General features: G+C 43.5%; 1 protein-coding gene and 1 long non-coding RNA gene across 2 annotated transcripts; both read left to right on the top strand.

Annotated features, from left to right (window-relative positions):
- Window positions 1–220: 220 nt before the first annotated feature.
- On the top strand, window positions 221–47,534 carry LOC133371230 (transmembrane 9 superfamily member 2-like). Its single transcript, XM_061598427.1, has 17 exons — window positions 221–637; window positions 6,217–6,284; window positions 6,739–6,832; window positions 7,211–7,338; window positions 7,573–7,702; window positions 10,302–10,429; window positions 16,228–16,339; window positions 19,223–19,302; window positions 22,542–22,650; window positions 27,265–27,397; window positions 29,254–29,373; window positions 30,782–30,839; window positions 36,624–36,783; window positions 37,638–37,789; window positions 39,317–39,428; window positions 41,891–42,062; window positions 45,867–47,534. Exons 1-17 carry the CDS (start codon window positions 500–502, stop codon window positions 45,932–45,934), a joined length of 1,962 nt encoding a protein of 653 aa, XP_061454411.1. The 5' UTR covers window positions 221–499; the 3' UTR covers window positions 45,935–47,534.
- A 63,018-nt stretch (window positions 47,535–110,552) lies between these two features.
- LOC133371274 (uncharacterized) lies at window positions 110,553–114,465 on the top strand. The gene is made up of 3 exons (XR_009759295.1): window positions 110,553–110,836; window positions 113,490–113,692; window positions 114,069–114,465. It is a non-coding gene; the product is annotated as an uncharacterized LOC133371274 (long non-coding RNA).
- Window positions 114,466–121,896: the final 7,431 nt, after the last annotated feature.

The following is a 121,896-nucleotide window of genomic DNA, read 5'->3' as shown; positions in this document are numbered from 1 at the left end:
GTGTCGTCTGCGGCAGCGTGGAGGGGGGGAGAAGTATTCCGTTCTCTTGGCCGTATTCACCAGCTTTTGCAAAAAGAAAAAATGAGGGGTGGGGAAAAAAACCCTCCTCTCTTTTTTTATTTATTTAATTTGCATCCCATCCTTCTTTCCAGAGGAAGAGCCCAGGGCTGTTCTTTTTTCTCCTCCGCTTCTCTCGATGCTCCCACGACTCGCCGGGGCACGGAAGGCCGGGCAAACTGCCCTCACTCAAGAGGGCGCCGCCTGCCTCGCCGCCGCTTCGGCCGTGTTTGGGTCACGTGGGTCTCTGGAACGCTGAGCGGAGAAGCGCGCGCACGCACGCAGGACCGGCAGCCCCTCTCTCACGCTCGCTCTGTCTGAGCGATTGTGACGACGCCGGCGCGGAAGCTCGCCCGCCCGCCCCTTCCTCGTGTGGCTAGCGGCTGGGCCTCAGGAAGAGGAAGAGGAAGCAGTAGCAGAAGCAGCCGCCGCCACAGGCACGATGGGGAGGCCGCGCCGGCTGCTGGTGCTGCCGCTGGTGCTGGTCCTGGGGGGCCCGGCGGCCCTTTGCGGCGCCTTCTACCTGCCCGGCTTGGCGCCAGTCAGCTTTTGCGAGGAAGGGAAGAAAGACGGATGCAAGGTAGTAGGGAGGGGAGGTTCAGGTATTTAAGGCGCAGCAGTCCCTCCCCTTTCCCCAGGTGTATTTCCCTCCCCACACAAGAAATCCTTCTCTTTGGCCAGGTGTGTATCCCCCCCAAGAAGCCCCCTCCCTTTTACCCAGGCGTATTCCCTTCCTCCAAAGCCTCCCTCCCCTTTTCCCAGGTGTATCCCCCCAAAAGGCCCTTTTCCCAGATGTGTATCCCCCTCAGAAGAAGTCCCCCCTCCTGTTTGCTCTTTCTGGGTGGGGTGAGGTGGGAGAGGAAGAATTCCTCTTCATTTTCATTTCCTTTCTTGTTTCCTGTGTGATGTGTGACATTGTGGATTGCTTATTTTTTAAAAAAGTAATCCCCCTCTAAAGAATATTAAGTTTAAATTTTTGATCTTCCAAAATATTATTGAAATTATATAATTTAAAAAGAAAACTCACCCCCCCCAAAAGAAAATTGTTATGCTGGTAATGATGCTGTTGTGATGATATAGTTTAAAAGACAACTATTAACCCCCACAAGGGAAACTGTAGAGTTCATAACTGTGGTCTTCCAAAATATTCTTGAAGTGATATAATTTAAAAAGGAAATTCACCTCCCACCAAACGAACATTGTTATGATGATAATTTGGTTGTTGAGGTGATATAATCTAACATTATTAACCCTCACAAGGGAAATGGTAAAGTTCATAATTTTGCTCTTCCAAAATATTCTTGGCATGATATAATTTAAAAGGATTAAAAAAAAAAAACTTCCAGAAAGAATTTGTTGTGTTCATAATTTTGCTGTTCCTGCAAGATAGGTAAAGTGGCAGGAGAAACAAACTTCTTCCTTCCCCACTGTTTCTGTGGGAAGCACAAGAAAGAAGCCTTCATTTTACAGGCTTTCTTGCGTTGTGCACACCTGTTCTCTCAGCAGAATTTAATCCCTGCTCATCAGATGACCCACTTATCAGCTGGCATCATGGGTGACATCATTTGATTGACACATGGACGTGGTTGGGGGGAAATGGCCTTGTGGCCAAATTGGACCCCTGGTGGGCCACAGTTGGCTCACGGGTTGAAGGTTCCACACCCTTGTATATCTGAAAAAAATGTGTTTTGTGAAACCAATTTGATTAAACACTGTCTGGTGTCTAGTTTTGTTACAGTTTATTAAAATATATTTTCTTTTTGAAAAATAGCTTCACATATAGGAAGGAACTCCCTACATAATCTCCTGCATTAAAATCTTGTTTGAAGATATAAATCATGCTTAGAGGGCACTTCATAAAGCACCCTTTAAAAATTCTTGTCAAAACATGAGCCCTACTTAACTTGAGTGAGCACCTTATATATTACTGCCATTAAAATCTGTTCTGGGAAAAAAAACCCACATAAATTGAAGGGTGCACGTTATAAAATCTCCCCTTAAAATTTCTTGTAAAAAAACTCTACTTAAACATAAGGGGGATGCTTTGTGCAGTTCCTCCTTAAATTCCTTTGTTGAAAGCATGAGCTCTGTTTTGTTTGTTTTATTTATAAACAGCTTCACAACCTGAGGCTATCAAGATGAAAACAAAACAAAATACAAAAAAATGCAATTTCTAAAAATAAAACCATTTGTACGAACTCTAAAAACAATAGTAAACAGTTCCTTCAAGCATACAATTAATGTTTTGATAGCATCCCCCCCATTGAGTCGGGGGGGGGTTCATCTAGCTTTTTTCCGTCTGCACCTCTGTTCCCCCATCTTGCTGTGAGAAGAGTTCCCACTGCTATCTCTTTAATTACATTTTCTAAGGCTATAAATATAAAAGGAGAGGGGAGGGCAAGAAGAGTCACTTCCTCTCCCCTAAAATGCCCTAAATTCGCTCAAGGAGACCCTCACTGTCATATCTCCTTTCCTGTCTCTTTCTGTGCACCATACTGAGCGGTAAACCATATACATACTGAAGGAGGACGCTTCATATAACTCTCCTTCAGATCTCTCTTCAAAATACAAGCACCACTTTTGTAGCACCTTTGCATTGAGTTGGGAGGGGGCACCTCCTGTGTGTGACCTTACTTACGTCCTCCGAAAACAAGTCTAACATGCTTATTTTTTGTTTTCCCTCAGTTACTCATAGGGATGTGCATAAAATGTGTCCTTATGTGTTCACAGCAACCCTGTGAAATGGGTTAGGCTGAGCTATTGAGACTGGCCCGAGGCCACTCGAGGGGCCAGTTGTTTATAACTGCTGCTTTTGTGCCTTTCTGGCATGGGATGGGGAACCTTAGGCCTGCGGGTCAAATGTGGCCCACCAGGATAATGTGTTTGGTCCTTGGGACTCTCTCCAGGCGACACACCTCACTAGCTCTGTGTCACACCCTTGTTGAGTGTTTTTGCCTGTCTGGAATACGTTCCTTGAACTCGGATCGTGCCTTTGTGTGGATGGAGGATAAGGATGGGTGTGTGTGTAGAAACTTCTCTAATGTGCAATGGTAACATTAGCATGCATTGCTCTGCCCATTCTTGCTTCTGGCTCTGCCCACCACTTGCATGTGCCCCGCCCAAAGGATGTCCAGAAGAGAACATGGCTCTTAGATTTGTCACCTCTTGTTTAGCAGACAGAAATTCAGAAGGGGAAATTTTCTTCAACGCTTTTCTCTCCCTAGCAGGAAAATTTTGCCAGCTGACTTTCACCTGCTCTGTATCTGTGCCAGATCATTTGGGTATATGGGGATGAAACTATCTTTTAGGTATTCTGGTTCCAAGCTGGTCTCAACATGCGACCTATTATCATCATCATCATCATCATCATCATCCTGCTCTTTTTCCAAGGACTGGAACTCAAGGCGGCTTCAAAGTATAACAGTACATATAATTACAAGCAAACAAAAATCTGCATTAAAATACAATTAAACTATGTGCAATAATAAAACCATTTAAATATACAATTGGAGTAATTCAAAACTCACTTTAAGATAGTATAGATAAAACAGTAAAACAATACAGCACCCTCTTCAACCCCATCCTTAGGAACCAACAGACCTAAACCAGCCTTTGCCAATCTGGTGCCCTGCAAGTGTTTGGATTACACCTCCCATCAACCCCAATCAGCATGGCCAATGTCCAAAATTTCTGGAAGGTACGAGGTTGGCAAAGGCTGATCTAAACTATCTGAACAGGGGTACTTTCCACTTTCCCATCCTTTACTCACTTGGGAATAGCTTAGCTGCAACACAGAAAAGCAGTTTTGATTGTAAGGCTAGTTTAGAGGCTATATTTGTTTGTTCCTGTGAGTTTTCTGATCATCTGAGAGTAAGTATTACGTGTCCAGAAGTAATACAAGAATTAGGCGATGATCTTTTAGGTATCCTGGTTCCAAGCTGTATAGGGCTTGGTATACCTTGAACGTAGCTGAGCAGCTGATTAGCTGTTGGTATAATTCTTTCAGCAGCTGCGTAATATGATGCTGATATTCTGCCCCAGTGAGCAGTGAAGTCGCTGCATTTTGTTCTAGCTGTAGCTTCCAGGCCAGCTGCAAGGGCAGCCCTAGGTAGAACACATTGCAGTAATCTAATCTGGAGTTTACCAGTGCATGGCCAACAGTGGTTAGGCTATGAAATGAGAGAGAGTAGCTAAGAATCAGGAAGTCCCTGGTTTAAATCTTGCTTCTGCTGTGAACTCTGTAGGGGGCCTTATGCTGGCCACCCTCTCACAGCCCCATTCCCAAATATTGGAAATATTAATGCAGACTTGCCTTACCAGGGTTATTTTTTTACTTATTTGAAGCATTTTTACCCTGCTCTTCAGCTTTTCCAAAGAGCAGTAATGAAGCCATCCCTGCACTCAGGCATACAGTTTAAAAGACCCCTTTGCAAGTTTTGCCCTCTTCGTTTTTCCCATGGGTACTTCCTGGTTGAAGCTTATAACAAAATAAAGTCCCAATTCTTCCTGAGATGTGTCATTGCTACATGAGAGGGATTATGTGTTCAGGTGGGTAGATGCGTGCTTGAAAGATCTGTTTTTTCCTCTGGCTGGATCAGCTGTAGGGCAAGGTCTGATCTTCCCTGGAGGAGGAGAAGATCAGCTTCCCTGCGCTACAGCTGATCGCTCCTCCGGCGGGATCAGCTGTAGCGCAGGGGGGTCTAATCACTCTGGAGGAGGAGAAGATCAGCTGTAGTGCGCTTCAGGGGCCAAGTGCTGCCAAGCGGCTGGAGCTCCCTGTGCTACAGCTGATCGCCCCGCTGGTGCCACCATATTAGTGGAACACTGAAAAGCGGGGCCCTGCTGCACAAGAAGTTCAATACAAAAAGTTCTGAAAATTGTACTGGAAAGTGCTAGATAATGACCACTCCCTGGCATCATTGCATTACCTCTGCATTAACGTATCAGGATGAATCTTCACTAAATGGGTGGCATCGTATAACATCCGTGCAGGTTTTGCGCAGACATACTGTATGAGCATGAATGCTAAATAAACAGCTGGTTTGGAATCTTCCTGAATATTCTTGTGCTTATGATGCAAAACAGCTGAAATGTATCTGGAGGAAGTACTCACAGTGGAGACCTTTCAGCACTGCAGGATGACCAAAGGGTGTTTTCTTGTTTGTAAATAATCGTTCCAAGGTTGATATTTCTTTTTGCTCCGCTTGTATAGGCTCTGATTGGTAGGGTATGCATGTAAAATATTTTACTCAAACCGCTTCTAGGCAGTTGCTGATAATGAGTGTAGAATAATTAGTATGCTGTTTTAGGCACAATGGACCCTTGGGAGGAGGTGGGGCTATTCCTAGTAAGCGAAACACTTGATGCCCCAATAGAAGGTTGTAAAAAAGGAGGTGGGAGGACCTTTTTCAACCCAAGGGCTGGATTCCCTTGTGGGCAACCCTTTGTAGGCTGCTGGTTTCTGGCAGGGCCAGAAAAAAAAATGGTGGAACAACAGATAAGAACATAAGAAGAGCCTGCTGGATCAGGCCAGTGGCCCATCTAGTCCAGCATCCTGTTCTCACAAGATGTGAATCTTAACTTTGTATAGACTGGTATGTTCCAGCTGTACACAAGCCAGAGGTCACAACACACCCATCTCTCTGCCCTCCATCAAGGCAAGCAAGAGACATTATCACAATTCAAGGACATATTCCAGCCAGGTAAAAACATTCAAGGAGGGCGTGGCCTCGGGAGTGGGGTCATGACTCAGGGTGAGTCCCAAGGGATGGTAGGTTTGCATGTTCCCTAGCCACCATTGTAAAGTATTGGACTTGAGTAGTCAGGAATCCACACAGAAATGACTACATTTACTGTCTGATCCAAGCATGTTCGTTAGATGTAAGATCCATTGGTTCCAATAGGATTTACTCCCAGTTAAACCTCCTTAAAATAACAGCCTTATGCAGAAATCCTGAGTACACTTATTGGTGAGTAAGAGAGCTGAGTGGGATTTACTTCTGAGTAATCATGTTTAGGATTACACTGTTGCAATAGCATCCTTAGAACTGTTAAGTATGCAGAGTGCTTTCCTTGTTCTTCAAAAACTTTTTAAAAATTCTTTTGCAGATTATTGTACTAAATGTCAAAGTGTCTAAACAGTTTTTCTCTTGCTTCTAGTCACAAATTGAGCTGTTTGTGAACAGATTGGACTCAGTTGAATCAGTTCTGCCATATGAATATGATGTGTAAGTACACCCTGATATCATTAAGCCAGTGTTTGCATTTCCCCCTTAAAAAGTTTGTTTAAGAAACGTGTTGTCTAATTTGCAGAGTGTTCAAGTGACTGCTAATTGAATTGTAAAAGTTCCATGGAATAGATTGCACTGATAAAAGATGTGAGGCAGAATTGGTTTTGAGATGGGAAGGAGTTAGATAATCATAGTATTGTAGTCTGCATTAGGACTACATTGAATGTAATTCATGCAATTTAAAACATTTTGAACAGGGATGAGGAACCTGCGGCCCCTCTGATGTCGTTGGACTCCCAGCTCCAGCCAGTATGGCCAATGATCAGGGATGATGGGGCATGGGAGTTCTAGAGGGCCACAGGTTCCCCATCCTTGTTTTAGATTAGAACTTACCTATAAGTGTTTGTAATGTTAAGGGGAAACAACATTCTTCTTATCTGTTTGTTCCTAGTTTTGACTTTTGCCAAGATGTAGCAGAAAAAAGGCCTTCAGAAAACCTTGGACAAGTCTTGTTTGGAGAGAGAATAGCATCATCACCCTACAAGGTTATTGCAGCATTTCAATTCTGTTTGGATGACTGTATGTGTGGCTAAATCCAGCTGCTTTTTTTGGTTGTCTTTAGTTACTTACATGCTGTAATCTACACAATGCAGTGTGTGAGAGAGAGGGGGGAGAGACAGTGGGGTGGGGTGGGGATGGGTTGGGGAGAGAAGAGATTTCTGTTCAGAAGCACTGAACAGAAATAAAACAGCACAGGATTCATATAAGTGTTTAGATGTTAAATGGCAGCTTTGAAATTAAGGGCTAGGCTGGGGATTATTAGGAAAGGGTACATTGGAATAAATGTACAGTGTGTCGTTTCTAACAGCATGGAGTAAAAAGTTTTTTAAGCTGTTTTAAGTTTTCTTCTGTGCTTATATCAGATTACATTTAAGGAAGAAAAAAAATGCCAGAAGCTCTGTACAAGGTCTTATGACCTAGAGAAAAAAGAAGACAAAAAAAAACTGGAATTCTTGAAGAAGGGAATGTGGTTGAATTACCAGCATCACTGGTGAGTGATTATGCTCTCTGAAATCACCAGTCCGTGAAGAAATAAAAATTAACAGTCTAGCCAGATTCTAAAGATAAGTTTCCCCACATTCCATATTGTCTAACAGTCATGTCCTAAGAGATTGTGAATGAATTAACATGTAATTCTAAAATGCACTTAAAAAGCAAAAGTGCCAATAAGATGTAGATTAGATCTCACTCTAGAATGATCTGCTTAATTTTATTTCTTGTTTAGGATTATTGATAACATGCCAGTGACTTGGTGTTATGATGTAGAAGTTGAACAAAAATACTGTAATCCAGGATTTCCAATTGGATGCTTTGTTGCTTCAAATGGCCGAGTTAAAGATTTCTGCATTATCAATGTAAGTGGTCAAGGTGTATTTTGCTAATGTTGTCTGATAAGACATTAGATATAGACCTTTGCTGTTTTTCAGAATCCTGAGAAGGTTGAGGTGTAACACCAAACCATGGTTAGCACAATATATGAAACTACAGTGACCTTCAAACCATGATCTGCAAGTTGGCACTAAATAAGCATCTGACATCTTTGCACGAGGCTGGCTTGCAAAACAGTTTGGGAAAGTGGTTTCGCATTAAATTGGAACAGACAATCATGGTTTGGGATGTTGCTCTCCTTCAGAGGCTGTTTGTGTTGTGGGATAGGATCTGGGAATCCTCAGGGAAGAGGGAAACTGCACAAATCACACTTTGCTTGTACATTTGGAACACAAACCATGGTTTGGAGTCTAAACAATGATTACCACAAACCCTTCACTACTGCAAGGTGTCATGATGGCCACCAACTTGGATGGCCTTAAAAGGCGATTATGCAGACTCATGGGTGATAAGGCAGTCGGTGGCTGCCACTCACAAAGGCTTTATGCTACCTCCAGTGTCGGATACAGTGTTTATGAATACCAGTTGCTGGGGACCACAAGTGAGGAGAGCGCTGCTGTTGTGCCCATATGCTGTTTGCAGGATTCATATAGGCATCTGGTTGCCCACTGTGAGAACAGGATGCTGGACTAGATGGGCTTTTGGTCTGATTTAGCAGGGCTGCTCTTACGTTCTTATGGCCTGGGAATGGCTGTGTTTGTGTGTCACGATAAACCACAGTTTAGCGAGATGGTTAGCTTGTTTTGAAACTGTCCATAGCTAGGGATAAACCATAGTTCCTGATTCAGATGACATGACAAGCTGAGATTTAGGAAACTGATAGTAAATGCTGCAAGGGTGGGTGCCACCATACTAAAGACCCAACATCATGCAGAGCTGGCTTCCTGATAAGTTGGTATCTTTGGGATGCCCTCTGCTGCAGAATGCAGTGATTGGGTGGTTATGTGAGGAATGGGTATTTGAGGGATGAAACTATCGAAAGGTATCCCGGTTCTAAGTTGATCCCAGGATACAACCTAAACCAGCTGTTGCCAGTCTTGTCCCTTTCTGACGTTTTTGACTATAGCTCCCATCAGCCCGAAATAGCACAGCTGATGTCTGAAACATTTGGAGGGCACTAGCTTGGCAAAGGCTAACCTAAACTATTTGAACGGGGGCTGGGAAAATTCACCGTCCCGTGCCTTATTCCCTTGGGATTACGTTAGATGGAACATCAAAAAGTACTTCACACTGGAAAAAGATTACCCCCCAGTAGACAGTTGGACAGTAAAGATGTGGGAATGTATTTCAGTGCCAAAATTAACAAATGTTAACATCCATCCTTAGCCAACCCTCTAGCATGGCCTGTGGCCACCCCATGTTCTTGCACACATGCTCTCTCTCACACACACATGGACACATATACCTAGACCCTCCTGCTGGTCCATGCAGGGGCATGATGCTGGTTATTGTCCCCTCTCTATGCATCAAATGATCAGTTGGATGACCGGGGAGGGGACGAGTTGCATCTTTGGATCCTGGCTGTTATTAGGGGATGTTGGGCCAGATAGAGGCAAAACATAATGAACTTTGCGGAGTCTTTCGGTGTGATTATAAGCCCTGCAGCATTCAACTGGGACTTGCTCCCATGTATGTAGGTATAGGATCACAGCCTTGATTCCTTGGGAGTTTTCTTCTCTTTAGAGACTTGTTTGGGGATTTATTCAGTCCAGTTTCTGTGGAAACCAATTGTGAAATTTCAGGTGACTTCAGTATGTATCAGGATTGTCCCCTCGTTATTGTGATATTATTATTTACAGAATGGGATGCAACACAAACATAATCTTTTTATTAGTTATTTGTGGCAGAAACATGGAACGAGCTTAATTAGTCTGTCCTGTCATGTGACGTCAGGCGCAGAGGTCTGTTACCTCTGATCTTTGCACTGTGATGCTCAGCGCTAAGACTGGAGATAAAACTACGCCTGCTTCCACAGCTCGAACTTTGAATTGCCTGATGTCATATAATGTTAGGTGATTGACAGGTACCCGACCCTACCCATCTGTCAAAAACATCCCATTTCCCCACCTGTGATTTGTGGAGTCACACCATAAACATCTTCAGTATAACTTATCAAAAAACAAAACAAGAAAAAATCTGTCAAAATTATTTTTTTCTCATAAACATTGTGTAACAATGCATAACTGAATAATCACCAAAAGCTAAGAAAGATAGCGTTGACTTGGAGAGCTGCTATATGTGCGGGGTGGGAGTGGGGTGGCAATTTTTGCCAAGTTCCACCACACTCCCTTACAACTGCTTTGGAGGGTCTCCCCCCCAGCCCTCTAAAGCAGATTTAGAACGGGGCAGAAACTCACAGCAGATGACTTCCCTGCTTTGTTAATTGACATATTTCTTCTGTCAGAGGATGCAACCGTTACAGTTTACTCTTAATTTTGCGCTTGTTGCATTCCACTTTACAGTATTAAATGCAGCTACGCTGTCGCTACCACCAGTGGCAAGTACCTGTTGCGGAAAAAAAGAAAGACTTTGAATCATCTAATGGTGTATCAATTTTTCTCCCAGTCTGAGTTCAACAAGAAAAATACCTACTACCTCTTCAACCACGTTGATATTACAATCACATACCATAGTGGAAAGAATGAGAACTGGCTCGGGGCTCGCCTGGTGGCAGCTCGCGTGGAACCCAAAAGGTAACGCTGGGCATTTGCCACGTCACGACACACCAGTATAGAGGCAGAGACTGTTTTAATGGGGCTCCTTTTAGCTACCTGCTCTGTTCAGCGGTGGGATGCTAATTGGTAGTATAAACTAAGACAGACCAAAATTTATTTATTTATTTATTATTGGGTTTATATCCCGCCCTTCCTCCCAGCAGGAGCGCAAATCAGGAAGTTGTCTTTGTGCCAATCCACTCTAACCTCGATTCTGCTTGTGTTTTACGGTCTGGCATTGTTCTTTATCCATATATGTTTTCAGCTTTCCCTGTCATACTGGACGCTGCATCTGTTAAAATGTCACACTGTTTTTGAAGCACAGTGGCAGGTGATGCTTTCTCCTGCGTGAACCTGTGTAAAGGATATACTTGTTGAATTTGCACAACTGCATGGCTTATGATAAAGGGTTTCGGTAATGCATGTCACAAGGGGGCATGTTTTTTTCATTGCCTTATTTTTGTCCTTCCCTCATTCTCCAGTGTTTATTTTCATAGGGAGGTAGAGTGTGATTGCCATGCTCAAAAAATGGTTGAACTTCTATACATATATGTGTGTCTGTATTTCTTTTCTCTGTCATGTAAAGTCTGAAGATACCAGTGGGAAACAATTTGAGATGCTTGAAAATAGGGAGATACGTTGCTTTGTCCACGATCACTGCAATCTTTTTTCCCGCCATTAGGTGGCCCTGAAGTTCCTTGTAAACATATTGAATGTTGTTTGCCGGGAGGGGAGGAGACTTGTTGGAACTGAAAAGTTAGCTCTTTTCCTTGCAGTTGAGCTTGATCGGGCCTGTGCTTTTCTATGTTGCTTTCAACAGCATAGCTCTGCAGGTAGTAGGAAAGGCATTGGCAGCAAAACACGAATGGAGGGGCATCTTGTAAGGCTTCTCAAATCAGAAGGAAGATTTTTTTAAAGCTCTGTGTTCTGGATCAAGCAACCTAACATTATGTGGCAGGGGACAGGTTTCAGTGGTCTGATCCAGCACCGTGAGCAAATTATTCTGTCAATCTTGGTGGCAGCAGTATTAAGTAAGTGCAGTGCTCGGTGGGCAGAGCCCAGTGCCCTGGTGGGGATGCAAATTGCCCCCTCCCCGATACTCAGATCAAGAGTGAGGGTGATACCTCCTTTATTGGGTCTGCTGAGGAGGAGGGGGGCTGTATGTGTCTTGACAGTGTGGAGTGGCCACACTCACTGCTGTCCTGCTGTCTTGTGTTGTTGTTGTTGTTGTTATGGGCCTTCAGGTTGATTACGACTTATGGTGACCCTATGAATCAGAGACCTCCAAGAGCATCTGTCACGAACCACCCTGTTCACATCTTGTAAGTTCAGGTCTGTGGCTTCCTTTATGGAATCAATCCATCTCTTGTTTGGCCTTCCTCTTTTTCTACTCCCTGCTGTTTTTCCCAGCATTATTGTCTTTTCTAGTGAATCAGGTCTTCTCATTATGTGTCCAAAGTATGATAACCCCAGTTTCATCACTTTAGCTTCTAGTTATAGTTCTGGTTTAATTTGTTCTGACACCCAATTATTTGTCTTTTTCACAGTCCATGGTATGCGCAAAGCTCTCCTCCAACACCACATTTCAAATGAGTTGATTTTTCTCTTACCCACTTTTTTCACTGTCCAGCTTTCACATTCATACATAGAGATCGGGAATACCATGGTCTGAATGATCCTGACTTTAGTGTTCAGTGATACATCTTTGCATTTGAGGATCTTTTCTAGTTCTCTCACAGCTGCCCTCCCCAGTCCTAGCCTTCTTCTGGTTTCTTGACTATGGTCTCCAGTGGTTAATGACTGTGCCAAGGTATTGATAATCCTTAACAAGTTCAATGTCCTCGTTGTCAACTTTAAGTTACATAACTCTTCTGTTGTCATTACTTTAGTCTTCTTGACATTCAGCTGTAGTCCTGCTTTTGTGCTTTCCTCTTTAACTTTCATCAGCATTTGTTTCAAATCATTACTGGTTTCTGCTAGTAGTATGGTATTGTCTGCATATCTTAATTTATTGATATTTCTCCCTCCAATTTTCACACCTCCTTCATCTTGGTTCAATCCCGCTTTCCGTATGATATGTTCTGCATATAGATTAAACACGTAGGATGATAAAATACACCCCTGTCTCACACCCTTTCTGATGGGGAACCGATCAGTTTCTCCATATTATGTCCTTACAGTAGCCTCTTGTCCAGAGAATAGGTTGCACATAAGGACAATCAGATGCTGTGACACTCCCATTTCTTTTAAAGTATTCCATAGTTTTTCATGATCTACACAGTCAAAGGCTTTGCTGTAATCTATAAAGCTCATGGGTGATTTCCTTCTGAAATTTCTTGGTCTGTTCCATTATCCAATGCATCTTTGCAATATGATCTCTGGTGCCTCTTCCCTTTCTGAATCCAGCTTGGACGTCTGGCATTTCTCACTCCATATATGGTAAGAGCCTTTGTTGTAAAATCTTGAGCATTACTTTACTTGCATGGGATATTAAGGCAATAGTTTGATAATTATTGCATTCCCTGGGATCCCCTTTCTTTGGAATTGGGATGTATATGGAAACCTTCCAGTCTGTGGGCCATTGTTTAGTTTTCCATATTTGACAAATTTTTGTCAAAATTTGGACAGATTCAGTCTCAGTAGCTTGTAGCAACTATTGGCATGCCATCTGTTCCTGGTGATTTGTTTCTTCCAAGTATTTTAAGAGCAGCTTTCACCTCACATTCTAAAATTTCTGGTTCTTCATCAGACTGATTCTCCATGAATGAATCTGTCATCCTTGCATTGCTTTTATAGAGTTCTTCAGTGTATTGCTTCCATCTTCCTTTTATTTCATCTCGGTCAGTCAATGTGTTCCCTTGTAGATTATTCAACATCCCTACTCTTGGTTTAAACTTCCCTTTAATTTCTTGAATCTTTTGGAATAGGGCTCTTGTTCTACCGTTTTTGTTGTCCTCATCTATTTCTATACAATAACTGTAGTAATAGTTCTCTTTGTCCCTACATACTAGTTGCAGTATTGTTGCATTTAGGGTTCTAACCATGTTTCTGTCTCCTTTTGCTTTTGCTTTCCTTCTCTCTTTAACCATTTTAAGAGTTTCTTCAGTCATCCATTGAGGTCTTTCTCTATTTTTAACTAGAGGTATTGTCTCTTTGCATTCTTCCCTGATAATGTCTCTGACTTCACTCCATAGTTCTTCTGGTTCTCTGTCAACTTAAGTTTAAAGCCTCAAATCTGTTCCTTATTTGATCTTTATATTCTTCTGGGATGTTATTTAAATATTTTGGCATTATGATTGCTTTGTTCTTCTCTAGCTTTACTCCGATTTTTGATATGACCTGTGGCACAGTCTGCTCCTGATCTTGTTTTTGCAGAAAGTATGGAACTTCTCCATTCTGCTTTCAGTTATATAATCAGTTTGATTCCTATATTGATCATTTGGTGATGTTCACGTGTACAGTCGTCTCTTTGGTTGCTCAAAAAATGTGTTTGCAAGAAACAAATTATTGGCTTTACAGAATTCGATAAGTCTTTCTCCTTCTTCATTTCTATCTCCTAAGCCCCATTTCCCCACAATTCCTAGTTCTTCTCTGTTCCATACTTTTGCATTCCAGTCCCCCATGATTATCTGCACATCTTGTTTTGGTGTGTGATCATTTTCTTTCTGTACTTCTGCGTAAAATCTCTCCAATTCCTCTTCTTCTGCATTTGCCGGAGCATAGACGTGGACGATGGTTATGTTAATAGGTTTCCCGTTTAATCTCATTGATATCACTCACTCAGACCTTGCATTGCTGTCCTGTGGCCAATAGTGAATTCAGCCTTTGATATACATCTACTTAAAGGAATAATTGGAAGCAAAACATGGACAGAGGGGTTAAAGCTGCAAGTATTACATGGGTTTAGAGAGTTTATAGCAGTGGTTCTCAGACCATCGGTGCTGACTCACAGTTCTTAGAGGGCTGTGAGAGAGTGATGTTCCAGGGCTCACCCTGAAGAATGAGCTGCCTAGGTTAAGCTCTATTCTCTGATTCTTCTCCTTGTTGGTCTGCTATCTCTGCGTTGTCATTGAATGTGGCCTTGCAGACTCTTTGCTATCTGTGGCAGAATGATAGGCAAGGACGAGCCAAACAGGTGGTTTGAACCATATCCCAGATAGGGGAGTGAGTGTACATTAGGATTAGTATGGTCAGGTTCTGCTGTGGTCATTTTATTTCCCTTTTGAGAACTCTTCTGATAATATGAGGCAGCTTCACAGGCATTGGTTTTTTCCACAGGTCTACAGGGACAGCAAAAGTAGCAACTTCTGAACCTCTTCCCAGCTGCGTTATTTTGTAAAAGTACAAGAGCCCTGTTCAGTTGAATCTAGCAACCTTAGGCTGGGGCATTTGCATGGAATTAATATGTGAATATCAATATATATCAAGGCCTTTTTTTTGTCAAGGAAACTTAACATTCAGTGTCGATTACCTCTTAAGTGGGCAGATCTTCATGTTTAGGAACCCCTAGTTCAGGGCCCCTGCTGTATAGCTGTGGCATAACGAGTCAGTTTGCAGATGATTCAAGGTGTCTAGACTTACTGGCAAATGGTCTAGTTCACACAACACAAAGTTGCCATGAAAGTCACCTGGAAAACTTGAAATAATAAAAAACCTGCCTTTTAAATTCATAGCTGCTGGGTAGCTTAAATGTCTTCCAGGTTCAATTCCAGCCCTTTTTCCTCTGGGCAATTTGGTTCTTCTGCATAAATAAATTGCAAGATATATTGCGTTGCTTCAGGGATCTGTCCCTTTGCTTTGAGGTCTATTCCCCGAATTGTTGAGGAAGAAAATTCCCCTGGCTGCTTTATATCTTATAATAAACTCCTATAAATAATGTGTTTGTATTGCAGTATATGAAATACAGCACAAGTATTTTTCCACTGCTGTAATCAGAGCCAAGTAGCTGATACATCACAGATGGGGAACTTGTAGTCGTCTTGATGTTGTTGGACTCCAAATTCCATCAGCCCCAGCCAGCATAGCCCAGTGGTCAGGGATTATGGGAACTGTAGTTCAAGAGCATCTGGAGGGCCTCAGGTTCCCCAGCTGGGCAATACCTTCCTGCGTATTTCTGGGGCGGGGGAAAATACTGGTGCTTCATAACTTAGGTTGTGCATGCTTATTCTTGTGGAGAAACTGACAACTATTGACATACCTAGTGGCCCTTTACCTTAAAATGCCACCTCTGATTATGTGGACCATCTCAGATGTCACTCTCTCCAACATTTGTAGGGATACCCTTGTTGGATAAAACTATCAACATAGTTTGGGGGACAGTTGGGAATTGGCCATATTGAGCCTGACATGTATGGTGGAATGCTTGGTACTTCGCCCCTTACATTTTTTTTGGTGATCTTTCTAATACTAATACCTTTTTTTGGGGGGGAGGGGGAAACAGCATACATTGTGACCCTGGAGCTTTACACTTTTGGCATGCAGTTCCGTAAGTTAGCTAGCTCATGGTTTGAAGGAGTAAGCTCCGAAACAACACTGGAGTTTTAATTCTGACTTGTCTTTGCATTCAGAAGCTAGATTTGTTCTTTTTGTTAGTGGGTAAGTTGGTACAATGTGCATTTAATTCACAAAACGTCTGTGGACTCTGAAAAATGTGTGGCATTTCAGGCAAATTGACTTGGAAACTAAAACATTTTTAACACTTGGCCTGTGAATCTGTAAAAACTGTGAAGAAGGTATTTGCAACATCCAGAGTGATAAAATATATATTATCTTTGTAGTTACAAGCATACAGATGTAAACAATTTATCTTGTGAAGTCTCACCTATGGAAATCCCTGCAGACTCTGCCAGCAAGCTGGATCTGATCTACACATACTCTGTGAAGTTTGAAGTAAGTATATTTCGCAGCTATAAATCCTTAAAACTGTTCAGATTATCAGTTCTTGTGGCCAGCAGGGTGTGCAGAGCTGGGGGTTTGTTTAGCCTGAAAACCCCAATAAATTATTTACACAATTCATTTTTAATTTTTTGAAAGTATAAATAGTAGTGCAAAGATTCTACAATCCAGCACATACCTGCATATAAATACTCTACTTAGTTACAAATTAGGTAGACAATCCATATTTTCCCAAATAGATCTTGTTGTTTTTCATGGTTAAGATTAGTATATACCATATGCAACCTAACTGCAGTGTTCATACGTTGCAAAGGTAGTCTCTCCACTAGATGGTGGTTCTGGGACTTGTTAGGCATGTTAAACCACAAACTTCACTAGGAACTGGGAGCACCCTTGAGCACTAGAGCTACCTTGATTTTTTTCAAAGGGAGATAGGAAGGCTCTTTGTCACAGATGAACAAGCACTTCTGTTTTAATAGCTTAGCATACATTTAGTTACTGATCCTAATTTGGTGGTGGTGGTGAATGACTCTCTGCTTTAGTCTCTTAATTAAAAACTTGGCGTTGGCACTGAATGGCTGATTGACAGCCTGTTTAGAGACAAGTCCTGATTGAATATGACACAGCATGGTCAACGGCAGAGAGGGCTGAGTAGCTTGATTTCCATATCCTCTCCAGTCCCAATGGCTGTGTTGAGACTAACCCCAAAGGGTGGCAATTAAGGTTAGGTTTTTATGATGCAAGACACCTGTTTAGTAAGGAAGTCTGCAGAGACCATTAGCTAGCTTTTGCCCAGGCAGCCAAATGTCCGTTATGGGCTAACAGCTTTCCTTTTTCTTTCCAAATGGAATGTGACTTGAACCCGTGACCTTGAAGTGCAAGGTTCTGTATCCAGTTACTGTTCCCTGGAGCCAGTCAGTCATCTTAATTTGACAACATGAATGAACTGCCTGTCAATACTTGTTTTTTTTTAAAGTTTTGATTTAGCTTGGGTATGTAATATTGACTTCATTCAGAAGCACAAGATGTGTTATGCCCTGTGGGAGTATCTGCTTTTATAGTGGTCAGGTAATCATAGCTGCCTTATACTGAGTCAGACCGTTGGCCCATCTAGCTCAGTATTGTCCACACTGATTGGCAGGGGCTCTCCAGGGTTTCAGACAGGGTTCTCTGCTAACGCAACCTGGAGATTCCTGGAATTGAACCTGGGACCTTTTGCATGCAAGGCAGGTGCTCTGCCGCTGAGCTGTGGGCCTTCCCCTGGCCCAGTACCTGTGATGTGCCCATTGAGGTCTGTATATGCAGGTGCTGACCCCACCCCCTTTTCTGTCAATTGGATTCTTTTGTGCAACCCCATTGAGCATTCCCCACCACAGAAGAGGACAGCCCTTGAACACATACAAGATCTGTGTTTGGATGGAGAGCTCCTTTTGAGCTTAGGGTTGTGGCTGGTGATTTGATTTGGTATCAACAGGCAATATTGCATTATTCTCAGGCTGTGCCTTTTTTTAAAATTCGAATTGTGGGTGCAGATGCTGGGCTATTTGGTTTATTTATTTATTTAGTACATTTATATTCTCTAAGGAGCTCAAGGTGGTGTACAAACATGGTTCTCCCCCTCCTGATTTTATCCTTGCAACAACCCTGTGAGGTAGGTTAGGCTGAGACAGTGACTGGCCCAAGGTCATCTAGCAAGCTTCATGGTTGAGCAGGGATTTGAACCGTGGTCTCCCAGGTCCCAGTCCAGCACACTAACCACTAAACCGCACTGGCTCTCAATATGTGGAATTGCAGTGTAGGAAAGGCAGAGAAGGAACCACAGTTTCTAAAAACCTTGCAAGCTGATCTGCTGCTGCTGCAGCAGCAGCATTCTTACAGAACAGCCATGTTGCATTCAGGTTTGCAAATGTACAGATAATCGCCCTCAAAAATTGCATGGCACCTGGAAATACATCAGTATATTTATTTACTCAAATATTTACAAACTGCTCTTTCATATAAAATATTACAAAGTGGTACATAGACTTAAAAACACAGTATTACAATAAAACCATCAAACACATCAGTAAGAGCTGGTTGGCAAAGAACCTCAGACTTGAAAGGCCTGTGTGAATAACACTATCTAAAAAACAAAGCAGGGATGACTCCTGATGAGGCTTTATTGGCAAGGGGTTCCGCAGGGCAGGGCCAGCCACACTAAACGCTTGGCCCTTGATAAAGGCCAGCTGAACCTCAGGGGCATGTGGGACCACCAACACTGCCCAATTAGAAGACCTCAGCTATTGAGGGAGAGCATAAGGAATTAGGCTAGCCTTAAAATAATAATAATTATTATTTGGATTATTTAGGGCTTTGCGAATTCACACAAGAACCTTGAACCTGGCCCAGTAAAAGATTAGTAACCAATGCAGCAGCGGAGTAACATGTTGCTAATAGCCTGCTCCTATGAGCAGTCTGGCTGCTGCATTCTGTACTAGCTGCAGGTCTTGGACTGTATATAAGGACAGCCCCACATAGTGGGTTTCAGTAACTGAGATTTGAAGTTACCAATGCATGGACCACTGGGGGTCATGCTATCCCAGTTGACGAATGGTCACAGCTGGTGTACCAGCTGAAGCTGATAGAAGGCACTCCTAGCTACAGAGGCCACTTGGGCCTCTAGAGACAGAGATGGATCAAGGAGTTATATCCTCAAGCTACGAACCTGCTCCTTCAGAGGGAGTGCAGCCCCGTCCAGAACAGGAAGTTGTCAGTGTCAGGTGTAGAAGCTTTAGCCGGTGAGAATTGAATGTATGAAGTCTTGGTTTTTTGTGTGTGTGCGTGTGTGTGTTTTTGAGAAGTGGGTTCCACTGTTCGGCTCTTACTTTTTCCCTGCAGGAGGACAACAGCATTAAGTGGGCTTCGAGATGGGACTACATCTTAGAATCTATGCCCCATACCAACATTCAGTGGTTTAGGTAAGAGATGTTGAAGTTCTGAAAGAAGTAGCTTACACTTTCAAGATCTGAATCTCCCCACACTTACTGTGGGATTGGGAACTTCTGCTGTGCTTAAAAAGAAGGCAGCCAAGCGTTCAAGCCAGTGAACTCCTCATGTTTTCATTTGTGGAGTAACTCTCCCCAGCTCTGGCTCTCTTGGGAGCAGCTTGAAGTATTGTGTTTCGCCCAAAGAATGTGCCTTCTGCATCCTGAAGAAAAGCAATTGGCTTGTTTTACTTTTATCATCTTGTTTAAGAGAATTTCTAAGAAGTTACAGTTGATCAGCTATTTTTTTAATGCTGTCCTGTGGTTTGCTTTGGAGTTTTATCTCTGAAGTTAGTATTTACTGTTAAAGAAAAAAAAACCCTACAATGAATATGGATTGTGTTTTTTCCCCTTAATAAAAAGAAAGAAGAGAAAGCCTCTTGCGTGTCTTAAGGCAGGCAGTACACAGTAAACAACTTATGAGATGTTTCAGGCATTAACAGCAAGCCATGGTTAGAAAAGCTGGTTTGTTATGCCTAAATTAATATCATCTAACAAACCATGGTTTGTAAATGGCTACAAACCAGGATCTGAAGCCATTTTTTTGAAAGCCACAATAGAAGCAAACTGTAACTTGCTGTTAACATCTAAACCAACAAATCATGTTTTGGGAAGTTGCTCTGCCCTGGGAGGCTGCTGTTTGGCATACCATCTGTGGAATGCAGAAGAGGGAAACTATGCAAACTGCAGTTTGCCTGTCTGTCTGGAATCCAAATCATAGCTTGGAATCCAGACTATGTGTAGTGCAAATCATGGTTTGTGCAAGAGTTTAAAGGGGTTTAAAGTTCATATACGCATACGTATGCATGCTTGTGATTATGTATATATTCTCTCTTTCTCTCATGCATACACACACACACACACACACACACACACACAAAATATGAAATGTTTAGTGTAGAGCTATACAGATATTAGGCAACTTCGGTTGGTGGCCCAACTACGCCCCTATCTGGACAGGGAAAACCTTGCTTCAGTTGTCCATGCACTGGTAACCTCAAAATTGGACTACTGCAATGCTCTCTACGTGGGGCTGCCTTTGAAGATGGTTCGGAAGCTGCAGCTCGTGCAAAATGCGGCGGCCAGATTGTTAACAGGAACTCGGAGATGTGAACATATAACACAGATTCTGGCCCGCTTGCACTGGCTGCCTATACGCTTCCGGGCCCAATTCAAAGTGCTGGTTTTGACTTATAAAGCCTTACACGGCTTGGGACCACAATACTTGATGGAGCGCCTCTCCCGATATGAACCTACCCGTACACTACGTTCAACATCAAAGGCTCTCCTTCAGGGACCCACCCAGAGAGAAGCCCGGAAGGTGACAACAAGGAAACGGGCTTTGTCTGTGGTGGCCCCCGATTTATGGAATTCTCTCCTTGATGAGGTACGCCTGGCGCCAACATTGTTATCCTTTCGGCGCCAGGTAAAAACCTTCTTGTTCTCCCAGGCATTTTAACATTTTAATATCTACTTTTAACACCTACATTTATCACTCACAATCTTAATATTTTAGTAATTTTAACATTAACATCTTAAACAGCTTAATATTTTAACTGATTTAATACGTTTTTATACTTAACATTTTAGGATTGTGTCTGTCGTTGTCTACGTGTTTACCTATGTTTAGTTATTTTGTTACATTGTTTTAATGTGTTTGATATATGTTTTTTATTGTATATTGGATGTTTTTATGCTGTAAACGGCCCAGAGAGCTTCGGCTATTGGGCGGTATAGAAATATAATAAATAAATAAATAAATAATTGATATTAGGCATTGAGCAAGGCTTGTAGCACCTGTCAGCGACCAGGCGTGTGCATGTTTGAGTGTCCCCAGCTGCAGCGTATCAGTAAGGCTAATTGCTACATTGATGGGCAGTTTAATGAGCAGTGCCTCACTTATAATGGAAGTATATGGATTTCTTTGCTTCTTGATTTATGCTACCCTCCGTTAGTGACCTTGGAGGCAGGAGTGGAGGCACTGCAACACAGTGCTCTCCCACCCTACAGAGTCTCTCTCCAGGAGGATACTGTGGTCTGCAGTATCGGAAGCTGCCAAGAGGTCAAGAAAGTCAACAGGGCAGCACTCCACTTGTTCCTCTTTTGATAAACTTCATCCATTAGGGTGAACTGGGCAAGTTCCATGTTGAAACTGTGCTAGAAGCTGGGTTGAAACGGGTCCAGAGGCTTAGTTTTGTAACGGAGCCTTCCTCAACGTGGTGCTTTCTAGATATTCTTGTTGGAATCCAACTCCCGTCAGCCCCAGCCAGCATAGCCAATGATCAGGGTGATGAGATTTGTAGCCCACCAAATATCTGGAGGGCACTAGGCTGGGGAAGGCTGTTTTATCCTGATCTAAAACACTTTTGCCCCCCTTTTTTATGCCAGTCCACCATGGCTCTGTCTCTTTAATTAATTAATTAAATTAATCAGTTTATTATTTGATTTATATCCCGCCCTTCCTCCCAGCAGGAGCCCAAGGCAGCAAACAAAAGCACTGGAAACACTTTTAAACATCATAGAAATAGACCTTAATGTACATTAAAACAACCCATCTTTAAAAACATTTTTTTAAAAAGCTTTCAAGACATCTTTTTTTTAAAGGTTAACATACTGTTGTTTTTTTTTTAAAAAAAAAGGTTTAAAAACATTAAAAAGCAATTCCAACACAGATGCAGACTGGGACAAGGTCTCAACCTACAAGGGTTCTTGAAAGAGGAAGGTCTTCAGTAGGTGCCAAAAAGATAACAGAGATGGTGCCTGTCTAATATTTAAGGGGAGGGGATTCCACAGGGCAGGTGCCACTACACTAAAGGTCCATTTCCTGTATTGTGCAGAACGAACCTCCTGATAAGGTGGTATCTACAGGAGGCCTTCACCTACAGAGCACAGTGATCGACTGGTTATATAAGGGGTAAGATGGTCTTTTAGGTATCCTGGTCCCAAGCTGTATAGGGCTTCATACACCAGAACTAGTTTTCTGCCCGTTGTGACTATTACTGTAAATCTTGACGATTCTGACCTTCTTTGCAATGCTACTACTTTTTCCACTGATCTTCTGCCCTGGACTTGAGCATTCGGTCCTGCTTGTCATAGCCTTTAAAATTGTGTCTGATGCCACATGGGTGTGCCAGGATTGCTTTGCCTATCCTTGGTCTCTTCTTCCCCTGCAGCATCATGAATTCTCTTGTGATTGTGCTCTTCTTATCCGGAATGGTGGCCATGATCCTGTTGAGAACCCTACATAAAGATATTGCAAGATACAACCAGATTGACTCCTCGGTAAGTAAAATGGAGCTTCTTTTTAAGCTCTTTAATAGTGAGAGAAGCGGACACCTACAAATGGCACAGGTGTGTTGAGTCCCCCGAAAGAGGGATCCTGAGCGTGCTTGTGAAGTCTCGAGGTTAGTGTATAGCAGCCTCCTTCAGCGTAAAGGGCAAGATGTACAGCCGTACACTGGGAAGGAGAAGGTGAGCACTTCGCTTCCTCTCTTAACGTAAGAGTTCTGGCTGGATCAGACCAAAGCTTCGTCTTTTCTAGCAGCCTGTTCTCACTGCAGCCAACCAGATGCCTATGGGAAGCTCATGAGGAGGAGCTGAGCGCAACAGCACAGCAACTGGTATTCAGAGGCATCTTGCCTCCAACAGTGGAGGGAGAACATTGCCACCATGGCAAGTAGCCATTGATGGCCTTATCCCCCATGAATTTGCCTAACCCTCTTTTAAAGCCATCTAAGTTGGTGCCCATTGCTACATCTTGTGGTAGCAAATTCCATAGTTTTAACTACGCCCTGCGTGAAGAAGTAATTTCTTTTGTCTGTTCTAAATCTCTTAACATTCACCTTCGTTGTAGTCCCTGAGTTCTAGTAGGAGAACGGATAATGCTAGGCTGAGAAGAGGCAGATAATTGCTTGCACCTTCCTTGGCAACTGTTTGTGCCTTCCTTGGGAGGCTCAGCTCATTATTTTGTATTTCTAAAGAACAGGCATTTTTGCTTCTCTGTATCTTTCCTTTTCCATTTTCCCGGCTGCTCACTAGGAAGCTACAGGTGGTCTGCATGGGAAGCAGCTCCTGGGGCTGCCTTCGTGAAGAGCTCTTAAAACTTTAACCAAATAGACAGTATTTACTTAGCTAATTAAAACAAAACTCTGCAAAATAAGACTTTCCATCAGCTGTCATTTGGAAGTAATGAACAGCCTTGCAAAAATCCTGCTTCCCCAAGGTGAGGAGTGCCTTGCTTCCTATGAAACAAATCACGGGCTCAGCTCTTGTGCCTTGCTTAGATAATTTGATTTCTTCTCCAACAAGATGCGATTAAGCTTTCAAGCCAGCCATGTTGATGGGGCCAGAACTTAACGGCCAAGGTTCAAGGGAAAATAATTTTTGCTGCACTGCCTCTTTACCTGGTGAGCTTAACTTTGCTAGATATTGATGTCCTAAATCTCATGTGTTGGGGAGCCTTAAATTTTATTCTTTGCAGATGCCATAGAATTTTCCCTTCCAATTTCCTAGGCACTAGGCTCCCAGGGTTCTACCCAAAGGGGAATCTCCTTGAAGGAGTAAATAAGTCCAACACTGTCACTGGAGGTTCAGGTGGCTTCAGTGGCTAGGAATGCCTTTTCCCAGCTCTGGCTGGTTTGCCAGCTTCGGCCCCTTTTAGATAGGGAAGACTTGGCCACAGTGCTCCATGCTCTGGTAACTTCCAGATTAGATTATTGCAGTGCACTGTACGTGGGGCTGCCCTTGAAAGTGGCTCAGAAACTTCAGCTGGTCCAAAATTCAGCAGCCAGATTGCAGGTTTCTTTTAGAACTCGTATAACTCCTGTTTTAAAACAGCTGCATTGTTTGCCATTTAATTTCTGGGCCCAGTTCAAGGTGCTCACGTTAGTGATTAAGGCCCTAAACGACTTAATTCCCAAATATCTGAAAGACCGCCTCCTTCCCTATAGACCCTCTCAAATGTTGCGATCAGCAGAGGTGGCCCTTTTGGTAGTTCTGTCACCCTCAGAAGCTTGGAGGATGGTGACCCAGGAGAGGGTCTTCTCTGTGGCAGCCCCTAAGTTGTGGAACTCCCTCCCCATCAAGGTGCGCCTGGCAACTTCATTGTACAACTTTTGGCGAATGCTGAAAAAGGCCTCTACGCTGGCCTTGGACACCTGAGATGTATATTTTTAGGACCCACCCTATTCGCTGTGATGTTGTTTAGGTTGTTTTTAATTGCTTTATGTATGTGTTTTAAAATTGTTGTAACCTGCCCTGGGACCTCTGGGTGAAGTGCAGGTAATAAGTTCCAATAATAATAATAGAATGTCTCACTGCACCCTTCCACATAAAGCACTCGCCCTTCGAGGATAGAAGAAATGCTGGCTGCCTGAGTATCTAAAGGGCTTTTTTGTGCAGGAATAAAAGTGCAGGGGACAAGAAGCAATTTTCTGGCCACGTTTCAATAAGGAACATATGTGGTATTGGTAATGATAAAGGAAGTGGAGGAAAGGTATTTTGCTTCTATTCCAATGTTGGCTAGTCCATCTCTTGGAGGGTTGAGTGGCCTCTTTCCTCCACTTTCCAATCAAGGAGTGAAAGAGTGGGCTTGATCATGATGACACGAGTTACTCACAGAATAGGTGGTGTGATGTGTTGGCCTGCTAACAAACATGCTTTTCACAGAGTGAAATCAGTTGCTGATCCAAATTGTTCTAGAAAGCTTTTGTAAAAAGATTGCCTCCAGCCTGTCAGTATTTTGCTGGAGAGATCGAAGTGCATGATGGAAATTTAGGACTGAGTAATTAAAGTGGATGAATGCCTTCTGTTGCTCTGATGCAACAGATCCGCTCGGAAGAACCCATGCTCGCTGTCAAACAAATCAGGGCTAATATTCAATAAGGACCTGATATAGTCTAACCTCTGCAAAAAGAGGTTGTCTGGAGGAGCCCAGTGTGTTCACCTTGTTGCTCTTTAATTCCTGCAGGTAAAGGCCTTGGCTTTGGAATGTCGAGGAGTCTTTAAATTGTTTTTATTTTTTAAACAGTTTTTATTAATTTTTACAAAATACACATGTAGCATTCAATTTTAAAAAATCATAACAAATACATATAGGTATATAGAGGCGTCAAATTCCTTAAGTCTTTTCTGTACACCTGCTTTCATTAGTTGAGCGTGTCCTTCCATAATGTGCCCTGAGTCATTGGTGGTCTTGGAGTCAAGTTTGATTTATTCACATAGGAGGTGAAACTAATCCAAGTCGCATCAAAGACATTCATATGTCCCCTGGCATAGGAGTTCTTTTACTTCAATATGGAGTTGTCATCAACTTGAAGAAATCTTAACTGATTAATCAAATGAGTTTTAATTGATTTAAATCCTGATACACTTGATTTTGGATACTGTTGTTTTGAAGGGAAACAGGCCGGCTTCCCTTGTTTTTAGATAATGCCTTTGTGTGCTGTGTATAGAATGTATACATTACAACAGGGAAAAACCAGGGAGAACATGTCCTCAAAGTGCCAGAATGTTCGGTTGGGTTCAACTCGTTTTGGAATTAAGAAATCCCTTAATCAGGGCAACCTGGAAATGCGTAAAAATACATACTTATAAACAATACCGAAGCAAGCTTTTGAAAATGTCAAAAATAAGTTGCTTCCGATGAAGGAATTTCATACTGCACTCTGTGGAACTCTCTTCCCATAGAGGCTCACCAAAAAATGAGTCGGGGTGTTTCTGAAATGAGTGTTAAAGCCTCCTTTTCTAGGCTGGCTTTTGGTTACTAGATACTGGGAAAATGTTTGAAACTGAGACATCAGGTGGTCGAACCCTTTTTGGGTGGTTGCATAGTGTTTGGTTTGATTGAAAATCTAAAATAACAAACAGATTGAAAAGGGGGAAACAGGTTGTTGCTCATTCATGGGCGTGTTGCTGTGAAACCTGAAACTTTGTTGTTCTCTGCTGTTGGGAACGCGAGGAAAAGTTAAGCGTGTTGACATTATGGATCAAGAAAAGTAGATGGCTGGTTCAGGGTAGGCACTGAAGACCTATGTGGGGAACTTTGAATCACACCTGTGCAGTAACTAAGCCCAGATAAATAAAGAAGGAGAAATGAAAGCTTCAGCAGTGTTAGGATTGCAGAATGTAACATCTTAGATTTGGAACAGTGTTTTCGATTTAGTATTTTATTCCACTGGTTTTATTGTAAGTAACACACCCTCCTTATGGTACTCTGTGGAGGGGACAGGAAGATACCTGATGGAGCCTTTGCCTTGATTTTGTGTTGCAGTATTCATGGAGGATAAGGCTATCAATGGCTACTAGCCGCGATGGCTATGCTCTGCCACCACAGTCAGAGGCAGTCGCTTCTGAAAACCAGTTGCCGGAAGCCGCAGGAAGGGAGAGTGCCCTTGTGCTCAGGTCCAGCTTGCAGATGGTCATCTGGTTGGCCACCGTGAGAGCAGGATGCTGGACTAGATGGGCCACTGGCCTAATCCAGCAGGATCTTCTTAATATTCTTATGTTCTTTCCTTTAATGTCAAAATTGAAACTGACTTGTTTGGCAATAGACGGCAAAGGCAGATAAATGTGTTGAGGGCTTGCAATATCGTGTAAATTAAGCACCATCTTTTGTTTAATATCAATTAACATTGCAGCAGTCTCACTAAGTATGTTAATGTTTGTTTCTCCTTCTCAAGATAAGCGTTTCTTAATAAATCTGCATTCTCCACCCCAGCCCCCTCCAACTAGTAGTCCATTAGGGAGTTGTAAAATCAGTGAGTAACGATGCAGATGCAATTAGCCCCCTTCAGAAACAAAACCTGAAAGATAATCAGGCTAGGAAAGTGAATTTCACGTCTGGCTTGTACTAATTCACTGTTGCATGATGTACGTCTAATAAAGATGTTATTGCAGGAAGACGCGCAGGAGGAGTTTGGGTGGAAGCTGGTCCACGGAGACGTCTTTAGGCCTCCCAGGAAAGGCATGCTGCTCTCTGTCTTCTTGGGGCAAGGGACACAGATTTTCATAATGACATTTATTACCTTGTGTAAGTAACATGAGATTGGCTATAAGGCATTGTTGTCATTTATGCAACATCAGCAGTGTGTGTCTGTGTATATATATATATATTCAGGTCCCTGCCTGAAGGACGTTACGATCCAAGGTCCCATCTGCCCCATACAAATAAAGAAGTATGCCATTGTGAACAGTCATGGCTTCCCCCAAAGAATCCTGGGAACTGTAGTTTGTTACGGTTACGCAGAGTTGTTAGGAGGAGGCTCCTATTCCCCTCACAGAGCTACAACTTCCAGAGTTCCCTGGGAAGAGGGATTGACTGTTTAACCGCTCTGGAAATTGAACAGCGCAGATGGGGCCTTAGGCAAGCTTCTCTAACCTGGTGCTCTCCACATGCTTTTCGCATCATCCCTGACCATTGGTCGTGCTGGCTGGGGCTGGTGGGAGTTGGACTCCAGAACTCTAGAGGACACCATTTTGGGGAAGGCTGCTCTAAAGTTTGACACTGGGGAGGGAGAGAAAGAGGAGTGGGAGAGGCTGTGGTAAGCAAATGTAAAAGTGTTAATGTTAATAGCGTCACGGTAAGATAATGTGGCCTATGTAGGCAATGTGCGATGGCTGTTTGCCTTTGGAAATGCAGTACTAAAGGGAATGCAGTGGTCCAAACCAGGGTTATGTTGTTGGAAATCAGTAAGTTTAAGGATCAGTCCTGGGGTCTTTCTTACCACAAGAGGCTGCCCCTTACATGAGGGGTGAGCAGGCTCCTGGGGGTCTATTTTTTTTTTAACTCACCAGAGCCAGGTGAAAAAGACATCCGGATAGAATTAAAGTCCACGGTGCCTCTCAGCACATTCTGAGCCTAGTGGTTTGTCTTCAGTACCAGAACTGAACTGAGCTCTCAGTCTTTTCACATAAAAGTCAATTCTTGGTTAGCCTTCTTCATTTGACGAGCCTAATGATCTGTGGGGGGAGAGTCATCGTTTTATTGCTAAACATTTGAGTCGGTAACCCTGATCCACTGCAGATCACACAGATCTACCAGTAGATCCCCATTTGCCTTCTTCTCACCCCTGCTATTAACAACTATGTTATCTTCATTCACCTGCACATGCAGCAGGGAGAGGCTGTTGCTCAGTGGGTAGAACATGTGGTTTGCATACAGCAGATTCCCAAGTTCAGTCCCCGGCATCTCCAGGTAGGGCTGGGAGAGATGCCTGTCTGTCTGAAATCCTGCAGAGCTGCTGCCACTCAGTGTCAACAGTTCTTAGCTAGATGGAGCAATGGTCTGCCTCTGCATAGGGCGGCTGTTTCTATGCTGTTTGTGTTTTGCTCTTCTTTGCATAAGCAGCTCCACTGAACGCAGACCTAGTGACCGTTCTGGGTCTTAGCTGAGCACCTGGAAAGCGGCTGTTTGGCAACAGCAGCAGGTGCAGTCCTTATGAGAAGGGAATTTTGTGACACTGTGTAAATCCTTCTCCCCCCTTTCCAAGAGTGCACAGTGGAACTCAGCAGTCATAAGACCAGTTGAGAGCTTGAGAACCCCTGTCTGAAATCCCGGAGAGCCGTTTCCAGTTTGTGTAGATGATATTGAGCTCGATGGACCAATGATTTGGTGTAAGGCAACCATAAAAAAGGGAGAAAAATATCATTAAAAAGCGCAAGATTGCAATAAAACCTACAGTAAAAACAGCAGTCATAGATATCTGTAAGAAACCAATACACTTCACGATCCAAATACCTGGAGAAACAGAAATGTCTTCAGCCTGTATTTTGAAATTTGAACTGTGGGGTCATGTCTGCATTTGAGGAACATTGCACAAATTTACGTTGGGGTAAATGTTCCCTCCCAAACTCTTCCCCCCCCCCCATTTGTGTTCCTGCTTTCAGTCCTTGCCTGCCTCGGATTCCTTTCGCCAGCCAACAGAGGGGCCTTGATGACCTGTGCAGTTGTGCTGTGGGTCTTGCTGGGAACCCCAGCAGGCTACGTGTCTGCTCGGATGTACAAAAGTAAGTGCAAAGCTCTGGTAATGGAATGTGGCCTGCTTGATGTTGGAGCCACGAGGATCGAGTTGGAAGTGGAGAACCACGTGTGGTGCAGAGGTTCAGATTCCTGCCCAGCACTTAATGAATGGCCTCATCAAATCTCATAGCCTTTTTTCTGCCTTTATAGAATGGGATCTGTTACTGATTTTTTTTCTGGTTTGGGGAGAAGATGAGAGATCAGAATTATCAATGGGATGGAGTGACTCCCATATGTTTCAGCATTTGGGGCTTTTTGGTTCAGAGAAAAGGCGAGTCAGAGGTGATGTGATAGCTGTGTATAAAATTATGCATGTCAGAGAAAGTGGATGAAGAAAAGTTTTTCTCCCTCTCTCATAACACTAGAACTCGGGGCATCCGATGAAACTGAATGTTGGAAGATTCAGGACAGACAAAAGAAAGGGCCTCTTCATGCAGGGCATAGTTGTCGTTGATGTTGTTATGTGCCTTCAAGTCGATTACGACTTATGGCGACCCTATGAATCAGCGACCTCCAACAGCATCTGTTATAAACCACCCTGTTCAGGTCTTGTAAGTTCAGGTCTGTGGCTTCCTTTATGAAATCAATCCATCTCTTGTTTGTCCTTCCTCTTTTTCTACTCCCTTCTGGTTTTCCCAGCATTATTGTCTTTTCTAGTGATAGTGCATAGTTAAACTATGGAATTCGCTCCCACAAGAAGCACTGATGGCCACCAATATGCATGACTTTAAAAGAGGATTGGACAAATTCATAAAGGAAAAGGCTATCAATGGCTACTCACCATGATAGCTGTGCTACAGAGGCAGTTTGCTTCCAAATACCAGTTGCTGGAAACTGCAGGAGGGGAGAGTGCTCTTTGTACTCAGGTCCTGCTTGTCGGTTTCCCGTGGGCAACTGGTTGGCCCCTGTGAGAACAGGATGCTGGACTAGATGGGCCATTGGCCTGATCCAGCAGCCAGGCTCTTCTTATGTTCTTAATAGGGAAATAGTGTTCTTAGCAGTGCGTACCTCCCCTCTCCTTCTCTGAACTGCAGTCTTCTCTCTCATATATGACCCTTTTGGAAGCTGGTCATGAAACATAGGATGTTTTAAAAACTGCTTGCAATGTAACACAAGGGCATATGGTGGAGAGAGAGCCTAAAAAGCCTTTCTAGATCCTGGCCATTGGCTTTGAACAGGGTATTGACCCACTTTCAATTTGGCAGGAGAGTATTATCACTGTGCTTTTGGGGTCCATCGGGGTTCAGTTCAAATTTCTGTAAACAGGGCAGATTCAAAGTGGTTTGTAGTACTGTCGTGAACAAGCTAGCGTTAAAATTATTGAGATTGTTTTTTAAAAAAATCTGCCAGCAGCTGTGAATGTTCTGATTACTATTTCCCCCCCTTATTTCTTAGCATTCAGAGGTGAAAAATGGAAGACAAATGTGTTGCTGACAGCTCTGTTGTGCCCAGGGTTAGTATCCCCAATTCCTTTCTTTTTATAGAACTCATTTTGTACATTGCAAATCCGTTAATATGCACAAAAGCTTATGTTTCTTACTGCAATTGACCGACAGTTAAACTAGTTGTAACCTAATCCAGTTGTGCGCATCCTCTTTTGTTTCCTTGTTCTTTTTTTTTCTTAATAATGTTTTTATTGATGTTGGGTAGAACAGAATACAAAACAAGAATAACGTAAACAACAATGAGGGAAAATAGTGCACTTGACAATAGGAGTTATTGTTCCTCTAATGCTGTTCCTTGTTCTTGAGAGTATCTTGCTATGAGCCACATCCCCATGTATGTAACTGCATGTGTAGTTCCTTTTCCTGTGTGTGTGTGTGTTTTAAATCCTCACCTATTTTTACAGACTGACTTTGGAAAGTCTTAAGTACCTTAACTATGGTTTGCATGGTGCTGAAATCACACTTAACCAGTTTGCAAATCCGTTTCAAGCTATGGTGTCACACATGGGCTTTTAGTCAACATTGGTTTAGGTCAGGGTTGATCCCTCCCCCCAGGACATTTTTCTGCCCCCACTCCAAAACTACTGATTTTGGTGGTTAAAATTATCTGCTCCCAAGTAGAAATAGCTCTGGGGTAGGCGGAGCTTAGCACCCTCATGGGAATGCGAATTGCGTCATCAGATCAATCATTTGAGTAGAGAGGGGGCAATACCCCCCCCCGATAACTGAAATTTGTGGGAGGAGGCTGTGTATGTGAGAAGAGTGTGGGGTGTGCCCCAGAGGGTTGGCCAGTGGAGAATGCAGCCATTGGGCAAGGGAATAGTCAGTCACCCCGATTTAGATGTTCAGGTGCAACTCTTAACCATGGTTAGGTAAAAAACAAACATGGATCATTGTTATATTTCATCATCATCATGGTTTATATGTATGCTGCCTTTCCATAGTAATCTATGCTCATGATATCTTGCAGCATCAAAAAAATTACATAACCCAGTCAGTTACAAAACAAAATTTAAATAATAAGTTAATGAAAACATCTCATTAAAAATATACAATAAAATGAAACAGTTCCCTTATAATTCATAATAAGGTCTAACTATATATATATATATAAAAAAATAATCCCAATAACAACAGAAACAGCTGACTCCCATAATTAGGTTTGGGCCCCAATAAAAGCCCCTAAGCAACATCCCACCGTGAAGATGGTCTCCGACACCTTCCAGTAGTAGCAGCTTTTGTAGGTGAAATCAGTCAGGGCCCCAGCCTCTCAGGCTAGATGGAAACAGGCCAGCAAGCAAGGAGAGGGTCTTGCAGCATTCCCAGTCAAGATGATCTGTGAGTACAGAGCCAACGACTTCTGCTGTCCTGAATTCCAGCAACCTTCTCAAATCCTCCTTTAGATCATTACCTGAAGGAGCAATCAGGTGTGTGGTTCTCCTATGCCAGGGCCTCAGTAAATGATCAGGAGCAGCATAAGAGCATGACTGTGCAAGCCTCTCATTCATTGCAGTGAGGCTTCCCTCGCTGGTCATCCTTCTCTCTGCTTCTCCTCTGAATCTTTACTGCGTCGGGTTGCTGAAGTTCAGCAAAAGGGATTCCTTTCCTGAAACAAGAAATGATGGCTCCTCCTTATCCATCCTCTTGGCAAAAGGCAGGGGGTGAACTGAACAGGCAAGGCAGTTCAACAGTCCTGTAGGGCACAGAGCTGCTGATTTTGGAGGAAATGTAGTTGAGCTTATGGGGATAGAACACTTAAATGCTGGCAAAGTAACATACACCATTGCTAAGTGTTGCAGCTCAGCAGCCCACTACCTATTATTATTATTATTACTGCTACTGCTACTGCTACTACTACTACTACTACTACATTTGTATACCACCCCATAGCCGAAGCTCTCTGGGCAGTTTATAACACATCTGCTAGGTCACATCTGCACCATGGAGTGGCATCAGCACTATCCCCCTCAGAATCCTGGGAACTGTAGTTTGTGAAGGGTGCTGAGAGTTATTAGTCCCCTGTTCTTCTCACAGAGCTACAATTCCCAGAGTTCCCTGGGAAGAGGGATTGACTGTTAGGACACTGAGAAGTTGCTTGTCTGCATGGTTGTGTTTATAACTGTTCTATTTCAAAATTTAAAAAACCCAAAAGTATCAATAAACAGTGGGCTGGAATTAGACTAGTTGGCAGCAGGGAGTGAAATAGCCACCAATTTCTGTACTGACACCGTAAGTCCCAACCAGAAATGTACTTCTTGGCCGCCATCTATACATACTATCTTGGCAGAGTCCAAAAATGGCAAAATGCCATGCTGATAAGCTTAAATTCCAGTGTATAAATTCCATTTCAGAGAAGTCGGATGATTGCCTGGGGTAGAGGGAGAGCACAAAATAAGAACAGATGTCTTGATTATGCTATACTAGTTCAGCAAATTTGCATAATGCCATAAGCAGCCTGAGGCAATTATGTACTCTGTGGATTGATTTTGAGAGTTTGTAGACAGGCAGGATTCTGTCTTCCCCCCTTTCTCTCTTTGGAGGAGTAAAAGAGAGATTTGCTTTGCTTTCCTGGGCAGAGCTTTAAAATAATGATAAAATGTGCACAACAGGAATTGGGTTTACAGGAATATTCATCTTGCAGCAGATTAGATGGTATTTGTGCACTGAATGGCTTTTTCAAAACATGTTTGGCAGAGTGAGAGTAAGTAAGGCTTTAATAGAATTGGCTCCTTCTGCTCCAATAATGGCATGGGATGGGGCTGCTTCTGAGAGTGTTGTGCGTTTGGCTCCACGGATGCTTGTGTAATGAGTCCCAGGCTGGTGAGTGTGGCAATGGCTCTTCCTGAATCTGACAGATGTGCCGCTGATGCTCCCTTCTGTTCATTGGATGGCGGTGCTTTCAGCTTCCAGTGATGGTCTGTGGCAGTGAGACTGGGCTTCTTGAGAGATCATGACATATTTATCAATGGCACAGGCGTAGAAGTCGTTTGGGAGTGGGGGAAGATAAATGAATTTACATTTTACAAGCCCTGTGAAGGGCTTGTATGTGCATACACTGATGGGGACGTGGATGGGGAACCTCAGGCCTGTGGGCCACATGTGGCCCTCCAGACCTCTCTGTCTGGCCCTTGGGACTCTTCCTAGGTCACACCCCTCACTGGCCTTGCTCTGCGCCTTCCTTGAGTGCTTGTGCTTGGCTAGAATATGCCCTTGCCTGCCTGGATAGAGGGGCAGGCATGTAAAAAATCTGATTTTTGCATGTGCCATGGGCCCCATGGAGGACTGCTGGCAGAGTGATCAGGAGGAGGAGGAAGAAGAATGGGATCCTGGGGAGAAGTTCAGTGGACTGCAGTGGGAGGGGCTGAGGCAGGAGAAGGCTTCAGCAGTTTAGACAGTGACGGCTCTGCCCCTTTAGTTCCAGTTACAATGGAAGAAGCGCTGCCTGACAATGAGCCGGCCCTCGTCGTGCTTCTTAGCCCTGCCTTGTCGCCCGAGCCACCACTCATGCCACCTCCTGAGGAGGAGGAATTGGAGGCTCAACCAGAGACGGCGTCAGAGGAAGATTTTGCTGGAGTGCTGCCACCGCCATTGCAATGGATGTGCCAGCTGATGCGCAGGTGCTCACAGATAACACTGTAGAAGTCCTTGCTTGCTCACGCACGCAGTCCAGACAAACCTTTCCCACGCAAATAGAAAGCCCGCCCCGAGCCTATTTAAAGTGTCTCAAGAGGCGTGTCTAATTGTTGCCGCCATGTCTTAGCTTGAGTAGTCATGCCTATCTGTGCTGTGTCGAGATGCAGCGTGCTGAATCTGTAAATTGATCTATAAAACACTCTGAGCTGAGATTCCACATGAAACATAACGGAGAAAAACACAACGTAGTCTGAGTCTGAATCCAGATTCAGGACAGCATGGCTGGAATGCAGCTGTGCAAGAGTCTCATGTATTTCCCTGCACACTTGCCTCTGGCCTTGCCCATCAGAGGTACACAGTCCCCGGAAGGTTACCCAGAATGGAATGTGGCCCTTGGGCTGGAAAAGGTTCCCCATCCCTGAATTATAAGGTCACCAGTTTTTAAAACACTGGTGGCCTGGTATGCAAATTCCCAGGTTCTGGTCCTGGTCCATGCTGATCCTGGTCCCTGGTCCTGCCCACCCTTCTACTGGGAACGCTGTTGCCCCAGATCTGGAGCTGTCTTTTTGTTTGCTTTTTTTGTTTAGCTTCATGGTTTACTTTGTTGTTAGATTTCAACAAGGATGTCTCTGCATCTTCCACTCCCGGAAACAGTGACATCATTCTAGAAATCTTGCAGATGCGATGACAACAAGTGCGCCCATCACCGTTCTGGGCTGTGGCTTGTCGCTCAGCTGACAAGTGGATCAGACCAACTGGGTGTGCATTGCCACAGAGCACTTTTGGGAAATTCTGGTACAGATGAGCTCCAAAACCAGTGTTGAGTTTTCAAAGCATCCCAGAAATTCTACACAACAGAATTCCTATTTCTCTTCTTCTTTTTTACTTATTCCAGAGCCAACACTTTCTCCATTTATGGAATGCCCTCTGTAGAAAAGTCGGTCTCTCTCTCCCCTCCCCCCTCCATTCACCCTAGGGATTTGATGGCTGAAACATACCGTTCCTGGCAACCTTGAAATTATTAGCTGTGAGGATATATTACTGTTTTTTAGATGCTTTTGTTTTAAAGTTGTATGGTTGCTTGCCACTCGGGGCTCCTTTGGGAGGAAGGGTGGGATAATTAATAAATAGCAGTTGTGCATAGGTAAAAGGTAAAAATCCAAAACTCACAGTAAGATAATATTGTCACAAGTAGTAAATAAACTTTCAAGTTCTTCAGAACTCTTCTTCAGGCTGGATGTTAAACCAGTTTGGGGTGGGGGTGGGTGGCGAGAAGAAACTCAATGGGGGGGGTTAAAGTCTTGAAGTCTGGGCTCCTACTGGGAGGAATGGCGGGATATAAATTTAATAAAAATAAAGTCTGCAGTGTTAACAGTTTTCTGGGGCTTTTGCCAAACTGGTACCCTCCAAACTGTATCAAACTGGTATAACTCCTGTCAGCTTTAGCTGTCACAGCCACGCTGGTGAGGCTGATGGGAGTTGTAGTCCAAACAACAAAACATTCAGTAAAGGCTGCCGGCACAAAGAAACAGTAATGGCTGGTCTCCATAATTTTTTGAAACATAAAATCTAGCAGTTAGACACAGATCTTTCTCATGACTGACATTTTCACAACATCTTGGTTATTTTTGTGGCAATGGAAGTATTTCCTCAAGTAGCTATAGTTTGTGCTAACTGGCAGTAGGTTGACTTCTTGCACAATTTTTGTGCAGAATGGGACATTTTCCTGCCTGAGGTAGAACAGTAAGTGTTTTCCCGCCAACTCTAGGTGAAGAATTCCCAAGTTATTTTGGCACTTGAAGTAGAAAATCCCACAGTGCTTCTTGCCTTCCTTGACTGTAAAAAGCCAAACAACAGTAATAAAGTTAATACTTGCTGCCCTTTGCATGACACCCAAAATCAGCTGTCTGATGTGACTGCCTCACTCTGCCTAGTGGTAGGGCCGGCCTTGGAATAGAAACCTGTGGCGGTTGGAGTGGCTTGTAGTGATGATTGTAGTGGGAATGCTAATGGCAGTAATGCACCTCCATGGCTGATGCCTTACTATTTCTGGGCCTGAAAAAAATCTTTTGGGATTCTAGCAAGATGCCACAGGCTGCCCCACAAAAAGTTGGGAGCTACATGTTAACTTTGAACCTGGTCGCCTTCTGTTCCCCCAGAATTGTCTTTGCAGACTTCTTCGTAATGAACCTTATTCTTTGGGTGAAAGGATCGTCAGCTTCAATCCCCTTTGGCACATTGGTTGCTATCTTGGCCATGTGGTTCGGAATATCTGTCCCGTTAACCTTTGTTGGTGCATACTTTGGATTCAAGGAGAAGGTGGGTTAGAAATTCGGTACAGTGACGTACATTCTTTTTATTTAAGCTCCTTATTCTACCACTCGAGGATACTTTTCCTTTCCTGTACTCCAAACACCCATAGTCTTGTTGATCTAAAGGAGGTATGGAGAACCTTTGGCCCTCCAGATATTGCTGAACTCCCATCAGGCCTAGCCACTGGCATCCTTGATGGGGCTGATGGGACCTGTAGTTCAGCAACATCTGGAGGGCCAAAGGTTCCCCACACTTTACAGGTTGGTGAGCAGAAGGAGAGGATGCATAGGTGCTTTTTTTCAACCACTTAGGCAAGCATTGGCAGAAGACTTCTCGCGGTATACATACGAAGCCGCCTTCTGCCAAGTCAGACCACTGGTCTGTTGTATCTCAGCGTTTTCTATGCTGAGTGGCAGCAGGTTTCAGACACAGACATTCCTTTCCCAGCCGTACTCGGAGATGCCAGGGATTGAACCTGGGACCTTCTGCATGCAAAGCAAATGCTGTGCCACTCAGCCCTTCCCCAGCGGGAAACATCACTGTGCTGTGTTGCAGCATGAACAAAAGAAGATCCGGGTTGTAGCATTTGGACTCCAGTGGGCCATAGAAAGGGCTTGAGAATAGGTTGTGCAAGTGGAGGAACTCCTCTGGGTGTGGGGCCACTTTTCTTGTGCAATGCTTTCCCTTTCAAGTCAGAACCCCCTTCCAGTACATTAGTGCAAACGACGTAACTATTCCTCATTGTGAAAACAGTAATGTTTTTGCATCTTTAAACTTTTTTTGCAACTTTTTAGAGCTGCTTTGCTGTTTTACCTAGATGTATCTGACTCGTTAATTCTGTTTTAATGTTCTTTCTCTAGCCTATTGAGCACCCGGTGCGTACAAACCAGATTCCTCGACAAATACCAGAGCAATCCTTTTTCACAAAGCCTCTACCAGGTATCATCATGGGGGGCATCCTGCCCTTTGGATGCATCTTTATCCAGCTCTTTTTCATTCTAAATAGCATTTGGTGAGTATTGCCCTCCTTGTGTTTTGAATTTGGAATTACCAGTCTACATGCCTGACTTGCTATTGCACTGCGAGAAATAAGTTAATTAAATGAATAGAAGTTCCTGTCTGAACCCAAACCACTCATCCATAGAGGAGGTTGCCTGCTGCCTCTCTGTATGGTTTACTGCAGCCTTCACCAACCTGGTGCCCTCCAGATGTTGTTGCACTGTGCTGGCTGGGGCTGATTGGAGTTGTCCTCCAGCAACATCTGGAGGGCATCAGGTTGTCAAAGTCTGGTTTACTGCCCTCTCCTTGTCTCCTGAGCCCCATTGGGGTTTGGTAATTCATTCATTCTTTAAAACACAGGTTGCTAACCTGTAGCCCTCCAGATGTTGCTATACAGATGTTACTGTAAACTGCCCAGAGAGCTTCGGCTATGGGGCGGTATACAAGTATAATAAATAAATAAATAAATACCCCCCCAAAAAAGTGTGTGGGAAGTCCCCCCACCCCAAAAAACAAACAAACCCGGAAAAGGAGATAAATAGCACTGGGTAGGAAAAAGAGAACATTGTCCAATGCATTTTGAACCACTATGGCCTTCATCAGGAAATTCAGTTTTTAAGAATGCAACTACAGAACTGAATAGTGTAAAGAAACTCTTGATCAACAGTGTGTTGTATTCATTGCTAATCCTGCTTAGACCAGATCCATTGAAATTAATAGCCATAACTGAGTGGTCATTAATATCATTGGGTCTACTCTGAGTAAAATGTAGTTGGATGCAACCCAATTTGTAAAACTCATGATAGAATTAAAAAGAAGAACCATTCAAAAAACAAGTTGAGAAAATATACTTCTGTCAAATGAAAGTATAAATATTGAAAAAATATTCTTGCAAATTGAAGACTTTCTCTACAGTATATATTGCCTTCTCCTGTAGTGAAGAAATATCTAAAGTGACCACTATTTGACATTGTCCAATTTTGTAAGTTTATTTATAAAATCCATGGAATCTCTTATATAGAAATTCAGTTGGACCACAAAAAGGAGCTAAAAAGTATCTTACATACTTGGAGAATGGTTCCAAAATTGAATCACATGTTGTGTCTCTGTGTGAGTCACTGCTCTGGACCAACGTCTTCCAAGTAGTATCCAAGTATAGAATAGGGACTCATTCAAAAGCACCTGTGTGTGTGTGTGTGTGTGTGTGTGAGAGAGAGAGAGAGAGAGAGAGAGAGAGAGAGAGAGACTTCTGATGTCGGGTAGGTGATGAGTGAAAATGTGGGAGTCTGAAGGGAGGGCAAGGATAAGGGAAGCTGGCAAGACTGAGAATCCAAGGCCATGGATTCAAAAAAACAACCCACAGCCTAACTGACAGGCACTAAACATATCATGAACTGCAGCATATAACCAAATGGGAGGCCGAAACTCTTCCTGCAGTAACTATGCCACCTGGAACCATGCTAAATCTGGATGTTTGAGAAAGGAGGCTGTGTGCAGAGGGCTTGGATATGAGTTGAGTCACTGTATTCTTTCATTCCAGGTCTCACCAAATGTACTACATGTTTGGCTTCTTGTTCTTAGTCTTCATAATTCTTCTGATTACGTGTTCAGAGGCGACAGTCTTGCTGTGCTATTTCCATCTATGTGCCGAGGTAAAACAGACATGCTCTTCCATTGCCAAGGCTGGCATGTTGCTGGATGGGATCAGGCGGCGCCAGCTGACAGCTTTAGTGGGGCTGAGCCACATCTGCAGGTTGCTGGCCTGTCGATGCCACGTTGCATTGGAAGGATTTGTGGGGGTTGTGGCTGCCAGCTGTGCAAAGAGGCGCCCCCTGGAAAGAAAAGTGGGTGACGCTGTGTGGCCTGGGAAGCCAGGGCTCCTTTCTGCGTAAGAAGAGCTTAGTGATGGGCAACTGTTTAGGGGTAGCGACAGAGGAAAACACTTTTGCATGGTGGCAGAAGGCCAAGGTGCTAAAAGGGAAAGCGAAGCTGAGGATTCCCCCCCCCATTTGTTGTTGCCAATGTAACAGATTGCTGCAGTTTTCTATGCCAAACGAGCTTTCCTAGTGTACCATCGAGATGCGATTGCATCTGTATACCAGCTGGAATGTAAAAGGGGAAAAAAAAGAAAAGTGTAGGTTGGCTTCTTACTGCGTTTGCCATCTTTGTGTCCTCTATCTTGCTACATTTTATTTATTAGAAAAGTATTTCTATACTAGCCTCTCTCAAAACTACAGGACAGTGTACGGCAGCATAAAGACATTTTAAAAACAATACAAAACAATCATTAAAATGACTGGCTACGTAAGAGGCGTTTTAAACAGCCTGCCAGCATAAAAAAGTATTCAAGAGATGCCTGGATGTCAAAAGCGAGGGTGCCTGCCAAATCTCCTGCTGAAAGAGGGTTCCACAACATGGGACCACTGACATTAGATGCCCGACTTCTGAACCAGGCCAGCTGGGCTCTGTAACATGGAGGACAACTAACAGTTCTCCTCTGGGTGATCTCAGTGAACAAGCTGGGATATAAGGGCTCAGGTGGTCTTTAAAGTTATTAATTTGATTTCTTACCTGCCCTTCCCCGTAAGATCCCAGGGCGCAATACAGCTGTTTAAAATTCAATATTAGAAATGATTTAAAACATATAACAGTCACAGAAATAGGGCGGGTCCTGAAAACATTGATTGCAGGTGTTAAAGGCCAGGATAAGGAGGTGTGTCTTCAGCAGATTACAGAAAATATATGATGAGGGTGCCAGATGCCTCTCTGGGAAGCGAATTCCACAACCTAGGAGCTGCCACAGAGAATGCCTTCTCCTGCTCCCCCTGCCGAAGTTCTGAGGGCGCTGGAACTGCCAAGATGACCCCCCCATCCAGAAAATGACTTCTTATGTAGGGCCCCATGAGATTTGCTGCACAGATTCAGAAATGTAGTGCTGGGTGCAGATTCCTAAGGATCTTACTCATTCCTTTAACAGAAGAGAGAGCAAGTTTCGTAGTGTGATGTTAGGTTTGAAAGTGCTTGCTGGTGACTTTGAAAGCCGAAGGGGTGGGCTAGTCGGAGCTCTGGTGGATTACACCAAACTCTTCCCCTTGATCAGCAGGAGCAGAATAATTTACACAAACGCATGCAAATTTGTATAATGTAAAGGTGGCGAATTTTATCCTGGTGCAGAATTTTTAACTTTTTTTTGGCAGATAGGTGGGTGGAGCCACACAACCACTGCTTCTCCCCATTGTTACGTGTCGGGTACTTGGCTAGCTCACAGCTCTTCATTCTCAACATCTGTGGGAGGCGGGCTTTTGGGGTTATGCAGCCGGCAGACAGATGACTTGTGGGATCAGCTATTTTGAGTGAATCTATCTCAAGGCTGCCCAAACAAATCTCCATGCAAATGAGCTCTGAGAGGTGGAGTTAGGCTTCCTGTTTTCTGGATAACATGGAGAGCCTGAAACCCAATTTTGAACTGTTTGTTGTGCACCCAGACTAAAGAAGAACAGTGTTTTGGTCAAATAGCAGTAGGGCAGGGGTGGTTAACTTTTTTTCATACTGAGAACTGCATGTCCAAGCGTGTGAATGTTCATGGCCAAAGTGATTGTGCACTGCATCTCTTGCATGAGTGCACACACATACAGAGTGCTCTTTCTCCAACACACACAGGCACACACATCTCATTTGCGTGCACACACCACATTTCTGTGGAGACACATTCATGTTCTCCCTCTCTCTCTCTTATATACATGCACACATCACTCCTCTCACTTCTGCTTTGCCGGCTGGGCCCTCACCCAGTGCCAGAAGGAGGACTAGCTCCTTTGCAGAGGAAAGAGGCATCTGATTTTGCCGGGGGGTGGCAGGCTCCTGACAGCAGCTTGGTGGGCCACATTTAGCCTGCAGGCTGTGGGTTTGCCTCCCCTGTGCTTAAGGAGTTCAGAAATCTGGAAAACCATTTTAATAAAGCCTAGTTCAGACTAATAAATGTGGGTACATGCAAGGAAGAATTAAGTCTGGTCCATGGACTTTACTTAGGAAGCATTTCTTGGCAATTAAGTAAAGGATTGTGTTGCCTTGCATGTTTTTCTCCCCTTCTCAACCTCTTCTGGTTTGCTTCTAGGATTATCACTGGTGGTGGAGGTCATTCTTAACCAGCAGCTTCACAGCCGTGTATCTCTTCATCTACGCTTTTCATTATTTCTTCTCAAAACTTCAGATCACTGGAACTGCCAGCACCATTTTATACTTTGGGTACACAATGATCATGGTCTTGATTTTCTTTCTTTTCACTGGTAAGTCCATTTCTCAAGTGTTTGAGCAACCCAAATGGTGGGAGATATCATATATGAACATGTGAAGGCGCCTTATACAGAGCTAGACTTTAACTTGACTGTCGTAACTTACCTTAGGTGAGCCCTGCTACCTGAGACCCTTTTAATTGGAGGTGCTGAGGATTGAAAAATAGGAGGAAAAATGGAAATGGACTGCCTTCAAGTCGATCCCGACTTATGGTGACCCTATGAATGAGGTTTTCATGATAAGCGGTATTCAGAGGTGGTTTACCATTGCCTTCCTCTGAGGCTGAGAGGCAGTGACTGGCCCAAGGTCGCCCAGTGAGCTTCATGGCTGTGTGGGGATTCGAACCCTGGTCTCCTAGGTCGTAGTCCAACCCTCTAACCACTATGCCACACTGGCTGTCAGGTTAAGAAAGTAAGCCTAATATAAGCCAGGGTTGAGGAACCTTTAGTGTCATTGGGTCACTCCCTTGTGGAATGCTCTTCCGACAGAATGCTTTTTTGTTTTAACCTTTCAATGCATGCTGAAAACGTTTCTATGCCACCATGCTTATGCAGGCAATTAAGAGAGAAGAAGATTGCCTGTTGTATTCAGAAGCATGCTGCCTCTGGCTAGGGTGGCAGAGCACAGACATCATGGCTAGTAGCCACTGATAGCCTTCTCCTCCATGTATTTTTGTCTAATTCTCTTTTAAAGCCATCCAAGTGGGTGGCCGTCACCACCTCCTGTCAGAGCGAATTCCATCATTTAACTGTGCGCTTATATCTTGCTGTAATAGTTGATGATCTCTGATTTTAAATGTTTACATGGTTTTTATTGTATATATGTATGGTTGTTGTAAACTGCTTTAATATTTTTATGATACAGAGATACACAAATATTTAAAAAGAAAAACAGCTCCATCCTGGGTATATTCAACATATGAGTGAATTGGGTGGCCTTGTAAGTGTGTGTGTGTATATAAAAATACTTATATAAATGAGGATCCCTAGAAAATTAGAAATGAGGATTCTGAATGTGAGACGGGGAGGCCACGGGGGTCACACTAGCGCCAGATAGGAGTGCTGAATACAGTGGGATGTGCAAAAATCGACCCTAAACTGGAAAGACTTTTGAGATGTCAAGCTCATAAAGGAATTAAATTTCCTTTTGTGGCTGGCGTATGATCTATCAAGCGCAGTAAATCTGCTGTCCCCCCACTGTTTGAGAGGATGATAGCTGCAAACCCAAAGGAAGAGGGTAATCTACAGAACATAATAGCAGGTGGGGGGGGGGGGAAGGCTCCACTAGAAAAAGAAAAGTGGCGACATGACGGCACTAGGAAAGCAAGCCAGGTGTGTTGTGGTGGGAGGGTGGGGGGTCTTGTATTTTCCTCTGTAAGGATGCCTTTTTTTGTTGCTGTTAGTAGTGGGTACATAAGGAGGCAATTTGGTCCTAATGAGGCCATTGTGTTTCTCTCGTTGCTCGCTTCCTAGTAGAGAGCACTGATCGTATTTATGGTAGAGACAACTAGCGGACATTTGAGCGTCTGGGCAACAAGCAGCCATGGAGTTAGTTGATTCCTATGCTACCTTTTGGCCAAAAAAGTCCCCAAGGCAGTTCAACAAAGATGGACACAAATACAAAATTTAAGCTATAAAATGGAGCTTACAAAAATGTACAGCACTGAAAGCCAGATACGTCCATCTTCCTGCATCAAGGACAAAGGCCAGCCCCCCTAAAAAATGTCCAACGAGTACAGGAGGAAACTCTTAGGCAGAAGCTCCTCCTTATAAGGGTAAATCTTGCCGCTTGATGGTAGGACCCTAGGCAGCTGCCTTAAATGGAGTCAGACCATTGGCCCATCCAGCTCAGTATTGTCTACTCTGACTGGCAGTGGCTCTCCAGTGTTTCAGATGGGTCTTTCCCAGCCCTACCTGGAGATGCTGTGGATTGAAGCTGGGACCTTTTGCGTTCAAAACAGATGCGCTATCACTGAGCTACAGCCCTCCCCTTGAAAAAATGTGAAAATAATTTTCACATGGGAAGAGCTGCAACAGCCAGTGTTTCTACTTCCTACCGCTAAGCTCACTGCATTGTTTGAAGCTTGGTTGAAGGAGCACACTCTTTTCCTGGATATATTCGCACTGAGATTCTGGGTTTAGGAAAATAAGAAAGCTTAGTTTATTACAGGAAATTCATGCTTGATAGAAGAGAGTTCCTAGTTCTAACTCATTAGAGCTGGAGATGTAAAGAGCCATGTTTGCTCCTTGCTCTCTGCAGGAGAGAGAGACAAAGGAAAGATGTCTCCTCTTCCAAGGGGAGGAAGAAGCAACAGCAGGAAGAGGAAATGAGGTCACCAACTGTCAGAGTAGCAGTAGCACCTGTAAGAAGGTCAGCATAGGTTAGGTTAGAAAGGCAGTCTTGGAAGCTTGGAGGTTCCCTTCTTTCCGGGCTGTAATCCATGCAAACCGCAAGCAAGTTGAGTCGCATCCCAACTCTTCCAATATTGCCTTCCTAGTAGCCGCTCACATCTTGAGGCTGCTTCACTGTGTTCTTCCCATGACTTCACATGGCGCAAAGCGACACCTACATGCATTCAGCATGGAGTGGTTTGGGACCAAGTCTAGTGTTAGCACCACAGCATCGTGCACCTCATTATCAAGTGTGCGTGTGTTACGTGGGATGCCTTGGTCCCATGCGACATCTGCATGCCAACTGTCACATGCACATAGGACCCCCTCCCAATCAGGCACTAGGACATCCCAATCAGGCTTAGGTGTGGGGGTGGGACCAATGGGGGCTCATGATACTCTTGGTGGAGCCAGTGGGCATGATCCCCCCCCTCCATGTTTAGTGTACATATGGAAGTTACATATGGGGAGAGCATGGTTATGTAGTAATTTAGCAGCGATGGAATTCTGACCTTGTGCTCAACTGTGCTATACCAGTCCACTTTGTTTTGGAATCCAAAGAATACATGAAAAAGAGTTTGCTCAGTGCGCAGACATTTTCATGTTCTCTTCAGGTTTCTGTGAGCAGCTTTATTCCAGTCGTTGGAGGAACCACAGAAGGGGAGTGTGTTGTTGCACTCAGGTCCTGCATGCGGGCTCTCCAGAGGCACCTGGTTAGCCACTGTGAGAACAGGGTGTTGGACTAGAAGGGCCACTGGCCTGATCCAGCAGGATCCTCTTATGTTCTTAAGGCTTTCCTGCGAGTCCAGGATGATGGACTTGAGTCCTGATCTCCCCATTCCCCAAATGATATATACTCTTTACTGCTTCTCAGAACAGTGAGTTGCTGTGGCATTTCCACTGAGAAAGTTTTGAAGTACATCACCCGAGTAAACTTGACAATGGAGATTCAACATGGATTGTCAGGCTTAAGTGTTTTAAATGGAAAAAAGTTCTGTACAGGTGGCTGTAAGATTAACAAGAGCTGTGATTCTTTTGAACAAACGTGGGCCAACTTCGGTCTTACGTAGTCTATTTATTTTCTCCATGTGAGATAATCTCCATGTGTGTTTAAGTTTTCAGAATAACAGTTCACGCTCAAGATCTTGTAACATTTTAGGTGTAATTGATGTGTGTTTTAAGTGATCTGGAGTATGCAGTTTTGCTTAAGAAGGTAAGATGTACCCTGCAGACTCAGACCAACACTCGCTCTAGCTCACCATTCTCCGGCAGAAAGATAGAGATTAACCCTGGCAGGTGCCAGGTGGTGTGTTAGGAACTGGCCAGTAGTCTACCCTCTGCCTCTTGCATTCGGTGGGCATGTTGGAAAATAAAAGCATCTTTTAACATCCTTTCTATTTCTTTTAGGAACAATTGGATTCTTCGCCTGCTTCTGGTTCGTTAGTAAGATTTACAGCGTCGTGAAAGTGGACTGAAGATCCTCCACGTTGTTCTTGAACATATCCCTTGAATCGCTGGAGAGAGTTAAATATATTTTTAACCATGTACCAAGGATAAACATTACATCTTAAAATAGTTAGATGTGCAGTTTGGTATCTTGGCACCAAAAAGCAGGCTTTAAACAGACTGGGGCTTAAAGAACAATGGACAATTCTGGTGAACTTTACTTGAATTGCTTTTTACAAATGCAAAATCCAAAGTTGTTTTATTATTATTATTTGAAGCTGAAAGAATGAACCCAGTTTAACAACATGTGCATTATACTTTTCTTCTTGTGACTTTGCTACTTCTCTTTTGCAACAATTACTTACTTGATTATGCTGTTCACAGTATAGGACTATCCAGTAAAATCTTATGTAAAAATGCAACTTTTTTTAACTTAAAGAAGAAGAAGAAAGGACAACTGTACTTAATATTCTGCATCTCCTTTACAGGTAGCTGGTCACCTTATATAAATGTGCAGGCATTTAGCATGAAGTGCAGATCTCTTGGGGGAGAGGGGTGGAAGACCACCAGTGTCTTTGTTTTAAATAAAACTGCAGTTCCAGCAGGCTGGTGTGTGGCTGTCTCATCAGTTGCCTTGAGTTTGTCTGCTTGCAGAAGTCCCAAAGACATTCATTTAGAGCAGGGGTGGGGTGGGTGTTGCTGAACTACAACTCCCATCAGTCCCACCAAGCATGGCCTAGAACGATGGGAGTTGTAGTTCAGTGGCATCTGGAGGGCCGCAGGTTCCCCTCACTTGGCCTACACTGACTAGTAATGACTCTCCAGAGTTTCAGAAAGTGCTCCCAACTGTATCTGGAGATGCTGGGGATTGAACCTGGGACCTTTTGCATGCAAAGCATGTGCCCTACCACTGAGCTGTGTTGCTTTTGGAAGAGGTACAACCCCTCCACTCTCCTCCCCCGACAGAGCTAGAACTGCTATCCACTTCTCTGCAAGCCAAGGTTCTGATTGGGCTGCCCAACTGGCTAGTGCATGATACAGTTGCAGTCAAATCCTTCTCCGGCACTCAGTGCTTCTAACCATATATCAACCTTGCATACTTCCACCATGTCACAATCTGCCTGCAAGTCAACTTTGTTGGGGACAACACCAGAAAAGGTTGCTCCTTTGGGAATCACACTTGTGAGTGGCAGTGTCACCTGTTTTTATTTTTTAGGAGGGGGATAGGGGAGAATAGATCTGATCTCCCCTTGTGGGAGTTGGTGAGCTGAGTGTTTTTTGGGCAGTCCCAATGAATTCAGGAGGAATAGCAGCCTTGAGTGAGTGTTCTTGCTGCTGTTTTTACGTTACAGGCGAGAACCCACAATTTGTGTTTGTTTATGTATGTGCCGGCCATTTAAAGCTCTTTCCCTTGTATATATTTAATATAGTCTTAGGCACCCTCCAGATCAGGATAGGGAAGCTGTGGCCCTTAAGATGATAAATAGATGATGATGTTGGAAACGAACATTGGAGTCAATGGGCATTTTGGTCTAATCCAGCTGGGTAGAGTGTAAACTATAAAGTGTAAAGTATCAGATGCTGCATGCCAACTATAGTGCCTTGCAAAAGTATTCAGACCCCTGACCAATGCTCTCATATTACTGAATTACAAATGGTACATTGTAATTTTGTTCTGTAATTTTGAAACGCAAACTCAAAATCAATTATTGTAAGGTGACATTGGTTTTATGTTGGGAAATGTTGTAAGAAACATAAAAAACTGAAACATGTTGCTTGCATAAGTATTCAACCCCCACACATAAATATTTGATAGAGCCACCTTTCGCTGCAATAACAGCTTTAAGTCTTTCAGGGTAGGTATGTACCAGCTTTGGCCCATTCTTGGCAGATTTGCTCCAAGTTGGTTGGACGTGGCTTGTGAACCACAATTTTCAGAGTGCCACAGATTCTCAATGGGATTGAGATCAGGACTTTGACTGGGCCACTGTAGGACATTCACCTTTTTCTTAAGCCATTCCAATGTTGCTTTGACCTTGTGCTTGGGATCATTGTCCTGCCGAAAAATGAATTTCTTCCCAAGCTTCAGTTTTTTAGTGGACTGAAGCAGGTTCTCTTGCAGTATTTCCCTGTATTTTGTTCCATCCATTCTTCCTTCACTTTTAACAAGATGTCCTGCCCTGCTGATGAGAAGCATCCCCACAGCATAATGCTGCCACCACCACACTTCACTGTAGGGATGGTGCGTCTTGAGGCATGGGCAGTCTTAGGTTTGTGCCACACATAGCTCTTTGAGTTTTGGCCAAAAAGCTCTATCTTGGTCTCATCTGACCACAAAACCTTTTCCCACATTGCAGCTGGGGCACTCTTATGCTTTCTGGCAAACTCCAGACGTGCTTTCAGACGGTCCTTTTTGAGTAACAGTTTCTTTCTTGCCACCTTCCCATGCAGGCCAGTGTTATGCAGAGCTCTTGGTATGGTTGCTGGTGCACCATCACTCCCAGCCACTGAACTCTAGCTCCTTCAAAGTGATTGTTGGCCTGTCTGGGCCTTCTCTCACAAGTCTCCTTGTTTGAGCGCTGAGTTTTGAGGGATGGCCTTTTCTTGGCAGTGCCAGGGTGGTGTGATGCAGCTTCCACTTCCTGATTATTGGTCCAACTGTGCTCATTGGGATACCCAAACACTTGGATATTATTTTGTACCCTTTTCCTAATCTATGCATTTGTACTACATTATCTCTCACTTATGTAGAATGCTCTTTGGTCTTCATTTTCCTTGAGATCCACAGCCTGGCCAATGATCCAACAGTGGGGGTTTTATCCTGACAATGTGACGGCAACTTCAGTGGTTCACGGGTGGAGGCCAACGGTAAGGTAATTGTGTCCTCGGCAATTTCATTTGTGTAAACTGGGAGCTTCCACAGTACGGGTTGAATACTTATACAAGCAACATGTTTGTTTTTTATGTTTCTTACAAACATTTCCCAACATAGAACCAATGTCACCTTACAGTAATTGATTTTGAGTTTCAGTGTTTCAAAATAAAATGTTATACAGAACAAAATTGCAATGTACATTTGTAATTCAGTAACATGAGAGTATTGGCCAGGGGTCTGAGTACTTTCGCAACGCACTGTATATAATGCTAACTAGAAACATAGGAAGCTGCTCTGTACGGTGCCAGACCAATGTCCATCTACCTCAGGTCTGGGGAACCTTTGGCCCTCCAGATGTTGCTGAACTACAACTCTAGTCATCCCAGGCCATTGGCCATGTGTGCAGAGGCTGATGGGAGTTGTAGTTCAGCAACATCTGGATGGCCAAAGGTTCCCCACATCTGATCTAGATCTCTCTTTGTCTACCACAGCAGTGAGGGACTCCAGGCCCCTCTAAATATTGAACTTCAGCTCCCATCATTCTTAGCTATTGGCTCGACTTGCTAAGGCTGATGGTAGTTGAGAGTTCAACAACATCTGGAAGGCCACTGGTTCCCCATCCTTGGCTTGCACCAGGTGCAGGAGACCTTTGGCCCTCCAGATGTTGCTGAACTACAACTCTCGTCATTCCTGGCCATTGGCTGTGTTTGCTGGGGCTGACTGGAGCGTAGTTCCGCAACGGCTGGAAGGCCAAAGGTCCCCCCACTCCTGGTTTATGCTGTCTGGCAACAGCTCTTCAGTGTTTCCAGGGATCAGACCCAGCCTTTCTGCACGCAAACTGCTCTGATATTGAGCTATGGTTCTCTCCTCCCTTCTTTTGGGTTGCACAACTAGGAAGGCCTGTCCTTCTGCAATGACGGCACCATGGATTTATAGTTGACATAAGCCTCTGTCGTAGCTGATGTAATTTATTGTCTATTTTCAGCTGGAGGAAAAACACTTTAGACGTCTGACTTGCAGCATTGAAAACACAGATTTATAGCAGTGGTGAAGCAGAGGGGGCCCTCGGGTGGTTCCATAAAAAAGTCAGATTAATCAGTTGTGCACGTTGGCCATATTTTTGTGTTTTGTTTTACTTCTCCCTCCTGTGTCGTTTGTCGACAGGCATCATAATATATTGAAAGGCAGTGGAGCCGTTGTCAAAATGCCTTAGACTATATGGCCTGGAGATCACATATATTCTTTTTTTAGATCTCTAGGGAATTCTCTTCTTTGGGCACCAAGTAATGGGCAAATAAATGTACAGAGTCAAAGCTCCCACTGAAATTGTAACTTCTTCCAGACGGTGGAAGATGCACATCCTACAGTCAAATTGTAGAAAATAACAGTACTGGAAGCAAACTGGTAGTTTACTGGTAATGTTGCTTTTCAGAAAATCTTAGTGTCGCTATCATCTGAGGGCACCTGCACAAATGGATAAAAATGCATGACCGCTTTGCTTTTGATGCCAATTGCAGAGGGGGAAAATAGAGAAAATTTACCTTTTGAGAGGGTTGGGAGGGGGAAAAGAAATTCAAAGGCTGAACTCTTGGAGCAATTTGTTCTAGGAAGATTGAAAAGTACACCCCCCCCATGCACAATAACTACAGATGTAAGGGGAAGTCTGGAGTCTTGCACTGAAAAATGTCAGCCTCTGCAATCAGCATATGCCTGTGCCCTTTGTTCTGACAGTTTTTTTGTTGCAATTGCATCAATGAGAGTATAATGCATAATATGCCTTCCAATTATAACAAAGATATTCCCACCCCCTACAGTTTTGTATTATTTATTTATTATTCATTATCCTGTCCTTCCTCTTGGTAAATACAAGTGATAAAACAATTCCAATACAGATGTAGACTGGAAAAGATCTTTACTTAAAAGGCTTGTTGGAAGAGGAAGGTGTTTAGCAGGCACTGAACAGACAACAGAGGCAAGAGCTCTTAAGGGTAGATGTCACCATACTAAAGGCCCGATTCCTGTACTGAGCAGAATGGGCCTCCTGCAGAGCTCAGCAATCGATTGGTTATATAAAGAGTGAGATGATCTTTCAGGTATCCTGGTCCCATGCCGTATAGGGCTTTATACACCAGAACCTGTGCCTTGAACTTAGCTTGTGGTAGAACCCACCACTTTGTTTTGGGAACCATGGTATATATGTTCTTAGGGCTTCTCTGCCTACCACCACCAAACAGCAGCAATAATTTATTCTGAAGAAAAATACAATGTCTGGAATGCTAGCTTGGATTGCTGAGAAATAACTTGTGATTCCACCACAAACCCCATAATGGCCACATTCATAGTGTATGTAATGAACACCTAAAACTATTCAAATCCTTCCAATAGTTTTTGTAGCAACTGAATATACAATGTGTTAAACCTTGATTTCAGCCTTTTATGATACTAGAGTGCTAACATTCAGGCTACTTCTTATTTCTGAAGCATGTATTTGGGTATTACCCCATTTGTTCCACTCCACTTAAACGCCCTGTGGTTTCTTCTCTGAACATAGACGTCAGCCCTGATTTCAGATGGGTGGTGGCAGCAACACCCTGTCACTGATGGTGGGTTCTACGGTAGTGTTGATGCAACCATGCAACATTAGAAAAAATTGCACATATCTGTATAGCACTTTCTGACTCAACACTCTCTTTGCAGCTAAAAGTGTGAGCTGCTAACTTCACCGAAAAGTATTATTTGAGGTGGCATGGAAACTCTCTTTGTAGTTTTTTGTTCTCTGATGGGAAGAATCTTGCAGCCCCTTAAAAGATTAGCAGATTAGCAGAGACATTGATTGGCCCAACACTTTGCTGTGGGCAGTCCTGAAAGGCCTGAAGTCAGCAGTGGGGAAGGGAGGTGTGGCCAGCAGAGGGTGGAGTCGTGTCAAAACACAGCTAGAAAAACCATTCAGGCTGCTTTTGAAGCGACTAGTGTGCCCACAGTCTACGTCTTAAAGGCAGCCAGTCTAGGTGGGTACTTATCTTGGGGAATCACCATCTCCCTGGTGAGATTCCCACTCTTGGCTCTCCTGCCAAGGGAATTCTAAAATTCCCTGCAGTTCCCACCATCCCTGGCCATTGGCCATGCTGGCTGGGGCTGATGGGAGCTGGAGTCCAACAACATCCAGAAAGCCACAAGTTTCACTCATTCCTACCCAATTGTCTGCCATGTTGTTTAGCAAAGCTCTTCATGGGGATTGTCCATCTCCACCCATGATTATGGCTGCCACTGGTATGGATTGTGAGTGGATGAAGCCAGATGATAACGATGACGATTATTATTATTATTTATTAGATTTATTAGTCGCTTGATACCCGAAGGTCCCCAGGCGACTTACACAATGTTAAAACAAAACAAAACAGACTATAAATGTTGGAATGTATGAGGTTCAACTCCAACTTGGTGGGTTGAGGCTGCATGGGGTTATTAAGGGTAGCTAGAGAGATAGACCTCTTGCTGGTTACAGCTATACCTATTCCTTTGATCCTGCCGTCTCTTCCCTTCCTGCTAGACTGGTAAGCAAAGGAATGTTGAATCCCAGTTCCTTCCCGCCTCTCTCAGTTCTTCTCTTTCTCTCGAGAGGGGAGCAGACAACTTCTCTTTCTCTCTCCTCTCAACCAGGATGAGGGAGAGTACTGGGACCAGAGCTCGTTTCTCCAGCATAGACCAGTTAAGCTAGATATAGAACTCTTTCCTATCAAGCATGTACTTCCAGAATACAGTAGTTGTTTCTTATTTTAAAGCTTAAAGTCTCTGTCTGACTAATTTGCAAGGAAGGTAGAATCTTAGCAAAGATTCATACACATACACTAACCTCACTCAATACTCTCCGTTCAGCAGCGCATACACAACTTTGCTACGCATCTCAATAGAGAGCAAAATTCCGACAATAAAAACAAAACAATGAACAACAAAACAATAGCAATACCATCCCCACTCAGCTACCGTAATGTTTGGCACCATATTAAAAACAAAACATCATCTTAAGCTATCAAATGCCTGGGAGGAAAGATACGTCTTTACCCGGTGCCAAAAAGATGTCAATGACGGTGCGAGGCAGACCACACTGGGGAGCATATTCCACAGATGGGGAGCCACAACTGAAAAGGCCCTCTACCTTGTCACCACCCTCTGAGCTTCCCTCAAAGGGGGGATCTGGAGAAGAGCCTCAGAGGAGGAACTAAGGGTCTGGGTAGATTTACATCAGGAGAGACATTCCAGAAGATATTGGGGTCCTGAGCTTCAATGCTTCGATACACCCAAGCAGTGGGAAACTCATCAACGATTGGCACATAATATCCAGACTATCTCTTATTAGTTTTGGTTGTTTCATTTTTTAAAAATCATTTAAAAAATCTGAGGAGCTCAGGGCAGTCTAGGTGGTCCCCCCCAGAAACTTTGTTCTCATAATAACCCTGGTTTGACTCAGTTGACTCAAGTCAGTGAACTCATGCCACTGCACCAGATTGGCTATCTTACCACAGGCTCTCACCATAATTCTGATCCCCTTGAGCAGGGATATCCTGCACCATGTGAATGCACAAAACCCAATGGATTTGGGAAGGGCATGGATGTTTGGTAGACCAGTTGTCAAAATCACTACAACAAAGGAAATCGTGTAGACCTGTATATTGCTTTTAACTAATGTTAGACCCATCAGAATGAATGAACACGACTAACTTAGGTCTACTGTTTCCAATGGGTCATCTCTGAGTAGAATTTAGTTGGATGTGTATATATATATATATATAATCTGAGATGGAGCACTTTTAGATACTATGGGTAAGTATGCTATATTTCTTCAATCCTATTTCTGAGCTTTCCTATTTTACGGAAATATTGTTCTGATATTTGGGACATGTAACAGCATAATCCCTTGGTGTAGAAGATGATCTCCATTTTTATGATGCCTTTATAAAGAAACTGAAAAAATATCTTTTAAAACTGGAGCTTGTTAAAAATTAATTCTTATAGAGAAATGACAGAGAAAAAAAATAGACAGACACATACACACAATTTAGTGTCCTGTTTCACCTGCAGCAGAAGCCATAAAGCTGAATGTGTGACATAATTTCTATGGCGGCCTGCTGTGATTTCATAAACGAGTGAGGGCGATTATAGTGCAGGATCAAGGTGAAGCTGGATTGAAGAGGGAAAAGAGCTCCTATTCAAATGCAAATTTTCCAGTAATAGCAAAAGGGAAGCCACAAATTACAGGCAATTTCTTTTATTTGTGAATAAGCGTCCCATTCAGCTTATTCTCTCCCCCCTCCAAAGTGTAAAAAGCTTTAGAAGTAATATTGGAAGTAAATCATTTAAAAAATAAAATAAATCAAGGGAATAAGATTAATTTGTGGAGCAGGGATCAAAATAATAATCAGCTAGTATTGTTAATGTACCCTAACTCAGTTCCTATAAAATACCTTAAAGTGCTACCCAAACATTAATGGATCACATTTTTCAGAATCTTCACTGAGGGTGAATCCTTCACTTTTTAAAAAACGTATTACAGGGAGGTGGGGAAACAAGCCAACGCCTTTGAGATTAAGAGCATTGCCCAAGGATAGGCAGAGAGAAAGTGTCGAAGGTAGGATGGGATTCTACCTAAACATTAATTTTGTCCCTTATTTCTAAGAGTTTTATTCCAAGGAGTGGCTGTGTGGTTTAATGGCTATGGCTGCAGCCCTAAACACACTTGCTAAGGCACATTCCCCATTACGCATAGTGAGACTTACTCCCAGGGATGGATGGAAGGATCTGCCCATTTCATTTCCCTCCATTCCTTTCCAGAGGAAAGCTGGATAAGTGAGAGGTGTGTGCACGCATGTGGGTTAGTGTGCAAGGGGCATTATTTATTTATTTGTTCCATTTAAACAGTTTAGTCCAGGATTAAACTAATTGCTTCTGTTAGAAACACCATTCCCATACCATCTCGCCTGCATCTGTTATCCCTGGGAAGGGCAGCGTGTGGGGGGTGGGGTGGGCTCAATGTGATACAGCAGCCAGATGGTCTCTTAGATTTGAGTGGCTGCCTGCCAGGAAGGTGCCATTTGGTCGCTGGCGGAGACAGTGCATAGTCGTCACGCAAGGAGCAAGCCAGGGAGCATTCCTGCTTTGCTTTTAATGAAGATGGGGCTTAATGTGTTCAGTCGGATGTTGCACACCCTGGAAGGGACAGCGGCTGAAGTCTGGGCTTGCGATCACACCATACGTTGAAAGCACATTACATTCCCACCAAAGCATCCTGGGAACGGTCGTTTGCCAAGAGTGCTGGGAATTGTAGCTCTGTGAGGGTTAAACTACAATTCCCAGGATTCTTTGGATGAGTAGGAAAAGTGCTTTAAATGTGGTTTGTATGTGCAACCTTGTTTGGGGGAGCGAAGTTTTGATTTTATTCATTAAGAAAAATGAACCTCTCACCTTTGATATTTTCGTTTCCAAGGCAGCTCACAAATCATATCAGGCAGTTTAAAAACATAGGAAGCTGCCTTATATACTGAGTCAGACTCTTGGTCCATCCAGCTCAGCAGTGTCCACACTGACTGGCAGTGGCTCTCCAGGGTTTCAGACAGGGGGTGTTCCCAGCCCTACCTGGAGATGCTGGGGATTGAACCTGCACCTTTTGCATGCATGGCAGGTGCTCTGCCTCTGAGCTGTGGCCTAACAAAGCAACAGGAACATAGGAAGCTGATTTATTCCAGGTCAGGCCATTGGTCTGTCTAGTTCAGTGCTCCACAGGGACTCTCCACGGTTTCAGACAGAGGCCATTCCCAGCCCTACCTGGAAATTCAGCAGCCAGCTTGGTAACAGGGACCAGGCGGTTCGAACATATAAAACCAATTCTGGCCCGCTTGCATTGGCTGCCTGTACGTTTCCAAGCTCGATTCAAGGTGCTGGCTTTAACCTATAAAGCCTTACATGGCTTGGGACCACAATACCTGATAGAACGCCTCTCCCGACACGAACCCACCCGTACACTATGCTCCACATCAAAGGCCCTCCTCCAGGTACCTACTCTGAGGGAAGCTGGGAGGATGGCAACAAGGGAGAGGGCCTTCTCAGTGGTGGCCCCCAAATTATGGAATGATCTCTCTGATGAGGTGTGCCTGGCGCCAACACTGTTATATTTTCGGCGCCAGGTCAAGACTTTCCTCTTCTCCCAGGCATTTTAGCATGTGTTTTTAAATGGCTTTTTTAAAAATGTGTTTTTAAATTTGTATATTTGTTTTGTTTTTTTTTACAATAATTTTTATTCAAATTTTCATAAAACATACAAAACAAAGTCATAAAACATTCAAAGACAAAAAAACAAAACAAAACAAAAATGATTAAACAAAAAAATAAAATGTTGACTTCCCATTTGTCACCAATCAAATCAGTTATAAGTCTACAATATATAACAATCCTGTCTCTTAAATCATATTATAAAATCACTTTCCTCCAGTAGTTATCTTAATTAATCATCAAATCTCATAAACATTACTTTATTCTTTCCACAAAAAGTCAAAGAGAGGTTTCAATTCTTTAAGAAATATATCTATCAATTTTTCTCCAAATAAACATATCGATTAATCCATCTCGTTAATAATAATAATAATCTTATTGTCATAACCATAGTCCAAATAAACATTTCGATTAATCCATCTCATCAAAATCTGTTAGGTCCAATAATTTCAATAGCCATTATTCCATTATCCCTATTAATTTCATCTTCCATCTTCAATAGTCCTGTTAAGTCCAGTAATTTCAGTGTCCAATCTTCCATTATCAGTATTCCATAATAATCTTGCTGTCATAGCCATAGTCATATAATAAGAGTCTGATGGGAATTTCCTCTATCCCAAATATTTTCTTGCCAGCCATTCTGAATAAGTTGCTGAAATGCTGTTGTAAAGTCATATCTCTGTTCTTCTTTTTTACAAAATGCACTGGCTCATCTCTTGAAAGTTTTTCCATTGTCACATGGCTGCAGTTAATTCCATAGATTTTCACTATATCAAACTCCATCACGTCATTCCAGTCCAGAAGATTATCCAAGCCATTGATAACTTTATCTCTAATATCTTCATTAATTTCTTCAGAGATAACGTTAAATTCCAAACAGTAGATTTTATTTCTAATATCCATAAACTCCAGATCTTTTTCCAATTCCACATTTGTTCCAATCTCCAGGGCTTGTATCTTCCCTTTATTTATTCTTTTCTCATCTCTGATCTCATTCTCCTCTCTCACAGGATCCCCTATTCCTTTAAGCTCCTGCGTCATTTTGCTCAGTTCAATTTTCAGCTCCTTACTACCCTGTCGCAGGGTTTGTTTCGTTATCTCAATCTCATCCATTATTTTCTGAAACATAATTACTTCCAGATTCTCAGCCACTTTCTTAGTTGCCATTTTTAAAACCACGAAAACAAAGCAAAACAAAAATAAAGAAGAACCACTTCTTATTTCAGCAACAATTGGGTTAATATTCCAGGCTTGATGACATCACAGTATAAACAGAGCAGCCTGCCTTATCTCTCTATGTTCAAGAATACAAAACAAATTTAGTTCCCAGCATCAAAACAGTTAGTGGCGTCGTGAAGAAGCAGATTCGTCAAAATAAAATAGACCAAAAAGAGAATAGTCCCAGACAATATAACATTCCTCGGAATAGAAATCCCTCTTCTGTTTATTATCTTTAGAATGCACTTCCAGGACAGCTTTTTGCAACAGAAACAGAGATAAGCAGTTAATTTCGTGAATAACAGAGAAGAGTTATAGCTCACCAGAAGTTCTTCAAAGCCGATCAATCTGACAAATCTCCTTTTGCTGCAACAATTTAAACCAAGTAAGAAAAATAATAGAAAGAAGAGTGCTTGCCTGTTAGTCTGTTTTCTCTTTGAAGAAAAGATAAACGTATCGCTTAAAACAGATAGAGCATGTTCGGAAGTCCGTCCGGCATTGTTGGCTGGACCTTTTCTCATAAATTAATGAAATCCAGTCCTCCCAGCAAAAACAGGCTTTTGAGGTTGATCTCTACGTTTCTCCCTGCCCGGGAGAAATTTTATCAGTCAAAAAAAAATGTTCTGACTGATTTATATCTGAATAAGCTTCTTTTGAGGCGGGAGCCCGTCTCAAAAGCAGGCACAAGCGAAGTCACCCTTCCCGGAAGTCCAAATTTGTATATTTGTTTTTAATGTCACACCTGTGGAGGGTGGCTGGTAGCTCCATGTCAGCAGGGCAGTGGAATCTGCTCCAGGTTTTAGTCCAAGTTTTTAAGGAGCTGTCTAAGGTGCACCAGCACTTTGGACAGCTCATTGAAAGCATGGACTAAAACCTGGAGTGGATTCCACTACCCCACCAACATGGAGCCACCAGCCACCACTGATGCACCCTTTGTGGTGTACATAAATAAAATGGCAACTGTGAGGCAAATGCCATCTCCGGAGTCTTCCTCTGCTAACTTTCATTTACCTTTCTTAGTGCAGGCCTGTCTTGTGGATTACAAAGTAATAATATAATAATAAATTTAATTCCTTCATCGCCTATCTGGCCAATGGCCACTCTAGGCGACTTACAAAATTGTTAAAATACAATTGATAAAATACAGTAATACAATATAAAAACAACACATCTGCAGCAACAATATTAAAACTGGGCAGGAGGCATTTCAGTTATAACAATTAACCCTCCCCAGATACCCCGAAGGCCTGCTGAAAGAGCCAGGTCTTTAAGGCTTTCCGAAACACATTTAAAGAAGAGGCGTGCCGGAGATCTTGTGGGAGGGAGTTCCAAAGAGTGGGGGCCGCCACTGAGAATGCCCTCTCTCTTGTACCCGCCAATCTGGCTGTTTTTGTTGGCGGGATTGAGAGAAGGCCCTGTGTGGCCGATCTTGTCGGGCGGCATAATTGGTGGCGTTGAAGGCGCTCCGTGAGATAAACTGGGCCGGAACCGTGTAGGGATTTAAAGGTCAATACCAACACCTTGAATTGGGCTCGGAAAACAACTGGTAGCCTGTGTAGGTCGAACAACACTGGTGTGATGTGATCTCGGCGGCGACTATTCGTAAGTAGTCGAGCCGCCGCATTTTGTATCAGTTGTAATTTCCGGACAGTTTTCAAGGGTATCCTCACGTAGAGCGCATTACAGTAGTCCAAATGAGAGGTGACCAGGGCGTGTACCACTAGTGGGAGCTGGTGAACAGGAAGGTAGGGTTGCAGCCTCCTATGAGGTGTAGTTGGTACCAGGCTGCCCGGCTCACTGCCGAAATCTGAGCCTCCATGGACAGCCTGGAATCAAGCACAACCCCAAGGCTGCAGACCTGGTCCTTTAGGGGTAGACTCACCTCGTTGAACTTCAGGTCAATGTTGCCCAACCTTCTCTTGTCCCCCACAAGTAGTACCTCGGTCTTATCAGGGTTCAACTTCAGCTTGTTCCTTCCCATCCATCCACTCACGGATTCCAGGCACTTGGACAAGGTCTCCACAGCCAACTCTGGTGAAGATTTAAACGAGAGATAGAGCTGAGTGTCATCCGCATATTGATGACACTGCAGCCCAAATCTCCTGATGATTGCCCCCAGCGGCTTCATATAGATGTTAAATAGCATGGGAGAGAGGATAGAGCCCTGTGGCACACCACAATTGAGAGGCCAAGGGTCTGATACCTCCTCCCCCAATGCTACCTGTTGGTACCTATCGGAGAGAAAGGAATGGAACCACTGTAATACAGTGCCTCCAATTCCCAATCCCTCCAGGCGAAGCAGAAGGATACTGTGGTCGACAGTATCAAAAGCCGCTGAGAGATCGAGGAGGACAAGAAAGGTGGATTCTCTCCTATCTAATGCCCTCCTCAAATCATCTACCAGAGCGACCAAGGCTGTTTCAGTTCCGTGACCAGTCCTGAAACCCGATTGGTATGGATCCAAATAATCCGTTAAGCCATTAAGTGCAAACTTAAAAGTGTTTGCTTAAGCTGATTATGTACAAAATATGTGTGATGAGTGCTGTTGGGTGAGTGCGACTCACTTGTGAAAAGGCCTGACCGGCTGCGACACAACATGAGCGCTGATAGGATGGGCCTTTCCCCCCAGCAGAGGGCGCTCCTCTGTAAATAAAGCAGAAGCTCTTCCAAAGGCCTTGGGTGAAAACTTAAACCTTGTTCAACCATTTACTGAAATGGAATTCACTTAAAAAAAAAAGTTAAAGCCTCCTCATTTTTCTCACAGTCTGATCCTCTTTCTTGCTTAGGGTTGTCCAATCAAAATTTCAAATGAAGGGAAGGTTGGAGGCTCCTTGATGCAAATCACAGTGGTAAAAAATGAAGGGCATATCATCGTTGCCCAGAATTGTGATGCCTCACTTAAATAAGGATGAACCTGCCTGGCAAGCATCCTTCATTTTTATATCTAGGACTATATATGTGCTCCATGCTAACAAAACAAAATGAAATAAAAATAATTCCACTTTGTTACAACTGAGAGAACCAAAACAATCCAAATTCCATGCCCAGAAAAGGTGATTGCAGTGACTTGAATAACTTTGCTCAGTTTACATAATTTATGCAGATTTTGCTAATCATGGTGGGCAGATAGGAGGATGGGGGGAACAGAATGGGTCATCTCTGCAACCTTTCTTCAGCTACCTCTCTGGATTTTGAAATGACATAACATGTTCTTGACTTGACACTCTTTCAAGCATATCCTTTGCAGTCATGTGGACTATAACCTTGTTTTAAAAACCAGTTCAAGCAAAAGGGGTCTTTTTTAAAAAGTATATATTAGGGGGAAAGGAGCATGAAATTGAATATATGAAACATACACAAATGTATTATACTATGTGAAATTGCTTGCAGAAAAGTGTACATCAGTCAAAACTGCCTACAAAAATGTGTTTGTTAGAAATTCACACTAAAATGCTGAAAAATTTTCATGACCATTTTTAATTTTTTTGGTCCATATTTCTGCAGAAATGTGGAGAACTGAATTTAAGATTGGAAAAACAAGAAACTGAGAGAACCAAAGTTGACAGTCAGAGAGACAAATCCCTCCGCAACCAAAACAGTTGCCCTGCTGCAACCTGGAGTTTCCCCCAGTACTTCAAAGACTGTGATTGGATCAGCCTCTCTGGTTCATTTTCTCCCCTAGATCAGAGGCCAGTGTGCCCACCAATATCTCCAACAGTGCCCACAAGAGATCTCAGTAAATATCCTCTCACAAATGCACAAGGCATGATAAACTGTTTGCTCTTCCTGCTCAGTTTGTGTTTGCATTGGCTAGGTCTTTCCTATCTTGAACACACCCCATTAAATTGGATGCCAGGGCTGGACACCCACTCCCCCTTCTGGTCTGAACAGAGGCAAAGAGCTTATTCCTGTGAGAGAGTGTGGTAGTAGATTGAATGCAGGGACTTTCTTTTCCATTGATGGAGGCGGCAAGGCAGGGGTATGCTTGCATGGTTTTGTGGTCCTCTCTCTGTCCTTTTAGACGTGACAGCCATTTTGTGTTATGCCACACCCTCATAGCAGCCATTTTGTGATTGGCGCCCACACTACTTTCTTAAAATTCCTCAGGTGATGACTTCAATGAACTTTTGGCATCAAGAGGAGACCTAAAGAACATGACTCTGTTGGATCTGGCCAAAGGTCCATCTGCAGGACTTGCGTGAAACAGCATTGCTCTTCAGAGGCGTATTGCCCAGTGGATGCTAGATCCTCTCTGGCTCCATGTCAGTGGGGTAGTGGAATCCACTTCATGTTTTAATCCAAACTTTCAAGGAACTATCCAAGATGCTGAAAACACCTTGAAAGGTTGGACTAAAACCTGGAGCGGATTCCACTGCCCCACTGACATCGGAGCCACCAGCTGCCACCAATGCTACCTCCAACCTGCAAGGAGCCAGTAACCCAATGAGAACCTCTGATGTGGTTCCTCGACTCACTACAACATCCTGCTTTTCAGGGGAATTGGTCCACACTTTCAGCTGGGAGTTATGCACAAAATAATCAAGTGATGTCCATGTATGTTGTGAATGAGCACTTGTTTTCCAGATACGTTTTGTATCCTGAGCCTTTGACATCTCCAGAGGGAGGGAGGGAGAGAGAGAGAGAGAGAGAGAGAGAGAGAGAGAGAGAGAGAGAGAGAGAGAGAGAGAGAGAGAGAGAGAGAGAGAGAGAGAGAGAGAGAGAGAGAGAGAGAGAGAGAGAGAGAGAGAGAGAGAGAGAGAGAGAGAGAGAGAGTGTAACTAGAGCTAACTCTTGGTTAACATCACTTGCTCAGGGAGGCAGAATAGCCTTCTGAAAAGATGCACTTAATCATTTCTCCTGCATTCAGTTAAAAAGTTACCTTGTTGGAAAGTTGCTGTGCTAAAGAAGTATGTTGGGCTTATTATAACTGCACTTTTGCACCCGAACAATAGACCAGATTGTATAACAAAACATTTTGAGGCTCAGAATGATGTGAAAATAGCTTTGTATAAATGTGATAATTAGATAAACGGGGCATTTGGAGTTGGGCTTGAAAACCGTAATTAAATTCACATTGACAAGTCAACATATTGGTGTCGTATGGCTTAAAATACCCCCCCTTTAAAAAAAGTGTTTCTCTTGTTAAGATAACATTAATTACATTCACACATTTTGCCAATTTGGAGTGGTTACCTTGTTCTGTTAACAGCTCTCAAGGCAAAAGTTAAGGCTTTGAATTTACCCTCAGTGTAAGCCTCCTTTTTGTTTTTCAGATTGGTAGTTGCTCCCTCCCCACTCTTTGAGGATTTCATTGGGGGGGGGGGAGGAAATTGTGTAAGATACTGCCCGAGGATGAATCATTTGCAAAAATTTGATTCCTGCATAATGAAATCCCACCAGGGTGATCCTGTCTGTTGCTTAAAAGTCAAATTCCTAACCGCAGCTTTAAATTGCACTCAGTCGTTGAGAGGTCATAAAAAATGTTTCAATAAATACATCTCAGAGGAGAACTTGGCACGGGGGAAGAAAACACATTTCTTCACAGTAGCCCATATATTTGGGTCACTGATGAAAAATGGGAGGTCACACATCAGAGAATTATGACTTGCTGCTGGTCATATTTTTCGAAGTCAGAGGTCCATAAATACATCTCGTAACCTGAGTTAGTTTGTCCTATGAGGACAAGCAAATGGGGCAAGGTTTTTGTTTAACATCCCCCCTTTTCAAAGTAAAACTCCTTTTGCAATAGAAGAGTCAAGACAAGAGAACCATCTCTGCATGTTTGCAAACAGGAGGACAGCCAGGTTTAACTGATTAATCAGAGCAACTGGTGTACAAAACTTCGGTAGACTAAAAGAGTGCTCCAATTAATCAGCTAGTTGTGTTTTTTTTTAAATGACCCAACACAAGTAATGTTTACTTTCCAGTTAGTCATTACAAAAAGTCTGTAACTAAGAAATGGTGCCAGACTCCTCATGTCTTTTCTGCCATGTCTTTCAGATTATAAGCCAGAGGGCAGAGACTGTTTTATCGCTGACATTTGCAAGATGCTCTGAGAATCCCTTTTCTCTCTGAGTGTGTTTGAAGAGGAGGGGTAAAAATGCTGCAAATAAACAAATACCTACTAACCTGCACATGGCAAACTCCCCTTCTCTCTCACACAGGAGGGAATTCATCTAAGACACTGCCTACAACAGCATACACTAGAAGAGCTATATAGCTCAGTGGTTTGATCCCGACATCCTATAGTGGAGTGGCAAATTCAGAAGTGCAGGGTCCCTTCATCATAGTCACAACCACACCCTCTTCCCCCTTTTTTCTTTTGCTGCTGGGTTGAGAATGAGATCCTTGTTAAATGGCTTCACCCACAACAACAGATATCTCTAGGAGCCAATAAGCATGAAAGGGGAGTGTTAGCTACTAAGAAGAGTCTTCTCAGGAGATGACCCACCTCCTTTCACTCTGATTGGCTCCAATCAGCAGGAAAGGACAATATAGTTTGTTAGAAGACTCTTCTCGGTGGCTCACACACTTCCCTTTCATGCTGATTGGCTCATAGGATGCTGGAGACATAAAGACCCTGCTCCCAAAAAAGTAAGGGGTTTAAGACCCCCAAGTCCTTGAACAACTACCCCTCTCCTGGCATCTCCAGATAGGTCTGGGAAAGACTGTTGTCTGAAACCACGGAGAGCTCACCTGCCTTCCTGCCTTCCTACTTACAACCAGTCCTGGCTGGGCCAGCCTTAGGGGTAGGCGAGCTGTGTGTTTGCCCACAGTGCCCAGCTGGGCTGAGGGGGGGGGCACCCAGCTGCCTGCCAGTCATTTTTGTTGAAAAGCGGGGCAAGAGCAACTCCTGTTTGGGTTCTTTTGTGTATATTCCAGAAGGGAGATAGTCAGGGTCCTCCAGCTGGCTAGGCTTGCCTACCTTTACCTGTGCTCTTCTCTACCTAACTTCCTTCTGTTGTAAACTGATATGCTCAGAGAAGCTGACCTGCCCCTCCTTCCTTTGTCTTCTTTTTCGACTGTGCAAGTAGAGAGGAGACCTCTTTGTCTTTGCTTTCTCTCCTGAGCCATGAGAGCAATACCCAAGTCTGGGCATTGTGCCTCCAACTTACAGAGTTAGTTAGAACTAGGCATGCGTTTCCTGTCTGCTATGCATTTCTATAAATAAAGTAGCTTTTCTTATTTTACTAAGTCTTAAGTTTCAGTGATCTAAATGCAGGGTAAAAGCCTGCTACTTAGGTAAATACCCCCTGGCACACATGCAGCTCAGACCGCTGAGTATCTCTGCATATATATTTCCATAACAATTTTGAAAAAGGACATGCATAAAAAAATACTTTTTAGTCTTTTCTGAATTGCTGAACAGACATTCTGCTGGGCAACAGAGTGAGTGAGGCTGCATTCCACCACAACTTTACTTGGGAGTTAGCACCATTTAACAGGGTTAGGAGAGGTACCAAAAATGCAAATTCTAGTACTACAGCCTTTTCTACAGACAGGTTTGCTTTTATATCTTGCATTTGTTCAGGGGAGGGAACGTTTGGTGGATTCATACCCCTTTATTCCATCCTCCGTGATGGCAGGCAGACCCTCCCATTGCATTCACCACTTAAGATGAATACCCTGAGACACAGAGGCAATTGAGATGAAGGCTGCTCTTCCTTGCTGACTCAACCAGAAAGTCTATGGATAACTGAATGTGTTGATCACATGAGTATGTGCAGATTTCTAAACTGCTAGATTCTGCATTTGCAGCAGGTAGGCAGACTTAAATTCTTGATTTTCCCAGGATACCTGTGTGGTGTCCTTCATTGGCTAAGAACAATGGAAGGCAGGAACAGGCTGATTTCTCACAAAATGGGCAGAAAACTGCCTCCATGTTTTGCCTTGTATCTCTGGATCCACAAGGGCTAGAGACTTTTTTTTAATGAAAACTGGTAATCTGGGCTGCCTAATGGGCTAAGCAGGCACCAGATAGCATGGCTAGAATCCGGGTAAAACCTGGCTAACTGGGCAATATGGTAACCCTATTCTAGGACCAGTAGTGGCAAATCCAGAAGTTCAGGGTCCCTTCAATATAGTCACACCATGCCACAGCACAACCATGCCCCCTTTCCCTCAACTCCCTTGCTTTATCTGACATTCATGAGTTCATACTCTGCTACAATAGACATTCCTAGGAGCCCATCAGCATGAGGAGGATGTGTGTTAGCTAGGGAGAAGAGTCTTCTCAGTGGCTGGCTCACCTCATTTCACTCTGATCGGCTCCAATCAGCACGAAAAGGCAACAATTCTTTTCAGAGGCTAACATTCTCCCTTTTCATGCTGATTGGCTCATCCATAGGGACCTGGCTGGGACTCTGCTCCCAAAAAAGTAACTGGTCTATGACCTCCTGCATTCCCAGACAACTACATCCTTGCAGGAGATCCTCCCTGCTCCTCAACCTGTGGAGTGTCTGGTCTGTCCTCCAAGGACTCAGGCTCTGCCACCAAGTCAGGGCTAGGCATGACACAAGTACCTAGTGGTCCAGGATTGGCCCAAGACATCTTATTGCCTGAGGTGAAGGACAAGATGCCCCCCCCCAAATTCTATGTCAGAGTCCAACTGGACTGGCAGTTGACTCTTACTTCAATGCTGGCAATGCGACTTGAGGGCAGCAGGGCAGCTTGGGGGTACAGAGCTGACTAGCTTTAGGAGGGTGAATGGGGAGGGGTGCTACTATGCCCTGTTACCTGCAACCTGAGGCAGTTGCCTCACTTTCAGCAATGGTAGGACCAGCCCTGCAATGGTCTGACAATGGTATAAGGCAGCTTTCCATGCATCTAACATCAAAGAAAGTCCTTTCTGGGTTTGTTTCAGAACAATTGGTTTACCTGGATGCAAATTTAATCAATTAATCAGTTGGCTCAGATTTCTTTAACTGAGTGACAGCTATAGCAAGCACAGTTTGTAACCATAACACTTTGCATAGGTAGGTGTCCTCTTAAAAAGTCTTAAGCCACATCCACACTATACATTTAAAGTACTTTAAGGCCACTTTAAGAGCCCGGGCTTTCCCCAAAGAAACCTGGGAACTGTAGCATGTTAAGGGTGCTGAGAGTTGTTACGAGACCCCTATTCCCCTCAGAGAGCCACAATTTTCAGAGTCCCCTGCGAAGAGAGATTGGTTGTTAAACCACTCTGGGACTTGTAGCTCTGTGAGGGGAATAGGGGCCACCTAATAATGCTCAGCACCCTTCACAAACTACAGTTCCCAGGTTTCTTTGGGGAAAGCCATGACTCTTAAAAGGGGTATGATAATGCTTTCAATGCATAGTGTGGACATGGCCTTAGCACACACCTAGTTATGCAATGGGTGATGCGACCCCTACTCTCCAGTGCGTGATGGTTAATTCCAGCCCGCTTTGTTTTGAGGGTGTTTCAGAGTCTGCAAACAAGCCATAGCCTCCAGTCAGCTGAGACTCCAGGCAGACTATCCAGGGCGATGGCTTTCATCCGGAAGGTTGAAATCTTGAAACCAGCATCCTTTGTACGGGTATGTAAAACAAGCACTATATGCGATAATACTGACTCATCACCCAGTAGTCATTAGCGAATATTCTATTTTCTGTCAATAAATGGAATTTAAGCACTTAGTAGCTAAGCTTCTTAAAATTCATAGCTGATGAGGGAGCAATTAAGAGAGGATTTTAATGAATACCCATAAACTCTTGACAGTTTCTTCCAGGAAGAAAGCGCCATTGCTCGCTCGCTTAGTAGGCTCAGCTTTTTTAATATTTTAATTTGGGATATTGTTCAGACGGATCAATGGCAATGAAACACTATTAAAGAGAAAACCCTTATCTTTCGGGCTAATTATGCTAATCTTTTACCCATTATCTCAGCTGTTCCAAACTGGGAGAGCCAGCATGGTGGAATGGATAGAGGGAAAAGCTGAGTTCAAATCCCTGCTGAGTGTCAAAACTCCCTGCTGATCTTGGGCCTTGCCTACCTCACAGGTCTGTTGTGAGACAGCTCACCCTGAACTCTTTGGAGAAAAGGCACAATACAAATAGAGAGGGGAAAATGAATAAATCAGACTTCTTTATTGTAATGTGAAATTGCTTCGAGGTGCTTCATAGGAAGGGATTCATAAATGAAAATAATAATAATAGTAGTAATAATAATGTTCTTTGATGCTCAGTCCTAGAATCTGCTTTGAAAGACAGGGTCTTGCTTTGAAAGATATGAAATAATAAAAAGGCATAGAGCGTGAGCTGAGAATATCTTTCTGTCACCACTATGCAATTTATTTATTTCATATCACACCCTTCCTCCTGAAGGAGCCCAGGGCACCAAGCACATCAGCAAAACAACAACAATAAGCATTGGAAAAACAATTAGAAGATTCTAAAACAGTTATAGATAAAAACATTCTTTATCCCGTGATCTCTGGGCTGCCAGGAACAGTCTCCTGCAGCCACCAAATGCTTGGCTAAACAGGAGTGTTGTCAAATTTCTGCTAAAAGGCAATAATGAGGGAGTCAGACACATCTCACCGGGGAGTGCATTCCACAAATGGGGAGCCACCACTGAAAAGGCCCTGTCACAGGTCAACACCAACCATCAAAGCCTCACCTGCTGTTTGTAGGGTCTGAGTTGGTTGATAGCAATCGCTGCCAATTCCCCCCACAAATAGGGGGGTTAAGGAACCGGTTTTGTAGGTCGAACAAAACGGTCTCCTAGCAGCACAGCTAATGGCCAGGGATGATGGGAGTTGTAGTCCAACAACATCTGGAAAGCCACAGGTTGGGGAAGGCTGATGTATACGAACAGAGCATGAACGCTCTACTTATATATATGAACTTACACACAGGAGCCCTATGCAAAGTCAGACCACTGAACCATTAAGCCCCGCACGGTCTATTTTGACTGGCAGCTGCTCTCTGGTACAATTTGTTCCTGGCCCTGCTAGCTAAGATCCTTTTGAAGGGAGAGATGTTTGAGATTTAACCTGGAGTCATGTGTGAACAAAGGTATATGCTCTATATCTAAGCTAGCCTTCCCAAAGCCGGTGCCCCTCCAGATGTTTTAGACAACTCCCATCCTCCCCGTCCATTGGCTATGCATGCTTGGGATGATGGGAGTTGTAGTCCAAATCTGGAAGGCACCAGGCTGGAGAAGCCTGCTCTTAATAAAAGTTTATGAACAAGGAATTAGGAATGGGTGAATATGTCAGTTCCAGATTCTTATTTTTCCAGTCTTAAATTCAGTTTGCCACTTTCCCGATCAGTTTACTTTTTAAATAGAAAAATCTTCAGAAATGTTGCCAGCATTGTAGTGCGTGCTTTTCCTGATATATATATTTGTATACAGTTTTGCCATATAAGCCATTATCTCCCAATATAAGGCATATTTGGGTGTTATTTTCACAAATACGTGCATTTTGAATGTGCAATTTCCCCCAGATATGCATTTTTGGACACATTATTTGGACGGAGAACTGCACTGCAAAATTCAGTGCAGTGTGAATTTTGAAGGATTGGTGTGTTTTTGCTTTGCATATTGTTCTGGGAATCGTGAATTAAAATGCAAAGGAACCAATTTTCCCCCACATCCCTACCAGAGATAGACTTGCTTCTCCTTGTATTTGTCTCACTGTTAAAAAAAAAAGAAAAAAAAGACAAACCATTGGCCCTTGCCACCTCTTGTGGACTTTCTGACCAACATCTTCAGAATGCAAGTGGGGCACAGCAGAACTTGTGGCCATCATTCCACTTGCCCATGCTATTCCCTGAGCAAGAATTTCGTGGCACGGATGACTTTTCGGTGACCTTTTGTTGTCAGTCATTCCCTCCGTTTGGAAGGTTTGTTTGTATGCTGAATAAAATACAACAAACTCTCTGTGCCTTTGGCGAGAAGGAAATTGGCTGTCTTGAATCCCAGCCGTGCCTATGGACCTTCGCTACTGGCACGGCGCTTGTTTGCTGTTGCATGGTTCTCTTCCCCCCTGATCCGGTTGCATGAAGGCAAACTTGGACATCCACAAGACTTTGTTACTTAGTGCTCCTGACTCCCAAAGACCTCTGCACGCCACACAGTAAATTCAGGTGGGGATTTGATTCAAATGGACAATTGACTTTTTGCTTCATGCCTATTTCAAAGGGCTGAAGCGGAGAGGCAGGCGCTGGTACACTCTGAAGCCATCTGGGGCATCTGGTGACCTTTCACTGGCCTTGATTTGTAATCAACAATTTTGTGAATTTCAAATCACATCAGAATCACAGTGTGTAAAAAACTGTCAGTTTACCAACCACTAAACATGCAGTAAGTTGCCCTCTGGGGGTTCAAGATACCATGATACTCCCCCCTTCCAGACTGTATTTTCCACGTGCTGTAATACCAGAAACCTAGAGAGAGTCTCAGGAACATTCAACTGTATCACTTCTCGGTCAGGTGATGCTTTCCTGAACAACACATGGGAGATGGAGGGATACATGCAATATATATTTTTTCTTTTTTAAATCACATTGGATCCATATGGATCTATAACATCTGCCCTTTAACATAATGACTGAGTGAACACACTCCTATTTTTAAATACCAGTTTGCTTGCAACTTAAAATGCACACCCTGTTTCAAAGGATCGGGAAATACATGTGAAGCTTGCATGGGGAAGCAACCTTTTTCTGTTGGTAAAGCTAAGAGCTTCTGTGTGGGACTGCCATGCATTCCCCATGTTTCAGCTCATATATATTCATTGCTTAGGGACACCAGTTAGCTGATTGGTTTTATACACTTGAGGCTACCCACATTCCTATTTAAAACCAGTCCTTTCTTTGGAATCATGAGAACTAGAGTCTTATGGGAAAGACCAAAGCTCAGTATAGAACAGGTTATTGGGGGAGAAAATCAATACACTATAAAATGGTAAGTGGGGAGGGGAGAAGGGCCATAGCTCAGTGGCAGAACATCTGCTTTTGTTGAGAATGTCCCAGATTTCCAGATAGGGCTGGGAGAGACTCCTGTCCGAAATTTGAGAGAGCTGCTGCTAGTCAGTGTAGACAACACTGAGCTAGACGGACCAATCTGACTCAGTTTAAGGCAACTTCCTGTGTTCCTATGATTAATGTTGGTTAGGTCGGAGCCAGTGTGGTGTAGTGGTTAAGGTGTTGGACTACAACCTGGGAGACCAGGGTTCAAATCCGCACATAGCTATGAAGCTCACTGGGTGACCTTGGGCCAGTCACTGCCTCTCAGCCTCATGAAAACCCTATTCATAGGGTCGCCATAAGTCAGAATTGACTTGAAGGCAGTACATTTACATTTTAGGTAGGAGGCAAACAACTGAACTGGTTCAGCCATAACACTGAAAGTAACTCATGAGCTTGAAGGCGCCAATGAAAAATGGAAATGGACTGCCTTCAACTCGATCCCAGCTTATGGCGACCCCATGAACAGGGTTTTCATGGTAAGGGGTATTCAGAGGGGGTTTCCCATTGCCTCCCTCTGAGGCAGAGAGGCAGTGACCGGCCCAAGGTCACCCAGTGAGCATGGCTGTGTGGCAATTTGAACCCTGGTCTCCCAGGTCATACTCCAACACTCTAACCACTACACCGCACTGGCTCTCACTCCAATGAAATGGCAGAATTATTAGCAGACAAAAGAGCCGTACCTCAGTGGCAGAGCATTTGCTTTGCATGCAGAAGGACCCAGATCCAATCTCCAGGTAGAGCTGGGAATTGCTCCCTGCCTGAAATCCTGCAGAGCTGCTGCTGGTCAGAGGAGACAATATTGAGCTAGATAGGCCAGTAGTCTGAGTCAGCACAAGACGGCTTCCTACATTCCGCTAATGCTTATAAAAATTATAATTATTATACCAAACCTTCTTCTTCTTCTTCAGTGATAATGATCTTCATGATGATGATGATGATTTGCAATCTTTTTGTTTCCCTGTCCCTCTCTTTTTCCTCCATAGAAAGCAAGAAAAGGCCGGGGGGGGGGGGAAGTAGTAGTTTTGTCAGCACTCCTGTTTCTTTTGTCGTTTTCTTCTTCTCAGAAGTCTTTGCTTCTTTTATCCTAATCCCAGTCATGCATGAGGGAGCAGTTGTGCCCCTCGTGTTTCTCTCGTCTGCTGGTTTTGAATCGGCAGGGCTCATCCTTTGTCCTCTTTATTTTCGGAACACAGAAAAGGTAAAAGAGTAGGAACAGCGATTGAAACTCTTAAGAAGAGTAACCTTCGATAGTTATTTAGATTTCATTCATTTTTGCCATGTTGGTAATTATGAAAGGGCCATGGCAATTATAAAAGAAAAGAGAGAGAAAGAGGAGTTTGCACCAACTTAGAAAACTTTACAGAGTCTATGCAGTTCAAAACAAACACATCAGCAAATTTCTGAGGGAAGGTAAATGACATGCACAAGCTCTGCCACTGCTTTGTGTGGCTTTTCTTTGTAATCGTCGTTTTATGACTCAGGCCTATTTTTCTTTTAAACCATCAAACTGCTTGTTTAAGATGTTCCCAAGCTGGAATATTCTATGTTTTACCATTATGGAGCAACTTCTAACCAATAATTGGCAGCTACAACTTTATAACGCGCAGACCGGTCTGTTCAGCTGGTCTTGCTTGCTTCCACGCACCTGACTTTGGGAAGCATTTAACATATGAATACAAAATTATGCCCAACCACATCTGTTTCTTTCATCTCCGGAAAAAAAAAATCCCCCCTGAAATCTTTTATGATTTTGGTATTTTTCCTCAACTGCAATCATCCCTCCCCTCTGGCACCACTGTGTACTTGTTCCCTGGTTGCCATGGTGAATCTACAGGCCTGAAATTTTTCACAAGCCCTTAACTATGAAGTGTTTTTTTGGAGGGGGGGAGATGAAAAAACAAACCCTGTTTTGATTAATTTTTCTCCTTCCACTTCCACTTTCTCTCTCACACACTTAAAAACTAGTTTTTCTTTTGCGCCCCCTCAACTCCTTGATTTATGGCAGGCTGCTGTCGCTTAAAGTGATGTGCATCTTCAAATCTCTCCTTTCTGCCCCTGATGCGAAAGAAGACAGGGGAATGTAAAAGGAGAAAGAGGAGGAGAAGAAGGACAAAAAGAACCTCTCTGAGCCATGCAAGTCAAGCTCAAAGGCTTGGTTATTGTCGCTCGCCGTTTTTCTGCTCTCTGTGGTTGTCGGCCTAATTCAAAGTAATTCAAGGCCCTCAGTGGGGGCAGTGCTGAGCACCCCAGGAAATTATGATAGCAAAAGTCTTCCTGTAGCTTTCCGAGCTGGGCATTACAAAGTGCCTTGGGCTGCGGTTACCTGAATAGGGTTGAATTAGACCAGACAACCGCATCATCCCACTTCTTAATCTATTAGAGCGATATACAAGTGGCAATTGTTGATTGCAAAAGTGGGATTAAGGAGCTCTTCAAGGGAATTGATTTTCTTGTGAGAACAAAAAATAAAGAGAGAAGGGGGTGGGGGCAGAGAAAAGGAGAAAGCCCAGCCAGGGAAGTTTGGTGAATGAATTCCCTTCCAAATGTAAGAATTTAAGCATCAGGGAGAGGGTCCCCCTCCTCTCCATCCCATGGGGCATGCAGGTGAGAGAACGATTGAGAAGGAAGGGAATAAATGACTGGAAAAGTCTGAAAGTAGAGAAAACTTGTTAAAAGGAAGCTAGATGGAGTTTTGTTTGGCCACAAGGCTTAGCTGAATTCTTGAATCCTTGCAGTTCCCTTGAACTCAGCTATTCATATTCTTCCTGGTATGATAGCAGAAAGAAAGCAGGACGGTGTGATCTGTTGTTGTCTTGGGCTTACCTATGTTTGAAACTGGCTGGTTTTGAATAATCTGTGCAGGAGCAAAAACCCCAAACAAACAAACCAGGAGGGTGAATGTCTGATTTCATGTTATAATTTTGAGTGGAAGCTTTGCTGCCTAGCAACTTTGCTGCCTAACAAAAAGCGTTAAACAGTGTTTTGATTCCTTGAATAGCAAATTTGGGGTGTTTGTGCCTTCAGAATGATGCCCCCTAAAATGCAATAAAATGGACTGATAGGCAGAGAGAACTCTCTCTCTCTCTCAAGATGCGAAAACAACATGCAGACTAGCCACAAAAACATCCCCAGTGAGCGTCTGCACAACAAGTCCAATAATAAAATGATTGTGAGTGGCTTGTCCACAATTAATTGATGGAAATAGCTTGGTGGTACAACATCTGGTCTGCATGCAGAAGATCCCGGGTTCAATCCCGGGTTCAATCCCGGGTTCAATCCCGGGTTCAATCCCTGGCATCCCCAGGTAGGGCTGGGAGAGATTCCTGTCTGAAAACCTGGGGAGCTGCTGCCTGTCAGTGTAGACGATACTGAGCCATGTGGACCAATGGTTGACTCAGTATAAGGCAGCTTCCTCTTTCCTCCTTTGTGTGTGTGTTCCTGGGCACTGGTATCTCTCTCCTCTAGGGATGGAAGGATCTGTCCATTTCAGTTCCCTCCATTTCTCATTTTTCCAGTCTTAAATTCAGTTCTGCACATTTCTGTACCAATCTGCATTTTAAAAAAAATCTTCATGGAAATTCAGCATTTTAGTGTGAATTTCCTGTAATGAACACATTCTTGTGTGCAGTTTTGACTAGTGTGCACAAGTTTGCAATTAATTTCTCCTGATATAATGCACTATTGCATGCTAGTTTTGCTAATATATTCATTTTTATGCACATTTTCCCCTAGTATATATATTTTGTGTAGACATTGGTTGGTTGGAGAACTACATTTCAAAATTTGAGCAATTGCAAATTTGGAAGGATAGCTGTGTTCTGGTTCTCATATCGTTTTGGAAAGTGCAAATTTATAGGTTTGACTTCAAATGTGAACTGAACCAAATTGTTCTCCCATCCCTTCTCTCCTACATGCTCGATGCACTGGGCCTGTCATCCAACCTGCTTCCTCAGCCATCAGCTTGCTCTAACTGCCATCTACAACTTGAGAGCTGTCACTGCCCTTCCAGGAGTGAGCGGCTCATGGTTGTGATGGTGCTTTGAGAATCAGCAGGGTTAAGAACAGATGGAGGTGGCATTATATTAAATTCTTATTTATTACATTTCTATCCCGCCCTTCCTCCCAGAAGGAGCTCAGGGTGGCAAATATGGCTGGCGCAAGGTCAAGGCACCAACACCCCCGAAAGTCACCCTACTTCCCATGTTATGATGCCAGTGTGCTGCATGTGCATGACATGGAAGCCTGTGCCAGCTGCAGGAGGGGATGTTGTCTGGGAGGGTGGTGGAGCATCTGCTCCATGATCAGCATCGGGGTGTGGGGCTCCACAATCCAAAACTGTCATGGATCGTGGAGCTCCACCCTCCCAGCCCCAGCCTGTAGATCTAGGCAGGGCCCCCTCAGGAGCGGCTGGGGCCCTCAGGCCTGTGCCCACCTGGCTGCCCACCGGGCCTGGCAGCAAACAAGGGACAAAACACTAAAAACATCTTAAAACATCTAAAAACCAAACATCTTTAAAATATCAGGGTTTTTTTTATATAAAAAAAGCAACATCTTTAAACATATCTTAAAGAGCAATACCAAATCGGACACAGTACTGGGACAAGGTCTCAACTTAAAAGGCTTGCTGAAAGAGTAAGGTCTTCAGTAGGTGCTGACAATTTAACAGAGATGGCGTCTGTCTAATATTTAAGGGGAGGGAATTCCACAGGGTCGGTGCCACCACACTAAGCTCTGCTTCCTATGTTGTGTGGAGCAGACTTCCTGATAAGATGGTATCTGCAGGAGGCTGTCACCTGCAGTTATAATTATAGTTTAATTAAGTTATAATTATAACTAAAATTGTTTACTGTGTATGCTCACCAAGATCCTGCTGTGATCTTCTGTTGCAGAGCAATCCTATGCATGTTTACTCAGAAGCAAGTCTCAATCCTATACAAAGTACTCTTTATGCTGCTGAAAGCTATATATTTCCTGATTTCCTGATGTGAGACAATTAGGAAAAGGAAACTGCTCTCAGAACTTGAAATGGGGTTTAGATATTGCTTGGGGGCCAACAAATCTTGTCAATCACAACCCTGACTTCTTCACATTGGTTGGCCGGCTCTGTCAAGGCCTGGGGAGGGAGTCAGCTTGGACCGTTGATCTGGTTGTGTCCTGCAGGTGGCAGCACACCCAGTGGAAGAGCAGAGGTTGGGGAAATGATCCTGATTTGGAGCAACAGGACGAACCAAAAAGGCAAGCTGCTGTTCCAAGGAGAAATGCGCTTGTTTCTTTGACAAGGAATTCAATAGCAATTAGGGCTGCAGACTTTTAAGGCGATAGTCATGCTAAAGAAGACCCATTGATGTCAATGGACTTCTACAACTCCACTGATTTCAGTGGGCCTGCTCTGAGTATGGCTTTGTGGTATGTCAGCCTTTGGGTCCCCAGATGTTGTTGGGCTACAACTCCCATCAGCCCCAGCCAGCATGGCCAATGGTCAGGAATGATGGGAATTGCAGTCCAGCAAATATCTGGGGACCCAAAGGCTGGGAAAGGCTGTAATGTACAGCACTCTTCCAGTGCAAGCCCAGCTGTGTCTACTCAGAAGTAAGTCCTGTTGAATTCAATGGAGCTCACTCCCAGGTAAGTGGGGTTAGAATTGCAACCTTAGTCAAGTAGTCAATTCGGTCATCCCAAGGGACACATTCCCTTCTGGGGGTCACCATGCCAGTGGTGGGATGGACAATTAATATACTTTTCCCCTTTGTACAGGAGGCTGGTAGCTGCAACCACACACTTTCCTCTCTGTCCTCCATCCTGGCCAGCAAGAAGCATGATCAGAGTTCAAGGGCACATCTCAGCCATGCAAAAACACTCAAAGAGGATGTGAGAATGTTCAAGGCAGATGGGAAGCCCAGGGGAAGAGGATGTGGCTCGGGAGGGAGTGGGTGCCGGGGAGAATGCCAAGGGCCAGATAGAGAGGCTTGCTTAATTAACTAACTAACAAACTAACTAAATTTATATCCTGTCCTTCCTCCCAGAAGGAGCCCAGGGTAGTAAACAAAAACACTAAAAGGACTCTAAAACATCTTAAAAGCAAAAGACTTTAAAACATATTAAAACAGAACATCTTTAAAACAACTTTTTAAAAAAACCCTTTAAAAACATCTTAAAAGCAATTCCAGCACAGACACAGACTAGGATAAGGTCTCTATTTAAAAGGCTTGTTGAAAGTGGAAGGTTTTCAGTAGGCGCCGAAAATGGGAGAAAAAGAACTTAAAAACAGACATACACCCAGAGACGCACATCTTCACAAAGCCGCTGGCTAGAGTGTCAGTCTAGGGCCTGCATGAAGCTCACTGGGTGACCTTTGGCTAGTCAGAAGAGGCATCCCTTCCTTAGAATGCTTCTCCTAAGACAACACTTGCCTCCTGCAGGTTGTGTAAGCAGTTACATCAGTTTTTTTTAACGTATTAATTTATCATTACATTTACAGTTATACCTGCCTTTCCTCCAAGGAGCTCAGTGTGACAGACATGGGCCTCCCCATTTCAATTTTAACCTCACAACAATGTCTCTAGGATGAGAGACAGTGACTGGCACAAGGTCATTTGCATTTTTACACACACCTTCCCCTAATACATGCATTTTTGTATACAATTTTTGGTCGAAGAACTGCATCGCAAAATTTGGAAGAGTGCGCATTTTGAAGGACAGTTGTGTTTCAGTCTGCATATTGTTTGAGGGAGTGTAAATTCGGTAGGTTTGCATTACAATGCAAATGGAACCAAATTTCTCCCCTATCCCTAACCTGGGTTAAATGAAACAAGACATTGGAGTTGGCATTGGGTTGGTCCTGTAATGGAAGGGACTTAACCCTCCCCCCCCATGCCACCTCCTCAATGGCTACTTTTTCAGACAGTTACAACAATACTTTATCAGGCAGTCAGACATACTTTTAGTGTATGTACTCACCTTTTCTTTTGTCCCATCGATATTGCTAGTCAATAAGGTTTTGTAGATTTTTAGAGCACCACCAAAAACATCAAAAGCTATTTGACCAGAGATTACAGTGGAGCTGAAAAAAGAACAAGTATGCACACCATGAGCAGTGATGGCTCTGCCATGTGAATCTGAAAGTGCTGTTGTTGGTTTCCCAACGAAGGACATTTGGAGGGGGCAGTGAGGGTATTTGCAGGGGATGGTGAGGCCATTTGCAGGGGTAGGGAGGGCATTTGCAGAGGGCAGTGAGGGCATTTGCAGGGGAGACTTGGCATGCAGGAACTAATCCACCACACACTGATACTTTCTGCAGATGCCCATTTCCCAGTTGTTTTATCCTCCATCCTTGATGGGTCTGGAATCCAAAATGGGCCCAGCCGAGTGTGTGTATGTGGTGTGTGTGGTAGCTTAGAGTCCAAGTGCAGATGGAAATTGATGTACATTAAGCATCTTCCTTCCCCCTAATAATTCTCCCATTCACATATGCCCGCTCCTGTATTCACATTACGTTGACAAACAAGACTTTGCAAATTGTGTTTGCTGAAATTAGCTTATGCTTTCCATGAGTCTTTGTGTGTGTGGGGGGGGGGTCTGGGGAGTAGGTGATGCGCAGCTTTGTGACTTTATAGAGAGCGATGCATCGGTTTGGCCTACAGAAGAATATTATGGCCTGCCTAAGCAACATTTCTGTGAGAATTTGCTTGCTAGGCGCTATTGTCTTGATTTCCCAGATTGCCGCTGCCCCCCAATATTTTAATTTCCGACAACGGCATGAGGCTTCGGCGCGGCACTTTTGTCCAGGGCACCATCAATTATGTCCTAAGACATTAATTTACTTTTCAGGGTTCCGCCCCCTCCCCTCTGCCGGCCGTGCCTCCTCTTTCCTCTCCTTCAGTGTTCTGACTTTGAACAGGTTTAATTCAGCGGCTGTCTGCTAAGCTCTGCAGAAAAGAACAATGCCTTCTGATCTGCCTTTTATGGTTTATTGGGAACTGGTGGTCCGCACTGCAGCTTTGGCCGGTGATTAACCAGAGTGAAAACAAAGTACACAAGGCTAAGTTGATGTTGGAGAAGAACGGAGCCCACTTCATTAAGGCCTTAAGAGGGAACCTTTTCTTCCCCACCACTTGTTCGAAACTTTTCAGGTCTCAATTTAATCACGTAATTCTCTCTTAAGTAGCAAGAGAATCTTGCTGCACAGCATGGGGTCTTTGGCCAGGATGACAACTTGGAAAGATAAATTATATATAAATATCTTCATGGCTGTGGTCAGAGGAAACTGTTCTGAGTTTGTTGGGCATTCGAACAAATGGGGCTCGTTTTTGTACAAGGATGTTTCAGGCATTCTGTGAATGTCCTTTTCTTTTTTTAAAAAACGCCTCTTTGAAACAGATGCAAAGCAATCAGATTTGTGCCTTTTCTTTGCCCTATTTTCAATCAACACTTGGAACAGAGAAAACAAAAAGGACCTTTAAGCAATGGCCTGGAACACTAAAATTAGGGCTGTTGTCACCCGAGTAGAGAAATCCTCGTGGATCAATTGCATGATTCACTTAATTAATTAAATTTGCATATGAGTGAAAATTATACTTCCAAAACAAAGTTCCTGATTATCTTTTTCAAGGACACACACATGCTAGACACTGTCTTAGAAAGAAGAGGCATTCCTTCTGGTGTGAGATAGAAAGTGGAATGTGTGTCCTAACAGAGTACCTGCAGCTCGGTTTATGTGCAAAAACATTTTGAAAAAAGACGATGCCACGCTTTCCATCTTCTCAGCTTATTATTCATTGGCTATGAAGGATTGACATTCAACAGAGCTAAGGATCTAGAATGACACTTAATGAGACTGGCCAGCATAGGGGAACATTGTGATGGTATAACTGAAGTATTTTGAATTATTGAAATATTTAGCTTGCCTGATCCTGACAGGTTGACTTAATGCAGGGGTTGGCAAAAGGTAGATCAGGATCTACTGGTAGTTCTTTGTCTGATTTGCAGTAGATCAGCAAGTGTTTCTGACTCCCAATAATTTAACAATAGTAAGAAAAATGGCAAGATTAAAAAAAAAAAGAATTCTCTACCTTGACTGGCCTTGTGAGAGTCACTTTCCTTGTAAAATATGAATATTAATTGGTTGCCTTTGACCAGATTTTTGTGCAGTTCTGCTGGAGGACTGTGGAGGTTTATGTTCACATCCCTAAGTTGTAGTACGTAGATCTGTCCTCATATGTACAGGTTTCTCTAGGGGATGGCTTATGGGGCACAGCAGATAATTGACCCCACCCACGGAGCCACAATTTTGCATCTGGTTCTGGATGATGGATGTTGGAGTTGTAGGTCTACACAGGGCACTTGGTCACACACCTGATCCATCTGCGTCTCTTCCTGTGCCCTCTTGTTGCCATGGATCCAGATCCTACACCAGATACCACATTCACCCTGGAATCACAGAAGATGAATAGGCTTACTTTGGGCTCCTCCAGACAACTTTAATTTTATTATTTCTTTATCTGGAGCATTTGTACCTCACTCTTCAGCCAAAAAGATTCCCAGAGTGGGCTTACATACATACAGTCAATTAAAATAAGACATGACTGTTGCTGTCTGCAGTCTTATAATTAGTGTTTTCATCTGTTAGTAGTGATTATGATTTATTATATTAGTTGTTTTAGGTTATATAGATGTTTAAGATATTTTAAAATGCTTTGAATTACCTTGAATGTGTAATTTGTTTTTTATGATTAATGTTAATGTTTAAGATGATTTTTTTCAAATGTATTGTTTTAAATGTATAGCTTGGGTGTTTTTTTTACAACACTGTAAACCGCTTAGAGGCTTCTTTTGAAGTATGAAGCAGCATATAAATTAATTAAATAAATAAATATAATCTGGGGGGGAAGTGACACACAAGGGGAAAGGGACAGGTTGGGAAGAGGAAAAAAGCAAACTCAGGCACCAATTCTTAACAGTGCTTCTTATAATGACCAGCTGGCATAGAAACAGTTCAGGGGTAGGAGGAGCCTGGTGGAGCTGATGCCCCTTTGGGGAAGGGCCGTAGCTTAGCGGTGGAGCATCTGTTTTGCATGCAGAAGGTCCCAGCTTCAATCCCCAGCATCTCCAGGTAAATGTGAGAAAGACTCTTGCCTGAAACCCTGGAGAGCCACTGCCGGTCAGTGTAGACAATACTGAACTAGACGGACAAACACTTATGACTTATGTTCCTAATAAGCTCTGCTTCTCATCTATCTCACTGAGGCAGCCTGATGGAATAGCTGCTGCCTGGTGACAGTAGAAGCAGAGGAGGATTTTGCTACTGAGGAACTTTCCTGCTTTGTTCAGCAATCATCTTGATTTCCTTGCACAAATCTTACACAGAGTCTAGATGATCTCTGCTTTTTATTAAGCGTTTCTTCAAATTTGTTTATGGGGTGGTTATATGACAAGCACTCCTCCTGATTTTTGTTAGTCATTCATTCAGCCTATGTTTTGAATGCATTTCCCCATCACTTTCCAGACGGCAAAAAGCCAGTTTGTTTTTAAGTGGATTTCTTTTCCTAAGGCGGTAGAGCGCTTGAATCCACTTCAATTGTGTAAATGTAAATTCCAGGTATGTGCTTGAAACTTACAACCTGAAAGCACAAATAGCTTACTGGTGGGGATGGAGGGTTCTGTCAATTTCTGTTCTTTTGGTTGCCCATTTTTCCATTCTTAAGTTTGGTTCTCCGCATTTCTGCAGCAATTTGTGATTTCTTTTTAATCCTCATGAAAATTATTTGGCATTTTAGTGCGAATTTCTCTTAATAAACACATTTTTGCCTGCAGTTTTGACTAATGCACACATTTTTGCAAGCCTTTTCTTCTACTGTAATGCATTCTTGTATGTTTTTTTATGAATATATTCATTTTTATGCACATCTCCCTCTAATATATGCAGTGTTGTAAACATTGCTTGGGTGAAGAACTGCATTGCAACATTCAGATAAGTTTGCATTCCAAAGGATGGCTGTGGTTTGGTTCTCATGTGTTTTGGAAAGAGAAAATTTGATAGATTTGGCTTTAAATATGAACTGAATGTCTCCCCCTTTCCTGCTTGCTGGTGAGCCATGTATGAACATCCCAATTCCAAGGCTCCAGGTAGATACCCATTTTGGATTAGCATATACCTAATTTTCACATCTCTGTGAAACTCAAGCATGGAGGAAACTGATTGGGGACAGGTGGCAAAAACAGAGTCCCCTTCCCCCACAGGAAAATGACATGTCTTGGTACCCCTAAGGGTGAGAATGCTTCCGCCTTTGTCTCTGACAGCAAAAGGAATCCTTTCGCCCAGTGCGTGCGTCTTAGGTAGAGAACAAAGAGAAACCCCAGCGACCTGTCCATTATCAACCTGAGTTTTTGTATTTAGGAGCTTCGATGCCAACATGGTGTGCTGGGTCTTGGATCGATGGCGTTGAGAAGGAAAGCAGGTGGCCCCAAGGCCATAAAAAGCTCTCACTGGAATTGCATGTGATTGTCCCGGAGTTGCGTTTCAACCCATGTGGTGCCCACAGGAGGGCGAGCTCCAGGTTCCAAGAAACCCTGGAGCCGCAGCGGAAGGGAAGTTCGACTAGAAAGTAGCATTGATGCGGTTCATGGTGAGAACGAATTATGTGATTGTGTGTGTGATGAGGCGCCTAATAGCCGTGGTACCTGCCATACCAACTCTGTGTGAGACTAAAAACCCTGTGAAACTCATTTCAAGCTCTATCACCAACACGGAGTTGGGCAGCTAAAGAAACAATCTCATCTCATCTGGTGTTGCAGAATTCCCTCTGTGCTAAATGAGAATTCTTTCTTCCCCCAACCCACAAGCGCTCAGCGTTTTTTTTTTCTTTCCCTAAAATATAGGGAAAGGTCCAAAGATCTAGTGACTTTTAAAAAAACAAACCCCGCCTTTCCTTGTCTCCAGAATGAAATAAGTGGGAAGAGCACTCTTTGTTTTGAATGGTTTATTATTATTATTTTCAAAAAGTACCTGTCTTCAAACAGTGACATTTTGACTGATTGCATCTTTATTTATTTATTTATTTATTTAATTAAACTTATAGACCCCCCCCCCCATAGCTGAAGCTCTCTGGGCGGTTCACAAGAACAAGAACAGCGTTAGAAATACATAAACATATACAATATAAAACACAATTTAAAAGTACAAAATATTAAGAATTAAAACACTTCCAATATATACAACATGGTTAAAATAATTAAAATGCCTGGGTGAAGAGGAAAGTTTTAACCTGGCGCCGAAAAGATAGTAACATTGGCGCCAGGCGTATCTCCTCTGGGAGGGTGTTCCACAATTCGGGGGCCACCACTGAAAAAGCCCTTTTTCGTGTTGCCGCCCTCCGAGCTTCCCTATGAGTAGGCACTCGGAGGAGGGTCTTCGATGTTGAGCGTAGTGTATGGGCGGTTTCATATCGGGGGAGGCGTTCCAACAGGTATTGTGGTCCTGTGCCGTGTAAGGCTTTGTAGGTTAAAATCAGCACTTTGAACCGGGCCCGGAAACATATAGGCAGCCAATGCAAGCGGGCCAGAATCAGTGTTATATGGTCGGACCATCTGGTCCCCGTTAACAATCTGGCCGCTGCATTCTGCACAAGCTGCAGTTTCCAAACCGTCTTCAAAGGCAGCCCCACGTAGATGGTTGAAGCCAAAGGAACACAATTTTGAAAGCTTCAGTGTTGACATTTCAGATGCAAAACAGGAAAGGGATTTTATTAAGAACCCCATGACTCTTGAAATGGAAAAAAACGATGTAAGAGTTTTGTTTGGCAGAACATTAATATGAGAACCAGTGGAGGTTTCAGCACCTTGGACAGCTGTTGGAAAATCCTGGAGTGGATTCCACTGCCCCACTGACATGGAGCCACCAGCTTCCAGTGATAAGAACATAAGAAGAAACTGGCTGCAGGATCAGGCCAAAGGCCCATCTAGTCCACCACACTGTTCTCACAGTGACCAACCAGGTGCCCTAGGACATACCACATAGGAAGCTGCCTTATACTGAGTCAGGCTCAATGGTCTATCTAACTCAGTACTATATACACTGACTGGCAGCAGCTCTTCAGGGTTTCAGACAGGGAATGTCTCCCACCCCTAGGGATGCCAAGATTTGAACCTGGGACCTTCTGAATGCAAACAGATGCTCCAGCAGTGAGTTATGGCCCTCATGGGTAGTCTGCCACCTGGACCTCAGTGCAATAGCCCTCTTCCCCACTTGCGGTTCCCAGCAACTGATATTCAGAGGCCTCCAAAGCTGGCATTTGAAGCAGTTTTTGTATTCATTTTCTTGTCATGTTGTCTTAGGCTTGTGTATAAAAGGAAACCCTTTAGTTAGGGCTGAGGAAGTATAGGTAAAGGTGGGTGTTCATGCAGTGCTTTGCAGTGCTCATTGACCTACTCCATGACCAGCAGGGGCAAAATAAATTATGCAAAATAGACACATATCATGCAAATTAAACTCACAAAAATTGAGCGTTTCATGGAACGGAATTTGAGTTGCCTTGGTGCAGAATTTTGGCAGCTGTTAACACAGCGTGCCTCCACATTCAACACAGCGTGCATTCACATTCAGGGGTAGCCTACATCTGAATATCTGATGTTAGGGAGCTATACCAATATAAAACTGTTGCTTCTGTGCTCCAGTTGCCAGCTTCTGGAGGCATCTGCTTGATGATGGATTAGATGAACCTTTGATCTGATCCACCTGGGTTTCTGTTATGTAGAATACTACTCATAGTCCTAATGTAACTCACATGCCACCGGGGGTAAGTCGTCCGGGGTCTTGGGGGGTCTTAAGACTCCTTACTTTTTTGGGAGCAGAGTCCCAGTAGGGTCCCTATGACTCCAGCATCCTACAAGCCAATCAGTATGAAAGCAGAGTGTGTTAGCCAATGAGAAGAGTCTTCTAACATGCTTTCTTGTCCTTTCCTGCTGATTTGAGCCAATCAGAGTGAAAGGAGGTGAATCAGCCACTGAGAAGACTCTTCTCAGTAGCTAACACTTTCCCCTTTCATGCTTATTGGCTCGTAGGGACATCCATTGTTGTGGGGCAGTGCACTGTACATTGCCATGAAGCCATTAACAAGGATCTCATTCTCAACCCAGCAGCAGCAAAAAAAAAGGGGGGGGGAGGTGGCATGGCTGTGACTATCATGAAGGGACCCTGCACTTCTGAATTTGCCACTATACTTCTGCATGCCACTCTTTCAGAAAAGAGTATTAGGTATGCAATCAGATTTGCCAGAATTTTTTGGATGTTGTTCATTTTTAGTAATAGGGGAAAAAAGTGATTTGAAAAAAGCATTACTGGGATAATTTGAATTGGCCCAAAGTAAAAAAAAATAGCCCTTAAACAGATGCCAAAACGTTATCTAACTCTTGCAAGAGAGAACTCTTGCAAGAGAGGCCATAGACTTGCTCACACATTACACTGAATGCAGGTACAAACTATATCTACACATGTAAAAGCATTTGTGTGAAGGAGTGCATACTTGATAATTTGTACAGCTCAGCTATTGTGAACGCAGGAACACAAACTACACACTTGCTGAATGTTACATGTGAATAACTGTACAAGTAAATAGCTCAACTATTTATGCTCACAGAGGCACACTGATTGCACACTTCTCTAAAGTAGGAAGTAGTGATCACATGTTAAATGCAACATGTGAGCACCCTTATCCTACTTTATAGAAGACAGTTCTCTATTTGAAAGAGTTCTTTACTTTAAGGGCTATCTGGTTTAAAGATTAAGAAGAGAGAGCAGGTAAGCCGGTAAGGCCTTGAAATTGCCCATCAACAATCACCTGGACAGTAGACTGAGCAGGCAGACGGCTCACCTGGTCACAGCCTTCTCCACGATGAGGAAATGGGATTATGGTCTTTATTTCTAAATTTCCATCTATACATATAAATTAGCACCCCAACATTTTATGTGCAAATCTCTGCCCCCTTTTGTGTGTGTGAAGTGGTTCCCTTTTTTTGGTGACATGAAAGCGTCCAGTCTAATAGGTAACACAGATTTTGGAATGGGCAAATCTCCCCATTTTGGTTTCTCTCCATTTCTCATTCTTCCAGCATTAAGTTCACTTCTCCACATTTCCACATCACTTTGTGATTTTTTTTTTAAAAGGCCTCATGAAAATTCACCAGCGTTTTAGTGTTAATTTCCCCTAATATACACAATTCCCCCTAATATAATGCATTTTGTATGTTATTTGCACTGAGATATGAATTTTATGCACATTTCCCCAAAATATGCATTTTTATACACATAAGTTGGAAAATTGCATTGCAAAATTTGGAGAAGTGTGAATTTCAGAAGATGACTGTGTTTCGGCCCATATATTGTTTTGGGAAGTATGAATTAGGTAGGTTCATGTTTAAAGGTGAACTGGACTGAATCTCTCTCCCATCCCTATGTAAAGTTGGGGCCATATGCCCCCCACCCCATGTGGCCTGGCCACCATCTGCCTTACTTGCTGGTAGGGATGGGTGAGAATTTCAATTGCATTTCAAGCAAAATTTATCAAATTCACACTTTCCGAAACTGTATGGGAACCAGAACATAGCCGTCCTTCAAAATTCACATTTATTAGAATTTTGGGATGCAGTTCGCCAGCTAAACAATATTTATAAAAATACATATATTAGGGGAAAGTGTGCATAAAAATGAATACATGAGTGAAAATAGCATGCAAAAAGGCATGATGTGATGAGATGTGGCTTGCAAAGATGTGTACCTTTGTCAAAACTCCCTACAAAAATGTGTTTATTTGGAGAAATTTGTGCCAAAATGCTGGAGAATTTTCATTAGGAATTTTTTTTAAAAAAATCGCAGATTGCTGCAGAAATGTAGAGAACTGAATTTAACATTAGAAAAGGGAGAAACTGAGAGAACCAAAAATGACAGATCTTTCCGTCCTTACTCTCCGATGACTACCGACTGAGCATTTGGGGGTCTGGACTGAACGGAATACTGCGTGGGTGAGTTTGCAATTGTCGAGGCCAGATATCTCAGCTGGGGTTGCAATTAAAGGGGATGCAGCATCAATGCCTCTGCTCCAAGCTGGATTAAGTTTGGGAGGGGGAGGGGGAAAATCCCCCTCCCCTGTTTCTCTGCCTGTGTAAGGAGAATTTCTGGGTCTGCCGACTCAGGATTAGTGCGTCCTACAAAGGCTGGAGGAGAGCATTGTAGTTCAATCTAGACCTTGAGCTGCTCGCCGTGGGAGGCATCTACTGATCTTTGCAGATGAAGAGGGAGAAAAAGGCCTCTGTGTCTAGGCCAAGATAGCCATGCATGCAGGAGGGGGAACAATCCCCTCCTGGCTGTCAGGAAGCAGGTGTAATTCTCCCCTTGAATAGAGATTTCATGTGAAAGGACAAAGGTGTAATGCTTGGATTTGGTGGGTTCACCAAAACGAATACGCCCACGCCCGAGGCCAGGAGATTTTGCCCCCTTTTGGCTTGGCAAATACAAGAGGCATACAGGAGTGACAAAATCAAATTTGAACGCCTGCAGCCTCCTGGGAATACATTATTTTCCCATGTCAAACACGCTCAACATTTTCCACATCTCGTCCATACCATACCTTTAAAGCACGTAGTTTCCCACAAAGAATCTTGGGGATTTCAGTTTACCACTTACTGAGCTACAATTCCTAGGACCCTTAGCAAACTATAGTTCCCAGGATTCTTTGTTGGCAGCCATGTGCTTTAAAGGCATGGGGGCAGATGTGACCTCAGAAAAGGACTGGCTGCTGAATTTGCTGCGCTCGCCAAGAACTTAAGACTTTTTTTTAAAATCCAGCTGAGTCCTACTCAGAGCAGACTCCCTGAAATTAATGGACAGGACTAATTTAGGCTTATTCATTTCGGTGGGTCCACTCAGAGCAGGCCTTGTTGGATACAACCCTAAGTGCCCACTACCACAGGTGAAACTATATCTAGTTGTGAACTGCCCAGAAGACTGAATTAATGAATTAAATGTAACTACCTCCACCTCCTGTCCCACTATCTTCCCAAGGAACTTCAGGAAGCATATGCGGTCCTTTCTCCCACTCCAATTTTCTCTTCATAACAACCCTGCAGGGTGGGTTCAGCTGAGAGAGTCATCAGCTGAACTTCTTGGCCGAGTATGGAACTGAACCCAAGGGGCAAACCCTTGAAGTGCTTCTGCATCACACTGGTTCTCTGGGTCATTCCTGCTACACCTTAAGGAATGATGATTCCTTGAGCTCTGTCCATCCCCAACACTTTTGCATTGCTTAAGACTCTACTCTGTATGTCAAGGGTGGGAAACCTGTGGCCCTCCAGATGTTGCTGGACCACAACTACCATTATCCCTAACCTTTGGTCATGCTGGCTCGGACTAATGGGAACTGAAGTCCAACAACATCTGGAGGCTCACAGTCTCACAGCCCTGCTTTATGCTGTATTCACTTATTACCTAGTAGCCTTTATCCCACTTAGAAGTCCCTTGAGCTGCTCTCCATGGGAGGCATCTACTGATCTAGAAGTGTTCATTTGGTTAAAGATATGTGAAAGAAATTCAGTTTTCCTATAAAGAGGTAACCAGCAGTTCAGATACATCTCAGGAACTATAGAAAATGGAATGGTGTAATGCATAGAGACTTAGAGTGAGAAATTCGATTCAGTTCGCATTTCAAGCCAAATCTATCAACTTTCCACTTTTCGAAACAGTATGAGAATCGAAGCACAGGCAGCCATCCTTGAAATTTGCATTTATTAGAATTTTGGGATGCAGTTTGCCAACCAAACAATGTTTATACAAATGCATCTATTAGAGGAAAGTGTGCATATTAATGAATACATGAGTGAAAATAGCATACAAAACACATTATATGATGAGAAATTGCTTGCAAAAATGTGTACATTAATTAAAAAAAATACCTACAAACTGTGTTTTATTAGGAGAAATTCACACTAAAACACTGGAGAATTTTCATGAGGATTTTTTTAAAAAAAAATTGCAAATTGCTGCAGAAATGTGGAAAACTGAATTTAAGATTTAATGTTTCATAAGGGAGTCGGTCCATCTCCTTGATCACCTTGGTTGCCCTTTTCTGATCCTTTTCCAACTCTACAATACCATTTTTGAGTTGAGGTGACTAGAACTATACACAGTATTCCAAGTGTGGTTGCCCTGTAGATTTGTATAATATGATATTGGCAGTTTCATTGTCAGTTCCTTTCCTAATGATCCCTAGCATAGAATTCACCTGCTTGCCATATCTCAATGGCCCTTTTCCTGATTAAGCCCACCTAAATGCTGCATCAGGGGGAGTTAAATGGTTTCTATATGAATACAAAGATCCCCTTAGAAAAATGTCTGGGAATTTTAGGTTGTTTCCAGATGACCTGTTTTTTGAGCATTCATTCTGATTTGTTTGCCCAAAGTTCATGGGGAGACTAGACAACACCGGATATTTATTGAACATTCATTCTTGTTTGGTTGTGGGGAGGTTAGACAATGCTGATTCAAGTAAATGTTATCCTACACTTTCCAATGCATTTCCCCATCATTATAAAAATACCATTTTGGGGGGAGGGGAGTGGCTTTGTTGTGCAAGAGCTCCAAAACAGCTTTAATTGCACAACATTTAATTGCAAAACGTTGCAAAAATGTGGCAAGCTTTCAGATTCTCCAGAATGCTTCACCAGGCAAGATGTTAGACAAGTTAGAGAAGAAACTCAGGAAACTTCCCTCCTTCTCTCTGGGTTAATTCCATCCCCCTCATTCCTCCTCCCACCCCTTTACACTTATTGGGGTCTGTACACATTCCTCTTGTGCCAGGACTTTGGATAAAACATCAACTAGCTGTGTTGCCTTTTTAAAAATGAAATGTGCTTGGGCTTTGCATGTTTAAGTTGGCCGTGAAAGCAAGCAACAACCAACCAAACATGGATTTTTTTTTTTTTTTGTAAACTCCTGCCTTCCCCCATCTCCATTCCTTCCTCACCAAAATCAAGGATGGAATCTCTTTATGAATGAAGAGTAAACACGGCACCCAAGATCAAGAATCTTCCCTTTGCCTCAAATTTTGGCTGGGCTGTTTCTATAGATACCGAAAGGAAGCTTTTGGTCAGCTACTCTGCTATTAAAGTGTAGTGCATTGAGAACTTTCTTCATGCTGTGATACCCTTTCAAGGAACAGAAAAGGGTCTGAACTAATCCATGAAAGTTGTCATGCTCTAAGCTAGTAGCCAGCCCTTTCCTTTTCAATCTGGCCTAAAACTATACTGTACTTCACACTTGATTGGGCCTTCAGATAGCAGAACTCAATGTCCCGGCAGGAAATAAGTCTCTCTCTCTGAACAGTGGTGTTGAACGTGGAAAGACCTTGATACTCTACTTGGACATAATTACTGCCTCTTAAGAAATGAGCTTCAAGTTTATGGGAGATTTTTTTTTAACTGCCTTGCTTTTTAATTTTTTTTTTGTTTTTGCTTAACTCTCTATATTTGACTTTTTTAAAAAATAGTCTTTTAAGGCTCACAGGGCAAATGTCAGTATTGATTGGAAGCTCTGGATCTCACCACTAGGAATTTCTTCCGCCTTTTGAAAAGCCTTTTTCCCCTCACCGTGTAAATGTAGAGCCTAAAACACCTGACAACAAGGAATCAGTTACCCTCTTGAATGCACTTTAGGCAAGGTAAAGACTGGCAATTTTGTTTCCTTTGCGTGGTTTGCTCTAAACTCTGTCAAGGGAAAAAAAGAAATAGAAATGTGGCTCTTATGCTATAGGGAGACTTTCCCCTTTGCCTTCACCCCCTAATCAGGGTAGAGAGAATTGCCTTTGAACTTCAGACAGAGAGTTTTGTTTTAATGTATGGTCAATCAATTGCTCCTAATAAGGCTAGAGAACAATGGATAGATGAGTCAATAACAACCTAAATTGAGACTTCACAAGTTAAATACTACTGTATGCTATTAATATTGAATAGAAAATGTCTTGAACTGTCTAGGCCAAAAGGGGGCACCAGGATATTAAAAAAAGAGTGAGTAGAATTTAAGGTATTTGGGGCCATTTGCATTTGAAATTTAAAGTTTCATCTTTAACTCATTTTCTCATTTTCTCTAGCTATTTTGTATGAGAGAGAGAGACACAGAGAGATATCACAATAAAGGTTGAGGCAAGTCTTTAAAGCTTTGTGTGTGTGCGTGCGTGTGTGAGACCAACTTTTTCATTCAAAGCAGCTGTGTGTTTAAGTAAGTGTTCTATTGAGTTATCTTATTAAGTTGTTACAAGTTTATAAACAGCAAAGTCAGAGTGTGATTTGCCTTGAGGGGGGAGGGGAATTACATGAAAACGGACCAATGTTTTAAAGGCACTTTAAAAAAGTGCCATTAGTTGTGCAATTAATTGTTTAAGGTTAGGACCCATTTTCTGTCTGTCTTAGTGTTTCTTTGTTTTAACTCTTTGTTAAATTAACTACTTCTCAAGTGTACTTGCAGATGTCATTATCTGCTATGATGTTCCAAAGTGGAGTGATTTACTATGGAACATTCAAAAGGAAATCTTATTGACTGCACAGGGAAATCTCTCTCATTTTTTAAATTAAATTGTGTGCACTACTAGTACAGAATGGTTGTGAGAATCCAATGTTGAAAATGTATTATTCCTAATAAACAGTTAGCAACCATTTTGTATCCTGTTTCCATTCTAAGTAGGCACACTTATGGATTTTTCTATACTGTTGACTTTGTGTGAATCAATAGGAAATCTATAAATGAAAGCTGCTCCCAGGTTGATGCTGGGATCTGTTTTCCTCAATGGATGCAAGATTTTCTTCTTGCTTGTTATATGTAGTCAAATTTGAGCCAATTTTGTTAAGTGCATTTTCCAAGCATCTTTTAAAAGGTATTGCAACTGTATTCACACTTTAAACTCTGACTGATGCAGAGGCTTTGGACACAAAATGTTAACAATTTCATCACCCTTAGTATCTTTATACATAGGTGGGGGTAAAAAGATGACTTCTGTATTTAAGTTTTGAAACATCCTTAATGATGTCAAATACGTAAAGATATTCTCATTTAACACAATGTTATCATTTTAATATTGCATCAGAAACCAAATCTTATTTCTTGTATTTTTTCTCTCCATTAAATCTGTACCTATTTTAATATATAAAGAAAGTGTAAAGAGCATTACATTAGCATTTGAGATTAATATAGCTAATTTGTATGCTTAAATTGAAGAAATTGCATTCTGAAATAAACAAAACTCTGATTATTCCAAATGCATGTAATTCACCAGTGACGTAGAGTTTAAAGTATGTTCATTGGTTAACGATGATTACATAGTATGCTTTTTAGTTAGTTTTCAAAATAAAAAGTCAATAATTTATCAGTTTTATTTAGTTTTTTAAAATGAAAATGCTGAAACAATGGGAAGGTTATTAGCTTTGTTCCCTATCAGAGTTAACGACATCAAGTTTATGATATATATATATATATGTCACTTATAGTGAACATCTGAGCTCTGGGATATGTTTTGATGTCTTGTAGGTTCCAATGCAGTTAATTCAATGGCAGATTATTCTATATTTTACTTTTATAAGCAGATTGCCTTCTAGCCCTAAATTGACGATGTGAGGTTTATTCTAATTACTTTTAGGCTGTATTCATATTGACCATTGATCAATGTCAAGGAAGTTAAAAACAAGCATAAATTTCCTCCTAAAATTTGTAATTGTCTTTCTAAATATTAGCTAAAATATGACTTATGCTTTCATGTGAAGTACTTCCGGGTTCATTGAATGAAAGGATTGACAACAAAGGCAAGAGAAATCAATTGCACAAAAATGGAAAATGACAGATGTATCAGCAAATGTTTGCTGCCCAACCAGAAAATTCCTCAGTCTATACAAAAACATAACATTGCAAAAAATGGAGGTGGGGGGGGGGAATTTGGCCTAGCCTTCCTTCCCCAAAGGTGAAAAAAGGAAAGATTTTTCTGTGAAGTGTTTTCCCCAGGGTATATGTGTGGGATTGGAAATGTATATAATTATCTAGACTTGTTAAAAGAAAGACAAAGGATTTGTGTGTGTGTGTACCACACCCTTGCTTTGTTTACAAAAGTCTTAGTCTTGTACTGATTCTGCTTCTGACATATTGAAGCCTGACATGCTAAAATGTATCTCTCCTTAAAAGCCACTTGGAATTAACGGAAGCTGTATTGGGTGGAGGGATTGGCGAGAAATTTGATTAATTTCACATTTCAGGTTGAATCTATCAAATTTGCACTTTCTGAAACAATATGAGGACTGAAACACAGCCACCCTTTGAACTTATTTGAATGTTGTTATGCAGTTTGCCATCCAATGTTCTAAAAAATACATATATTAGGAGAAAGTGTGCAGAAAGATGAATATATGAGTGAAAATAACATGCAAAAATTCATTATATGACAAGAAATTGCTTGTAATCATGTGTCCATGAGTCACAACCGCGTAAAAATGTGTTTATTAGGAGAATTTTGCATTAAAATTCTGGAGATCTTTTATGAGGATTTAAAAAAAAAATCTTGCAAATTGCTGGAGAAATGTGGAGAACTGAATTTAAGATTGCAGAAATGAGAAACTGAGAGAACCAAAATTGACAAATCTTTTCCTCCCTAATTGGGTGTCACTCCCATGTTAAATTCAACCCTGTTTGTCTAAACCATGGAAGCTATTTTTGCTAGATCAATTACATATACGGTTGGTTAATAAAATTAGCACTGATCTTATACGTTCAATAAACTTTAAAGATGAGCTTCCCCCACCAACCATATCCTCATGGTTATTTATCTGTTATTTATTTATTGTGGGCAGTTCTTCCCTATGTGAACTGCATGGAGTCTATATCAGATCTCAGCAGTTATTGGGCAAAACCCCATGCTATCATCATACAGAATAAGAATTCTCATTCTGGAGTTGAAGTTCCCCTTCTCACAACTCCCCCTAAAATGAAGAAAAAGTGTTAACATGGGGCTTGTGTTTGGTTGGGTAACCTTTGGGAGGGGGTTGCATTACTGTGTCCGATTTTGAGAGTTCAGGAGAGATAAAGAAAGTAATTTTGTTTTTTGTTAGTGCTAAAGGATAGCAAATAAAATAGAATAAGAACCACCACCAATAAGATTTTAATTGGAAGTCAAAATCCCTTTGCACCTGGGCTAGCCCAGGTCACTGTAAGCAAGAGATTGAAAAGTCTGGGCTCTGTGTAAGTCTCCCTGATCATTGCTTTGCATATTGGCTATGGCACGTGAAGTTGTAGTTTGGCTGTATGTAGGGTTGCCAGGCTCAGGGCCTGGGAATGATTCTGTATCTTTAAGAGAAGAGAAAATTCAGCCAAGTGCAGGTTTTCTTGAAACACTGTAGTGGGAAAAACCACAAGGTGAAATTCTCCTTTCCCCCTGCACAACTTTTAAAGATACAGAAAACCTCTTGGTTGCCAGGCCCAGCCTCCAAGAGGTCTTCTGTGTCTTTAAAAGTTGTTCAGGGGGAAGGGAAAAGTTCACCTTGTGGTTTTTCCCACTACAGTGTTGCAAGAAAACCTGCACTTGGCTGAATTTTCTCTTCTCTTAAAGATACAGAATCATTATCAGGCCCTGAGCCTGGCAACCCTAGCTGTATGTGATGGGTTGGTTTGGTAAGAGGCGCATGGATGCTCTTTGGTTAAGCTTCCTTGTGACAAGAGATCCCTTATGCACTCTTGCTCAGGTGTAGCAAGCAAGGATCCCATGTCCCTCAGATTCCTGTGCTCTCTCTGGTGGAAACAACAACATCAGACATTTTTGTCTTCCTGAGACTATTTTGAAGACGTATGTACAGTTATTGCATTTTCTTCGTTTTCTTTCCCTTTATAAATATCTTTTCAAAATGGGTTATCCAGTGGGAAATTCTCCTATTAAAGTCCCACTGTCATGGAAGGGATGAAAGAAGGCTACCCTTTGGTTCCTTGGCTGTGTGTGTGGGGAGACCTTCCTACAGGATTGACCACTGTGGTAAGCGCGGCGCTGGGCTAGGTGGTCTTTCAGTCTGTGTGGCGAGATCTGGCAGGGCTCTTCTTAACTACATACCGCTTTGCACTTTAAAGTCTACCGTCATGGCATACAAAGGCCCCACTTGCTGGAATCTTATCCTTAAACATTCTGCTCCCTTAGTGGCTTTGATGGAACAGATTTTCACGTTAAGAGCTCAGAATGCTGGGAAATTCTCTTTCAACCAGTGTGTTTATGATTACAGTGTAAAGAACTCTCTCTCTCTCTCAGAACAGTCCAGGCTGTAAATGTATTTGGTTACACTTGGTGTCTTTCTCAAATATGAGCTTAGATAGTGGGAGAGAGTTTGGAAGCAATCCTGTTGCTGTTTCCAAAATGCAATATGGTTCTTCTGAGTTAAAGGCCAGATATTTGGAACTGGCTGTTATGTTTGCATCTTATGTCTCACCCAAATAAACAGCACCACATTGGTCCCAGGCATTGATGCCTTGCTGTGAAAAAGTCTGATCAGATGCACGGTCACTTAACTAAATATCTTCTTCTTCTAAAGCTTACTTCTATACTTCAGTGAGCTATTTAAAGAGAGTAGCTAAAGATGAGCAATAAGGTGCACAAAAACCCAGCTATTTGTAACAGTAAATCTAATGCCTCCATTGTGCAGAATAACCATAATTCCTCTAGTGGGGTAAGCCTTTTTAGTATTTCTCATCATCTGTGTAGGTTTCTAGCCCCTAGGTTTTTTGGGGTATGGTAGGTGAGAATACTCTTGAAGCCTCTAGCTTGGAATGGCTTTTTTTCTGGACCTTCCATGTTATGATTTTGATGTCTTTTGTATGTGTATGCGTTTTTTATAGATTGATTTATTGTACCTTACTGTATTTTTGGTTTTAATATGCTGCTCGCTGCTTTGGACGCCTTGAGTTTATAAATAAACTGTAATAATAACATGCAGATATATCATCTATGCAACTGTTAGAAGCGAAAGTCTTCATTTTGAAAGAGAAAAATTGAAAGAGCTATTGGGGGAATAGATATAAACTATTTTAGGTGAAGAGGCTGAAGGCTGTTTGACATAAATGGAGGATCAAATGTTTCCTGTATTTTCAGGATGCATAACACTTGCTAATCTAACATGGATTTTAGCCATGGAATTGCTAAAGTGGTTATAGCCTCTGTTGAAAAACCATCGGGTGCTTTTGCTGAGATGTTTAAGAATGTTTGCACAACAACAACAACAAATTAAAAGTCATGTGATTCTCCTGAGGTGGCAACAAACTTCAGAAACATTGTCAAACTTTGTACACCATTTTCATCTTCTCAGTGTTTAATGTGAGTGTATTGGGGTGACTTGCACCTGTATTAAGCTAAGAGATATAGAACAGGGAAAGCAGAGAAAATCCCTATGTTTATTTTGTGTGATATGAAATCAAGAACAGAATGTTTTGGTCCCACATTAATGAAGTTCGCTTCACTGTAGGAGTCATCTTGAGCAGGATCGGATTTGTGATATTTTTGCAAAGATGCTATTAAATAGAACATAGATCCAGACCGAAATTGCCAGTTTTCTGGGTAATAATTTGTTGGCAGAAATGATGTAAAAAAACCAACGTTTAATTTTTTATAACCAAAAAAATGACGGAACATTTGGCATATAGGCTATGATTTTATATTGAAATGGAAGGGTTTTTTTTTTTATAAGGGGTTTCAGTTGCAATCTCTAATTAAGTCCAGTGAGAAGTATTTCCTGTTTCTTCTTGCTACCTAATTCTTTACAGGTGATTCTGCAACTCTGCTAGCCATAGCAAAAGATGTTTACTTTACACCATGAATTTCTATCAAGTTGCAAACAGCAGAGTGAAATTGCAGAGGAGGGTGGTTTTTTTGAGGAGTGGTGGTGGAAGCACCTAGGAATACAGGATAGAGAAGATTTTCTGGTTTCTTAGTTAGCCCAAACAGATATTTATATTTACAAATAAGGTGACATCTCACATTACACCAAAGTTATTGTTTTCCCCCAAGATGAACATTTTGAAGGCTGCTAAGTAACTGTATTCAATAGGTAGAGTTCTTAACTCTGCTTTCCACGAGTAACCATTCATAGCCTTGATTTAAGGATCAAATTGGAGAGTTGTTTCCTTTCTCTATACTAAAAATAACCCCCAAAAGGAGATAATTTATGATGGAGACAAATGGGTATCCTTCCTCCACCCAAGAAGGACAAGAAAAAGGTTGCTGTAGATCTGTGCTTACTCACATTCGGATAAACAACATGGAGTTTCCTGCAAGTTTTTTGCTTAAAGGGGCATGTGTTAAAATCTTGATGAAAGGGCAGCAAATCGTCTAGACATGTAAGTTAGACCTAATTCACAGTACCAAAGAGACAAATAATAAGAGTTCCTTTACTTTGCACAAGAAGAACTAGCTCTCCAACGTCCAAAAATATTGGTGCATGGAACATTTTGACCTTTCCAAGCAAATCGACTGACTTGCACTGGGAGAAGCCATTTCTGGGATGGATGTTTTGTGCTAAAGAGTACTCCCTGCCTCATCCTAAGAACAAAATAGTACAAATAATAGTAATCAAGAAATGCAAACAACATTATTAACTGTGATTTCCATCACCCTCTACACAGTACACACATACACAATTGTCCTTCTTTTTCAGCTTGAAGAATTGGTTTGATGCCTGAGCTCCGTATGTATCCCTGTTAGGATCTACAATTTAAATCAGATTCTACTTTCTTTTTGTTGTCTTCAGTGCTTGGTATAATGAAATACTGGTCTTATTTTTAATAATGCCTTTCTTAAAAGGTAACACCAGTCCTCACATTAGCGCCATATTTCCACCTCCACCCCCAATGCATGGTTCTTTCTTTCTTTCTTTCTTTCTTTCTTTCTTTCGTTCGTTCGTTCGTTCGTTCGTTCTTTCGTTCTTTCGTTCTTTCGTTCGTTCTTTCGTTCTTTCTTTCTCTTCTTTGAAAAGTCAAAAACTAGAGAGCAACCCAACATCAAAGTGTCCAAATTAAAATCTGGGTCTATTCTGTGGTGTGCAAACGTATTTCTTCCATTGGCAAATGGAGACTGTCAACACTTCACAGATGAAAATAGGGTCGTCCTTGTAACATCCCTGCCTTTATACCAAGAAGCAGTGTCCTTGTTAAATATTGCCACATCCTGAAACATTACACAGCTAAAAACAGAGATGCTATTGTATAAGTGTGGATACCTCTATTCTCAGTGGAGGATGGTCCATCAGGTCGAATGGGGCACTGCCCCGTCAATCTCACTTTGCTCTCCCCTGCCACACCTGCTTGCCTTCGTACTTATGGCTAGATCAGGGGATGGCACTGCCTGTTGGCTTCCTTTTCCTTGGTCTCAGTGTTGCCATTGTAGAACTCAGCAGGCAGGAGGAGGATGGGGACAATACTAGAATGAGTTGGCTCTGCCTGCCATTGGCTCTGGCTCCACCTCCTGTTGGCCTCCCTGCCTTCTGCCCCACCAGTCCCACTGGGCACCAGCCACCATGGATAGCAGCCTGCGCCCCCTGCCCTTCGGAACACAGAAAAAAGAGGAAGCTGCCTTATACAGAGTCAGACTGTTGGTCCATCTGGCTCAGTATTCTTTTATTATTTATTTATTTATTTAGTCCATTTATATTCCGCTTATATTTAAATAAAACTCTAAGCGGTGTACAACAAGTCCAAACATCTTAAAGCAATAACTACAAAAAACAGTAAAATACAGTTAACTGAACAAAACATCCTCTTTAGTATCAACATAGAATTTTGGGATGCAGTTCACCAACTAAAGAACATTTACAAAAATGCATATATTAGGGGAAAGTTTGCATAACAATGAATACATGAGTGAAAATAACATGCAAAAAGGCATGAAGTGATGAGAAATGGCTGGCAAAAATGTGCACCTTTGTCAAAACTGCCTACAAAAATATGTTTATTTGGAGAAATTTGCACTAAAATGGTGGATAATTTTCATGAGGATTTTTTTTTAAAAAAATTGCAGATCGCTGTAGAAGTATAGAGAGCTGAATTTAACATTGGAAAAATGAGAATGAGAGAACTGAAACAGACAGATCTATCCATCCCTATCAGCGACACGCTGTATTTAACAGGGACAATCCCTGTTTCCTGGGATCCATCCCTGATGGCAATCAACCCTTGCCCCTCTCTTCTCTCTTCGGAAGAATTTGGACATCACATTTTGGAACATTTTCTTGCTGTGTGTATGCTTCACTTGTGCTTGGATGCACAGCTCAGTGGGGAGGACACATGCTTTGGTATGAAGAAGGTTGTACGTCCTACATTCAGTCCCCGGGAAATCCAGATAAGACTGTGAGAGATCCTGGAGTGCCACTGCCAGTCAGTGTAGACAATACTGAGCTAGATGGGCCAAGGGTCTGACTCGGTGTAAGGTAGTTTCTGATGCTCATAATGCTCATATTTTCCTTGCACCACCATCCTGTAACTCACAAAAACCATTTAGTACAAGGTGGCCATTTCCTCTACAGTAAAGAGCCGATCTCACATCTCCGGATGTGTGATGAGGTGAGTATTTTCATTCTCCTGTCCCTGTTTTTCCAGAGGTCTGAGTGGCTGCACAATGCATGCTGGGTGCATTCAGATGGCTAGCTGTCAATTACATTAGGGGCAGTACATGCCATTATGGGGGATACTATGCAGTAAGGCTGCATTCAGACAGCAGTTTCTTCCATTTTTCTGACATTTCCTTACCTGATATTTTCCACACTCTGATCTTTCACATGATGTAGAAGTCACTTCTGGAAATTTAGCGGAATCTAGTGGGAGTGTAGCACTCATTTCTGTGTTAATTGCTTCCAGAAAAAATTTGTTTGCAACCCCATTAATACAGAAAATCACGGAAGTAAAGTGGCAAAACTTTGAGCAGTATGCTGGCATACAGTTCTTTCCTGCTGTTTTCACGGGCGAATCACGGGTGGGAGCAGAAGTGCACGTGTGCAGAAAGGGTGGGGGGAATAGCGACATGTCCAATGATGTTCATTGTTGTGTCACACCATGCCCACTGATGGGAATGAAATTTAGCACGACGTGGCAGTATATCGGTTAAAAAGCCACCTTTTCATAAGGCAACAGGTGTTGCAGAGTGAAAGGAATGTGAGAAATTGGGACAGAAGCGCGACCGTTCTAATAAGTAAAACTAATGCAATGAACCCAATGTCTGAATGCACCCTGAGTAAGGTTGTCAAATTCTGTTCCTAGGCTGTGTTGGCATGATAGTTCCTAAGGGAGCTAAATTCACCCCTGAAAGCTCCTCTTTCCCACGGGGAACAACCTGCTATTGCCTCCTGGGCCAAACGATGAGTTCCTGGTTGGAGGGCATTCTTAGTCAAGACTGCAAAATGGAAAGAATGAGTCAGGAAGGGGAGAAATTCAATCAGTTAACATTTAAAGCCGAATTTATCACCTTTGTACATTCCAAAACAATATGAGAAACGAAACACAACTATCGTTTGCAATTTGCACTTCTCGAATTTTGCAGTGCAGTTCTCCTGCCCACCAATGTTTACAAACATGCATCTATCAGGGGAAAGTGTGTATGAAAATGAATATTAGTGAAAATAACATGCAAAATGCATTATATCAGGAGCAATTGCTGGCATAAATGTGTATGTTAGTCAAAACTGCATACAAACATATATTTATTAAGAGAAATTTGCACTAAAGTGCTAAACAAATTCAGTGATGATTTCTAATTTTTTTGCAAATTGCTGCAGAACTGTGGAGAACTGAATTTAAGACAGGAAAAATGAGAAACTGAGAAAACTGAAATCACCAGAGCCTTCTATCCCTAAGAAAGACCTAACCTCCCTCCCTCCGTGCTCAGGCTGGCCCTACCATTAGGCAGAGTGAAGCAGCCACCACAGGCAGCAGATGTGAGGGGTGGGGCAGCAGCCCCCCTGCCCTTCTTGCTGAGCCCCTGCTCACTCCTGCCCCCCTGAGTCGGTGCCCCTGTGGTGGTGAAGCTTTCTTGTCGCTGGCTGTGATGTATGCCCCACACCCCCTAAGTCGGGATGTGGGCAGGAATCTCATTCAATTTACATTTAAAGACAAACCTACATAATCCACACTTTCTGAAATAACACATGAACTGCAACAGAGCCATCTCTCAAAAGTCACACTTCTCCAAATTTTGCAATGCAGTTTTATTTATTTATTTATTTATTAAATTTATTAGTCGCCCATCTGGCTGGTTATCCAGCCACTCTGGGAGATCGAACAACATAAAAACATACAAGTTACATTAGAGCATTAAAAATCTCAGACAATAGTAATAAAACCTAACCCACCCCAAAAGCCTGCCCAAAGAGCCAGGTCTTCAAGGCCCGGCGGAAGCTCTTCATGGGGGGGGGGGCTCATCATAGTTCTCCAGCTAAGTAATATTTACTTTGCTCAGATAAAATGTGCATAGAAATGGACATATTAGTGAAAATAACACATACAAATGCATCACATTAGGAAAAATGTATTTGCAGAAATGTATTAAGCAAAGCAGCCTACAAAAATTTGCATATTAGGAGAAATTCACACTAACATGCTGATGATTTTTCATGAGGACTTTGGGGGGGGGACTGTTCCACAAACAGTTCCATAAACTGATATGGAAATGTGGAGAACGGAACTTCAGTGAGGAAAAAAAAAAGTGCACTAAAATACTGAGGAAGTTTTGGAAGGATTTTTTTTTTTTTTTTAGAAAATTGGGAACTGACACAGAAAGGTGAAGAAGTGAACTTGAGATCCGAGAAATGTGAAACTGAGAGAAATGGGAATAGATGGGCTTCCCCATTCCCTGCACCCAATTCTGTTGATTTGTGATCCTCCAGGACAAGTTTTGAATTTTAATCCTGAAGCCTTTTAAGAATTCTTTTCCATTGTGGGCATTTTTTCTGAGCCCAAAGCCACCAAATGCCACCTTTGGTGGCCTTCCAGATTTCTGACCAACCACATTGTTGTCAGGTTTTGGTTTTTTTGCAGTCTGAGGCAGGAAGAGATACCAGGAGGTTTAAGAAGCCCTTGATGGCCCGTTGAATGTGAGCAGCAAGGGCAGCACAATTCACAAACTGATATAGAACTGTGAAGAACTGAACTTTTAAGCTTGCAAAAATGAGAAACTGAGAAAAATCCCAATGGACAGATGTGCCTATCTCTGCCCTCAGCTCGCCTGTTACCCTCAGGTGTGGGGGAGGCTACTGCTCCCTTTGCCAGTGTTGAAGTATGATTTGAGTGCTAGCTTGATGATCATAGTGGTCCTTAATGGTCACTAGTCATGATGGCTATGCTCTGCCTTCTGAATGTTAATTGCTGGAAACCGCAGGAAGGCAGAGCTCTCTTGCACTCAGCTCCTGCCTGCTTAGGTTCCCATAATGGGCATCTGGTTGGCCACTGTGAGAATAGGAGGCTGGACTAGATGGGCCACTGGCCTGATCCAGCAGGCTCTTCTTATGATCTTATGCTCATTTCCTGTATGTGAAATGGAGATGGGGATCATTTTTTCCTTTGCTGCATGGAGCAAAATGTCTTCAGCCAGCATAGCCGCAGTCCCTTGCCAGGAAGCTATTTTTGAACCACCACCATCACCATCACCACCACCACCAGATATATTAAATACAATTGATACTAGGGCTAAAATGTTTGCTCATTAGCAGTTTATAGAGCAACTGGTTTTAATGCTTATTCAATTGTTCGTAATGGTCATTGAATCAATAAACATATCTGACATTAAATGCAATCACACATTTAAGATAACATATAGGTTGGTTCTCAATCACAGTCTCCATGCTCTGGTTTAGGACCTGCTCAGAGATGCTTAGGACAATTAAAAAAGAGACCAAGCGTTAGCGATGACACCCAGCACCAAGGCTCTGGAGACTAAAAAAGCACCAGTGATCAAACTGAACTTTGGGGAACACAAGATGTTAAAATCCCAATGCCAGGGGGTAAGGAGTTTGAGCTCGTATTACTAGGAACGACTGAATCTGTCAATTTCATTTTCTCTCTAGTTTTCATTGTCAGAGCAGTAGCATCTTGCTAGTGGGAGGCAGTGTGGTGTAGTGGTTAGAGTGTCGGACTGGGACCTGAGTTCAAATCCCCACATGGTCATGAAGCTCACTGGGTGCACCTTTGGTCAGTCACCAACTCTCAGCCTAACTTACCTCACAGTGTTGTTGTGAGGATAATATGGAGAGGGGGAGACTCATATATGCCATCTTGGGCTCCTTGGAGAAAGGCAGGATATAAAACTAAACATAAAGTTGTGATGTTCTGTTGTTTCCTTTTTTGGGAAGGTAACTGAGCATTTATTTACTAATTTTTTTAAAAAAACCTAGACCGCTTTTCATTTACAATGAATATCAAAGTGGTTCACACAATAATAGAACATCAGAATATCCAATTTTTTAAAAAATCATCAATAAAATCAATATAAATAAAATATCAGGCCCCTAACAACACTGGAGCCCTGACTGAAATGAGCCAAGGAAAGATGCACATCCTGAGTCATCACAACAGGCCTGCAATCTTTCTGTAACCCCATCCCATGGCTGTTTGTGGTTGGGGACCTCCTGACCATATACAGTGTCCTACAGAGGTCCATGTGGTGGAGTTGCGGAGGAGAGTTTTCTCTGTGGCCCCTAGCCATGTGGAATGCTCTCCCCATTGAAATCAAGTGAGTATGAACTCTAGGGTGTGTCTTTAGTTGACTGTTCACTCAGGCTTGCCATGACCCCTAATATTTTGTATATTGGTTATTGTGAAGATTTTACCTATTTTATTGATGATTTTTAAAAATTGGGTATTGTTGTATTTTATTATTGTGTGGACCACTTTGTATTCGATTTTGTAAACGAAATTGGTCAAGGGATTTTTTAAATTTTTTAAAAAATAAATGCTCAGCTACCTTCCCAAAAAAGGGAAGAGAAGAACCTAACAATTTTCTTGCCCAAAGATATAGGGGAGGGACCTCTCTGCCATAGCAATACTTTTGGATTGGGATTGGCTGAGTGGTGCAGAGAGCTAATTGGCCAGAATAATAGAACAGTAGAGTTGGAAGGGGCCTATAAGGCCATCAAGTCCAACCCCCTGCTCAATGCAGGAATCCAAATCAAAGCATTCCCGACAGATGGCTGTCCAGGTGCCTCTTGAATGCCTCCAGTGTCGGAAAGCCTACTACCTCTCTAGGTAATTGATTCCATTGTTGTATGGCTCTAACACAGCCTTTCCCAACCAGTGTGCCTCCAGATGTTGTTGGACCACAACTCCCATCAGCCTCAGCCAGCATTGCCACTGGTCAGGAAAGATGGGAACTGTGGTCCAACAACATCTGGAGGCACACTGGTTGGGAAAGGCTGCTCTAACAGTTAGGAAGTTTTTCCTGATGTCCAGTCGAAATCTGGCTTCCTGCAACTTGAGCCCATTATTCCGTGTCCTGCACTCTGGGACGATCAGGAGATTGACAGAAATGTCTCTAGGAACCTCTCTAATACTTCCATCTGAAGTATAAAACTCTCCCCTCACTGTTCCCAAACTGGTCTTTTTGCAATAAGGAAGGTAATGGCAAACTGCACTGGGAAGTGTGGGATCACAGTTGCTCGGCACAGCATCGTCTAACTTCCCTGCAAACAAATTAGGATGAATGCTCAATAAATAGCCAACTTCGTCTAACCTCCCTGCAAACTTCACACAAACAATTCCAGATGACTGCTCAACAGGCAGGTTGTTTGGAAGGCAACATAGGATCTAAACTTCATGAGCCTACTGTGACTCCACAGGTATTCCAGTCCAAGACTTCAAAAGCTCTGATAGGCATGCAGAACTAATTACACAGTTGGATGCTGGCTTTGGGAAGGTAACATTCTGGGAGACTTGAAACACACATTGTTGAGTGATCTCAAGAGACCTGTGAAATGTCTGGCATCGTTTTCTAAAAATCCTACCTTTTTTGTCAAAGCAATCTCAACCCCCCCCAACTGTCTGTATGTGGTATTCTTTTCTACCAAACCAGCCCAATACGAGAACTTCCAATCACATAATTGTTTACAAAATATAGGATCTGCTGTTGCTGTTTTTTTCATTACCCAGTAGGAGAGAATTACACACTTCCCGCTTTGGAGCAGCCATTTTGTGTTGCCATGGCAACCCATATTTCCCGCGGGGTTGCGACCTCTAATGGATGCATTGTGACGCTGGGTAAAATAAAGGTCCTTTGAAGATTAGTAAATACGCTTGTGCTCTTTTTCTTTCTGAAAGTAGGCAGACTGTAGAGATGGTGGCAACAAGATTCTCAACGCCGGCAAAAAGGCTGTTGCTCAGTGCTTGCCTTACCAGTAAAAAAAAAGTTCACCCTTCTTCTTAATGATGATCTTTGCATTTCTATTTTGCTTTCATGGTGAAAGTGATATACTGGAAATGACCTATAGATAAAGTATATGTCATTTTAAAAAAATGGGTAAATGCAACTAAGGTTTTTGTTCTTGTCAGCTGTTCTTCTATGTGACTATCCCGTGAAGCTTTCCTAGCTTGTAATTGATCCTGTCCATGGTCTAAATTTAAGCTCTGGCTTTGCTAATATAAGGACAACTACTTCTCACCTCCATTTATTTTTGTTCTGTGCCTTACAAGGGAACTCTGAGCAGGGATGGATGAATCTGTCAGTTTTGGTTATTCTCAGTTTTTCACTTTTCCAGCCTTCAGTTTTCTACGTTTCCACATCAGCTTGCAAATTTTAAGTCCTTATGAAAATTCATCAGCATTTCAGTGTGAATTTCTTCTAATATACACATTTGTGTATAGAAGTTTGCTTAATAGAATGCACTTTTGTGTGATTGTCATGAACACAGGTGTTTTTCTGCTCACTTTACTCAAGTATATGTATTTCTGCACATGTTGTTTGCCTGGAGAAGTTCATTGCAAGATTAGCAGATTTCGAAGGATGGCTGCGTTTCTGTTTGCATATTGTTTTGGAAACTGTGAATTAGATAGATTCACCTTCTACCATGAACACGCCTGACATCGTGTGATCTCAGAAGCTAAGCAGAGTCAGGCCTGGTTAGTACTTGGATGGGAGACTGCCTGGGAATACCGGGTGCCGTAGGCTTAGAGGAAGGCAATGGTAAACCACCTCTGAATACCTCTTACCATGACAACCCTATGAATATATACAAAAAAAGATTCATAGGGTCGCCATAAGTCGTAATTGACTTGAAGGCATATAACAGCAACCTTTAAAACTGACCTGAATCAATTTTCTCCCCTATTCCTACCTCCGAGCACCAAATAAACATTCTGATAAGTCAAGTGCGGAGAACCTGTGGCCCTCCAGATATTGCTGAGCTGCAGCACCCATTATCCCTGGCCATTGGCCGTGCTTGCTGAGGCTGATGAGAATTGTCGTTCAGCAGCACCTGGAGGGCCAAAGGTCCCCCACACCTGTGATAAGTGCTGACTCATATTTTCTGTAGTGGGAGCCAGAGCACCCATTCAAGGAGTACATTAAAGTGTAGCAAGGTGAATCAGGCACTAGCCTTGCTCATATTTCCAGATCCCCAGCTTTCATGCCCAGTAGATTAAGGTCCTCTATAGCCCAGATTAAATCTTTGCCCTCTTAACAATTATCTTTGCCACCCCTGGGCTCAGTAGAGGCATGTGTGGTGAAGCAGAGCTAACCTCCCAACACTGGCATTTCTTCTGCTGTCCTTGACTGGGATGGGGTGGCAGTGAAGTCAAAGCTACGTGGATGCACCAATGAGAGCACCCTCACCAATCTGGTGGTCCTGAAGCTGCAACCGTGCAGCCCTGAACTTGCTGCTACCCCACCAGGTCCAAGGAAGCCGCAGCAATCTGCCGTGGGGAGGATGGTGGTGACCAAGGCCCAGGGAACCTGGACGGTGCATGCTGAACTAGGCAAGCTCTTCAGACTTTATAAACAAATATTTTGTTTACAAATACAAACTCCTTGCAAACATTAAGATCTCGTAAAAGAAATCAAATCCTGAATAAAGTCTTGCTGCTTAGTCCCTCTGCTTCTTTGGGGCTCTCCTTGCCTGTTGCCCAGCTGAATCACATGAATATGTCTCTTCCTTAACATGCATGTTGCAGACAGTGGTGACTGGTGGCTCCGCATGAGTGGGGCAGTGGAATCACCTTAGACAGCTCCTTGAAAGTTCAGACTAAAACCCAGAGTGGATTCCACTACCCTGCTGATATGCAGCCACCAGCCACCCACCACGGGTGTTAAGCTGTGCAGTTGTGGGCCCTGTAAGAGTAAGGCTCCTTAAAGAGCTGGCCTGGAGAGAACAAGGGGCAAAGGGGGTGTCACCAGCACACCATCCTGAGGCTGCAGCAAAGCTTTTCCATTGGCTGCACCTGGAAGGCAAAGGGGTTGATCTATCAAAGCAGCTGCAAAATCTGCCTGAAACTGATTAAAAAAAAAATGTGCTCAAGCTGATCTGACCAGGGTTTTCGAGTAACAAGGGGCAGAGTTTGACTAGTGTTGTGTGCCCCCATTTTTAAGAGGTGGAGACATGCTAACAGTAAGATACAATGGTATGTTGTATAACCTGGATAACCTGGCTTCAGTTGTCCATGCTCTGGTAACCTCCAAATTGGATTACTGCAATGCACTCTATGTGGGGCTGCCTTTGAAGACGGTTCGGAAACTGCAGCTTGTGCAAAATGCAGCGGCCAGATTGGTAACAGGGACCAGATGGTCTGAACATATAAAACCAATTCTGGCCCGCTTGCACTGGCTGCCTGTATGTTTCCGAGCTCGATTCAAGGTGTGGGTTTTGACCTATAAAGCCTTACACGGCTTGGGACCACAATACCTGATGGAATGCCTCTCCCGGTACAAACCCATCCGTACACTATGTTCAAGATCAAAGGCCCTCCTCTGGGTGCCTACTCCAAGGGAAGCTCAGAGGATGGCAACGAGAGGGCCTTCTCAGTGGTGGCCCCCAAATTATGGAATGATCTTTGTGATGAGGTGCGCCTGGCGCCAACACTGTTATCTTTTCGGCGCCAGGTCAAGACTTTCCTCTTCTCCCAGGCATTTTAGCATGTGTTTTATACTGTTTAAATTTTTAAATTGTGTTTTAAATTGTTTTTATAAGATCTGTTTTAAATTGTATTTGTTTTAATGTTTTTAGTTACTGTAAACTGCCCAGAGAGCTTCGGCTATGGGGCGGTATACAAGTATAATAAAATAAATAAATAAATGTGTGTCTCTACCCCAAGGTTTGCGAGGCAGCACCCCACTTGCCCTAACAGACCAGCCTCCAGTGCCTCCTACCACACAGCATCAGTGCAGCACTTCAGGGAGCATGCCAGGAGGGAGGCTATGGAAATAGAGGAGTGCCCGTCTTCAGGACAGAAGGCTGGCCCTTTAAGACTCTGACCTTCTCAGCCTGGAGAAGTCAGTCTGGAGACAGAGGCTCAAACAGGTTCAGCCTACTCCCAACTCACGCACGGTGCTCACTTGGAGCTCTCCATGGTCTGGCAACCTTGAGCTTTCTCTGTGGGATCCGGCATCAGACTGGAGCATGACAATGGTTTTGCTCCCCCCATACTAGTTTTTCTGGAGTCCACCCTGCAGCAGTTGCTTCTTGGTCCCATAGAGCGGCCAGATGCACAAGTGGGCAGGAACATAGAAAACTGTCTTATGCTAAGTCAGAACCTTGGTCCATTTAGCTCAGTATGGTCTGCATGGACTGTTAGTGGATTTCCCCTGTCTGAAACCTGGAGAACCGCTGCCAGTGTAGAAGTGGGTGTGGAACACTTCCACCCTTGGTGGGCCCCAACTTTATCTGCCCTACCCCTCCCTCGTGGGCCAACTTTGTTGGGTGGGGCTGCCCACCTGTCATTGCTATCAGGTGACTAGCCTCTTTGAAGGTGTGCTCCCAGTGCATCTTCAAAGAGGCTTGTGCCAGGATCACAAAGGATTTTGGACTGAACCCACTACTAAAACGAATGCCCTATTGGAATGAAAGGGTGGGGGTTCTACACAGTTCTACACAGCTGTTTATTTCAATGACGCCTTGGCAGGATAACTTCCATTGCATGGTGCTCTGTGTTAATCTTCACAGCTGAACAGACTTCCGGCTTGTGGGACTGACTTTGTTGTGGACAGAAACTTTGAGATCCACCAACAGGGGTCAAGTGCAACATAGTGACTCGGGGTGGGGGGCAGACACAGTATTTGAACACTTACTCAGCCTAAGAATTTGTTTTTGGTATGAAAACTGAGCACGCAACCCTTTCACAGAAAAATCACATTTCCTAGGCTGTAAACACACTAGTCGCCAGATCAAAGCTTCTCCAGTAACCACACCTGGAGGGGAAATGGGTTGATCTGCTGATCAGTTGCAAAATCTCTTTGAAGCTGAATTTTAAAAAATGCACTGGAGCTGCTCCCACCAGGTTTTACAATAAAAAGGGGCGGAGTTTGACTAGTGCCCCCATTTTTAGAAGGGGGAGGTAGAGAAGCATTGGAACCGGCAGAACAGCGAGTGTGAACCCTAGATTCAGTGGTTGATGCCTATTGGGACTGGTGGGGCAAAAGGCAGGGAGACCAACAGTAGGTGGAGCCATAGCCAATGACAGGCTGAGCCAGCTAATTCCAGATATGTCCTCCATCTCCTCCTTGCTGTGCTCTACAAGGGACAGCAGTGGGACTAGTAAGTAACAAGGCAGGTAGGTGGGCCTGGCTAAGAGTAGATTGAGGGTGGTGGGGCAGTGCCCCATTTGCCCTAATGGGCTAGCCTCTACTGGCCTAGATTTCCCCCAAGTTTGGGGAAAGAGGCCTTTATTCGATGTTGCTATTGCTCATTGATTGGGAGTCAAAAACTCTTGGGGATCTGTTGCAAATCATTAAGGGCTCTTCCACTGCATCCAGAGTTGCCTTCTGCCCACCCCTGGATTCGAACATGCCTTTCAGAATACCCTTTCAGAATACCAACAGCTGGGGAGCAATAGCAGGAGAGGACTGTTGCCCTCATGCCTTGCTTGTGGACTTCCTCAAGCCATCTCGTGGGCCACTGTGGGAAGGATACTGGCCTAGACAGGGATGCTCTTATGTTCTGATGAGTTCCAGAAGAAGGGTGCCGTGTTTTTTCTTCTGCCTCTGCAAGCAGAATCTCTTACATCTGCCTTGCTTAAGTGCCTGGTTTTGACTGTGTGGTTTGCCAAACAGGAATGATGTGCTCCGTAAATCGACCCAATATTGGCTGCAATGGTGCTTCCTATTCCAAAGCAAAGAGCCGCTTCTTCTGGAGGTGGGAGTGTTGTCAGGACATCATTACAGGGGTAAAATAACTCTCCCTCCTTGCTCTGAACTTGATCCTGATCGGCCCCTTTCCCCCCTACCCATCGCATTTAAAAAGAAGAAGAGATAAGCATACAGGGCTAAATAATGCATTGGATGTCATCTGAAACTCAAGCGTGCCTGTTTTGAGTTTCTCTTCTGATCCAGTAAGAGAAGCTCGTCTCTGGGCTTCCAAAGGCAACGCTCAGATTGGACAGCCTGCTTTTGTAAGCCACCCCCCCTGCAGAGAAAGTGCTCTGGTTCTGGAGTTCAAACAAACTTGCTGTTGCTTGTTTTCAAAAAATGTGCAGATTGCTGCGGAAATGTAGAGGACTGAATTTAACATTAGAAAAGGGAGAAACTGCGCGAGCCGAAACGGACAGCTCTTTCCATCCCTATGCTGGTTACACTCTGACTCGGGCGCAAGGTGGTCGCTTCGGGTCTCTCACCCGACCCTATGCAGCGGAAACGTCCAGGAAGCGGGCAAGGGCAGCTTGAGCAAACCAACGAGCTTTCTGTCCTGTTATGGAGCCAAGGAGAAGGGCTGCCGCAGCTCCGTGGTAGAGCAACTGCTTTGCCCTGAGGAGGCCGCAGCTTCAGTCCTTGGCATCTCGGCTGGGAGAGACATCAGGAAGCCCCCGTTCACCTGGGAGTAAGGCCCATGGAATTCAAGGACACTTCCTTCGGAGGAGGCAGGGTTAGGGTTACAGCCGTCAATGGCGAGTTCACAGAAACCAGGGTGTGAAGGGCCCCAAACCTGGGCTCAACCAGAGACTCCTGTACTCCAAGAAGCCAGCTCAAAACTGCAGACTTGCCAACCTCGCGGGGCGGTTTCGATCATCATTGGGGCGGGGGGGAGAGGGGAAACGAGGGCAGATTTTCTTTGGTCCTCGAACCCGCCCAAACGGAGCAGTTCTGAATAAGTTCCTTTCATTTCAATGGGAAAGATGAAGGCAGGAGGTGGGCCGATCCAGAGCAGGCTTCCGCCGGATCTGATCCTACCCTCCATCTTTAACAGCTGAAGCCCGGAAAGAAATCCAGGAGCGCGGCTGGTGGAAATTGGGAATATTCTTAAATCCACGTTCTTGCTCCAGTTAAAAACAAGCAAACGTTTCCTGTTCAGGCAGCTCCGTTTTCGCTTTCTCAAAGTCTGCAGCTCAATCCGCGCTGCGCACATATCCCGGGAAATAAATCCTATTAAGCTCAACCAGGTGAGTGTGCCTGCGGCTGCCGCCTGTTAACAATGTGCCAGTCTGGTCTTGCAGTCTCTCGCCCCGGGGGGATTTACCTACTCCTGATTACACAATTGCAGGGTATTTGTCGCTTCCTGCAGAGGAAAAGTTAGCATTTCCGTCCAGGCGCTTTGTATGGAGAACCGTATTTTAAACGACAACAAAATGGTTGCGTCAGGACGAGGGGGAGATCAACCCAGCCCCATTCAGGATCCAGTGAAGGAGCTGGCGCTCCAACGTTTGTTTTCCTTTTCCCTCCGCATTGCCTCTTCCTTTTGTGTCGTGTCTCGTAGATTGCAAGCCTAGGGGCAGGGAGGGACTGTCCCACTCGGTAGAGCGCTAAAATACGCAAGAATGTATAAATAACAGTTGCTGTTTATCTAGCGATCACCAAGTTTAAAGTTTCTTCTCCGTCTTTTGGCTGACCGGTCCAGTGATTCTTTTCTGGTTTTTGAAGCGATTCCGAATGAAACCCCAGAACGGTGGTGGTGAATTTTTTCCCCTTTTTTCAGGTCCTTTTAATTAACACAAGTTGCATTCCGAGGATCTCCCCGCTTTGGAGGGGGGGATTTATTTGGTGTTATATTTATATCCCGCCTTTCCTCCAAAGACCTCAAGGTGGCGTGCAAACACGCTTCTCTCCCTCCCGATTTTACCCTCACAACAACCCTGTGAGGTAGGTTAGGCTGAGAGACATGGACTGGCCCAAGTTCACCAGGTTAGCTTCATGGTGGAGCGGAGATTTGAACGCTGGTCTCCCAGCTCCCACTTCGACACTCTAACCCAGCCTTTCCAAACCAGTGTGCCTCCAGATGTTGTTGGACCACAACTCCCATCTTCCTGACCATTGGCAATGCTGGCTGAGGCTGATGGGAGTTGTGGTGCAACAACATCTGGAGGCACACTGGTTGGGAAAGGCTGCACTAACCACTAGACCACACTGACCTTGTCTGCGTGCAGGTATGCTTTTTATATGTGCTCTGTGTGTGCCCGGGCGTGTCTCTGCGGGCGCTAGCATGCAATGCGGCCCTCGGAGGAGTGGCCAACTCTCAATGCAGCCCTTGCTTCGCCATCACTTTTGCATAAGACTGCTGTTTCACAATGCAATTTTATGCAGTCTATGCAGAAGTAAACCCCCTTGAATTAAATGGATCAACTCCCAGGTAAGTGTGTACAGAATTGTGCTATTACATTTTTGCATTAGCCGTCGGCCATTCTTTATATAATACATGAGGTGACATAATATCCATCGTAAACACGTGCTATAATTTCAGTCCCACGGAAATAAATGGAACGAGCGAGTTGACTGGATGTGTTCAATGGGTCTTACTCCCAGGAAAGCTTACTAATTTTTGCTGAACAATAATAATTGGGCCGTATTCAATGACGTCATACTCAGAGTAGACCCACTGAAATAAATGAACCTGTTAGTCATGTCTAGTAACTTCAGTGGGTCTACTCTGAGTAGCTCTAGCATCGAATCTCACCCTATGATTATTATTATATAATCACCTAGCAAGCATTCGGGTATTATATTATGTGTGAATAATCACCCCACAAAAATGAGGCGTGACTCAATAGGCCCCACGCTTGTGTACGCTTACCTGGCAGTAAAACCATGAACTGCGGTTGGATCGGGCCTAACTCGTTTCTGCGATGGGGTTGTGGAGTGTCCATCAGAACCCCAGATCATCTAGAAGTGTGAGCCCAGAATAATTTCTTTAACAAAACGGCGATGGTAATAATGTGAATTTTGCCACTGTGCAGGACACCATCACACCAGGACGAGCAAGCAGTCCTCTTGCCCCACAACACAACAAGCGTGTTTTTTTTCCTGGGGGTGTGTGTGTCTGTGAGTGCGTGGTACCATTTCTTTTAATCTCGGTGTTGATTTGAGGTGAGTGGAGGCGCCTGTTCCAGGATTTGGCTTGTGTGTGTGGAGGGAACTGGGAATGATATTGGGGTAGATTTTGGATGGTGTTTTTTTTTAAAATAACTTTTAAAAAATAATTTCCCCCTTTCCACACTCACCACCCCTGAGCTGCATCTTCACCGAGTATCCTGACAAAACCGTAAATATATTTTCGATAGGAAAGGAAACAAATGAATGAAACTCTCCCGATTTCCACAGGAGTCGTGTCCAGCTTGTCCAAAAGACGATGATCCTAAGCGCACTTCACTTGGGAGAGTAAGCCTCATTGAGCTCAGTGGGGCTTACTTCTGAGTAAACGTACACAGGCTGCGATCCTTTCGGAAGCGGTTACTCTTGTCGTTTGGGAATGCGCTTTGGAAGACAGGGATGCCTCCTCCCGACCAGGTTACTTGGGAGTAAGGGCGGCTGTTTAAGGGGGCTATTATTAAACAGCAGCCGCGACTAATAATTATAAAAATATTAACAATAATGAAACATGACGAGAGATTGCATTGGGCTTATTAATAATATTAATAATGTTAAAAGAATCTTAGGAAAGCTATATTTTTATTTATTATTCGAATCCAAGCCGGAGATCTGGCAACTGTAAACCACTGTTTTCTCTCGGATGTGTAGAATGCAATACTAAAACGCATCTGGATCTCGCATTTATTGACATGCACCAGCAGGGATAACTCCATTTCTTTTCTTTTTAACAAGGAAACCGTTTACAAAAGGCTCCTGATCTTAAAAACACCTAACAACGGTGGGTACATCTGTCAGATGCAGAGAGGTTTATACATGAAAACAAATTACCATCCAATCTGGAAACGGAGTCACTACGAATGTGTGTGTGACTGTGGGCGCGCAAGAGATCTTCCGCCTTTCCAGCCCCCAAGATTCGGGCAAATTAATTGCCCAAGGTGAGCGGATGTCACACGCTCCATTTAAACACGTTCACAACCTGTCCAGTCCCATTTGTGTTGGGGTCGGAAAGCAAAAGTTTTTCAAATTTCAAATCATCATCAGTTAAAATATTCCCCGTTTGGGCGAGTCTAAATGGAGACGGGGATGGGTGGGAGTTTGCTTTAAGGAGAGAGTTCGTTTTATTTCCTCCATTCAAGGCACGATTTAATCTGCAAGGGGAAAGTTCGTCTTACCCAATAACGGGCGGTGACTGGTGTTGGGTACCACTCTGCAAAGGATGTTGAAGATGTGGACGGGATGCAGCGGCTACGTGTGCGCCTGCGCTCGCGGGCAAAGCATGTTTTTTCTAACCTATTTCTCCTTTTTCTTAAGCCCCCTAAAAGGCTCTCCTACTGCAATATGACAGACAGCCGATCCACACGTGCATGTCCATCGCTCTTGGACTGCACCCTCTAGCCCTCATTTGCACGTGTGAAGGAACCAGGGCTACTTACCATCGCAGATACAACTTTCTTATCACCCACTGTCAGCTCAGACTCGATGGGGAGAGGAGGGAGAGGATTGTGTAAGCTGCTTTGGGTTCCATGGAAAACCAAGGTGGCATATGAATATAATAATAAAAAGTCTGAGTATGGTTAGCACTGTTTGTGGCTGCAACTGACTTGCTCATGCTGTCAGGACAAAAGGATGCTACCACCAGCAGAGTTTGTTTTGCGATCCCCCCACATTAAGTTTTTGTAGCTCAAGTTATTGGGCAACAATGAAAAAACAAAGAAAAGAGTTGGCAACAATGTGAGGTCTGGGACAATTGCCCCCTGTGTCCCCCTTAAAAATGTCCTTGCTGACCTACAACTCCCATCATCCCTGGCCATTGGTCATGCTTGCTAGGGGTGATGGGAGTTGTAGTTCAGCAACAGCTGTAGAGCCAAAGGTTCCCCACACCTGCTGTAAGTCATGATAGCTAAGTGGACCCTTCGTATCCAGAGGCAGTATACCAGCAACCAAATACCACTTGCTGCTATATAAAAGCAGGAGAAAGTTATTGCCCTTACATGCCTTTGGTGGGCTTTGTGGAGGCATCTGATTTACCATGGTAGGTAGGAAGCAGGACACTGGACTAGATCAGCCGGGGCTGATGGGAGTTGTAGTCCAAAATATCTGAAGGACACCAGGATGGACTGGATGGACCTTTTGAGCTGGAACCCTTCTTATATTCTCATGAGGCAAGATGGTTAGGAAGGGAACTGCATATAGCTGCCCTGATACTATCACAAGCATAAATAATCATGAACACACCATACACAGTTCCTTAAGTTAAAATGGGGAAAAAACTGAATATGCTGAGAGACTTTTACTGCAGATCCTGCAAAATCTGAAGCAATGTGCAATCTAATGACTTTCTTTAGCTCTAAAATTCTGATCTTGCACTTTAGGAAAGTTGGAGGCTCATACCCTGTTCATTCACAGTATTTGATGAGAGAATTTGCTTCAAATGCTGACTAGCACTGAAGGTGCAGGATGTACATTTCAGAAAGACACCCACCCCTATCCCCCACCCTGTGTTATTGTAGCTCCACTGGTTTTTAAATCACAGAGGAAAGGAGATGAACTTATTCCACAAACAGAATGCAACCACCCTGCTTTGAAATACTGGTGAAATTGGTTGGGAATGACTCCGTGTGTGCGCGCACATGTGCGCACATGCACGCATGTGGTGGTCTGTTAGGGCAGGGATGCTCAGGCCCATACAGGCCAAAGGTGGCCCTCGAGGCCTGTCTATCTAGCCCTCGGCACTCTCCCTAGGCCATGCCCCTTCCTAGGCCATCCCCACCACACACACCAGGCCACCCCTCTCACTGGCTTTGCTCTGCACCTTCCTGGAATACTTTTGCCTGGTTGGAATGTGTCCCTGAACCTCTCTTGCTTACCTGAACGGAGGAGGGACAGATGTCTCTCCCTGTGTGCAGAAGCCTCGCCCTTTTGCACAGAGGTGAAAGACACACCCACTGCTCTGCTCACTTTGGTCTCTGTTCCCACCCGCAATTGGCACAAGGGAATGCAGTCCTTGGGCTGGGAAAGTTTCCCTCTCCCTAAAGCAGGGAATTATTCCCTTCATTGCTATCTCCTGCCTTCTCTTCCTGTCTTCTGGAGGGAAGACACCGGAGCAAATGTCTTGCACAGGAACAGAGGAAGTGGCCTTAGACCCATTGGCCCATCTGTTCCAGTGCTGTCTACACTGACTGGCAGAGGGTCTCCAGCAGCGTGGTGTAGTGGTTAGAGTGTTGGACTATGACCTGGGAGACCAGGGGTCAAATCCCCACACAGCCATGAAGCTCACCGGGATACCTTGGGCCAGGCACTGCCTCTCAGCCTCAGAGGACAGCAATGGTAAACCACCTCTGAATACCGCTTACCATGAAAACCTTATTTGTAGGGTTGCCATATGTTGGGATCGACTTGAAGGCAGCCCATTTCCATTTCTCTCTCCCAGACCTATCTGGAGACACTGGTGACTGAACTTGGGACCTTGTGCATGCAAAGCAGATGCTCTAACACTGAGCCTTAAGAGAGAACTCTTCACCATGAGATGCTAGTTTTCTGCATGCAATGATTTTTTTCTTGTATGGAGAAGGTATGGTTATGCCGAAATTGGTACAACCCAGACTCAACTTTACTTCATCTGCTGTTAGTGAAAACTACATCTGTTTTTAAACGCACACCACTCTATTTCTTTTTGAAATGGGTCTGACACTGAAAGGGCAAGCACAACTAGGCCTGAGGGCTGAATACGGCCCTCCAGGCCTCCTGGGGCCACAGCTCCTTCCCAGTCAGACCGCCTCTTCTCAAGCCATCCTCCTTCCTTGAGTGTGTTTTGCCTGGCTGGAATGCATCCTGGGACTGTGACAATGCCTTGTCTGGATGGAAAATAGACAACAGTATGGGAAAGTATATAGACACCTTTTTTCATGGCCCTTCTCATCACTGGCACATGGCAGGTTATCCAGAAGGGAACGCAGTTCTCAGACTGGGGAAAAAAAGGTTCCTCTCTCCAGCATTAGGGTGACCTTTGGTATGCTTCAGGAACGGCAGGGCCCTGGCTCAGTGGCAGAGACTCTGCTTTGCATGCAGACGGTCTGGGGTTCCATGCCCATTAGCATCTCCAGGTAGGGCTGGGAATGTGCAGACTCTGAGCTGGATGGACCAATGGTCTGACTCAGTGTAAGGCAGTGCCCTAGCTCCTCTTCTGATGTTCATTATTCTTTTGCATTTTAATTTACCACCTTCTCCTTCCCATTCCTCTCTCTGTCCATCATCCACTCCTCTCTCGCCTTCCCCTCCGACCCATCCATCCTCCTCAGTCGGAGCAGGCGAGAGAAATCAAGGCGAAAAGACAGCCAAGCTGAGCTCCGACTGGAAGCGCGGCGCCGACACAGGCAGGTCGCTGACAAATGGAAACTGACCAAACTTTGGCGCGAGCTCTGAAATTGACCAGCGGCTGCAGTGGAAGAAGCCAACTAGTTTGGCTCAGGATCCGTCAGGAGGAGAGGCGGAACTTGCTCACAAGGAGGAATCCTGGAGAACCGCTGCCAGTCCATGCAGGCAGTACTGAGCTAGATGGACCAACGGTCTGACTCAGTATGAGGCCGCTTCCGAGGTCCCCAAGAGAAAAACAAGCCAGTCCGCAGCCCGCATTTCCAAGGAGCGAGAAACCAAGAGATCGCGCTGAATGCCTCTCTCTCGTCTCCCTCCCACTTTTGCCCTTGGAGGGCAATGAAGAAAACAAGCGATTTGTCGGGCGTTGCCTGACGCGCCGCTTTGCCTTTCGACGGCAGCTGCAAGAACCAGGCGCTGCCAGTCTGGAGTGGCTCCGCTGCCGCGTTGGGAGGATTAGAGACCCCCGTGGACTGGGTGGGGCGGAGTGGGAAAACTCGAGAGTGAAGGGGGGAAGGAAAAATAAAGATTTCACGTCGGTAGGGGGTGGAGTATGTCCGCCTCCCCTCGCAAACACCGCCGCTGCTCCGCGCTCTTCCGCGCTTCCACATCAGTGCCTGTCCCAATGAATTCGGCTATCCACGCGCCTACGCGCATTGAAAGCACACCCCACCCTTTCCCAAGAATCCTGGGAGCTGTCGTTTGTTAAGGGTGCTGGGAATTGTAGCTCTCTGAGGGGGTCAGCGACACTTCCTGTCGGAGAGTGGCAAAATTGGGATTGGCGAGACTGAGTGAGCCTTTATGTATGCTTGAATCTTTGCTAAAGATTCCATCTTCCCTGCAAATTAGTCAGACAGAGACTTTAAGCTTTAAAATAAAAAATAACTACTTTATTCTGGAAGTACATACTTGATAGGAAAGAGTTCTGCATCTAGCTAACTTGCTAAGTTGGAGATGCAAACACTAAGCCTAGTGTTTGCCCTCATGCTTCGAAGAGAGGGAGAGCAGAAGAGAATATGTCTGCTCTCCCTCTCAAGAGAAAGAAGGAGGAAGGAGATGTGGTCAACATCCTATGCATATCAGTCTAGCAGGAAGGAAGAGACAGTAGGAGATCAAAAGATAGGTATTAGCCTAACAAGCAGGTGGTCTCCTCTCTAGCTACCCTTTTTAACCCCATGCAGCCTCAACCCACATGTTGGAGTTGAACCACATATTCCAACATTTCTGAGGATTCTTTAGGGGAGGGCAGGGGTGTGGTGGTCAAGGGTCTCAGGGGGTCTTAAACCCTTTATTTTTTGGGGAGCAGGGTCCCAGCAGGGTCTCTATGTCTCCAGCATCCCATGAGCCAATCAGCATGAAAGGGGAGTGTGTTGATAGACAAAGCCCTGAACAACTTAGGTCCAGGATAGTTTAAGGACTGCCGGAGCCATCCCAGCTCAGTCATGGAGATAATCCGGAGGAGTGCGGTTAGGTATCCTCCATGTTACGGAAGCCCGGTTGGTCTTCACTAGAAGTTAGGCATTTAGTGTCACTGGTCCCTTGTTGTGGAGCATTTTTCTAGCTAATAACTCCCTTTTGTTCTTGGGTGGTGCCAGTTTGGCTACATATGGAACGGCACTCACAGCCTGAACACTGGAAGTAGAAGGACTGAGGGTTACAGGGATGGAGCCTCTATCTTTGGGAGCGGACTGAGGGTGCTTCCAGACTGTTACTATTCAATCACATACTAGTAAATTCAGCTTGCTCATTTACAGTTGATTGGGAGGTCTTACACAATGAACCCGCTTCCCCGAAAATTGGACTTTATTTTGTGGTAAGGAAAATGCATTGGAAGTAGAATAACGCTTGCTTTGATGTAATGTCATCTAACCTCCCAGCAAGCAAATCAGAATGAATGCACATGAAATAGTCAACAGCAACTTATTAACATTTTATTGTGCAGCCAGGAGATCAGACCTTGGGTTGTACTCATGTGTGCTTGTGCAACTGAAAAAAAGTAGGGAATAGAGGTTTGCACGTCCACTGACCAAGAATGAGAAAGTCAGATGGTCATTGCATCTGTCTGTCCACAATGCAGGGGAAACAGGTTTATCCTACCGTACTAAAAACCCGTGTTTTCCTCGCTGGAATGGTCTGCTGGTAGTCCACACCTGATTGCTTTGCACTTTCTTTGTACTCCAACCAAAAGTCTTCCTCATCCCTACTTGTAGGCATGCCCTTTTTTGTTTACAAACTCCCCCTGTCTCCTTCTCACCTTATGTTGCTGATTGGCTCAGATTAGAAGGGAGAGAGGGGATGGAACCAATGGGAAGGCAACAGAAGCAGGAGGTGTGGAAGGAGGTTCAGCTGTGAGTCAAAGCAACAGGCATCCTTTCTCAGCAACTGTTAGTAATCACTCTTCTTTTTGGTGCATAGCTGGTGTTGGAAACTCTGGATCAAGGGAGGGGAATGTGTGGGAAGGCAGTGACTGGAGGAGAGCATCCTATGGATGAGGGTGAATTAATGGAGGCACAAGAGGTTTACATTACAGATTATATAGATGTATGGATGGGCCCATAGTCACAAGTTAGCTGCAGAGTTTCCACTGCAGTCAGGTCAGCGCTGCTAAGACTGAATCCCTGCTGGTGTGTGTGAGATAATGTGATCGGGTGGGCATGAGCTTACTCATATTTGCTCTCCCCAATTTCCTCAGCGTTGAAATGACTTGCAAATATTTCAGGCGGAGTTTTGCCTCAGCAGCACAGTCCCTGCAGCTACCACCCACAACCTGGTGCCCTCTGGATGTTTTCAAGCACATCTGCTGATGAGAGATGTGCTCCAGTCCAAAACATCTGGAGGGCACCAGGTTGGGGGACGGCTGCCTTAAGCTGTCAAGCAACGTGGAATAATAATAAAAAGAGGGCAATTAGGCCTTGAAAAAGGAGAGAGAGAGAGAAATATCTTTGACAGTAAGCTCTATTAGGCTGCAGAATTATCTCCTTGGGGAACAGAAACTGGAGTTCTCATTGTGCAGGAAAGCCATGGAGGGATATACTAGGGAATAGACCAGAAGATCGACATTAAGTGATTTAATAGGACTCCCTCCATCGTTGTCTGCAGGTTTTAAGATACGCTGTAGTCTAATTGATCTCTTTCCTTGGTTACCCCTAAATGTACCCATTACCTTTCCTTCTAGATGTCACTTACATCATTTGTTCAGAATGGATCCCCCCTCTCTCTTTTTCTCTGATATGGAATATTAGCATTTTAGCATTAGATGACATTCAAATACAAAACTCCAGGGCCTCTGCAGACATCCTTTTTTTATTGTGCCTTCATGATGATTCATGATGGTATCAGGGCAGTTATACATGATTCCACTTTCAGAGCGAACATACTGCTTTGTTTCCAATCAGTGCAAGCCCCTTAACTTCCTGCTGAAATCTGTAAATGTTCTGGTTTCCCCCCCTCCCTTTCCTTTCGTCCCACTTTTGTTGTGCTATACCGCAAGAGTGTCCTTCCAATGGCTATAACATTGCGATAACATTGGAAAAGCATTGCAGAACAGCTAATAAAACAGAATGATGTGTGGATAGTCCTGTATAAATGCACTACTAATGCGCTATCATTGCACCAGTTAAATTGTTCTGCTGAGGCTTTCCTTGATCCTTAAGAGTGGACCCTGCTTAGAGTCATCTGAATTTCTGCTTGATTTGCTTTTGTACGTTTTTCAGTGTTTTTATACTGCTGTTTAATTGGTATTTGGTTGTGTTTTTATTTTAATGTTTGAAAGACATATTTCTTATAGGCCGTACTTTTCCGATTTTCAGAGCTATTGGCCTTGGAGACTTCTCCCCTCTAAATGGATTGCTTAGGATCAGCCCTCTTGTCTAACAGAGATCATTTTAGACCCCTTCCCCGCAACTTTGCATCAGAATCTAGCAGGCACCTTTTGGATCATACAAAATTCTCAACTCGGAACTGGATTCTTTTCCAGAAATCCTTTCCTGGGGTGCTTCTTGTTTATTTTAAATGGGTCTTTGAGTATATTTGGCCCCACCAATCCCAAGTCTGGCCAGGCTTCACAGAAGCTGCTGTTTACATAACCTAAAATGTGCACGTCAATTACGTTCACACAACTGATGGCGTGTTTAGTCCAATCCTTACAATTCTTGAAACACCACCTGTAAAACTGTTACATTCCAAGGTCATTTCCATAGCAAAATGAACCAATAAAGAAACTAGGCCCTTTCCATAGTTAATAGTCTAGGAAGTTGCCTTGATAGTCAGACCATTGGTCCATATAGCTGAGTAGTCTGCACTGATTGGCAGAGGCTCTCTAGGGCTGCAGACAGGAGGCATTCCCTGCCCTACCTAGAGATGGCAGGGAGCAAACCAGGGACCTTCTGCATGGAAAGAAGAGGCTCTACCACTGAACTATGTTCCTTCCCCTAAAAATAATGTAAGGTTCCAGTCCTTATGGTTCTGAATAAAGGACCAGGGGTATAGTTGTCCAGGGTCTTGGGAGTTTTAGACCCTTTACTTTTTTGGGAACAAGGTCCCAGCATGAAAGGGAAGTCCCTTAGCCACCGCTTTCTTGACCTTTCCTGCTGATTGGAGCCAATGAGAGTGAAAGGAGGTGAGTCAGCCACTGAGAAGAGTCTTCTCAGTAGCTAACACTCTTCCGTTTAGTGCTTATTGGCTCCTAGGGATGTCTATTGTAGGAGAAGGCATTAACAAGGATCTAATTCTCAACCCCCAGCAAAAAAAGGGGAGGGGGCATGGCTAT

Source organism: Rhineura floridana, chromosome 16 (genome assembly GCF_030035675.1).
Source record: "Rhineura floridana isolate rRhiFlo1 chromosome 16, rRhiFlo1.hap2, whole genome shotgun sequence".
NCBI classification, from domain to species: domain Eukaryota; kingdom Metazoa; phylum Chordata; class Lepidosauria; order Squamata; family Rhineuridae; genus Rhineura; species Rhineura floridana.
The sequence above is the reverse complement of the archived record's forward strand: the minus strand, read 5'-3'. Positions and strand labels throughout refer to the sequence as shown.

Excerpts from the sequence above, each read along its gene's own strand:
- LOC133371230 (XM_061598427.1), top strand. The coding sequence starts at position 500 with ATGGGGAGGCCGCGCCGGCTGCTGGTGCTGCCGCTGGTGCTGGTCCTG. Across the intron at positions 37,790-39,316 it reads TTCATTCTAAATAGCATTTG|GTCTCACCAAATGTACTACA; the intron begins GTGAGTATTGCC and ends CTTTCATTCCAG. Across the intron at positions 42,063-45,866 it reads GATTTTCTTTCTTTTCACTG|GAACAATTGGATTCTTCGCC; the intron begins GTAAGTCCATTT and ends TATTTCTTTTAG.